The 144179-nt window shown below is 48.3% G+C and overlaps 1 protein-coding gene across 1 annotated transcript; it reads right to left on the bottom strand.

The window, feature by feature from the left end:
- Window positions 1-46444: 46444 nt before the first annotated feature.
- CHSY1 (chondroitin sulfate synthase 1) lies at window positions 46445-143961 on the bottom strand. Its single transcript, XM_090028970.1, has 3 exons — window positions 143231-143961; window positions 130181-130676; window positions 46445-49767 (listed from the first exon to the last, which is right to left on the bottom strand). Exons 1-3 carry the CDS (start codon window positions 143527-143529, stop codon window positions 48175-48177), a joined length of 2388 nt encoding a protein of 795 aa, XP_089885096.1. The 5' UTR covers window positions 143530-143961; the 3' UTR covers window positions 46445-48174.
- Between the last annotated feature and the right edge of the window lie 218 nt (window positions 143962-144179).

Here is a 144179-nt window from a genome sequence, read left to right as displayed (position 1 = left end):
ACTCGCTAAAGCATGGAGGCAGGGCCTGGGCACCCTGTACCCGCCACTGACTCTACTGGCAATCACAGGCCAGTCGCTTAGCCTTTCCGTGCCTTGGTGTCCCCACCCATAGGAAGAGAACAGCGCTGACACAGCAGGATCATTGCCAAGGAGCAACAAAGTGCTCTGAGATCTGCCAGTGGCAGGTGTGCCAAGAGGCGAACGTGTTGTTGCTGCAGCAGGAACAACCCCCCAGGCCCAGGATGCATTTCCAGCAGCCAACACAACTGCCTCCAGCAGCCAAGGGAATAAAACCAATTGCATTAAAAGCCACCGGGCACAGAAAGGCTCTTCATTGCTAAGCTGTACCATGCGGGGAAGCGTCTGACGCAGCCCTCCTGTCTTCGGGCACGCACTCCTAGTTTGTGTGATGCCCCAAATCTTTCTCGTTGCAGCGAGGGGTTGGGGAACAACAAGATGTGGACTTGCCTAGAGGGCCTTTCCCACCAACCACCGCAGCACAGGGCAGGGGGCCTTGCTGCCGGCACTCGCACACTCAGCCCAGGCTGACAGCCTTCGACAGGGCTTGTGCGACAGGATCCTGCCAGGGTTAGTATGTGCTAGTGCCACGCTGCTGCCACGGTGCCCTGCCATTTTGGTGCAAGTCCAGGCAGCTCCCAGGGGATTTGTCTGTCCGACACAAAGGCCATGGGAAATTGCCCCATTGTCAGGCGTAACGAGACCCCGGCTAAGCCGCCCGCCTGCCCTGTTGTTATAATTAGAAGGAATCCCTGTATAATCCCTTCTCCACCTCTCGACAGGCAACAGGATACTGCTCGCGTGGCAAATGACCACGGCAGAGCCGCATCGCCAGAGGGCTGCCATGCTGAGTGTTCAAATCGCTTTTCTGACGGGGTCACACGTGCCAGGGATACGGCACGTGAGCTACGCCAAAAGGCCCCTCCGTCTGAGCTGCACATGTAGCATCCGGGTGTCATCTGCCTACAGCTGCAATCGCACCAACAACGAGAGCCTCCTAGAACAAAACCAGTAGGATTCCTATGCAAATGGGAGGGGGTCCCGTCGGAAAGATACCCCCGGGGAGTTTCATGGAGACACAAAAACTTTGGAGAGGAAAACCCCTATAGAGTCAGCTCTAGAACAGCAGCACTAAAATGTGGAGCGAGATAATTAGCACATTGTTTAAAACCTTGTAGAAATCATATTGTTCCCTCTTCCCAGCTGCAGGGCTTTCCCATCCAGCAGACCAGTGCAAAACAAGTCTTCATTACCATAAAACACGGAAAATAGGGAGCTGAATTCAGGGTTCCTGGAGCTAAATGTTACAGTTTTGATGACAAAAGATCCTCCAGCCAACACCTCCTTGGAAGGCTGCAGCTTGCCACGATCTGATATTATTTTTTCACACCAATCAACAAGGCAGAAGCCCCCAGAGTTTGCCCCCAGCAGTCTGGCAGGACTTCCAACCACCACCAGTGTCTGGAAACACTTATGAGCCGTAACGATCATTTTGCACCGGGCACAACGCAGGCAGATGCTGCGCGATGCAACCCACCCTCCCAAGGCACGCACAGGCGCAGAGCTCGGCAACTGCCCATCCAGCCTGGTTGCCAGCGATGGCGGCCGCGCAGCTCCTGAGCGGGAGCAACAGTGAAATACTACCCGAGCTCCGTGAGCCGGGCAGGGCTGAAGAGGAGACCAGCAAATGTATTCTCCCTTCTGATCTAGGAAGAGGAGGACACGCTGGCACTCTGCCGCCAGCAAAGCGCCCTTCTCCACATGCAGTGGCACAAAGGACTTGATAGAAAGAGCCAGACGCTGCTCTCCAGCCAGCGTGGTGCTCAGCTCAAGCCTGGTCAAAGGCTGGCGGAGCCTGGCTCAGTACTGATTCCTTGGGTAGCTTAGAGCAGATTTGGGGCTGCTCTAAAGGACCCCTGGCTGCCCATGACCAGCAGGCTGCACAGATGTCCTGGACTTGCCCCCAGCCATGAGGGCAGATGCCACAGGGCCTGCGACTGGCACAGTGCCACTGGGCCATTCACCTCTGGAAAGCAGCTGCTCGAGAGGCAAGACCCATTGAAGACCGCCGTTTTCCGCCCCCCTACAAGAGCACAACAAGCAGCCGGGCAGACTGGAGAACAGGGTTAGTCTGGCCTGCCCAAGGAGGCTGGCAGCTGGCACAGGCCGGGGAGCCAGGCTGCGTTCATCCCGGAGGGGAGGGAAGTCACCTACTTCTGCTGCTGTTGCAGCTTCTTTGTCTGTTTAGGGAGATAACAATGCCGCTGCTTTCCCACATAGGCAACACCCTCAGAGGTTTCCTGTGCATGGAGCAGTCGTGTTATCTGGGCGTCTCCATGCCACCGTGGAGGAAGCACCTGCTTTGAGCTAAAGAGAGGGCCTAAGGGAGAACAGAGACAAGAATCAATTCTTCCCCGCAGATGGGCATGCCAACAAGACTCGCCCCGTTTCATCCCACGGCAGGCAGCCTTGCTGCATTTACCACGGCGCAAGCTCCCACCCCAGGGCGCTGTGCACCTCCTTACGCCTGCGCGGCTTCAACACCCGAGCGCCGCAGCTGGATTCGCTCTGCCTGCGCTTCAGCCCATCGAACACCAAGGAAGAGCAGACCGTCCCTGGAACGACCGCAGACGACTGAGGATGCACCGCTCAGCTCCCCAGGGAATCTCGGCCATGGGAATTATTACCCACGTGCCCTGGGATTAAACCAGGCCTCCCGCGGCGCTGTGCTGCAAGGAGGTGGATGGATTCCAGTTCTGCCAGCCCCACGCATGAAAAGCAAGAGCCCGGCACCTCCAGCACCGAGTCACGGAGAAGTCAGGTGGGAAGGGACCTCCAGAGGTCATCTAGTCCAACCCCTGCCCACGGGCTTAAATATGAGGAGATGGAAGATGTAAAATGTAAAAGGTCTTTTCCCTCTGCCTGTTTTCAGCCTTGCAGGGGGGAGGGAGAGTAACTTTAACTGAAAGCCGAGATGTTTCACCTCATCCCCTGACTCCAGGACCTAGGGCTTTAAGGAAAAAAAACCACCAAGCATTGTAAGAGCTGATAACCCAGCAGTTTCCTCCCTAGCAAGGTCACTAATCACATCTTCTCCTGCTCGTGGCCCACAGCCAGCCCGTATTGCTCCAAAGCTTGCCATGCGTCGCCGTCTCTTCCTTGACAGCTGAACAGCAAAGGCAATGCGATTGTGCCCCAAAATGTAAAAGGTTAGATCCAGATCTATGGAGAATCCACCCGGGGCTTCCCTCCCAGAGCCGTCTCAGGCGCAGAGGAAGAAAGATGGTACCAAGCGGATCAAGACGGGAAGGGAGGTCCTGGCCCAGCACTTTTACTTGAGCGAGTGATGCTGGTGACTCTGGCGTCACCACCCCGCGGAGAGAGGGGGTAGCTGGAGGGATAGGCGGGGTGAGGAATCGCTGGAGGGGATGTTCGAGTGGTTATGTTGTCCACCTCTCCGGTGGATGGCCGATTACACAGGCTCTCGTACTGCTAGACTAGACGTCGTCTTGTCCATTCACGGGGAAATTCAGAAGCGTCGCCGAAATCATCCAGCTAAAAACTGGAGCAAGGGATGCGTATCCCACCACACGAACGGCCACACGTGGGTTTAGTTTCAAACCGCAGTTGCACCACGAATACACGTGCTGCATCTCACATTCACGTTCAAGGTTAGTACCTACACTACAGCTTGCAGAGAGATGCATAAATATTTGCATACATCTAAATTTACACCTATTTAAATTCCTGCATGTATTTTGCCTAAGCAGGTATTTTCAATATTTGCATAAGCCTAAATATGCAAAATGCCTTTGGGGCTGGTATAATGGTTGCAATATCAGGCCCAGTTATGATCCCACGCCTGGGCCACTGCAGACCTGGAAGTTGGAGGTCTATAAGCACTGACAGACAGTGCCTTCTACAGCCTCAAGTTAAGGGCCAAATCCTGGTCCCAAGGAAGGCGCTTGAAGCAGGCTCGGGGCCCGAATCCTGCGGCACAGGGAGTGCGTCAGGGAAGCCAAAAGCTCGCCGGTGTCTATCCCAACCGTGCAGCTGGTACAGTAAAAAGCATCACCCACAACAATCCTTGCTCTCGCACCTCCCCTGGACCGTCAGCCTAACGCAACCAGCGCGCTGCGTCCAGGAAAGAGAGGAGGAACTCAAGTACCAGACCGTGCTTAAAATTCACGGACTAGGCCAGCACGTAGGACGTGTGCTGGAGACCTCTGTTAAAAGCCTTTCCTGCGGGGGCCTGAGCTGGTCGGTTCTCTTCGTGACATCCCTCTTGCCGGAGCCAGCTGCGAAACGAGGCGCCGAGGTCGCCGTGCCCGGGCACTCAGGAAGCCCGCTCTGCCTCCCGGCGTGGGGTGGTCACGAAGTCAGCACGAAATGCTCACGTCGCCCTTTGCACAGATGGAGCTGGCTCGGTGACCCCCTGGGCAAGAGGCATCCCGACCCCGGCCCCCCGGGACCCGGTGGGTGCGCGCAAATCCTGTTGAGCAAGCGCCCAGGGCTGGGCCCCCCAGGGACGCGCTCTCCGGCGCGCTCCAAAGAGCCCCAGGTCCGCAGGCCTGATGCCGATCTGCGACGTGAAACCTCCGAAAAGGGGAAAAAACCAACAATTCGGAGCTGGGCTTTTTCCCCCCAAGACTGCAGTCAGTGAGAATGACCTTGGATGACCTCCAGATACCCCAGCACGGAGACGTGCTCCCCTCCCCGCACCAGGGGAATTATTTTCCCAAGCAGAGCAGAGAATTATGACTTTGTTTTCCACTAATCTCCTGCGCGCTTCATGAAAAGCTCGATGAAAGGCTCCTTTCTTGCCGGTCCTGCTCCGGCAGGAGCCGCGCGGCGCTCCGGCCAGGTGCGCGGTGGGCAGCAACAAAGGCCGCGCGATTCAATGGCTGCCTGGCCCGAGCCAGCCGCCAAAGATGGCTCCCGCTGGCGTCGGTGGGACGCCAGATTACGGTCCGCGCACGGCGAGCGAGGATTGGGCAGCGGCCCGGCAGGCGAGGGTCGGCGCTGGGCGCCCGGGAAGGCCCCGCGCAGTGCCGCCCGGTGCTCCTGGAAATGACCGTCTACGTCCAGCCCGAGCCCCTCGCCCAGGCGCTAGCGAGGCAGCTACGGGTTACCGCGCGGAGCTGAGGGAGGATCGGTATGCTGATGCCTCGGCGACATCGCTTGACAGCCACAGCCCAGATGAGGTTTATATCTGAGGAAAGACAGCCCGGTAACCTTGGGAACCGTGGGCACAGCTAACTGCAGACACCCAGGACTGAGGCATTCATCTACCTGACGGCGCTCAGCTGTCAGAGCCGGAGGCCGAGGGGCGACCTCGAGCCCCTCCGGAGCCGTGCCCAGCCGCGGCGGGCGCAGAACGAGAGGCCGGAGCCGTTCCCCTCGCGAAACCGCCCTCCGGGCCCGCTCCTTCCTCCCTCCGGCCCGGCCGTCACCACAGCCCTTCTCCGGTTGTTCGACTCGGGTGGCTTCGTTTTCCGTGGCGGCTCGCTCCCCGGCTGCCGAGAACAGGAGGCCGCAGAAAAAGGCGTCGCTTGCCGCGCGCTGCGGCTGGGGATGGGGGAGCTCGCAGCATTCGGGTCTCTGGGACGGCGCGCACATGCACCTGCCAGATCCCGGCGGAGCCCGAAGCGTGGCCGGCGCGCGGCCTCGTGCGTGTCACCCTCGCTGCGCTGGGAAGACCCCCGGGGCACTGTCCCCTGGCGGGGCAACAAGACCGGGACGTCAGGGGCGTTTTCCAGCCGAGCTCACGCTGCACCAGGCAGGGGCAGCTGCCGAATCTCCTTCGCCTTTCAAGAATGAGTGCCATGCTTTAAGTCCGCGACGCCGGCCCTGGCTTCTCATTCACACGCTCGGGTTTCCCATGACATTATGACGACAGGTAAAGCTATCCCCATCCCAGAAAAAGTCTCATTTGAAAAACGCCAGCCAACCCCTCGTCCCCACATTAGCGCCTTGTAAATCAAGCACCCGCTGGCACGCGGCGGCCGCTCCAAAGTCAGCACGGCGGGGACAGCGCGAGCCGGCGCTGCCGAGCGCCCTTTGCGGCCCTGCCCCGGGTCTCGGCAAAAGCTGAATCGACACCGTTCAGTGGGGGTGGAGAGCAGCTAAATCGATACAGGCCTCGGCGGTCGGAGCGCAGACGGTGGCGTTATGTGTCGGGAAGACAGCCGCTTCGTTAGGACGCGGGCGTTTTGATGAGCGCATCCTCCGATCCTGCTCCGAGCCGGAGCGTCGTCCCCGCCGGGGCCCAGGCCTGCATCTTTGTCGACGCATCGTTTGGGAGAAGGAATACGCGAGCTCGTCGGGCTCGTTTCACGCAGAAGTGGAGGCGAGAGGAGGATCGCGAGGACGCCGGCCCCCATCCGGCGGGGCAGGAGACGCTACACGCTCTAGTCCACGGCGTGTGATATACGCATTCGTGGAGATGGGGAACGAGGTCAGGTGAAATGGCCCGAATGCACTGATCAGCCAGCCACAATGCGCCTCCAGCCAAAGCCAAGACTAGCTTAGGATCTGGCCAACAACTGGGCTGGATCCACAACAAAACCTGTGGTCTTGGACCCTGGTGGCATTTAAATGCTTCGAATCGAAGAGGTCTAGATCCGTTCTGCGACACGCCAGCCCCTTTCCAGGTGGGCCCAAGCTAATGCTGACCGCAGCGTGCTGCAATGAAAAGCCATTAAAACAATTTCTCACCAAAAAGACCCATTTTTAGTGCTCTTGCAGGAAGACTGATTAGTCCCATATTTGCACTTTGACAGCCAGCACTTGTAAACCTGCGAGGCTCCTACATTTAATTGCTAATCATTTCCCCTTTTAGCTGACTTTGAACTCCCTGCACGGACAAGAGCTCCTTTTATAAACTCAACCTCAGAAACGGGAGTGTGTAAGAACAGCAAATCCAATTATATTTTGTAACCTTTCAGTGCGATTAGAAAATAAAAACGGCTTTATTTTCGAAACCCTTCAATGGGCCAAGTTTTTCCTGTGGCAACTTCCTCAGGATGGTATATAAGGAGCTAGCTGCGGGCATGGTGCCAACCTAGCAGCTATAGTCACGGCGGTATCTAGCAAATGCCAATGCAAACTGTTAACGCACCAGTCTGCTGCAACCCGCCTGCCCCGCAACCGACTCACAATGAAACATGGCATTAATACTTTTTTCCACCGAAAGCCCGGCTTCTCCAGGAAACGAGGGGAGAAACGAGTCCCGCACAGCCGCAGCGGGGAAGATAAGGCTCGCATCCGGATCTCCTTCCCCTCCCGCCCACTTTCCCAGACCGTTTGCCTCTTAAATATTTCTGAAGTCGACTCTTTCTCTCCACGATTTCCTGGTTCATCCCTGGGCCCACATAGGAGGGTGGAAGTCTGCCACCCTGAATGATTGAAGACCGAGGCCTTGGAAAGCAACCTGGTGCTTTTTCTATGTGGAAAATTCTCAGCCAGATCCTGGCTTTCCTTTGTTCCCGACACAGTGTTTTTCCCTTGCTAAGGAAGACTGCAACCTCCGAGCCACCAGCAGCTTGCTTATCTGAAGGGCAAGGACTCGATTAAACAAGACGCGGGGGTGGCCAGTGTGCCACCAGTGGCTTGCGGCAGCCTCCGTGTGTGTGACCCCCGGCAGGTTGGCAAGGGCACAGGGAGCACAGCTGCAGATACGCTGGGCAGCAGAAAGCAGAGCAGTAAGTCAGGCAGGGGGCAGAAAGCAGAGCAGTGGATTAGGGAGGGGAAGGGGACCAAAGTGGCCCTTGGGGGGGGGCACGGGGCTTAATTTGTGGCACTGCTTTAGGGGGACAGATACAGTAGGAGCTTTTACTGGCCAAGAGCCACGAGTTAGTTTGTCGGACGACTGGCGGAGCTGGTGCACAGGGGCGCCAGGGGAGCGACTCCCCGGCTGAACCGGACAAGACTTCCACGTGCAGCAATGTTAGGGAGTAGCCAGCGCAACCCGGCTGCCTCGCAGCCGATCACAGCGGTGTCGTTTTAATCAAGTGGAACCGACCCACGTCTCCCGCCAGGGACCTTCCTCCCAGCCACAGGGGTTTTCCTAGAGCACCTGCCATTTCAGGAGATCTTTTCTTTCTGGGCCTGGGAGCTGTAAATGCTGCTGGGCCCTACCTGCTACTGCGCTCCACCTGGTCTCGCATCTGTTCCTGCACCGGCGTGCACAGTTGCAGGCTCATCCCCCTGCCAGGAGTCCGGCGTCGCACAAATAAACCACAACCGTAATCCTTGTTGTTCCTCTGGCCTCAAGCGATGCACAGGGGAAGCCTAATTGTAGTGCCTGGATGCAAGTGCCAGTGGTGCTGGAAAACTCCCTGCCCAGGCATGGGTAGCATGGTTTGATCTCCCAGCACTTACCGAGCAACGTCAAGCAGAAAAATCACTCTTGCGACATTACTAGTAAATTGGCAACAGGTTAACTCCAGATGGAAACCACGTGGAGCACAGATTAGACACATGTCTCCTGGGCCTTCCTGTGCCCGCACTGCCTGCAGCCAACCCTTGGCCACAGCTTTGGCCCATCGGCTTCTTGGTTTTCAGTCCTGTGCTTAACCCACTATATCTGCACTCTCCCAGTCTCCCAAGGGCTCAGGTTTTCTCTGCTTTTCACTGGCAATCATAAGATCGTAGAAAAAGCGGTGGAAGGACCTCAGGAGGTCACATCTAGTCCAAGCCCCTGCTCAAAGCAGGACCAGCCCCAACTCTCCAAGCCTTTGTTCACCTGGGTCTTAAAAAACCTTTAAGTACGTCATGTGTGCAGGAGACCGGGTGTCGCCGAAGAGGGTGTTGGTCTGGTACAGTAGCCTGTTTGGGGATACGTAGCACCACCGCATGTGAACAACCCCCTGCTTGTAGCGTCACAACAGCGGGAACCGATTTTGGGCAGCGAACAGACCAGCCCCATCGTCCTCTTTCAATGAGCCTCCTTCCTTGTCCTGGGGGTGCTGTGGTGAGCTGGGTAGCTTCCAGGTACCGCCTCATTCAGCGGGTAGGGAAACAGTGGCAGAGGTAGGCTAAGAGGCATGCCCAAGGTTATGGAGGTGGGAAGGTAAGGCTATCTGTTGACAGCATATTCCTCAAAAGAGTGATGAGACCAGCCATCTCCTCTCCAGCCCCACTACCATAAAAAAAAACAACTCAGCTGTTAACAGATTCCCGACCTTTACAAAGTCCCAGTTCTCAGGGTTTTAATTGGGAACCTTTCAATCTTTGATGTGCAACTCCAAGCCCCAGCTCCTGATGAGAATCTCAGCTCCCAGCTTTTTTCTAGCAAGTTTTTTCTAGTTTTTTCTTTTTTTTTTAAAGCAAGCCAGGACGTGCAACTAGAGCACACCACGAAAGCCCCAGAAAACAAAGAAAATTAACCCAAAAGGCCATTCGTTGTTACTAGCCCACAATTTTAAGTTCATTTGTGGGGTCTGGCCCAGGCCTCGGTAATCAGCAGTTCCTTAGGCTACTCAAGCTGAAGAGCATGACATGGTGTTGGCTCTTCCGCATGGATGGGGATTACACCATGTTTTCCAGCAGCTTGGGGAAGGAAATCAGACTCTTCCAGGTGAGAGTTAGCTCCGGCGTCCTTCTGCGCATCCAGAACGCCGAAAAAGATTCAATTCGACCCTACAACGAAGGCGCTCGCTGCTCGTCTCTACAGGACTGGACGCCACCATAGGAGACTGGGCACGCACCTCGCTGGGGTGATTCGACCCCAACAGTCTGGTCTTTCCTGCCCAGAGCAGAGGAGAGCCCGGGGCCGTGGGACTGCCCTCTCGCTCCTGCTCCGCCTGCACTAGCAACACCGCGCCGGAGGGGACGCGAGACGGAGAGCCGCACCAAGGCCCCTCGAGGGAGGGGGCCCTGCCCCTATGGCAGGGGTGGGGATGGCCTGGCCGTGTGAGGGCACCCCCATCTCCATGCCCTGGGACGTTCCCACCGCCGGACGAATAGCCGGCGCGTTATCAGCCAGGCGCTGCCGCCTTCACAACAGTCTGGTGCGCGCTTGCGAGACGGAGCGAAAACAGCTCCGGCGACCACTCCCTGATAACCTGCAAGGCAGACCGGCCTCCGCAGCCAAGTTTCTATCAGCGTTTCCTTGCCTGGGACTATCCTGGTCCTTCCCGGAGCCGGCGAGTTTGCAGCGGGGAGGGACGCCGGGTTGACAAGAAGCAGACGGCTCTGTGCCGGGAAGGCTCAGTCATCTTGGCACCGCTGGGCGCACCCGGAGGTCCATTACGACAGCCCGTTATCGCAGGGTAGTGTTACCTCCTCGTCTGGGGGCTCGGCGGAGAGCCACCGAGCTGGGATTTGAGGCCTGCTCAGCTAAGCAGCAGCAGAGCCCCCAGAGAGAGGCAGAAAGGAGTTTCAGCTCCCCGTGTCTTAATAGGACTTCACCCGGGAGTATTGTGAACGACCTGAAGCATTTCTGCTGGGCCCAAGCATGCGGGTGCCCTTCCCCGCAGGGAGTACAGATGCCCCCACAATTGCCAGCGATGGAGATGAGACGCAGCGGTACACAGCACCGCTGCAGGCGCTTTCTCTGAGCAGCTCTCCAAACCCCGGATCAACAAGGTTAGGGAGAGGCGAAGGGCAAGATGGGGACACAGGGGGGCTAAGAGACTTGCCAAGGTCACATTAATGAGTCTGTGGCGGAGCATGAAGCAGGCTTTAGATCTCCTGATTCTCAGTCCAATATTTCTACCAGTGGCCAGTGCCCTGTAGCGGGCAGCCAGGAGCAGGACCCCCCCATCCCGTGACCCCGACCGCGGGCCGAGCCCGGGAGGCATTTGAAGGGGAGCGTCCGAGGAAGCAGTGGCAGGGCTGCCGGGGCAGCAACGTGGGGGGAGGCGGGGTGCTTCAGCCCCGCAGTTAGAAACGGTGCCACGTTTCACACCGGAGGAAGCCGGCGTTCAGCGACGGCACGGCACGGCTCTCGGGGCACGGGGCAGAGCAGATAGGAGGTCTCCATAAGGACGCCAGAAGCATGAGACCAAGTCCCGCTCCGGCAAAGGCCAGCTCCGCCGCACCCCAGCGTAACCGGGCACCTGGTCCTGCAGGCTGGGGGTCCCAGGCAGCTGGACACGATGCGGGTCCCAACTCCCCCCGCGTGCTGTAGGCCAGGGCAGGCTTTAAACCACCCGTGCCCCGTGGCCACTCGCCCGAGACAGGGACTTGCCTAGATCCGGCCTCTCAGCACCCACCCCACAGCGCGGCGAGGAGGCTTTCCTGGGATGGGGAGGGGGCTGCGTTACTCTAGACGCTCGCACGGCGGGGTCCCGAGCCATTACCGGGCTTCCAGGAGCTGGTAATAGCTACAAAGAATAAAGATGCAAGGCTGGGCGTCAAGGGCTGTCACAAGCCTCCCGCGTGGCCCTAGCAAGTCACTGAAGTGCTCCGTGCCTCAGTTTCCCCCCTGGAGGAGACCAGATTGTCTCAGAGCGGCCCCGGGAGGCACGGCTCACGGACGGGTGCAGGGACCTCCGAGGCGGAGCGGGACTGGGTCGCTGCGAGCCGGCGCCTGGCCCGTCTGACTGCTGACAAGCCAGCTAGAAACAGAGGGTCTTTCTTTATCCGGCACAATGACGCCGCCCTGGGAGAGCCCCCGAAAGACACAGCGCCCGCAGCGAGCGAGGCGAGGCTCCTGCCCAGCCGCCCCCGGGCGCCCAGCTCCATGCCAACAGCACGGCCGCAGCCCATTTCGGGGACCATCAGCATGCAGGAGCCTCGCTCGCTGCCGTCGCCCTAGCCTGGCTAAGCCGGCCGGCCGTCTGGCCTCCTTTTCAGTCCCTTCCCCGCGTTCACGTATGACTTCACTTGCAAGGCTGATGTCATGGGATGGCCTAACACTGCCTTATTATGTCGCTAACAAGGGAGCGAGGTGGCCGGTTGGCTCCCAAAGAGCGCGGTTTGGGGGGGAGCCGACAGCACAAAGCTTCGCCTCCTTCCCAGAGAGCAGCTCCCTTCCCCTCTGCCCCCCTTCTCCCCCGGCTTACAGACCCATGGCAGCTCTTTGTTGGCAGAGCTTTGTTTCTCCATCTGGATTCAAGCGGAGCAGATAGCAAAAAGGAAGTCTTTGGTAATGCGAGGCAGGGGACTGGGACCATGCCTTCAGCTGCGGCCAAGACCCACCAGCTATTTTTCTCCATTTCCAGGGCAAAGCTACTTCCCGCTGGGTTTTTTCTCTCCTCTCCTCCCCGTGGTGGAATAAACCTGGCCCTGGAAAAGGAAGAAAAGGGGGCTTCCTGCAAGACCAGGGGACCCCAGGCGTTTTGTGCTTGCCTCAGTTGTGTTGGACTGGGACTTACCCCGAGCCCGCGCACTCGGTGTATTTTTGGCTAGACACTAAGTGGTACTCCCCCCCACCCCAAAATCCAGACTTAAAAAGGCTGAAGAACTCCGTAACCCCAAAGTCCTTGCTGCAGTAACCCAGCAAGGGCTGCCGGCAAACGCAGCATCGGGTTTAACGAGGAGCCGTCGCCTCTTACACCGAGTGCCCCCGCGTTTCCTTCCCATCCCTGGTGCCGGCTCATTTGCCACGCGGGCAAGCCCAGGTTTTTCCCCAGCGACGCCCAGACTCGCGAGGCAGGCCCCTGGGAGTGGACAGCGATCCAGAACCAGGCGCTGGATCCAGCGCCGCCAAGATTCACAGAAACTCTGACCCGGGCCCGAATTCAGCAGCTGGCCCCAGGCGAGGCATCAAAACCCAGAATTTGAGCCAAACCTGGAGGATGTTTGGAACCAGATTTGGATCCGGGCTTTGCAGCATGCGCCTGCTGCCGCTGTGAATCACTTGCTCCCTGTGTCTGACTACTGTTGGACTCCACCTTGCTCTGCTCCGTTGTCCACAGTTGCTCAAGGTACCATATGGATGGGTCTCACGTGCTCCTTATAGCGATCGCAGGTACCATATGGGCAAGTACTATGCTTGTTAGAGACAGGAAGCTTTAATGTCAGCAAGTTCAAAAAGCATCAGACAGTCCCACGTTCAGGTCACTTGGAAGAAGGGAAATCGTTTCCGGTCAATGGCATGCATAGGAAAACTCTCCTCTGGCTCATAAGAAAGTTTCTGGCAAACGAGCTCGCTAAGACATCCCGGTTTAGAGGTCGCATCTACCTTGCCAGCGTAATTTGTATTCTCAAGCCATCGCTGTCTGCAAGAGTGACACCAGTTACTAGGCAGTCAGCTCTCTTCCGCCGCGACATTTATTGTCCAGAAAGCCAAATAAATGCAAAGCAGCCCGTGCAAAATGACTGCCCTGCTAATTGGTAAAGGAGAGAGCATGAGAAGGCGGCCTGCGGTCTGCTTGGAGCTGGTGCCCAGGGGCTGAAGGAAACCAAGCAGCATTTGGGAAGTCAGAGACCCGGCTGCAGCCCGAGCTCCAGGTGCCCAGGTGTGCGAACGCAGCGTGACCTGCCATGCCCTCCGGGCTGTCGTACCCGGAGGAGGTGGGCCGGAGAGCGAGCCTGAGCCGTGAACCTCCTCCCTCGTGTTGAGTCCAACCTTCAGCGCCTTTTCCTTTCCCAGCTTAAGCCTGCGCAAGGGAAGCGCACGGGAGCCAGGAGCAGGAAGCAGCACCAGCCTCGCAGGTCCGAATACGGATGCGCGAATACCATCACCGACCCCCCGCGACTTCCCTGCAGCATCCCACCCGCCGCGACGGGCTGCATTTCCTCGGTTACAACGCACCCCCGAGCACAACATGCACCTTGCTCCAGAAGGCAAAATGTAGGGGGAAAAGGATTTTTTCTGAATTTGACACAGAGGAAGTCCTCCTGGAAACACGGCGTGTCCATTAAGTGCAGCATCCCGGGAGACAGTCTAGGCACGCAAGGCCGAGCCCCAGACCCTCGCAAGGCCAGCAGCAGTTTCTATAAAGAACTACTTACGGTGAAGAGCTAAGTACCTATAAATAAACCCTTGTTTCCACGTCACAAGCCTCATCAGGACACGACCAGCGGCTCGTGCGCTGCTTCAGGCCCAAGTGGCAGTGCCAGACAATAGCTACGGCCGCCAGAGGGTTATCACGGGACTCCACCCCTGCAGCTTGCCGAGCCAGCCGTAAGCAGCAGCCACCGTGGGAGCCGCATGGCACGCACAGCATCTTCCGGCGTGCTTCTCTGGTGAAGAAGACACCTTCCTTGCTCAATACGGGCACCCTGATTTTGGGGAACTGATTTTTGGGGGACAGGTGCATGTTGCATGTGAGAAATTACGGTATTTGCTGCTGTCTCTTGTGCACGACAGTAAGTGCATGGATGCACTGCCCAAGGTGGAAGAGACACAGCGGGGCTTGGTCCCGCCTGCTTTTCAGGCACAAAAACTGGAGCCTTGACTTACCAGGGGTCATTTTTATGTGTGGTTAATAGTACTGAGCACCAAACTAGGCTAAAGACAGGCCAGCGGGCAGCTAGGTAAACACGGCCTCAGGAGAGGGCACACCAGGCACTCGCACACCGAACCAGCCGACAGACTCCCAGGGAGAGAAAACAGGTCTCACTTCTTGCTCAGTCCCCGTCGTTTTTTTTTTTTTTATCTGCTTTGTTAGCACAGGAGGTTGCAAGCACCGGAGATTGGTCTGCATTGCTGCTGCCCCAGTCTGTGGGTAAACGGGCAGGGTGACGCCACCCTGGTCCTGCGGCTTCACATGGGGAAGGGCAGGGAGACCGAGAAGGAAGGAGGCTCCGCGCCCCAGCAAGTAACGAAGAAAGCGGACGGGCGCCAGGCAGGAGGCTCAGCCAAAGGGACTCTCGCCCCAGAGCGGGGTCAGGGTTTCCCAGAGGCAGCACCATCTCCCATGGGTGGACCCAGGATTTCGTCAAGGGGGGTGGGTGCAGCAACTGGCACTGCAGGGATGGCTGCACCCCCGCTCTCAGCCTCTCTCCACAACCAGATGCCATTGCGTCCCTGCCCCTCCGCTGCCACGGTCTCTGCTACCTCCAGCTGCCTTGGGGGCAGGGGACCTCCACAGCTGGTCCCAATTTGGGGACTTTAAAAAGTCCCCGGCTGATGCCCCCACGGCAGGGGGTGAAACGGGGGTGCCGCCACACCCCATCTGGAGCCGTCCCTGCCACGGGCAGCCTGGGGCGGGGTCTAGGAGCCCTGCGTCCCATGCCTGCTGCAGACTCGCAAAGCGAAGCTGAAGCCCCCACCCTTATCCCCATCCCTTTCCCTCCCCCGGGAGGTGTTCGGGGCAGGCGCTCGCTCCTACACGTGCCGGAGCAGCAGCCAGCACAACGGTGCCCGTCGACGCCGGGTAACACCACGGTCTGTGGTCACCGAACAGAGGTGGTTTCATTCGCTTTCCCCCTCTCCCCCCTCGCTGCGACGTCTCCAGCTGCCCCTCTCCAACCAGACCGTTGGTTTCCCATCCCGGAAACTGGAGTGCGCACGCCAGCACGGAGACGGCTCGTTTCTGTTGTGCCTTTGCCATAGGAGATGAATAGAAAACCATATTCAGCAGCTCGAGGTGAACCTGCGGGAGACGGGAGGGGTCACGCGTGGCAGCGATGAGTTCGCGAGCAGGGGTTGCTGTGCCCCGCGGCTCGGACGCGAGGCACGGCAGCTGCCCCATGGACCGAGCAAGCCTGAAGCGAGCAAAGGCAGCGACAAAACACCAGCCAAATGTTGTGGCGACTGGGATTTGTCCGATGCTGAAGCTCCCCACGAGCCTATGTAAAAGGAGGACTGCAGCTCCCCTGGCAGACGCAGCATCTGGCAAATGCTCCGGGCCCGCAAAGTCCAAACGCTCCCCCACAAGTGGCAGGATGGGATCTGCAGATGCTGGAGAAAGCGAGCCCCATCTCGCCCAAAGCTAGACAGACCGGGGGCCCCCTCACCCCAGCTGCGGCACCACCAGGCACTGCGAACCCCGACCGCCGCCGGCGGGGTGGCAACAGGAGGACCCCCCTGCCTCCCGTTCGAGTGCAAGGGGGGGAAACAATTGGCTGCGAGGAGTCAAACGACCGCAGCACAAAGCAGCCGCGCTGCTGCACCCAGCGGGCTCGCAGCCGAGGCTGCCCCCGAGATACCAGGCTGTGGAGATCTGCCCACCAGGACATGGTCTGGGGCCCACCTCTCACCCTACATGAGCAATTAGTGGCAGCAAGCCGGTGATATTTTCATGAACCCCAGCTGACAACCTCAGGCTGGGCTGGGGCCTAATCTCAGCGGGCAGCAGAAGCTCAAATCAAGGCTCCTCCCCAAGTCAAACCATGACACTTAGCTGTTAGGATAGCAAAGTGCGGCGTATGGCCCAAAATCTGTTACCAAGGGAGGGCAAATAGCATTATCCTCATTGTAGAGGGGGAAAACACAGAGGTGCTGGAGAGATAAAGGGAGATGCCTAAGGTTATGCAGTACATCAGTGGCAGAGGCAAGGATAGAGCCCAGGCCTCCTGACAACTCCCCTCAGCACGACAGACATAGATAGCTGCCTTGAGAACGTGCCAGCTCTCTGAGATCGCTGACTGAGCTCCAGTAATAATTACAATAACGCACAGCCCTGGCCCATGAAAGCAAGAACGGGCCCGCCCAGGCCTCCGTAATGAGCACCGCACCGAAAACAAACCAGAAGCAAACCACGTAACACAAAACACCCCTCCCCACCCCCAAGTCTTTCACGAGTATCTAACATGACTTGTCACCAGAAACCTTCCTGCAGCTCAGAGGAAGATGCCAGCGCGGCTGCCATTAGCAATTTCCCCCCGGTTTGATTCGGAGCAGAATCAAGGCACTGGGATCCACCAGCTTCAGAGACTGCAGCTTTCAGAGCGCCCTGGCTGCAATGACACCTGAACTCCCATCAAACGACAAAGGGAAGCAGGATCGGGCCCTAATCTATGAACCTTTCTTAAAGTACGTGTCCTCTGATTTATATTCTACTACCAAAAAACACAAAGGAAATTAATTAATTTTTTTTTTTTTACATAACGAGCTAACTTTAAAAGGACAGGAAATTTGTGTTTCTGGCTGCCAGTCTGTCCTCAGCTCACCCTGCTGCGAGCACACGGATAGTTCAGCACATATGGTGTTGCTGACTGCAGAGAGCCCTGCCTACTAGGTAGACACAAAGAGGGTTGAATATGGACATTCAACTTGCAGCTGAATTTTCATTGATTTTTGCTGGTTTAAAGTCAAGTGCTTGAGCCAGGCCCTTTATTTTCAGTAACATGCTAGGACAGTTCCCGTCAGCAGGGCAGGTTGCTAAGTTTTGTGTCCGCTGATTTCTAACATCGCGGCGCAAAGGTTTAATAAAAACAGGCTATGTGCCTTACGCTCACAAAACAAAATTCAGAAGAGGTCTAATAAATGCATACCTTTCTTTGCCCTTGCACAAACGCCAGGAGGCTGCCGCTGCCTTCTGGAAAGCAGTGCTTAGACACAATTCCCCACTCCAAATTTTTACTTTGTTTGCTGCTTTCGTTTCCCTTCCTTTTTAGTATGGAGAACAGTCATGTAATCAGCTAGCTGCCCGTGGTCTCTTGCTCCCTCTCCCATCTCCCAGCTTTGAATTCAGCAGTGGTTAGCATCTAGCTCCTGGTGGTTTTGGTGCTGCTGCTTGTGGGAAGGATGAGGGCCTAAACAGTGAGTTGATTCAGGTGTGCAGTGAGAGTCCAGGCTAGAGAAACAACCCTGCATCTATGATGCTGTCTGCCTTGTTATACCAAACTATCCACATAGGCACATGTGCATATAATCACATTTGGTACTAATTAACAGCAATGTTCCTAAACAAAATAATCTTAGTAATAAAAGCCCAACTAGCACTTTCAAACGGGGACAGGAGTAGGTTCGGTTTTTCAAGGTGTGGCAGAGTATATAATCGGTTAAATATGTTGCTAGAAATCCAGGATAGGATTTTGAGCCAGGCTTGTATTTGCAGCCGCTCTGCAGCCAGTGTCAGGGTTTCCAAAGAGCGCAGCTCCCATTCAGGGATCTGAATAAGGGCCAGCACTTCTGGCTGGCTCGGAGTCCCCCAGCGACCAGGCGCAGTTGCTGGCTCCTGAGCCCTGCATCTGAACGCGTGGGCTCACAGGAGCGGAGCCACAAACCTCAGCGATGGGCATGGACCCAGAGGGTCTCTACCCCGCTGCAAGCGGGGGGCAGCGAGCAGGCATCAGCTGCTCTGTAGTAGCTATTTCATGGGTCTGCTCTGTTACCTGAGCTAAACCACTCTGGGGCTGTTTCATTCAGGGATGCGCAGCCCCCCTTTCGCTTCCACGTGCTACAGGGTAGAGCTGGCACATAGCGCAGAACAACTGGGGTATGGCACAGCCAGCCTGCCTTCCCCTTCTTCACCCTTTTAACTCAGCCCCTTAGCTATGCCGAAACCATAGCCTCCACTGCTGGGACCGTACCTCAGCTAGTGAAACCCTCTCGTTCTGCCGCTGTTTGCAGCGTGTCCACAATGCAGCTTCTCAGGTCAGCTTTGCGGTCCGCAAGCGACTGTCCCTACACTGCTACCGGTGGGCATTCAACCGAGCTAGCTCGGACAGTCTGCACCCGCTTAACGGACCGCAGGCTTCGTTTCCTGTGAGTCACGGTCTGATCTCAGAGGCCAGAGCAAATCTGAAAGAAATTATGGACTTTCATGGAGCAACCTTTGATTTACCCCAGCTGAAAAGAATCAGAATCCAGCCCCTACGTTCGAGCTGGGACAGCTCAGGCCCGTGGCCCGGATCCTGCTTGCTGCTTCGTAAGCGTGCAAGAAATCTGGTAGCCGGCTTGTGCTCGCGCAGTGAAGGATGCCAAACAGGATGGCTCTCTGCTTCCAGTGAGGCAGCTATTAATCTATTGCAAAACAGTCAGCATGTTTTTGTACTCTTTGTGCAAGAGAGAGAAAGATTGAAGTATGGAAGAAGCCTGGTCACGTGTACAACTAGCCAAATGCCTTTTGGAGTTGTCAAGTATAATTACCTGCTTCTTAAAGCTGCAGCCTGACCCGTTTCCTTTGGCTTCCCAGGCACAATTGATGCCGTCGGCTCCAGCATCTGTGAGCGACAGTCGGGGAAGAGCGTTACCTGCTTTTGCAGACACACAGCTGGAGCTCATCCAGCCTTGATCACAACAGAGCTCACTTCTGCAGCCTGGCTCCTGGAATTGCAGGCAGGAAAAGCATTTGAGGTCTGGAAAAGGAAATTATCAAGCGTAATCTAAAAGGATTGCAAGGAATAAGTCTCCAAAGGGTCCAAGCTCTTTTTCTCTCTTACGGGGTAGGTCCTGCTCTTAGCACAGGGGGTGAGAAGCAGGACGGCTTGAATCCAGCTATAAACCAATCAGCCCTTTCACTGACGCTCTTGCACTCTTCACTCCCTTGTATTTTGTTTAAGCCCTATGAGCTGCAAAGGAGTTGTACTTTAAGGAAGTAAGCTCCTGGCAAGCAATCTGAGAAACGAAAGTTAACAAAACAGTAGGAGATTAAGCAATTTGTCCCTTTTTCAGATCTATCATTTCCCTTCTACCTGATCCATGTATCTTGTGCCCAACTATGCAAGCAGAATGGTGTTTGGAGTTTCTGCGGGTTTTTTTAGCTTTGTTAACCATATGTAACTCCTTTAAGTTTATTCATCGCACAGATTTTATAGGGGGAGCGTGCTCGTGGATATGGGAACCGCTGCAGCAAGGGAGAGCAAGCCTCTGATCATGTGCTACAGCAGTAGGATATGCTAGCATGGGCAATGCTTTCCTGAACGGTCTGTCCCTTCCTGCAAGTTTAGGGATGCCATCAAATGGCACACATCGCATCGGGAAGTTGGAAGAAGGGACAAGGTGATAATTACGTTCCTGGACTTGCTCCGGTTCAAAGACTTAGCTATGCTGGAAAAAAAGAAAGGCCGCTCGCTGTTTCTCTGTTAATAGCCACCATTTAAAACCACAACACATCATGAAAACTTAGCAGAGCAATCCCAAGGAGCCTGGCTGCGAGCAGTGATATAAACCATCTGTTTTTAGAGACAAGGGATTTATTACGAGCGCTAATATCAATTCCAAGGTGTGTCCGAGGCTCTGACGTGTACATCTGGGAGCTCTGGGTTTGTGAGCGTGGGGACAGCTTACGGCAGCGCTTGCAGAGCAACCTTCTGCAGGCGGCGCCTGGCCAAGAGGACCCCCAATTTCAGGACCAAAGCAAAATGCAAGCCAAGAGGAAAAGAGCACCTCTTGCTCCGCTGTTTTCAGACCGGAGGTGCCCCGAAATCTCAGCGTCACGTGGATTCAGGACAGCTTCTAGGAAGGGTCTCTCTTGCCCTGCACGTCGGAGGATCGCCGGAAGGGGCAGGTTTCCATAAGCGGGGCGCTTGTGCATACAACACGAACCCACCGCCCGGTTCTGTACCCAAATGTAGCAGCTGCCTGCACAGAGCTCTGCCCGAGGCAGACCAGGTGAGCGTGGTCAGGGCACATCCGTTCCTGGAGGCAGTGGCACAGGAGGGAGGAAAGCCTTCGTCTCCCCAGCCTGAAGGAGCAGGCACCTACTGAGAGATGCAGGTAGACTCGGGGCAACAGGTCTCAGTCCAGCCGGTGCAGAGCAAGGCTGGATCTCCTGCCTCTGGAGCTATAGCAAGGCATTTTCTGCTCTGCCACTGCAGCAGCACAGAGCCGTATGCCGGCCCCGGCCTCCCCTTGTGACACTTCGATGTCTAGCACGAAAGCACCGAACTCTTCTTCCCGCCCGCCGGCTTGTCACTGTCCGCACCCGGCTGCCAGGGACTTGGGTCTGGACGGGCTGGGCCATTAGAAATGGAGTCAGAGCCATTGACGCTCACTGGGGGTCTTTCCACAGGCTTCTGCAGACTCGGGGAGCGGCTGTGGGGGCCTCGAGAGAGACCCCAAGTGGAAGGGGCGGCAGGGAGAGGTAAGAGCGAGGCCTTTCTCAGCGCAGCCTGCGCGCGCAGGACAGGGCGTCCCGTGGCAGTCAGCAGGAGGGTGCCGGAAAGACCAGGGTTTTCATTGCCGTCACAAGATCCTCTCGTGCTTTCTTTACGCCACAGCCTGTCACAAGTTTGCTCCACGTGCTCAGGGCATCAATGCCAGCCTTGTTCGCTATGTTCAGCCTGAAAATAAGAGCTGCCGCCTCCTCCCACTTGGAGGCTTGGGTCTGCTGAGCCAGTGGCAGGAAAAGTGCAGCTCTTGACATGTCCTGTCGTGTTTGCTAAGGCTGCCGGAGGGACACGCCGCCCACCTGCATGCTCCAACAGGTGTGAGGGCAGCCACGGGGAAGCCTCCGCAGGGCTTCACAGCTGCACGTCCCGATACTCATCTCTAAACCAATAACAGTGGATGGCAGCGAGGGTAGAGATCGCTCTGGAAAGGCCAGTTTCATGCTCTCCCTCCAAAAGCATCCCCTTCTGCTACTGTTGCAGACAGGATGCTGGGCTAGGTGGAGGACTGCTCTGATGGACAAGAAATGCAAAACCTGCCGACACATCTCCACCACCCCCGCAATTACTACACCCCACAACAGAGCCATCACCATTCCTGGATCTTATAGCTGCACCTCCAGAAATGTAGTAGCTCCTCCAATGCATCAAATCCCCTGATGGAAAATACGTAGGAGAGACCAAACAACAACTGTGCACCAGGATGAATGCACACGGGACAGCTATCAAAGGCAGGAATACCCAGTTACCCGTGGGGGCACATTTCTCACAAGAAAACCACTCTCTCCCCAATCTCTCAGTCCTGATCCTCAAAGGGAACTTACAAAACACTTCCAGAGGCGAGCCTATGAACTCCACTTCAACCACCTCCTGGATACTAAATATCATGGCCTAAATACAGACATTGGATTTATGACACATTATAACCTGCCTGACATCCGACCCCCCAGGTACTTCTTCCACAATTCGTCCCCCCCTCTCCCCCCCACCCAGGCTCTCACCCAGAGTCCTCAGTGCACATCTTCCACGACTGCCTGTCCTGTATGCAGCCCAGCCCTGCCTCTGGCTTCTTCACGTTTCACCCCTTTCAGGAAGAGCACACACCAACTGCTGAAACTTCCTCAGCCTGACGAAGGGGTTTTGAACCCAAAAGCCGCTTAAAAATTGTTTTCCAACTATTTAAGTTGGTCTAATAAAAGAGATCAGATTCACCCAAAGACCCGTGTCTGACCCAGTCTGGCACTTCTTACATGACAAGGACAAGCAGGAGTGGGCACGTGGGATGCGACCACAAGTGTCCTGTCTCCCGAATGCCAGCGACACGCTGTCGACACCGCTCTGCACACACTCAGGCCCGGCATCCTTCTCAAGTCGCTCGCTCCGGAGGCTGCTGCGACCCTTGGAGCACCTTCGATGCTGTAACAACCTTCCTGATGAGGTTGGTTGAATTGCTTTGCATCACCGGCGATTCTCTGGGCAGACTGACCTGCAGGCGCCCATCTCCTCTCCAGGTCCAGATAGCCGTTGGCTCGCAGGGAGCTCAGCTGCCCTTTGAGGGGTCTTGTTTTTAGTCCTGCTCGGTGTCCCTGCACCCTCCTCAGCCAGGCTAGCCCAGGTGGCAGTGCCGGTTTACTCGCTGACAGCCCAACTGTGGAGAAGACCGTAGTGGTTTACCAGATAGCAGACCGGGAGAGGCCTGGCCTGACATGTGCATCCTTCTAGGACAAGCTAATTCACACATTGCTGGGGAAGGGCCTTTCAGTGGAGACTTCAAACCAGGTTCCCTGCATCCTAGGATTAACCTAGAGCTCTGGGAAATAATAATAATAAAAAAAGTCCTCTCCCTTCAGGATGCTCTGATCGCAGCATGCACCTGGGTTCAACCCCAGAAGCAGCTGCATTTCAATGCTTGAGTCTGTATGCCTATTTGATCAAGCTCTTTGGGCCCAACTCGATAACATAGTTTACCCTCTCCTGCTGCTGCTGTATAGCAAGAGCTAGAAGAGACATGCTGAAAAGCAGTATGGCCCCAGAGGAAACCCAGGCAGCCTGGCATCCGCTGGGGAAGGCTCGCACTCATTTCCGTGCTCACGAGCGTTGCGCAAAGTCCAGATTGACTCGAAGGACAGGAAAGGGAGAGAGATACCACGCTGTGGGGCGGGAGCAAAGCAACAGTCACTTCCTCGGGTCAGTCTCACTCCTCGCTCTTTGTTCAAGTGGAAAATAGCATTGTGAAGAAAGGGGCAGAAGCAGCAGGGCCAGGGAGGCAGGATGAATCGGGCCTTGAGATCCGCACTCCTCAGCGGAGAAGGGCTTGCGTCTCCTTGCTGGGGAGGGGAAGGGAGGGTGTCTGGGGCATCCGAGCATCTTACCCTACGGTGCAAATCCACTGACATCATTTACTCAGCATGGTGAGTTGAAAATACAGCATTTTTTCTCTCCCTCTGCAGCAGAGGCTTGGAGAGAAACTCGGTGCTCGGGAGCCTTGTGCTACGGTAACTCCGCTGTGGTCGCACGGGCCAACGAGCAATCGCCAGACAAGGGAGAAGAGAAGCAGGGTCCCGGCAGACGAGAGCGGAGGGCGTCGCTCCATTATGGATTCAGCTTTAGGCCTGTATGAGGGTTTCAGATTTGAATGCTCATTGCCGTGCGTTTTCAGCGAAGCCCAGGGAGGTTTGACAGCTTCTGCTTGCCTGCATACGGGTTGCCTTCGCGCTGACAGATGGGCAGAGACGGTCTACGGTGGCAGGAGCAGAAGAGGGTTAGTTCAGAAAGAGGATACCTCCCCCCTCCAAAACCTCCGTAGCTATTGCGTAAAGGAAAAGCGCCCTGAGACCTTCCCTCTGGGCATCAGAAATGAGCAGCACGAGGCCTCTGGGCTTTGGGTAAGGGACTCGGGAGCGGTCCGGAGAGGCAGCGCCCAGGCGTTTAAGCCCTTTTGTCGGACCACACTGTAGATTTGTCCTTGGTACAGAGAGGAGAAGCCAGCACAGCCAGTGCCTTTGCAATACCAGATGTCACACAGTGTCATGATTTATTGAATCCACATGACACCAGAGAGCTTCCCCAATCATACCCACTGGCTTTGTGGTTTCCTTTAACCAGCCTTGATTAATGACGGATATTGTTCTCACTTGACTCTCCCCACCCCTGCGGCCCTCGCGAGAATGAAAATAATCACTACCTGCAGGCCCCAGACCTCACAGAGCGGTTACAGGGCCCCATTCATCCCCCGGCTCGCGAGAGCCATAAAAGGGGACTTTATAGCTGAACGTGTGCTGAATGGAGCATTAAGTTATAATGTGCCTCGTCGGGTATCATTCTGCTGAAGAGACTCAACGTCCTTCCTCTCGCCCACCCTTCCTCCTCAAGGAATTGCTCCATCTGAAAAATATTAGATGTCGAAGGCTCCTTTATATTCCTCAACCCTCCCTGACAATAGTTTCTTGTACGCTCTGGTCTACAGCAGGCGTTTTTGCTGCCAGCAATAGAAAACCCGTGATGACTCGGGACCCATTAATGTGCCCCGATTAGTTACCCTACGTAGTAACGATGGTGCGTCGTAGATGTGACCCAAAGGCAGCAGCGGAAAAAATCAATTGATATGGGGTTATTGGTATTCTGTTCACGCTGGGGACGAGCCGTTGACCTGAAGGACGTTACGCCTGGGGAATAGAGGCTGGAATCAGGCCACAAAATGCACCCCGCTGCTCTCTCCAGGGTCTTGTTATTCTTGACTTTGGGCATGGCAGGCATTTATGAAAGCTATTTTAATACTATTAAACACTTCAGGATTATCTTCCAGTTCCTAATAAACTGCTCCCCAGGGACCTGTTATTCCAGCCTCTGGAAACCCAGGTTTCATGTGGACTTCAACCACGGTGATGATCTCAACCGAACCCTCAGGGCAAGGCCATCCGGGGCAGAAATGTGCCACGCTTGGACGATAAGGATCAGTAAAGACCCAGAGTGAAAAGGACCCAGAGATAAGAAGGGATGGCAGGACATTAACAGTCAGGGTAGAGGTACATTTGCAGGACACACCGTTTTTGGGGTTGTTGGTTTTTTTTTTAATTTTTCATATTCCCGGTCAAGTTTGCCAAATCCGTTCTGAATCCTCTCGATGGAGGAAAACTCAGTCCTTCAAACACCATTCGCAGCGCTACAACCGGTAAGTGTCCTCCACCCCAGACTTTGCAGCCTGATGCTTCAGATGCTCCCAAATCCATTGGCAGGCATCCTACCTGCAGGCCCAAGCCCGGAGGTCTTGGGTTCGGATGCAGGACGCACAGTTGGTTTAGGATCGTCCATGGGCCCGCTGAGCTCCGGGAGGGTCTCTTTCCCTGACAGCCCCGTGAGCGGGTACCGTTCACAGTCTGCTCCCTGCACACAGTAAGCCAAGTCCCAACTTCCCTTCTCCCCAGGACCTGAGGTTGGCTTGATGAAAATGGAAGTTAAGTTTGGCTTAAATCTCTCACTCCACCATCATTTGGTTGCTCCTTCCAAACTGCTCAGCCCACAGCCTGGATCCTCGCAGCGTCCTGCACGTGCACCAGAATCCACTGAGCTCCGCTCCGGGCAGGACCGCCGCCTGCCAACACGGAGAGCTGTCTCGGGCAGACCCTGCCAGCCTGTTCCAACCTCTAATGCATCTGACCTCAAGGGAAGTGGCAGCTGGATGCCATGACTAAGGGCATGGTTGGAATAACTGGTCCCTGGCAAGCATTTTATTAGGAACTGGAAGATAATCCTGAAGTGTGAAATAGTATTAAAATAGCTCTAATAAAGCACTTGGAGGAGGAGAAGGTGATTAGTACCAGTCAGCATGGATTCACGAGCGGCAAGTCATCTACCTGGTTGCCTTCTCTGATGAGGTGACTGGCTCTGTGGATGCGGGGAGACTGGGGGATGCGGTGTACCTGGATTTTAGCAAGGCTTTTGATACAGTCTCCTGCAATGTTTTCCCAGGCAAGCTAAGGAAGTACGGGCTGGATGAATGGACTGTAAGGTGGATAGACAACTGTCTGCGGCATCCGGCTCAGAGAGTAGCAAACAATGGCTCGATGTCTAGTTGGAAGCCAGTATCAAGTGGAGTGCCCCGGGGGGTCAGCCTTGGGGTTGATTATGTTTAATGTCTTCATCAACGACCTGGAAGATGCCACAGAGTGCAGCCCCAGCAAGCTTGCAGATGGCACCAAGCTGGGGGGAGTAGTAGATATGCTGGAGGGTAGGGATAGCATTCAGAGTGACCTAGACAAATTGGAGGATTGGGCCCAAAGAAATCTCATGGGATTCGACAAGGACAAGTACAAAGTCCTGCACTTAGGACAGAGCAATCCCATGCACCGGTGCAGCTGGGGGTGACGGGCTGGGCAGCAGCTCTGCAGAAAAGGACCTGGGGGTGACAGTGGACAAGAAGCTGAATAAGTTTGTATCGCATCACAACACAAGGCCTTCTCACTCATTAGCAGCACTCCCTCTAGCTGCATGGATACTTCTTGCATTGGGAAAAAGAGAAACCTCTGATGTCATCAGACTCGGACATCTCTGATGTCATTGGATGTTGTCGTCACACGCCGCACCGGGCGCCTCGCCTCCCTCTGTGACCTCATGGAACCAAACCCTACGACCGAGGCACAGTGCCCCTGGATTTCTGTGTGTCAGAGTGGGCTGTAGGATCATTCCTTGGGCTTGAGTCTGCACTATCCAAAGCAATTCGGTCTCTAAACAAAACACACGATGGAAAACGTGCTTGTTTTTAGTGGAAACTTCTCTATCCCCCTGTGACCTAGTGCAGTAGATCTGGACAATGAGTGCACAGAGCTGGAAAAGCTCCAAAACTCTTGTACGAGAGAACTGAAATGCACTGGAAAAAAGCAGAGTTGCCCTTTCCGGATTCAGATAAGCAGGGTTTAATAGCACTGTTTTCAATGCGGCACTGAACTTGAGCCACAGTGCTTTCCTTGGGCTGTTTGGTTTCCATCTGTGTACGCTCACGCACAGAGATGGGGGTGCCCGCTTTGGTTTTGAACGTTAAACGTGAACATCGGTGCATTGATGATGCACTGAGCCGTCCCACTGAGGCACTGGTTCAGGACTGGCCCGGGGAGTACAATTTATGAGATAATTGCCACCACTTAGTCATGAAAACAAGGAAGCTAACCATGGATTTAAGATCCCCTGCAGTCAGCGAAGCAGAGAGGAATGTACACCGTGTCCTAGTTCGGGTCTAGGGCAGGGGAGCCAAGAGGCACATGTAAATAAATGAACGGGCCATCAAGGACTCACCGAATTGCATATGCAGTGAGGAGCAGTCAATGAGCCCCATTGCACACCCCTGCGCTGAATTTGCGTATCATGGAGGGACTGAAGCAATCCACTGAGCAGGCCTGGATGTCATCAACTGGCTATCAAACCTAGACATACAACTTTAATTTACCTTCTCTGCCATTGCTTGCCCTAGCCATATGAAAGAAGAAGAACACACTAATGGTCCCTCAAGCAGCACGGCCATTAAGTTTGGAACAGACTCCAAGGGCGCTGATGCAAAAGCCTGGCATCGCTGCGAGCCGTCCCAGAACAGCTTGGCGCTGCTGCTCTTGTAAGAGATGCCAGCAGTGGCAACCACCGCCCACAATGCATGAGCTGCTGATGAGGGGAGAACGGGAGCATCGCTTTGACATACCTGCTGCCCTCTGCTGAATGCCTGGGGTGCCAGAATCCAGTTTGGAAAAGCTTTCGGGTGCTGGCACATTGCCTGTCGTTGTGGCATCAGTCACGCTCAGGGCCTGAGAAACACTGAACAGACACAGCCCCCAATTCAAGTAGGCTGATCAGTATTTTCTGTTTTATGTAAAGGTCTCCAGAGCTGACAGAATAAGAAGCAACGCAGCAAATAATTAGCAAAGGGATTTAGGAAGTGCGCAAAGCCGCAGGCCCCTGAAATGCAAGGTAGGCCTTGCAGGAGTGCACTTTCTGAATACGTGCCCCCAAGGGAAGGACATTCACACAATTCACGTGCCTGTCCCCTCCTCTGCCTCTTGCGTTACAGCCTAGACCTGAAGCTTCGTCATTTGACCAATGTATGTGGAGACATGCCGCATGGCCTGGGGCACTGGACACACATTTGCACCCCCATGTGTGCATTAAAGATCCCTTGTCAAAGGTATTACTCTTACCCTCACTGCCTCTGCAGAGCCTTTACTCATGTGAGCAGTCCCACCGCGGGATTCCTCCCATGAAGAAAGCATGAAAAAAGCAGCACCGATGTTGGGAGGAAGAGGAATAAGGCATCAGCTCAAACCCCGAGCTCACGTCGCTTCAGATTAAGTGGCATGCTCTCAGCATGTAATGAAAACCAGATAGGAAGCCATCCAGGGGAGCCCGCAACGCTTGGAGCAGAAAACTTGTGGCTGGTGTTGGATTATCCATCACTGAGGGTGCCTTATTCTCACAGAGCCCGATCTGCTGCTCTCAGCGGAGGCACATCAATAAAAATGTCACCAGCGTTTCGTTCCCGATGATGGGAAAGGAACCAGCCTCTGTCTGGAAGAGATTGTGATCAACGACTCTGAGAAACCCCAGTTAAATTGATTTAAAGGAGGAAGCGCCTATAGATGCAGGAGGTTTAGCGCCTTTATTATTTTCCCCAGCTTTTGCTGCCCACCCTGGGATTCTGCCGAACATTTTTCTAATTTATTCCTCTTCCCGCTCATCTCTTCCACCCCCAACCAGTTCAGTGCATCTCTCACCAAGCACACAGATGGCGTGCGATGTTCCCCTCTGCACAACCCCTATCCCAGCCCCATTGATTCTGTGATGGTTTCGCAGTTTTTTGGTTCACTTGGGATCTTACAAAAGTCTATTTTGCTCTCGAGCTGAGGTGGTGGGGGAGGAGGGGGCAGAGACGACCCAAGATGTCAGTGGCTTGATTCAGCCAGGGAGACACTAATAGAGCCATTGAGGCTTTAGCAGGTGCCAGGCTGGCTCGGTTTGCTGAAATGAGGCTCGAGGTGGGTATGCAGCACGGAGGACTCGCTTTGCTGTGGTCTAACCTGGTCTAATCGCAAAGGCTGAAGATAGTAATTCCCAACCAGGTGCCAGAAGATCCATCTAAGTGTGACAACCCCCTGCCTCCAGGTAGCACTGCCCCAACACACCTGTTTCCAGGAACTACCATGTGGGGTTGGACTAGGACGTGGCCGCAGCAGGAAGGGGCACCCCGCTGCAGCCCAGCCACATGGGATGTGTCGCTCTGTGGCTATGGATGCTGGCCTGCTCGCGAGCCTGGACTGGCCGTGACACCACAGATGGGGCCATCCCTGCCCAGTGCTTCCCGGGGGACAAGGGGTGCCCCTGTGCTTCGTGCACTGAAGCAAAGGCAGGGGGCACCTCTCCCTTGCACGGGGAAAAGGAGGTGCTCCCTCTGCCTGCGTCCACTGAGGGTGCTCTGAAATTCAGAAAAATTACAGAGGGGGACTTGAGTCTAAAATGGTTGAGAACCACTGGTCTAAGCAGCAGAGTGGAGCACAAGACCCACCTCCCATCACCTCCATTTCTGTAGCAGCAGCGGGATCGGGTGTGGGGTGCGTTTTGTCCATAACTCAGAGTACAACTCAACACGTCCTTGGAGAGGCCCCGGTTCCAGAGACACCTCAAGCGCAACGCACTGTGCTTCCCCGACGCCGAGCTGGCGTGCACCTGCAAAGAGCACGCAGCATCATTGCTAGAAATGCTCTGCCCAGCGGGGTCCTGGTCTACGACACGGGCCATCTCGGCAGTGTTGCAATACAATACTAATACTACTAATATTATCGTTAGCATTTAATCAGCAGCAGCTCTTTGACTTGGAGGCAAGCTATGCACCCCCAAAGCTGCCCATCAATGTCATGGTAATGTTAAACAGCAAATCCTTTACCTGGGTGATATTGGATACTCTCTCTCTAAACGACCATGAAATACCCACAACCCCGCCTCCTCATCGTTGCTGTCATCAACCTGCATTGCACCTGGACCCCATAAAACCTTGAAGCTACGCCAGGCATCCTTGGTAAAAGGAAAACCACACAAAGCTTTCCAGTGTAGGCAGGCAAGCATCCGAGACAGTGCTCCAGTCTCCGTTCAGCTCTGCTTTCCGGGTCTGGGAGCGCCTGTTGCAGATGGTTTGAGACACGGCAGTGGGGCTGGTTGGAGGAAACGGGGTGGAAACTGCTCCCCCCAATTCAATGGTTAAATTAGTTTCACTGCGAAGCTTTTCTTTTTTTCACATTTCAGTATTCAGGGGAAAAAAAAAAAAAAAAATCGCTAGGATGGGCTGGAGTTTGGGTCCTTGGAGCTGGGAGCTCTGCACATGCCCCAGTGGGCAAGGTGTCCCCAAGAGCACTGCTGAAGAGTGCCACGGCCCCTCTGCTTTAGTCTGAGCATGTCGAGACGGCTGCGAGGAACAGCTAACATCTCCCCCTTCACACAGAAACCCCAGTGAGCTTCAGGAAGGAGCATCCAGCACCAAGGCAGAATATCATGGGGTATTTGAGGAGCACGGAGCTGGTCCAGGGCATTCTGCTCCGGTCTCTGGAAGGAAATGCCCATGCTTGTACAGAAAGAAGCGCTCCTTGCCAGCTAGAGCAGGTCCTGGCAACCGGGACTAACGCATGAGTTTTTATAGTGCGAGAAAGAGCCAGTTTGAAGCTCCCCCACGAGCAGGCGAGGCGGAGAGATGGATGGAGGCATTTACAGAGCCTACACTTGCCTGTCCTGAACGGCTCTCAGCAGTCATAGCCTCACAAAGAAACCCCTTCTGCGACTTGCTGAGGAATAACAAGGCATGACCTTCCCCTACTGCCAAGTGCTGACGCAGTGTGGGAGGTCACAGGTCTGGGGGATGAATGCCTCCTGCAGCGAGCGATAAGACATCTATCAGCATCTTCACGATTTATGGCCACCACATTTGCTTAAGTAGAAAAGAAGGCAAACAAAAGGGAAAAAGAACCAGCCGGAGCTGACGTCAGGGAAGGTAACTGTGCCCCGTGCCACAGGCCCAATTCCTCCCTCCGCTGCCTCCTTAACCAACGATGCTGCAGCATCTGCAGGGAAAAAGGCAGACACATGGCCAGGATCCAGAGCCAAGTCTCTGCCTGGCAGATAGATCCGTGCACTTTCCAGGCCTCTATTTTTCACTCCCTTTTGCCTTTCAGCCTGGAGGAGAAAGGCGGTAATGGAACGAGAGAGGATTCAAGAGCTGCCCAGAGCTGCTCTGCGATTTCTTCATGGCATGCATGACAAGCGCTGAGATGCTAATGCTGTTTGGAGCCAGGAGAGATGCGAGAGAATGGGGGTGCCGAGATAAGGCATTGAATGCTATTACGCACACGCACCTTCCTGCACCTAAAACAGCTGCTGCTTTAAGGCTCCGCACTGTTGAATGGAAAGTCCCCAAAATACTTATTCATAATAAATCCCAACCAGCTTCAAATAGAAACTAGCATTCAGAATACCTGCAAACAACCAGTAACCAGAAGCTAATAGATAGTGAACTTTCTGGCCCTTAGACACATTTCCCCACTTGGGTTTTGCTACCTTCATGGCCACACGCAGTTTCAGCACAGCTGTTTATGCGTCTACACTTTTGTCCATGCACCACGCTCACCGCCCTCTGCTTGTCTGTCCGAGATCATTTCTCAGGCTCTCCAAGGTCACCAAATGATGTAGCTCATGTTCCCTGGACTCCGCGGAGCTTGAAAAGAGTGGCAACCTCTGCGTTCTTCACCAAACCCTTCAGTCTCGTCAGTAACCAACCACCTGGAGACCCTTCCAGCTAGCAGCATCCACCCTGTGGGTTAGTACTTGCCTTGTCTCCTCAGATACTGATGTTACAAGAACTCACAGCTTGTAGGCCGAGCAGTACAGGTGCCCCAGTAGAGTCCCTTGGCTGTGGAGTCCCGGGCTAGGGACTGACATTCAAAAAGCCTGAGCCTGAATTGATTCAGGTTAGTCTAACCTGGCTAGGCTGAATCAATTTGTAACTGCACAGACATGCCAGAAATTCAGGCACGTGCCTGCAGTGGCTCAGGCTAGAAGCCAGGGGAGCTAGAGGAGCCCTCCCTTCCTTTCTACAGTGCTGAGCTGAGGGGGGTGAGGCCAGGCCCCAGCAGGATGCTCTGATTAGGCAAGGGCTCCCCCCACTTTTGACCAGCCCAGCAGGGAATTGATACCACAGTGTTTATTACCCCAACTCACTGCTTATCAGCCCATTATGAAAACAACAGAGGGACATTACCAGCTCCCTGCTGATTCTGCCTTTGTCCTGTCTGCCACAACATGCACGGTAGCCAGCACGTGGTCTGCTAGCTAATGCTGAGAGGTGTCTGTGCAAGGCAGAGGGGATGGGAAAATCCCTGCTTAGCAGGGAGTGGGGAGGGGAGGGGGGGAGCAGAGGGAGGCCAGGCAAATGCCTTCAGTCTCTGCCAGAGCTCCAGCCAGGGAACAGAGGGGAGGGACCAGCTCTGCTGTGGAGCAGAGAGCCCTACCCAGCCCACAGAGCATGCTGGGATATTGGGGAGACTCTGATTTAACTTAAACCAGGAAGGAGGGGTTCTCTGATTCCCAGAGCTATAAACCTTTCACCCTCCTGAGCGCAAAGCAACACACTACTAGCAGACTGCAACACTGCTGGACCCAAGCAAAGCCTTCTTGTCCATCCTTGTAGGCCCAGCAATTGCCACTGCTCATTTCTGGATGCGTCTGGGCCCGTCTAACCAAATTGCCTGATGATTCAAATGAATTCCCTGCCTGCCCCGTGTGTTTGCTTTCCTCCCTTGGTGCAAAAAAGCAGCAAATGCTGCCCTATAAAGGCACTTCAGACTCCTTCACAGTGCCCCACCAGCCCGCTTCATGTGGACACAAGGGGAGGGTAAATGTTGCTAAGCCTGAAGTCAACAGCCTCAGTCTCCACCTCACTGCCTTCAGCCTTATCAGCTGTCAGTTCTTGACAGTGTTTATTTAGCGATAGGAACGGCTGTCTGTAAGAACCTGGTTTAATTAAAAACCTGTCTTCCTTAGGCTACTAAACAGCCCATCAGGAAGCAAAACTTTCCATCCCCAGACACCTAGGCTGGATTGTCCTCCAAACAACAAGCTTCTCTGGGGCACTTTTCTGGAGGGGATGGAGGTTTCCTTTTTTTTTTTTTTTTTTTTTGAAGGAAAGGGGAAATAAGATTTGCAGGTCAAATATTCTTATGCAATTGTTGCAGGGCAGGTTATATAAAACATGGTCCTAAGATGCCCCCTCCAGTACCATAATATGGTACACCCTTTCCAGGGCCAAATCTATGCCTCACAGAACATGTGAAACAACGACGGGGCACGGTGTTGGCAGAAATGGCTGCTAAACCCCTGTCCATGCTACTGGGAAGCCCTACACTAACGACAGGGGCAGAATGGGCTAGTTATACAAGCGCCTGTGCTGTTTCAGCTGCTGTCTTGCTCCACTCGTTTCTTCCCTGCTCCTTGGCTCTCAGGCCCTTCTGCAGCCCTGCACCCTCTCCTCTTGCTGAGGTTAGCTGTGTGCTCTCTCCTTTCCACCTGGGGATTTTCCACTGAAGGCTAAGACTGGCTTCCTGACACTCTCTAACCATAAAGGACTCGCCAGATCCCTGAGGCTTGGACGCCAAGTGCCGATCGCTTTCCCAGAGGACCTGGCTATAAATGAGTGACCAGAGAGCATGCTGTCCTGGGGTATTAGCTAGAGGCCTGCCAGAGATGAGGGCAAAGCCTGCAAGATCCTGCCCAGCCAACCTGGCACATTCCAAAATCGTGGGTCAGCAAGATAAAAATCATGACAATTATCCCTGTTCAAGAAATAGGTCTCCTTCAAGCTGGCAGTATTACCGGGCCATCGGTATCTTCAGTGTACAGCTAGCTAATAGGAATTCCTTAGGGGGCTCTTGTATGTCTAACTTGCACCCTCCTGGTTGTGATGGGCGACCCTGCCGGAGTGCTTGGGAACAACTCTCCTGTTGCCCCTCCTGCAAATTACTTCAGTAGAGAACTTCCTTAACACACAGATACAACTTTTCCAGCCCTTGCCCCCAGGCTGTTGGGTTAGCCAGGCTCCAAGTGAAGTACAGCACGCTGCATTTCTCCAGACCATCTGTCCCCAAGCTCTTGAAACAGTCCAACGCAATGATGAATCTCAGGATACAAAAACTCACCCAGCCACACACAGCAATAATTTATGGGTGTCTTCTGGGGAAATGTTGTTGCCATTACTCTGGTTTTCACATTCTGTAGTTCAATCACATCTTTCAGGGCACTCCCTTGCAAAGACTTTGCCAGCCACTTGACTAATGTCTGTAGAAGGACTCATTCTGGGTGGGACCACTGTGAATTATGGCCCATCCTCTTGTCAGGTAGCTTTAATGTATTCTTGGATGAAGAGTTGGCTACTAGTATTGCTGTCCTCCAGCTGGTGCGTCTCCCTGTGCCAGGAGCCTTTGCCAGGCAATTAGTGACTATCGCTCATATTTGCACTTGCCGTTTTCCAGGCCTGGCCACGGCACTGTACAAACAACTGGGGACACACTACACAAGCTTGCTTCAAGCGATGCGAATGCAGCGTTTCCTGCAATGGGACACGTGCTCATCAGGAAGAGGGATTAGGTTGCACATCTGAGGTTTGCTCAGGATGAGCCCAGTAAAGAAGGGTCTTCCCCTGCGCCCAGGCTCATAGAATTACACAACAAATCTGGTGCGGCGTCTCACGGGCAGCTCAGCCTAGCCAGAAGAATCCCATAGACAAGACTGCCGGAGGCAGGAGCCTGTTTTGGGGATGCACAAAGGTCCAATACTGTCCCTTAAAGCATCGGGGTTTGGAACTGGTGCAGTAAAGCAGAAACTGCTCATTTACAGCAAGCTTTTCACTGACTTGGAGGAAAGGGGACAAATGGGAACAAGGTCTGCACTTGCTCAGCTGTGGAGCATTGTCATCGCTCCTGAGAAGACAGCGGAGCTAAGTTGAGTTGCACCAGCCACGTAGCAGGCCCAGAGGACAGCCCCGCAGTTGGAGAAAGGCAGCTGGATATTGGTGGGGAGTGAGAGCGGTGGCAGCTTCCCACGGGCTGGGGTGATTTACTGCTGGGCACGTCCTCCTGACCCTGTGAGGGCTGGCATGGCATCCCCTCAACCCTGCAGGTCATTGCGCTGGAAGGGCAGACACCTGCGCCCAGGCTTGTGGCAACAGCCCGGATGGGTACCCAAGCAAGTTCCCTCCCCGTCTCTCTCGGCTTCCAGAGCACTAGGTAGAGATCCCCCACTGAGGGGAAAGGCTCCCTATGGCTCTTCTTCCTCCTCAAGCAGCCTGAGCATGTCTTGACAGCCCAGCACAGGACACCACTGGGCAAAGGGAAGCACAGCTCCTCCACAGAGAAGCTCCCCCCCCATGCCAGTGGCCACAGCCTGGTCCCAGGCTACACGTGCAGAGCCTAGGGCAGTACAGCTAGCTGGAAACGAGCAGCCCTCACCTGTGCCAATTCAGCTGGGCAAATACTGGGGAGGGGGAACTTGGCAAGGGCCTAGCTACAGCTGCCCTACAAAAACACAGACCTGTGCATCCTGCTGCAGAGACCCAAGGGCTTGAGCAGCAGGTCTCAACCATGGTGCCACGAGACCTTTTCCTAATCTCAGCACAACCCTTCCCCACCCACCCCCAACTGTGTCCAGCACACAGAAGTCTTTGCTGGCAGCTCTGCTGCTGGAACAGTTGCTCTTAATTGGGAGCGCTGAAAAATGATGGTGGGTGCATAGAGGCTAAAAAGGTCAAGAAGCACCGGTCTAGAGGCACTTACCATAATAAGAAAAGCAAAACTGCAGTTCATGGGTTCCTTGAGCGTGGCGACAGCAGTGTGCAACAGAAGCGCAACAGCGGGTCAGACCTGTGGTCCATCTAGCCCTGTATCCCATCTCTGACAGCGGCAGCTGTAGAGGAAGAGCGTGGAACCGGATATTTCTAGAGCCATGTCTCCCCTATTCAATATCTTTGCTGGCATCCACTATTATAGGTGTGGCGATGCCACAGGAAACACGTCCAATCATTGCACTCCATAGCCAGTAACAGACCTACCCGCCACCAATTTACCCAGTCCCTGTTTGCACCTGGATGTGCCATCTGCTTCCACCGCCTTCTGGGGGACTGGATTCTACATGTTAACTACACGTTGCTTAGAAAACACACTTTCTCTTGTTACTTTTAAATCTGTCACCTCGTAATGTCAGTGGGTGCCCCCAAGTCTGCCGTTCTGGGACTTGGTGGAGGACAGTTCCCTTCGGAGCTCAACGCGGGGCGCAGACCCTCCCCAAGAGGCTGGATACAGACACGGGCAGTTAAGCCATGCTGAGCTCTGTGGCTATGCTGCTATGGCAAAGGGCTCTGAAGCTAGCTCCGAGTGGTCACAGCAACGTAGACATGCTCCTTAATTTCTTTTCCAAGCAGGATTTATCCAGCCAGTCACACTGCCTGTTAAGACGTAAGAAGCAGCACAATGACTGCATTGTATGCCATCTCTTGGTTCCTGCATTTAGGGACCTTCTGCTTTATTCCAGAAGCAAAAGCAAAGGAAACGATGAGATTTTTTCCTAGCTGATCCTTGCAGGCCAGATACCTGCTCGGGCGGGTGGAGGAGGCAGATCCTTCTGAAATAAACTCTCCCAGATGTGAGTTTTATAAACTTGGAGTGAATTTACATCAACAATGAAGCTGGGATGAAAGAGGCATTGTCCACAAAGCAGGAGGCAAAGGAAACAAGACGGCTACAGTGCGGATCCAACTGCAGGGCAGGACTCGGAGCCATTTGAAATTCAGGTATTAAAGGACAGCAAGCACCAGCGGGACACACCATGCAGCACGGTGGTGATGGATGAGGGAGACCAGCTAGTAAAGAGCCCCATCCGAGGGGAGGGCAACCGTATGCCCTGTTTGAGCTAGAACAGACCCAGATTTCAGAGGCTGGTCCCAGCTGGCTGTAGGGAATTATAATGGGCATCCCAGAAACACAGGCCACAGTCTAGCCAGATGTCAGAGCGATGCAGAGCACCGTGCAGGTGGACATGCAGCCCTGCCCCCACTGACTTGTGAGAGCTGGGGGAGGCAGTGTCCCAAGTTTCCCAGACGACCTCCTGGATTTCCGGGGCTCCTATCTTATCCAATGGACACCCTAGAGAGCGAGGATCCCCCTACACCATCAGGGCCTGGGGAGGGGGAACCTGGCAAGGGCCTAGCTACAGCTGCCCTACAAAAAACCAAGTAGTAGACTGTGACTTCGACTCCCCCAGCCAGGGTGGCATGGGGGTGGGAAAAACCTGCACCTGGCCTTTTGCTGGCACATCCTCCTTCCCCTTGTGTGCCAGCAGCTCACTTGTGTCAACTGGTGCATGGAGGGGCAGAGGGATGGAGAAGAGTAATGAGCCACAGTCCGCCTACATGGAAGGAGGTCACCAAACCAGGTTCACTTACAGCCCATTACTCCTGTCTGGGGCATGCAACTGAGATCACACCTAGGCCCAAAGAGGGTGGATTTAGACCCAAAAGCCACTTTGAGTATGACTGTGGAAAGCCTTAGTGAGAGCATACATGCCATCACAGAGGGACTCTTCACCAAAGTGGTTTTTGGGGGAGCCTGTACTGCTTCTCCTGGCCCAGGTGGGTAGTTACCCAAGAGGCCACGCTCAGCAAGTGGAAAAACGTTTAATTGCTCATGAGTGTCAAAAAACCTGCTGCATCGCCCAACGGGGCACGAAGGGGCATGAGAGGAAGGTGGCCCCAGTGAGCTGCAGGAAATAAAGGCACCTAAAGCATCATTGCTCTGGAAATCAGAAAAACAGGCCAGCAGGACAAGAGCGGGCTGCAGAAAGTGCTGTAGGGTGGGTCCTGGGAGACCACAATATGTTGGTTATAAAGGACACGGCCACAGCAGTGATGGTGTGGGTCCCACATCCCAGCCCCCAATGGAGGAGAGTCCCTGTGTTTCTCCAGTTCAGTTTCTTCCCCATTCTCATCCTCGCTGGCTACAGGCCAAAGGTGAAAAAGCCAACACTAGTAAAACAAACAGAGTTCATCTTATCCCCAGAGATCTTGGCTTTGCACTTAAAAAGCCAAAATTCTCTGATTAAAAAAAAAAATCCAAAATCTGCACTATGTGTACATGTATGGTGGGTGAGCGCAATGTCTTATTGATATAGTTACAGGGTTAAAGCAATTCAGAAGCCTATCAGTGCCTCAATCATTATAACAACATCATTTGTAAATACCTATATATTTTGGCATTTGAGTTTTTTTTGTTTTTTTTTAAGTCATATTAAAATCAGAGCTCCCCCTGCCCCCTTCACTCACCAGCATGTGGATCCAGCTGCCACCGTCCCCCCTGCTGCTTTGTGGCACTGAGCAGCCCTGATATGCCATTGTCTGCCCCTGCCCCGCACTCCTAACCCATAGCCCAATGCCCGCTGATGCCCCTCACTCCTGACCTGCTGCCCCTACCCCCAGGCCTCAGCCCCACAGTGTGTGAGGAAAGGGGTAGGTGTGGGGGGAACAGGGTGAGCATGTGGGGTAGTGGGGCACAAGTGATGTTTGGGGGGGGTATGTGCCCCCCCAGATTTCTATGCCCACAGTGGAGCACAGGGCTGCAGCCGGGCTAGACCAGCCCCAGGCAGAAGCCGCCTCCGTGGCCCAGCAGGCAGGACCTGGTGTGGGAGGAAGAGCTGTACCTCTATGGTTGACACAAGTCACAGAGGTGGTGCGGGTGGGCAGCAGGCACCTCACCTTGGGCAGCCATGGTGGCATGGCGCTCTGTCCTGTGCCCGGTCCTGCCCGCTGGGCTGTGGAGATGGTGCCTGCTTGGAGCTGGTCTAGCCTGGCTGCAACCTTGCACTCCACTGTGGGTGCAGAAATCTGGGGGGGACACGTTCCCCCACCATTGCCTGTGCCCCACCTCCGTAGACTCACCTGCAGGGAGCTGCTCCCCACTGCGCTGCCTGGCTGCCACATGCATGTGTGCATGCACATGGCCCCCGTGTCCCGCTCCCCCCAGCCCCTTGCAGGCTGGAGTTCTGCCGGCCTGCAAGGGGAAACCTGCGGTTCCCACTTTTTTCTCCTTTAAAGGAGGAAAACCTGCATTTTGCCACATTTTTTCCATGGCAAATGGAAAACCTGGATCTCTGCTTATCATGTATCTGCGTGAATTTGCTTTGCTGTTGCATCACCCGCACGAGTCAGACTTGGTCCCTTCTACAAGCCTTTGTATTGAAGAGCCAACAAAAGCAAAAGGTCTGAGCACTACAGCCAGCTTGAATGGCCTCTTTGGCCAACATCACAAGTCTTTTTGCTACCTTTCCTCTCCATTTCCAATTCTTCCGTTCATCTTCCATCTCGGTTTTGCCCCTACATGGCTGTCTTGCATTTCTGTTCCCTGGAAACCCAACAGAGTCCCAAGAACGATCTCCCCTGCCCTCCCAAGCCATCATTAATAGTCAAAATTGCCATCACTTGTGGCAAAAAAATGGTGAATTTGCTAGTCTTTCCTCAGCCTTCCCTTCTAAAAGGGAGGAGTGATCGGCCAAGGGAGGACTCTTAGAAGCCTTGTGCTCTGCCATGCTCATGGCTGATCTCTTCTCCCTTTTATGCAATGAAGGTGAAATCTCCCCCGACTAGAACGGAGCCAGGAATTCTCTCTGAAGACTTGTCCCCACACTTCCTTTTTCATCCCAGTCCATGGTGCTCCACCAAGTATCCTGGGAGCGAGCCAGCCTGCTTGACTCGATTAGTGATACTGCATACTCTGGACCCAGACTCCGTAAGCAAGGACCTCTGGTTGGAGCAAATGCTCAGCTCTCTGCAAATTCTGGACCCAATTCAGGGCAATTAAAATGGAGATTTTTTAAAAATTGAATTAAAGTGTGAAAATAAAACAGGGCCAGCACAGTATTCTGTGTTATTTTCTAATGTTAATTCTGCGTTTTCACTCGGCTCATAAATGTGATTTAAAATGTGGTACAGATTTTGGAATTGGCAACACAGCTCTTCTGTGGCCATTTCTGATGGAAAGCTGGAATACGGCAGATAATTTTTTGCAGCTGGGGAAGGGAGTACTCACCGTTTTTGGCACCTGGAAAAGCATCAGAGTCAGGGTGGAAGAAGTACCTGTGGTAGGAGCATTCAGGTAAAGTACCCTAGAAGATGATAAAAAGATACATAGGGGCCTTGACACAGGTCTGATTCTGCAAATGCTCGTTCATGAGAACAGTCCTAATGGAAAGTTTGCAGAGTTAGGATGCACGCGAGGAATTGATGCAGTTTCTGGGACAGGAGCGTGGCGGCTAGTTTTCCTGCCTGGCATGGAGGGTAAGTCTGGGGTGCGCCAGTGGAAAGCACAGACGGCTTCCAAAGCAAGTCAAGCAAACACAAGACACATAGATCAGGTTGGCTCCTCAATCAGGTTGCGGGGTCTCAATAGTTGATCAGGCCCCTGCAGAATCCAACAGCCTACATTTCAGGAAGCAGAAGACTTCAGCTATAGAAGGGGGGGAAAAAAAGTCAGATCTGAGGTCCGTCCAGTGAATGATTACAAGCAGACACGTTTGTAGACCTTGCTCCATGCACCGACTTTGGTACAACTATTGCAAAACAAGGTGCAAGCTTACTGACTTATTTAAACTATATTCAATCGAGCACACGCCACAGCGAAGTTGCATGCCACGCAGACATCTCTGTCCTGCAAAAAGAACAGGCAGGGAACTTCATCTGAAGGAGCTGCATTTGCTATGAGCTAATTATTAATGTGGGCCTGAAATATAGCTGTCAATTTTTAGTGTCTGTGAAGGATTTTTTCCCCCCCAAAAAGCTCAAGGCTGGCTGTGCAAGTGGAATATTCTCCACAAGTATTCATGCCAAAAAACTTAGTTTAGTGATTTGCAGTGTAAAGTTAGACCTCTGACAAAGGAAAAAAAAACCCCAAACCCTGACACTAAGCAGGTTTGCTTTTGGTTGAGTTTTCTCGCTGATCTCACTGAAAGGCACTTCACATACCCAGGTGCAGAAAGGGCATCTAGGAACCAACCGAGGAGACTCATTTCCTGCCCACAGGGCTGACGTCTGAAATCCTGACGCGGGCTCTGACACGGCAAAGACTCACCCATGGGCTCAGCTTTAAAAGTGGCACTAATTCTGCGGTGTTCAATGGACTCCTGAGGATAACCAGCCTCCGTAGAGTCAAGGCCTTAGACCGAATCAGGCATCCATAACCTTGTCACTCATACCCTTGGCAGATCAGGTGTGACGTACAGGCAAGTTTGGTGCAGTAACATTCGACCTCACCATCCACAAAGAGGAAGGAAGGGTCCTTCCTCCAAGGTCGAGGCAGTGGAAATGCTCTGGACTTGAAGGCTGTAGATGTTCTTCGGCACGGACTGCAACAGGAACGGAGACATTTTTACACTAACAGAATCAAGGGGGGCTTGCCATCGCCTTCCAGCGGCCAGGCTCTCACACCAAGTGCATCAGGACACTGGAGATGAGCCCACCATGGGCAGGACAAGAGAGAAACTGAATTTTCTTAATAAAAATATATGGCGGCGTTTCTACGACCACTTGCAGAACAACTGGGCTTCATTTCCACACACAAAAAGGGTGACATGCTAATCAAACAGAGATTTTGCTGCAGTCACTTTGGAGGTGATTTGATGACCAAGAACCCCTAGGAACTTAGAAGGGGACAGGTCAGTATGTAGAGGCGAAGGGAGTCTTCATTGCTGCTTACAAACATGAACAAGCAAATAATTAAAAAAAAAAAAAGCAGCAAAGACTTAAACTCCTATTTAACTTCAATGACGAATAAAACTGTTGGGCACTCAAGCCCAAAGGATCTCTTCAGTACAGATGCCAGGATCAAAATTCACATCATTCTCTGGTCTTAACAAAATCAGGAAGAACCAGATTATCTTTCTTAAATATTTGAAGGTTAAAGCAACAATAAGAGACAAGCCCTTTTACCCTGCCTTGCGAGCTTTCTTGAACCCATCATAACCAAAAAAGAAGAGGAGACAAAAATGCCTGCTTTTTTTTTAAATGCAAAAATCTAGAACTCTAGGTTCCAAAATGATACCTTTTCTTAGAGCAACTGAGAAATGGCAAAAAAAAAAAAAAAATCAATCTTTCTGCAAGCTTTCAGCCCTTCATCAGGCTCAGGGAAAGTTCAAGATGGTAAAAAAGTCCCCCTATGTAGGAAATAAACTTGTTTTTTTAAGTCACCTTGGAGGCTACTTAAGCGATGTCCATCAGTTAAAGCAGCTCCCGCTTGGGAAGACTGATCTCAATGTAACAGGACATCAGCCTTTGGCTTCACCTTTACCTGGCCTTATGGAAGGGCATCTGCAGAACCTGAGGTCCCTTCCAACCCTAACTTTCTACGATCCTATAACTATCAGCGCACTTGGACCTCACAAAGCCTTCGCTCCTGGGAAAGGGCTGATAAATGACTGGGTGAGGATTTTACGGTTGGGCACCCAACTCACTGATGACTCCTGAAAATACTTGCCTTAGTACCTTGCATGGATTAGCCCAGGGAGGATTAAGGGTACTGTTTTAGCTGACAGCTGAGGTCAAGCTGTCGGCTAAACATGCATGAAAGGATGACAAAGGGCAGACTGAGATTTTACTCTGCATTGGGGGTGGGGGGTGGAAACGGGACGGGACGGGACAGCTCCAGGGTAGAGAGAGATCAGTACAGGAATAGTAATTGGATCTGTAGGTAACTTCTATCCTGAAGATGAGGAGAAACAAAAGGGCACCAAGAACAGTCCTGGGGCAGTCCTAGAGGAAGGAGGTGAATGAGGGTTCTCCAAGGACACCCTGAAGCAGCGATGAGACACAAGACAAGACCGGACCTATAGAAACCACGAGGTCAGTAACAGCACAAGTGACTGCATCAAAGGCAGGCAATGAAAGACAAGGGTGGAGAATGGGTTCAGAGCTTTAACTAATTAGAAATCCTTATGGCAAGAGCTGTTTTGTTGGAGTGCCAGGTGCAAAACCCAAGCTGGATGGGGCCTAGAGCAGATTTGAACGGCATATACCAGGGGTATCAAACATACTGCGGAAAGGCTACTGGCAGTCAGGGTCATGGCTTGCTGCAGAGCTTAGGGTCCCTGGAGCCTGATGGACATGGCTGCTGGTGGCAGCCTCCTAAACCATGCTGCTGCCCAAACACGCCTCCAGGTCATTGCCCAGTGCCAAACCTGTGCTGCCCAAACACGACTCCACTGCAGTTGCTGCTGGTTACATGGGCCCGGCCTGGGAAGAGCCCCCATGGTTTGGATCCAATCCAGGGCGAGTTAGACACCCCTGATGTACACTGAATTTGCTATTGGCAATTTATGTTGAGCTCCGTTTTGGTGGAGGCTGGAATTCAATAGAAAAATGTATAAAACCAGCACTGTATTGTTTCCTGGCTAATATGCCCAGAGCCAAGTGAGACGAATAAGGGAAGAGTCAATTGATCAAAACCTATTTGGGATTTTAAATGAGTGATCAAATCTGTAGGTAGTGGAGTGACCCAATTGCCTGATTACCCCATTTTTTCCAGAGTTTAGAACTCGATCTCATCCACAAATGTCAAGTTTCCCTTCACAGGCTGGAGGTGACAATCAAGCTCCACTGCTTTCCAACAGTGCTTTCCGGCAGTCTGTTTCTTGACGTTAAGCTGATTTAAGTGATTGAACTGAGTTGAATCAACTGACTTGAATAACTGGCCTTCTCTTGGCAATTGCTACCAGCTGTCCAATCCTGATGTAGCACTTCAGCCAACTCCGGTGTCAGATGCTCAGCCAGTGACTTCCATCCATTCAGCGGCTTGATTTTAAAAAACTTTGGCTGGGAGATGTCAGCATTAAAAAGACAAAAAAAAGATTTCTTACATTGTAGAAAGTATGAGGCCTGCACATAGATTGTGAGCTTTTCAGAATGAAAATTATTATTATTATTTTTTAAATAAAATCCTTTAAAAACAAGAATCTTTAAAAATATATTTTAATCCATGCCATTCTGAGACGGAAATTGGAGGGAAGGATTCCAGTGACTGCAAACAGCGCAAGAACAGAAAGCCTCATGCCGAGTCCGACCAAGGGCCCATCCAGCTTGTATCCTCTCTCTGAGAGTGGCAGGACTAGATGCTTAGAGGGAGATCACTGATCTGGGTTTTATCTAGACTGATCTACCGCTAATTCATTACCCTCCCTGCCATCCATCCTCATTGCTTTAGATGCCAGAGGATACATCTCTGACTGGTCTGTTTAAGAGGTGTGAAACAAAAAAGGTGGGGCAGTAGCTGGAAGTGGGTCTAGGGTAGGGTATAGCACATTTTTCCTGTGAAGGGAGGAAAATTGAGAGAGAGTGCACACACACTCGGGATGGGTTACAGAGAATAGGAAGGGGAGATGCAGAGATGAGATGACCAGGATTTGAAGAACAGTGAACAAGAAATGTGTGCTTAATGGAGGATATGGAGGAAAGAGAGGTAGGAGGGGAAGGGGGAGCACAGTGAGTGGAGGGAAGGAGGCCACAGCCTTGAAAATAGGTAACAAAATCCTGCACAGAGAAATGTAATAGATTTCATAGACATCAGGGCTGGAAGGGACCTCGGAAGATCGAGTCCAGCCCCCCGCCCAAAGGGCAGGAAGTCAGCTGGGGTCATAGGATCCCTGCAAGATAAGCATCCAGTTTGCTCTTGAAGGTGTTCAATGTAGGTGCTTGAACCACCTCCGAGGGCAGGCTGTTCCAGACCTCGGGGGCTCGGACAGTAAAGAAATTCTTCCTTATGTCCAGCCTGAAGCGGTCTCGCAGGAGTTTGTGACCGTTCGACCTCGTCATCCCTTGGGGCGCTCTGGTGAACAAACGTTCCCCCAGATCCTGGTGGTCACCCCTGATGAACTTGTAGGTGGCCATCAGATCACCCCTGAGCCTGCGCTTTTCCAGGCTAAAGAGCCCCATGGCTCTCAGCCTGTCGTCGTACGGTCTGTTTTCCTGACCTCTCTGATCATGCGTGTGGCTCTTGTCTGCAGTCAGAGTGCAGAGAAATGAGGGCTGCAGGTGGGGAAGGGTTTGAAGAGCAAGTCGAAGGTGGCAGGAGGCAGGTGGATACTGGGCCTTGAATTCAGTGAAGCTGGAGAAGTACAGCAGCTTAGCCCGGAGGATGGCAGCAGTTGCCAAGCTGCCATTGCTGCTCAGAAAGTGCTAGATATTCAGGACATTTTCCAATGAAGCTACAAGAACAGTGTTCATACGGATGACCTGTACTTAAAGGCTGTTTCTAGCCATTTAAATATTAGAGCAGGGAGGAAAGAACTAACAGGCATCTAAAGAGATGGGACAAAATAGGGCAGAACCAATTCAACAGCTGTCTGCAAACACCAGGGCTTTTGCCTCTCAGTCTTATGGTACGGCCGCAAGTTTATGCGATAAGTGGCTAATTAAGATGTAGGCCCCAACCAGCTGGACTATACTGTATGTTTAATGTCTTGGAGACTGCTTAAAGTTTATTGAGCAGTTTCAGAAACTAGATCACAATTATAGCAATTGACTTAAGAAACAAAAGCCAGATGGGTGCTATCCATTAACTGAGCTTAACGCCTTCACTAATTTATATACACACTTTGGAGACTACTGATTTCTCTATTAAGACAACAAGGGAAAAAAAAGAAAAAAAAGAACAGAAATCTTACCTGCACACCAAGTGATCTATTTTCTACATTAACTTCAGGCTTACTGCAAAGGAGGAGGAAAAGTTTTGAGACCCAATTTTCAGTGGGACATCCACAACTAGCTCAAGTAGTGAGCACAGCAGGCAGCACTGACAACCCCAGAAGACGGGAAGCCAGGAATCGGTCTTTTAGCAAGAGGGAGATGTCAGGTTTTTATTTGCCTTTTGGCTTCAGCCTTCAGAGTTCACATTTTTTTCAGCTTTCCTCTGCATCCACAAGTGCTAGGTGTGATCAAGCGACTCCAAAAGCTGGGGCTCAGAAACACGAGGCGGCCACAGCTGGTGGAATTAGTACTCAACAAAGTGCTCATCATTTCTTAAAGTTGGGACTTAATTCTTTTTACCGTGCACAGAGCTTCCAGAATATTAGGCAGTAACTCGGCCTTGTGTGTGCATTCAGTAGCTGGTTATGCTTAGCTTTGGGGAGACATGGAAGGAGATTTATACAGCTTCCACACCACCCACACTTTGGAGACCTCCCTTAAAAAAAGGCTCAGGCAAGCAGCAACTGGCCATGTCCATAAACAGCTGTGAGCACTAATAGATACCTCTTTGCAGGACTCCACCGTGAAGTTCACTTTAGGCTGAAATGTGGTGCAGACGCAACGAACGGCCCAAGAGTGGTCTATTACCCCTTGGCTTATTTTACCCCCAATTATCTGTAACATTATTTTACCCACGGCTGCAAGAACTGCATAAAAAAGGATGTGGACTGAGGCAGACACCAGGAGGAGTTAGAATTGCAAGTAAAAAAAATCTTTATTGCATCTTAGAAGCAAGTCTTTCAAAAAGGTTTCCATGCATCAAATCCATTCCGAGTACCTACGTCCTTGGGGCTGTCACCAACAAAAGAAATGACGACCATGCCATGACACTGAATCTACACTAGCAATTTATATTCCACAAGTATATAACCACTGGTTATTTTTTTCTAAGACTTCTCACAACATGGTAACACTCTAAGCATCAATTTTCATCTTTTCACTGTCCTCCACCTCCCAAAAGGGCAGGTAACGTGGAACTAGGAATAATGAAACAAAATGGTGCTGAAGAGTACAATAGAAAAATATATTGTTCACTGGTTTTATTTTTCCTTCTGAACAAGGTATTTACAAATAGGTAGATCCCAATGTACCTGCTTCAACGGCAATATCTGTCACTGTTTGACGTCAACATGAAAGGTTACCTGCGTCGGCTTTAAGGCACTTCATTTTGTGTATTTCTTTAGCCTTTCCTAGGTGATAACTCTTAGGGAGCATATTTGATCCATTCTACCTCCTCCCACCTCACCCAAAGTTACTCAGTACATTTTACAGAAATCTGGGGGGAGGCGGGGGGGATTCATGGAAAAAAAAATACTTTCAAAAGAAATCTTTGGAGATCTGTTTACTGCAAATATATGATGTACACTATCTTAACAGTGAGAAAATGCAATACATTCCTAAAATATATAGATATAAATATTAAAATGACTAACAGATATTCAAGGAAAGGACAAGAACCTAAAAACAATGGATATTAAATAAATTAAAGACCTATCCGATACAGAAAAACAAAACAACTAGTACTCAAAGAATGTAATAATTGTTCCCATTAACATCTTGTAACTGACTGAACAAAATTAACGCAATCTGATGCAGTACATTTTCTATATAATTTTTTTTTCCAATGATCTTCCTGGGGATCTCCAATTCCTAATGATGTCATTTTTTGTTTTTCAGCAGTAAATTCTCCTTTTCCCTCCCACGTACAATTATTACAATTTAGCATATCACCATCATGTGATCTCTGCTCTAGACAGGACAGCGATCGAGACCAACACCTAGAATCCACCGTGGATTCTGAAGCAGTAGATCCAGATATGGACCAAGAACAACAAAACAACATTTCTAACAGGTTGTGCTTGTTTTCCTTGCCTGGCCTTGATAAGACAAAGTGTAATTTAGGTTGAAATAGTCAACCATCTTAAACTCCTGCAATTAACAGGCACACTGATTTGCTTTTTTTCCTAACAAAATTTGATCAAAATGGCTATATTATTTTTAAAGAGTAGAAACTGTGTAATGCAAGTCATAACTGAACATTTGGATACAGTGATGTGCCACTTTGCTTGAATGTTCAGTATCCAATTAATAGAATCCTAGCAAAGAGGACAGCAACGGAAAAGGTAAGGAAAAAAACAGAATTTCGTTACGAACAAAAGATTATTTCAAGTCAGACTTCTGGTGATCTGCCAGATCACATTGCCAAATTTTTCTGGAAGGCAAATACTGATCACAGTTTTGTTCAAAATGAAAAAAAAGAGAGGAATTCTTTGTAAGAAAATGATGATGACTTCTAAAATATATCCTGTATGGTCTTTAAAAGTGAACTATCAAAAACATTTTCCAAAAAATAAATTAGATAATTAAAAAAAAAACAAAAAAACAGAGCAAGAGAGAGTCTTCTCCAGCATAGCTGGACACTAGGCTGTCCTCACTGAGCCATTAGTATTGCTGCTTTTCCCAAAACCTGGGTCATTCTTTTCAAGCCATAGTTCAGCTAATTGTTGTGTGGATCCATAGGTTGAAGCTTTGGACCCCAAGCACATTTTATATTGTTTTGGGTCAAGATTAGGGTCACAAAAAACAGGATGATGCACATGGACTACTCCAATCTCCTGGCTTCGGAGAGTCTTTAACCCAGCTTGAATGACTTTGTTAAACAGGTCCACATCCTCCAGGCCCCAACCTTGAATTGAGACATCAAAACCACCTGCTCGAAGGAGATCTCCCTTGTAAATACAAGTGATGCCAAAGCCATAGTTCCTCCAGAAACCTGTTTTCTGGGTGAAGGCAAAATGATTGTCACTGGGAACTTTTCCACTATAAACAATCTTTGGATCATACTGGCTAAAGATGATTGGAAAGTATACTTGTTGGCCCAATACTGTATTGGCTCTACACCTCTGGAGAAACTCCGTGGTAAACACCAGGTCAACATCGCAGAAAAAAAGCAAAGACTCATTCTGAAACTGGGAAGACCCAACTTCAAGAGCCAAAGCTCTTGAGAACTCCCCAGACACCGGCAAGATCTGCATGTCAGCTTTGGGGTACTTAATACGGTAATCCCGCATTAATTCCACTTGTTTCGCCTTGTCGGGGTTTGAGTCCGAATTGAAAAGCAGGACAACCAGCTTGACATTTTGATTTGGAATGAGACAAGTTTTCTCGAAGTTCCCCATGAATCTTGCAAACATATCAAAGCGTCCAGACAGAGGAATTAAGATGTTGATCTTCTTGTCTTTGGGCTCTTTTCGCTCTGCCTTTGAGCCAGTGAGCTGGAATGGAACAAACATCTTCAGTGAATTGGATAGGAAAGACAAGGATCCAGAGTCCTGGTTAATTTTGCTAGCCAACTCTTTGGCATCCATCTCTTCGTGCTCCATGAACTGGATCTTGCTGAAGGTCTGTTGTAGGTAGGCATGCCTTCTAACAGGAACTGTCATCTTCTTTCCCTTGTGCTTCTTGTACAGAAGCAACAAGTCAAGAACATATTCTGCCCCATACATAGGATTTACTCTGCGATAGCCATACTGTACCTCTTTGAAATCTATGATCCGTCCTCTGGTCTTAGCATTGGCATTGATCATTTCCATGACCTGCATAACAATGTCATCCAATGCTTCGCGCTGAGATGAATCCATCCCTCTCCGAGGGGGCTGTCCATCGGCAGCAGAATAGAGATATTTCCCCGTAAGGAACTCCCACTCCAAGACCTCCTCACGTTGCCGCGGCTGGAACCTCATGAAGGACGGCGCAATGCCCAGCTGGAGGTCATCTTTGCGGATTTCTGCATTGCTGTATTTGCTCATCAGGACAATCTCCCTGTGCAGCTGTATTGTCCGGTGACGAAGTTCTGCTATTTTGCGACTCAGCATGTAACTATGAAGTCTATACTGGTATGGTGGGTTCTTGTTGGGATGCAGTGTTATAGCTCTGTGTATCTTGCTGTTTCGGAGGTCTCGGATGTAGCCTTTCTTGTTCTGCTCGTAGTTTTCATAAAACAGCTGCTGCATCTGGAGGGAGGGGGAGAGAGAGAGAGAAAGAAGTTACTGTTTGTGCAGAATTAGGGATCTGATAGCACCGTACGCATGAAATTGCCCCACACAGCCCGTCCTGTAAGAAAATTCCTCCTTGCTTACATGAGCAGAACCCTGTCTGAATAAGCCTCTCTCCCTGCTTTAGGCACAGGTTGCAATGATACCAGCTGCTATTCAAAGGAATTAAGAGGCTTATTCATTGTAAACCGGTGAAGAAAACATCTACCCTGGATTAGAGATTACTCTGGTCCGTTCCGGGGATATCACCATGATCTGAAAAACTGTGTAAGTAGATCACAAACTCATTTTCACCCAGTCTAACATGGCATCATCAGATAAACATGTCAAAGTGTGTTGTTTTTCCTGTGTGCTAGAACTAGTTGTATTCCTCTGCTTTCCATATGCTTAAAAAAAAAATGCCTTATGGAGGTCACAATTCTACATGCAGAATAAGTACATTTTCATTTTCATCATGCCTTCCTTTTTCTTCCACTGCACTCAAAATTTTAAGTCACTGAATTAAGGCTGTTAGTACAGGTATGAGACCCAAACCAAGGGCCTTCAAAGATGCTTCTTTCTGTAACAAGCATTTGTGCTAGTGAAAGAGAAAAAGACAGATGCCACAAGCACCAACCAGGTGTCCAACGCTGGAACAGAAGAAGATCCAGCCCTGAGCTTTTGTATTTCATTTGTGATACTATTTTTAATGAAGTCTAACTTCTAATCCCGCTGACCATTTTATGCAGTGAAGTATAAGGACACTTGCAGCAGAATAAACCTATTCTTAAAATAGGTGGCAGGCTACCTCAGATGACTCTTATGAAGCTATCACATGTGTACGGCAGATGAAACAGCTATGAAGCGATCAAAGGAACAGCTAGTATCTGGTAGGATACAAGGCCAATCTGAGCAAGGATGCTTTTTATGAAATCCACTCAGCATTTGCAGGGCTAAAAACTATGTGCTGATCTGGTGATCGGTTATTTCACAGGTCACCCTTTGACCCTGTGAAATCAATGCCAAAATAGCTTGACACATCTTAATGCCTACTGTCCCCCTTTAGAAAGGAATTAAAAGTCTTACTGCCGATAGGAATTTTTATGGCTAATGTAGTTAATCTATGGAAGAATCTACGGAGGAAAAAGCTGAAATCCCCTCGACAGACATTTGCGTCAGAATTAAATCCGAGACACCCCTAAAATGTAACCACAAGAGCTACTTCGTTGTGCCAAATCACATGAAAATCAACTGGAGTACGGTGCCCACCTTTGTCCAGACATTTGCTCTTTCCCCCAGGTCATTCTCCCCACCTCCCAGTACCCTGAAGCAATTCAGCTGCCTTGCTTGCATGGGCTGCAAGTTGCCCGCACACCCGATACCCAACAGAAAGGGCCCTGATCCTGATTAGAGTCCATGTGAATAATAGGTGAAGTCTCCATCTGCTATTCAGTACAAAACACCTTCCAGGAGTAGGGTGTTACCAAGGGCAGCTCTGAAACCCAGATGCACTAAAGAATTGCATGGATATAGATAAAGCCTTGTCAGATGAACTTGCATCACGTATGGCTGCCTCCTGCCCCACTGTAAATCCCCCTCTTCAGTGCTACCCTTGTATTGCTTCCATGGTCGATAAAGGGATACGTCTGCACATTTAGCCTTGCAGTTTTCATTCGGAGCGGTACAACCTGTGGACCTGGTGTCTCATCCACTTTGAATCAATCTCATGAGCCCCCCGTTAAAAGGGAGAACTTATACAGTGAGAATAAAACCATTAAGATACCCCAGAGCTACAACACATTTTTATTCTAATCTGGCTCCAGCAGCATGTCTTTTCCCATGCTAAATATAGCACTAGAAGCACTGATATATACAGTAACTATTGGCAGATCTCAACAGCAGGGCATGTGGAAGCAACATGCTTCCCATCCGACTGTGCAAAGCCAGGGAGGGAACGTTTTTTAAAACAAGAACACTTAAGCAGCTACTTTTTCAGCCCTGATACTGAAAAAGGCACAGCAATTTGAATTTAAAATGAAATAAAAACAGAAGACCTCCAAACAGCAGCAACACCAGCAGAAAAAATAAAACCACCCCTCTTCCTACACACACAGCCCAAGTGCTTTTACTCCAAAATACCAGTCCAGGGCATTCTCAAAAATACAGAGAAAAAAAAAATCATGAGAAGCAGACGCACATCTAGATTAGACAACCCAGATTTAACAAAATACCGATGGATGCGGGGGGAGAGGGGAGAAATGTTATGAAACCTCTGAAGACGGGTAAAGACATGGAACAGTAACAAAACTGTTTGAAACAAAAAGTAACGAGCTTATTAGCGAACTGCTAGAGTCTTCAAGAGAAAAAATAACCTGTTAACAGGGCAAGTTAAAGCCTGGAACATTTTATACCGTTTCCATTTCCAAATTAAAAGCTGGATAACCTCTTAGAAAATTGACTTGAAAACAGATCTCACCCTGGGCTTCACAGGTGTTTCATGTTTCAGCCTAAGGCAATTTAAACAGAAAAGCCTATTAAATACCAAAAGAATTATCAAAAACGTGGGAATTCTAACAAACGGCTCGCTCCAGCTGAGCTACTCGTCAGCATGTGAGGAGCGCTAATTAGACGCGCCATCGCTCCCAGCTAGCATTTATATAACTAGAATTTTTCAGAAGACTAAGTTGCGAGGTTGGCATTTACATCACTTTTCCTATAAAAGCGTTGTCCCTCTTCTGACTTACAAAGCAACAGCTCCTCCACGCACTTGGTAAGCAGGGGCAGGCCTCGGACGCTGTGAGCCTGATCCTCTCCTCGATGATGTTCAGGGGTAAAGGCCTTTAAAAGCTGCAGCAGATCACACTTAAGATGCCATTTCCGAGGCTGCGGAAAGGGTGAATGTATTTAGCGTGTTCCAGACACTAATGTCTGGAAGGAAATGGACACGGTGTTGTAAGCAGCTACAATCAACCTAATGACTTCTTGGAGTCCACTGACTCACCATCAAAACAATTTAATCTTTTATGGACTTATTAATGAGCCCCGTAGGAAAGTGCGCATCAGTAACAATGCCAGAGCACCCATCTATCCCATGGCTGTGTCTTCTACCCCACAGTATAACCCTGGCAAATGCATCGCTCAAGAGCAAAAAGTTAGAAAGGACAGCCTAATTCAGATGCAAAACTGACGGACATACCTTCCCCCCACCCCTTGGGTAGACCGGGTCTTGGGTAAGCCTAGGTCCGCTGAGCAACCCTTGCAAAGCCAGCAGACCAAGGCACTTAAGGGAGCCCACCCCTGCCCCAGCCCTGGCACAATCTGTGGGCAAGGCACGAGCCCCCAAGGGGACACTTGCCCGCCTGTACACAAATGCCAGGAGCTTGGGGAATAAGCAGGAGGAGCTCGTCCTCCTGCTTAACACAAAAAATTATGACGTTATAGGGATAACGGAGACCTGGTGGGACTCCATCCATGACTGGACCAAACGTATAGAGGGCTATACCCTGTACGGGAGGGATCGTGTAGATAAAAGGGGCGGGGGTGTAGCTCTCTATGTTAAGGAAAGCTACATGCCCCTGCAAGCAGATGTTGGCAACCAGGGTGGACAACTGGAGACCCTCCGGGTTAAAATCCGTGGGGAACATGGCACAGGGGACACAACGGTGGGAGTCTACTACGACCTCCCACCCAAAGTCAAGAGCTTGACCAGGAGTTCGCCCGGGAACTGACTGAGGCCGCTTGCTCCAGGACCTTGGTTGTCATGGGGGACTTCAATTACCCGGACGTATTGTGGGAGGATCACTCAGCAAAATCCGAGCGGTCGCAAAGCTTTCTTTTGTGCGTGGATGACCTCTACCTGACTCAAGAAGTCTATGGGCCAACGAGAGGCAAAGCGCTGCTTGACCTGGTACTGGCTACGGGGGATGACCTAATCGGCGACCTAGTGATCGATGGGAAGCTGGGTGACAGCGACCACGAGCTGATCACCTTCAACATCTGCCATAAAGCTGGCAAGTCAGTCAGCAACACGGAAGTCCTTGACTTCAGGAAAGCTGACTTTGACAAGCTTAGGAGACTTGTCAGTGAGGCCCTAAGGGACCATGACCCCAGGGAGATGGGAGTTCAGGACGAGTGGTTGCTCCTCAAGGGAGTGATCCTCAATGCACAAGCTAAGTCTATTCCATCTCGGAGGAAAGGCAGCAAGAAGGCACAGCAGCCCCCCTGGCTCTCCTAGCAGACCTCCTGAGGCTAAAAAGAAAGGCCTACAAAGGATGGAGGACGGGATTCACCTCCAAAGAGGAATATTCTGCACTGGTCTGGTCCTGCAGGGAGCAAACCAGGAAAGCCAAGGCTGCAACTGAACTCTAACTAGCTTCGAGCATCAACGACAATAAAAAGTCCTTTTTCAGATATGTGGGGAGCCGGAGGAAAAGCAAGGGCAACGTTGGACCCCTGCTGAACCAGATGGGACAGCTGACAACTGACACCCAGGAAAAAGCCAACCTATTAAATGGGTACTTTGTATTGGTCTTTCATCTGCCCCATGGGATGCCCATGCCTGCTATGGGACAGGGAGGTCCAGGTCGGGGAGATCCCCTGCCCTCCATCAATGCTGACCTCGTGAAGGAACACCTTGAGAGGCTGGATACCTTCAAGTCAGCCGGCCCTGACAATCTGCACCCCAGGGCACTCAAGGAGCTGGCGAGCGTCATAGCCCAGCCCCTGGCACGGATCTTTGAGATCTCCTGGTGCTCTGGTGAAGTGCCCGAAGACCGGAAGAAGGCCAATGTGATGCCGATCTTCAAGAAAGGGAGGAAAATGGATCTGGCAAACTATAGGCCCATCAGCCTGACTTCTATCCCAGGGAAGATCTTAGAAAAGTTTATTAAAGAGGCCATCCTTAATGGACTGGCTGATGCCAACATCTTGAGGGATAGCCAGCACGGGTTTGTTGCGGGTAGGTCTTGCTTGACCAATCTCATTTCCTTCTACGACCAGGTGACCTATCACCTGGACGAGGGAGAAGAGATTGATGTCATATATCTTGACTTCAAAAAAGCTTTTGATCTGGTATCCCATGATCACCTCTTGGCCAAACTGGCCAGTTGTGGCCTTGGGTCCACCACAATCCGCTGGCTGGGAAACTGGCTCCGTGGTCAGACCCAGAGGGTGGTGGTTGACTGAAGTCAATTGTCATGGTGCCCCGTGACCAGTGGGGTCCCCCAAGGCTGTCCTTAGACCCATATTGTTCAACATCTTCATTAATGATGTGGACACTGGAGTCCGAAGCGGACCGGCCAAGTTCGCCGATGACACCAAACTCTGGGGCAAAGCATCCATGCCAGAAGACAGGCAGGTGATCCAGGCTGACCTGGACAGGCTCAGCAAATGGGCGGATGAGAAACTGATGGTGTTTAACACTGAAAAATGCAAGGTTCTCCACCTTGGGAGGAAAAAACCTGCAACATCCTTATAGGCTTGGCCATGCTACGCTGACTAGCACTATGGAAGAAAGAGACTTGGGGGTCACCATTGACCACAAGATGAACATGAGCCTGCAATGCAAGGCTGCGGCAAGTAAAGCGACCAAAATGCATCCATAGATGCTTCTCGAGCAAATCCCGGGACGTCATTTTCCCCTTGTACTCAGCCTTGGTGAGGCTGCAGCTGGAGTACTGCGTCCCGTTTTGGGCTCTACAATTTCAAAAGGATGCGGAAACGCTTGACAGAGAAGAGCCACGCGCATGATCAGAGGTCAGGAAAACAGACCTTGCAATGACAGGCTGAGAGCTATGGGGCTCTTTAGCCTGGAAAAGTGTAGGCTCAGGGGTGATCTGATGGCTACCTATAAGTTTATCAGGGGTGACCACCAGGATCTGGGGGAATGTTTGTTCACCAGAGTGCCCCAAGGGATGACGAGGTCAAACAGTCATAAACTACTATGATACTGTTTCAGGCTGGACATAAGGAAGAATTTCTTTACTGTCCAAGTCCCCAAGGTCTGGAACAGCCTGCCATCGGAGGTGGTTCAAGCACCTACACTGAAGGTCTGCAAGGGTAAATTGGATGTTTATCTTGCTGGGATCCTATGACCCCAGCTGACTTCCTGCCCTTTGGGTGGGGGATGGACTTGATGATCTTCCAAGGTCCCTTCCAGCCCTAATGTCTATGAAAGTAGCCAGCGTAACTTATGGCTGGTGATCAAAAATACTTGTGTTTGGAGATGCACTGCAAGACTGGAACTAGTGGTGTCCCACCATCTAGTTAGGCAGACACAGTTGCCCACGGTTGCTAAAAACCTCCAACGATAAAATAACCAGGTGGCAGGCACGCTCTTTCCAACTGCCTGCGTCTTTCTGATTGCTTTTGGAGATCAGGGCTCTATGAGTATGCAATCAGAAAGACACAGGCAGTTGGAAAGAGCGTGCCTGCCACCTGGTTATTTTATCGTTGGAGGTTTTTAGCCATAGTGAGCAACTGCAATTTTATTTATTTGCACCTACTGACCAAAGCTACTGAAAGAGAAGTCCACCAGAAAATCTCAGCCGCTCGCAATATGAGCCTTCTGTATGCAACGCGCAGTTCTCTGCAGGATGTCACAGACAAACGTCTGCATGACTAATTGGTTACTGGATCCTGGCTAGGATGACACATATGCAAACTCCTCGTTCACAGGAGCACATCTTTAAATACTTTTTAAAAGCACCTTTCACAGTTATTAAATTTTGCAATGATTATATTCCAAGCATGCTTTATTCCGATGCAGAGTTCTGGAAACGTAGGGATACAAAGAAGAGCCACTTTTTATTGACCACTATTTATTCTAGACCTGCTGAAGCCTTAAAAACCCTAATGTTCTTCAATCCGTTAGAGGCTGAATGTTTGAACTGTGGGACAGCTGTTGTGGGCACTGTGGGCTCGGGGCCAAACAGCCAAGTGAAAGAGAGAGTGTTATGTTGCTCGTTTTCAATGAAGAAGTCTTTTGCAGGCCAAAAAAAAAAAGTGTATTGGAGAAAAATGAACTTAAAAAAGACGGCCAATTTATATAGAAACTGGCCCAGAGCCACATAATAGCCCCAGAGGACTCTTTCTCTCTCACAGCTCCAGATTGTATTGCCACAGCCCAGAAAACACAGCTCCACAAGTCTCAGAAAAAGCAGCCACGGACAAGCCATGTTATACAGCCTACTTAACAAAAACCTGGCTCGTACTTTAAATACAATGCCAATCTAATTAAAAGTTAACATGGCACAGCTCATGAGCGCTCTGCTCCCTGCTCAGCAGCAGGCTGAGGATGCTGTACCAGATCATCCCAATGCCGAGGCCCCATCTTCACTTTTAAAAGATTTTGGTGGTTGACGAAAGAGCAGCCGGCTCACTCACCCTGCCAGCATAGATGCAAATATACCAATTTAAAACTAGAACTTGTGCTGGTTTGCCAAAAGGTTAATCCCATCTGATGGTCAGAAGTCTGCCTCAGTCTAGTGGTTCATGCGATTAAGGCACACCCGTTTCTGTAACAGCAAGCAATGCAGCATTGGGACCTGCTGCATTTGCAGCTGCTGCTGTTTGGAGGTCTGTTTTTATTTCATTTTAAATTCTCCTATTCAAATGACCACATGCCCCTTTGCAGCTGGGTTGATTTTGTGGGAGGAAGATGAATAAGTACTTCTTAAGAACTCCCTCAGTCTTTAAACCCTGTAACCTGTCCACTTGCCACTATAACAAAGGATACAGAAATGTTGCTCGTGGCTCTGTGGAAGATCACTGAACAGATGCCACTGTTCCCAATGGTGGCAGATGCCAGAACAAGGAGTAATGGTCTCAAGTTGCAACATGGGAAGTTGAGGTTAGATATCAGGAAATAACTTTTTCACTATGAAAGCAGTAAGTGCTGGAGGAGGCTACCCAGAGAGGTGGTGCAATCTCCGTCCTTGGAGGTTTTTAAGACTGGCTAGACAAAGTCTTGGCTGGGATGAGATAATTGGGGTTGGTCCTGCTTTGGGCAAGGGGGTGGACTACATGTGACCTCCTGAGGTCCCTTCAACCCTTGTGCTCCGTGATCATCTTTAACTTCTGAACTGGTAAGTGCAGCACTCTGGTTCCAGTTCAGGAAAACATGGGATCCACTCTCTCAAGCCCATCCCCAAGTCAAACCACAGTGCTTAAGCACATGCTTAACAATACACAGAATCTATAAAGATTTTGCACTTAGAGAGTATGAAAATATTAACTGGACAGGTAGTGTCTGAACTTATCATGCTGTTTTGGAAAGGAACGCTATGGGTGCTATAAAACAACATTAGACCCTCCTATTCATAGATTGTAAGGCTGGAAGGGACCTTGGAAGATCATGGTGTCCAGCCCCCTGCACCAAGCACGAAAGATAACCGACTATGAAACTATGAAAGAAGTCTAAGCCCACTTGCCAGCAACAGTGAACTGCATTGACAAAATAAACTTATTTTAAGGTACTGGATTAAACTGTGTAGGTGGTTTCATTTCAGGTTTTGGGGTTCACTAGGACTCTCTCGGGGGCTTCATTCCCAACAGCACCTTGCATAGTGCTGAGCATTGACACTACTGTTCCCTCTGTCCAAAGCATTTTGAAAGGGCATCCAAATATCCTAGACAGCTTTACAAGTAAGGCAAATCCGAGGTCAGTGAATTCCCAAGGGATTTTAAGTCCAGCTGTGAATTAGAAGAGTGATTGGGCTCAAGTCCAATCTGTAGTTTACAATAATGTGCAACTGGTTCATTAAACAACTGCCCTTTGTGCCCCATCTAAGTAAAAAGGCTGGAAAAAAATGCTCCTGAATTTGCACAAGTTCCCCCCGCCCAGTTTCTCCAAACCAATTAGCTTTTACTGGATTATACTTTCCAAGTCTGGTGGTAGCAGAAAGGAGAAGTCATGCAAACATCCTGTCACGCAAGCAGCTGCCCAAGCAATCGTGATATATCAGCAGTTTTGGCCCTTAGCCCTCCGGCTTCACGGACCTGGGACTATGGACTTACAAGTTTCAACCAACTGCTCCGGAAAGAATGGGAAGAGGAGAGATTACAATTTAAGATCTTCTTGTGGAGGAGAACAAACCTTTTTGGTGCTGCGTTACAATCATGTTTTCCCATGGTTTGGACAATGGTACAGAATCCAGTTGATCTTCAATGGTAATCCTGGACAGTGAAAGTTCCTGCCTCGTACCTCACAAAGTCCAGAAGTCAGTCATGGGAACCGACCGATTGGCAAAGACATGGAAGACAGGAGCCTTCCTAGGCATCTCTCCTTAGGGGACTGCTGCCTGGTCTGGTGAAATAACTTGCTTGCATTAGGATCAGTTGACAAACTAACTGAACACCCACCCACCAGCACTGCAGATCTAGAAAGCCTCAGGCCTGCTTCTTTTGAGTTGTTTTATTCTTTAAAGCAGACCAGAGCCTATTCCGCAAGCGTTTTGCATTATTTTTTTAAAAAAACCACAGTAACAAAATCAAAAGGCCCTTCAAACTGGCTTTTCATAGTTTTTAAATGTGCTTGTGCAACTGCAGATCATTTGGCTGTAATTTCAGATTCTGCTTCCAACCAACTAGGATTGAAAAGAAGCAAAAGCAGAGCAAATGCTGGCAGATTATGGTTGTGAGCAGACTCTCATGCAACTACAGATGAAGTGCTGCATCACGCATGTTAATAGCTTGTGTGGAACTTTTTTGAGACTGTGCGTTCAGAAGCCCCTTCTTGCATTCCCAGTGAAGCACGAGGTTTGATGCATAGGTCCGTCTTGCTGGAGCTCAGGCAGTGGCTCACGGGCCAGGTGATTCAGCTTTCCTGCACAAGATCAGCAACCAGCTTTCTTTACGAATCCAGATAAAAAACAGGAACCGAGCAGAAGAAACTCAATTCTGATATGTTCACTTAAAGGCTAGACAACGGACTTGACTAATTTGTTTTCCTACCAAATACTCTGCATCACAGGGTTTTGTTGGTTTCTTCCCTGAGCCCCTACCCCCTGCTTCTACTTTCTTAGGTGCTGCAGTACAGATTTCAGGGCTGTGAGGCATGACCACCGTGGGCTTTTCATTAGGACTTTCGGCAGGCCCAAAGAACAGCCCCAGTCCTTAAAGTCGGTGCCTGCTCTACTTCAAATTAAGCTCTAGAAACTTCAGGGCTTCAGAGAAGTCCTCTCTGGAGCATGGGCAGATTGCTCTAGGGCAAGTGAAGGGCAATTCTTGGGGAGAAACGGAAAGCTTTCACGGACAAACCAATCGTTTGTGATGAGGCTGGAGTGGCCTCCATCTCTGCCCTGTACTACTGCAGGCAGCGAGAAACCAGAGATCTCCAACTGGGGGGGGGGGATTTCCATCAGGTCTTTTAACAATAATATGGCAAAAGATGTCTCCATACACAGCAGATGGCAACACCTTCCACAGGCATGGTATGGCTACCATGTGGGCACCACAAAAAGCTCCTGAACACATTTATGAAAGAGTGAATGATGCTGAAACCACTTCAAGTCATATAAAAAAAAAAAGCACAACAAAGCAAGCATAAAAATAAAAAAGTGTAATGCATGGTCTTTTCTTAGTAGCCTCCCGTTTACCCTATCACAGAAACCCATTGCTGAAATTACAAAGTAGAGACTTACGCTAATCCACCATTACTGAACAGGCTTCAGAAATGGAGACAAGCCCAGTTGGGTGGGTTTATCTTAGCTGCATCTCAATGCCAATGATTTTGACAGAGCTCTGGCAACAAGTGAATCAAACCCCAAGGTCTATGCTAAGGGCCAGACCCTACATCAGAGCTTCATGCTCATATGAGACCTAGCTGCTGACCATAGGGTTAGGGTTACAGCACAGATGTACTATTTCTAAGTAAAGCAGTCAAGAGCAGTTAGCTGTATCCACACAGGATCTCTGTAGCTGGTGTAGTTCGAACAGTACAAGAACCTGTAATGCAAACAAATCCTCAGTCCTTAGCCTCCCTGACCCTTCGAGGAATTTTGCCACAGTAATAATGGACAAGTTAAAAATAGCTAGCTTCAGACTGACCGCAGCAAACACCAGTTACTAGGGCTACGCGAAATTTCGGCAGCCGTTTCGTTTCGGAGGTGTTTCGGGCCGTTTCGGCACCTGACACACCGAATCTGAATCAAAATGGAAGGCTCAGAAACATCTCTGAAACTAAACGAGGCATCCAAAACGTTTCAGGAAGGTTTTGGAAAATTTCAGACTTTCGGAGCTGGGCTTGTGGGTTAACAGCTGTACACTGCTGCCCTGCTACGCAACTCAGCTCCGCAGGGAGCAGAGATCTGCAATGGGGGTCTCCTCGCCACCGCTGCCCGCCTCGCACTGCCCCGGTGACACAGGGCAGCAGCAAGGAGGAGACCCTAGTGCCAGGTCGCGAGGCAGGGACCAGCAGGCTTGTTTGCCACTGCACTGCTCCCCTGCTCCTCCGGCAAGCATAGCAGGGATTAGAGATCCGTGTGGGGGTCTTGTTGCATGCACAGAAGGCAATGGCCCTCCCCCTCCTCCAGACAAGCCACCCACGGCCCTGCCCTGCTCCCCGCTGTGGCCCCACAACCCAAGCCTTGCCCAGCTGGGGAGGGCTGTGCAAAGTTTCCCTTGCAGCCCATTAGACACAGATTCAGAGGAGATTTGGTTGAAATGAAACAGGACAGCCATCTGAAACCAGCTTTAAAAAGAAGCAGTTTTACAAAACAGTTCCCATATCTATTAAATTTTAGGGCCTATAGATTTGCTCTTTTCTACAAGCATCAACTTGTACTAGTCAGGGCAGACCAGGTCAGGTCTGCTACCATTATGACAGCAGACAATACGACCTGCAGTTGTCTACGCTGAGAGCTGGGTGGCAGGAAATAACCCAACAACCTTTATGGTGCCAACGGCTTCAGGCAGAGGAGAAACCTAGAGGGGGGGGTACTAGTCCTTACCCCTTGTGGAGGAAATCCATCAAAAGGCAGATGCCATGGCAAGGTGGACTGGGCTCTCCAGCTTTGGTTGGCAACCAGCCTAGGAGCGGAGCCCCAAAAGATCTTTTTCGTATTTTCGTACCAGCAGTTCCTTCAGAAAAGCTGACTCCAAAATGCACCGGCTGTTGCCTTCCCTTTGAGATCAACCAGCTAGGCCGAGAGGGGGACATTGGTATATGGGCAACTCAAGCATTTCCATATCAACTGCCCAGGCCTCTGCAGCGAAAACAAGCATCAACATAAATCTCAACATTCAAAATGGGCATGGGAATGAATATCTTTCATTTCTCATGTGGCCACCAATGGCCAGGCCAAGTGCTTTAGTCCTGATCACCTGCAAAGCAGTGAGAACATCATAACCACACCAGAAACCTGCAAGAAACGGGAGAGCCTGAAAATGCAAAATCGGATCAAATTGGGCAGAGGCAAATTCCTGCACAGACCCAACTTCCTCTGAGAGCAGAGGGCTGTTTTTGTGACATTAATCACATTAATCTTGTGACTAAGCACTTGGCATCATTTAGGAAGATGTGTAAAAATGAGATGTTTGAATAGAGTCTCATGCTGTCCCCCCATGTCACTTGCTGAATAATATCCCTCAGCACATGCCCACCTCACAATAGTGGAAAAAGAAAAAGGAAAGAAGTGCCCAGTGTATTATGAAAAACTCTCTCTCAGCATGCTAGGCCATTTTGGGGCAATTATAAAGGGACTTCTACTCACATGAAGCCAGTCAGTGCTCACAGCACTTTTTATCAGTGCTTGCAAGCCATCAGCTCTGATGTCCTACTGATTTTTCACTGCATAGAGGTATGTTCTGCTGAGCTACCTCTTTCCTGCCATCCGCCCAGTTTCTGAAGGAGGATGCTATCCCTGACTTTCACTCCCGCACTGCTTTGTGACTTTGCACACTGTTTAGAAGCTGTCTTGTTCCTTTCCAGGTATTCCCTGAATGTAATGGGTAAATCAATTCAGTAAAATCCAACTTAGCTAAGCAGGAGACATCAGCGCAGGTATCTATCAGCCCTGAAATGCAGCAGTCGCTCCTGTCCAAGGTACAGCTGCAAAGAGAATCTTCTTTGCCTGCGACTGACAACAGCCCTTTGCAGGCTCACTTTTTCATCACATCAAGTTCAAGCTCTCTCTCAAATCTCAAGGCCCCTCATCTGCCCTGTGACCAACCCTCAGATACCCAGCCTGCCGCTGCCTTCCACGAATGGCATTCCCCACCCTCTAATCAGAAGAGGGATGGTAGCAAGAAGTAGAAATGGGACTTCATGCTGGCCCAGGGAAACAGGATTCTGGTCTTACATGATGTGAGGACGCCATCTGAGATTGCCCAGTCTGCCTCTCCCAAAACCAGTTTTCCTCCCTCTTAGGCCACCCCCTTGTGATGGAGCTCCCCTTGCAGACAGACCTGCCTGGCCATTGTCCTCTCTTCATAATCCAGTTCTGTCTCCAGGTCTACAAGACATAAACCAGCTCATTACACAGGTGTGGTACAAGGACCAATTTTGAGAGCACACAGTTTAACTGCATGCCGCCCCTACCAGTCATGCCTCGTGTTGGTCTCTAATCCAAAGAATGTACCAGTTTTTAAGAAGAAAAGCGTGTCAAGTTTGGAAAGCACCCAGTGAAGGCTGCATCCTTTGACAGAACCCACCAAAGCAGGGAATCCACATGAGATGATGTGAAGCTCCTGTAGGGATGTTTATAATTATTGATAACACCCCATAAGTTCTCGTTATCAGGTCCAGCAACACTGTGGGCATGAGGCGCATAGGAAAATGGAACAGCCACTCTGAATCATAGAAAATGAGGGGTGGAAAGGGCCCTCAGGAGGCCATCTAGTCTTCAAAGCAGGACCAGCCCCAGTTAGATCAACACACTCAAGGCTTTGTCCAGCCAGGGCTTAAAAACCTCCAAGGCTGGAGCTTCCACCACCTCTCTGGGAAACCTGTTCTGGTGCTTTACTCCCTCCTCGTGAAAAAGTTTTTCCTAATACCCAAACTAAACTCCTCTTGCTGCAACTTGAGCCCATTGCTCCTTGTCCCATCATCTGGCACTACTGAGAATGGTCCAGCTCCATACCCTTTAGAAGCAGCTGAAGGCTGCTATTAAATCCCCCCCTCCGTCTTTTCCAAACTAAATAAGCCCAGTTCCCTCCACCTCTCCTCACAAGTCATGCCCCACAGCCCCCAAACCATTGTCATTGCCCTCCACTGAACTCTCTCCAACTTGTCCGTATCCTTTCTGTAGTGGCGGCCCAAAACTGGACACGGGGACTCCAGGTGTGGCCTCACCAGTGGTGAGGAGAGGGGACGAATCACTTCCCTTGATCTTCGGGCAACGCTCCTACCAATGCAGCCCAGGATGCCATTAGCCTTCTCTGCAACAAGGGCACACTGCTGGCTCCTATTCAGCTTATTGTCTGCTGTCACCCCCACGTCTTTTCCTGCAGAGCTGCTGCCCAGCCAGTCAGCCCCAGCCTGTCCCTGTGCATGGGACTGCTCTGTCCTAAGTGCAGGACTTTGCACTTGTCTGTGATGAACCTCATAAAATTATTTTTATTCCAATCCTCCAACTAGTCAAGATCTCTCTGAAGACCAGTGAGTCTGTCCTTGTCTGCGTGGCAAATAAGGACAGACTAGCCAGAGGTGGCAGGCACTCAGCAGTGAGCCAGTCCCCTTTGATACAAGGCAGTGATATGGCCCAGCTGCGGCATTTCTGAAGCACCAGGGCAATTTTACTGGTCTTTCAAATACTTCTTCAGAGGCTTCTGAAGGCAAACCAGGCCCAGCTAGTCTTGTTCACAGTCGCTACTAACATTACTGGTAGGGGCTTGCATAATGCAACCACTAAGGGCTGAACTAGAAAACTCACCTCCTTTCACAAGGGCAGTGTGGGATGTCAGCGTTCAGTACTTCCAACAGCACGACACGGCTCTGAAATGCGTGCCTTCAGGGCATGTGTGCTTTCTGCCAGAAGCATTGATTAACAAGCATTCAGAGCGTCGGAGAAAGAAGCCACAAAGGAGAAACCGCACGCTTCAGTCAGTCCGCTCAACTTGCGAGCCGGGATGGGAAAGAGCGCTGCAGGGTGTGCATCTGCTGCAGACAGACGCCACAATTGCGCAAGCGATCCTTGCTATTGCATTGCTGCCACGCATGACAAGTATCAAGCTAAATCTGAATGCAAACTATGCTTTGCCTCGCCCCCTGGAAACGTTGCTGGTTGGATGCCTCAAGCATCCAGCTAAGCTGCGACTGTGCAAAAACCGTGAGGTAAGATGGTCCCTGCCCCAAAGGGGATGCACCTTAATCAAGTTACTTTTTCACAGAGACCAGTAGAGCTACGCTGCCCTGACAGGGATTCAGACCACCTTCCGCCACGCACATAAAACAGCTGCATTAATCGACTACAAAGGCTTCCAACTATGAAGGTTGCCCAAGTTCGTACCTTTCTTCCCAGCGTGACAACACCCCCTACTTTTGCAAGGACAGTTCAGTTTTATTCCACGGTATGTTGCTTTCTTCAAAATGAAGACAGACAGACCCCAGCCCCACTCAACTAGTACGCTTTGTTGAGAGCAGGCTTTGGGAGAGCTCTCTGAAGCATAAGGGAACAGATATTACAGGTAGTTTTGGAGAGGCAAGTCTCCTTTTGCTCAGTAAGACAGACCCTCCTTCGGATGGGACAGCACCTGCTCACGACTATGCAGGCCAGACCTCACCTCAACCTCCAAACGTGGGCAGAAGCTGTGTGCTCCCAGAAAGCCAGTATGTTTCTGCACTTCTACAAGGTTACTCGTCCAGCCCATCACTGGAACAACTTTCTCAGTGCTGGAACGAGCTGCCAGGCAGACTGGCATTCCTCCCTTTGTGGTATCCAAGCTAGTCCATTAGTGCAAGTATGGTTAAAGACTTCATATGGAGTGGCTGGATAACTGTGCAGGCTGAGCCTTTCCAGAGAGCTGCTCCCTGGCACTGTTTGGGGAAAACGCAGACTGTCATTCTGCAATCGCTCCCTGCTGCAATACATACAGCGGGGCGAAGTGCAGAGGCTCACCTCCAAGTCTGCGTGAGTTATGCTCCTCTATACCACCTATAATTTCGCTTTGGCACCAATGTGTTCAATTGCCGCTTTTAACATTTTAGCATGCCCCAAGCTGAAGCAGGAAGCGCGGTTGCTGACAACTCCCCTCGCACTGAAGGAAAAGGCATTAGCTACCATAAAAAAGTGGAATGTAGCCTCAGAGTTGGCAATCAAGTCCTGCACAAAACTTGTCAGGTCAAGCAAGGCATTTAAGTTTCTAGAAAAGATGAGCTGCGGCCATGTGAACAACTTTGAGTTCTCCCAACCAGTTCCTCGTTCCTCTCCCCTCTTTCCTAGAAGACAGTTCAGCTCACAATGTGCTGGGGGGTTTCAGCCACTGATGTTGAATTTGTCACCTGCCTGCTGCTTTTACTGCATTCATTTGCTGCTACACCACAGCAGACTGTACACCCAACTCTGAATTCACAGACAACGCGGCATCTTCCTCTTATTCTCACTGGCTTGAGGTGTCCCTGGAAACAGAGGACTGGAAGGCCTCTACTTCCAGGTTTTGTTTCATTTTAAATATACAGTCGAATATTTTGCACTGCATTTCCCTACCCCCATTTCCCACCTGCTTGGGAAAAGGGAACCTTTCTGCTTAGGATCCCATTGTAGGATTACAAGGAGATTTAAGGGGCAACAAAGCAAATAAGGGTTTGGGGTCTAAGTTGTGCTGCTGCGTCCAAGAGAAAAAGGGAGGAGAAAGAACAGAGCTCAGCAAATGGACGGCAGAAGGTGCTCATCATCAGGAAAGCAGGTTTGTCCCAGCTCAAGGGTCTTAAGCAGTTAGTTTATGACTAAATTGCCTCATCTCTATCTATATATAGACTCATGGGTTGGAAGGGCCTTAGATAACGTGTTAGTGAAACACATGGGCTGTTGCTTTCTTCTGCTAACTGTTCCATACTGCGCTCACAAAACTTTAATTCAGCAAGAATGAAATATTTTGGATAAGGGTGAGATTGGGAGGGGACGACAACCACCACCACCAGCACCACCTGGAATGGCAAATCCTCTGCTGTTGACTGACTTCCTTAAAAGCACAGAGGTGAACACCAAGTCTGCTGCAATATCCAGCCCCTTATTACGTAATCATTTGGGCAGTGAAAACTTTTTAGCAAGCACCAACAAAGCTACTTAGCAGGCCATCTTCAGGAGCTCTATTGTGCGCTTCTCATCATAGCCTGGGTCTTGGTCAGCATTTTAAAACCTTTCACCACAGCATGGCTGGAAAGGGAACCAACAGGTAACATAGCTGCCACGAGAGTTCCCGTAAATGGGAATAAATTAAAAGCCAGGCCCCCAAACAGACGTTCAGAACCTGTCTTTGCCTTCAGATGTCCTCTGTGGCGTGGCCTCTGGCCAAAGGCGGGAGGAATTTGCCCTGGCCTTTGGAAAACAATACATCCCAGGGATTTTTCTGTTTGGAGAAGACAAATCTGGGCATGGCCCAGCTCTCTGTGGATATACGTGGGTGAACAATAACGACGTCTCAGAATAAAAGTCTGACCTTTGGATTTCCAGGAAAGCTCTCTTCTGCCCTCAGACATGGTTGCAGCAAGCACTCCATTAACATCATAGCATGTAGTCATCGAAGCAAGCAGCACAGCCATGTATTACAACAGCTCTCTCTTACTTGGCAAAAAGGCAAAATGACAGAAGATCGTCTAATACCAAAGAAAGAGAGCTTGGACAAATTTGCTATGGGAAGGTGAGGAAGATAAGCTGATTACAAAAGACATTTTTGGGCTCCATAAAACAGATGCCATTTTAACTTGGTCCTATAACAGTCACCTCCTAGGGAAGGAAAATGGTGAAAAACTGCCTTACAAAAAGACCAACAGGGGCAAGAGCTTTTTGTACTCTTGTTACTTGGCAAAGCATCACGGTCACTTAGGTGGCTCTACAGGCTAGAGCCCCTCTCCCGGTCAACAGCAGATTTGTGCAAAGAAGAAATATGGGATCCATTATGTTAATCTTCAAATGTAGCTTGGGGGCCATTGTGCATCACAGCCTGGTTAGTCTAGCATTATCCAAGAAAAGCACCAAAAAAATGCATTACAGGATATTAAAGAAATATATCTCAGGATATTAGAACTAGTTTTCAGTAAACTTCTAGCAGCAACAGCTACAACATGGCCAGACCACAAGCATCATGAAGCCTTGAAAATAAGTATCTAAACTAATTCAAAGCACATTAAAAGAATCGCATACAAACTGCACTAAATCCGTTAACTCAAAAAGGATACATCTCTGCCTTACTTATAATGGGAGAGGAGTTAAGTGTGCTTACATTATTCACATATAATATTACCATGCCACACAGTTCACTATTTTATGGTGGTTTTTCAATATAAATTGTAATTCTTGGCAGGGAGGAAACGGCAAGAATGCCTAGATGCAGCATAGCAAGAGAAACAAAGAACCACATCACCAAATAAAAATGGTCCCACATATACATACCCCTTTGCATTTGAGTTGTTGATTATGCAGAGAGCCTTTGACTGTGTTGATGAAGGAATATCATAGAAAATGAGGGGTATAAGGGACCTCAGGAAGTCGCATCAAGTCCAACCCCCTGCTCAAAGCAGGGCCAGCCCCAACTACATCATCCCACCCAAGGCTTTGTCCAGCCAGGTCTTGAAAACCTCCAAGCATGGAGATCTCACCACTTCTCTGGGTAACCTGTTCCAGTGTTTTACTACCCTCCTAGGGAGAAAAATCTTCCTAATATCCAATACCATGGGAAGTTGTATGCAATAAGATTTGTTAGATACATCATAGAACTGATAAAAAAAAAAAAATATCACGGTATTACTTCACTTACACCCCCAAATAAGACCTGCATCTGTTTTGGGCAAAGCAGAATGAAGAAGAAAGATTCCCCCCCCCCGAGTTATGGCTGCATACAGTACGGACAGAGCTGAATCTTCACTCACCCATTCTTTCTTGCTTAGCCAAAAGCTGATACCCTAACTGCTATTAAAAATTGTTTTCCATGGGAGGAGCTATGATCTCAAAAAGAACTAAAGTCTCTAGAGATGTGAAATAGGAGAGAGACCAGAAGCAACTAAGAGACAAAAAAAATTGCTCAAAAAAAGATATCAAAACTATTAAAAAGGAGACATGATCCTTTTCATGTCCATGATCATTTCTACAGAACAAAGAACAATGAGCCATGAAGTCAACTGATGCCCTCAGCCGTCTGAACAGAAATGCCACAGCTGCCACAAAGCAGGAATCAAAGAGTGGTACTTCTATTCCAGACAGAAAAAAAATCAGCATCCCTGCATAAGATGACAGCGTTAGTACCAAGAAAGGCTTATGACTGAATGTTGGAAAACAAAAAATAAATATGATGGCTAGCAATGAGACTATCATGAATAGCATAAGGTGATAATTGATGGGGAAGTTATTGAGAAATGACAAATTTTAACTACTGGAGATCAGTGGTTAATATTCAAGAAAGAAATGAAGACGACTTGGCTTGTTTCATGCTGGAAGGTAAAGAACTTGATCCTTTACCCATGAGGTAGCTTCCGCTTGGGAATGACTGGAAAGGTTTGGTAACAGTCCTATCTTGATAAGGCAGCTGTTTAATAAGAGCTAACCCATTCTGTACTTGTTTCATTCCCCAACTGCCAGCAGAACAGCAGAAGCCACTGGTATGCCTTACCTGGAGGTCCCTAGCTGGGGAAGCTGTACAATAAGAAGTCGCTGTGAAGATTTAAAAAGCAAATAAAAAAGAATGTAATCTTCCTTTCCTTTGCCACTAAATATTAAATCTTACATCATGCTAAACTGAAAGTCCAAGTTGTGTTTTTCATTATTAAAAAAAAAAAAAAAAAAAAAAAAAAGCAGGAAAGAAAATAAGAGTCAACTGCCCATAAAAAGAATTTTAAAAGTCCAAGTCATATATAATCAGGACCAAAGTAAGTAGTAAGAACGTAAGAAAATGGAGTCTAATACCCAAAGGAAACCACAGCTCTGGAAGACTTATAAAGAAATATTTCAGTTTTCCTAGGTACTATATCAGGATCTTGGCCAGACATTTTCAATTCTGCTGTACTAAAAATATAGTTTCAGGTTCTGAAAGACAAAAATTTTAGAAGCATGATGAAATACGAGTTAATTAGAATGTGCCACTGAGTTATTTTATTACATTATCTAGCATCTTTAAGGAGTAGATTAGCTCACAGTACAAACATTCTGGTTTCCCAGCATTTAGGCTCTGGAATCAGCCCACTGCAAGGAGAAAAAGGAAAAAGATTGAAGATGGGTGGCGTAAGTAAAGATCTCACATGGATTCCCTCCCCAAAAAAGGCAAGGATTTCAGCCCACAAAGTATATAAAAATAGTGCTAGAGCCATACTAGAGGTTCTCGCTAAGGATGGGTTACATAGCACAGGTCTCGGGGGAAAGAGATGCTCAGTCCAACTGGTTCTGTAGAAGATGTGGTTTGGACAAGGGTATGATCCTGTTGCAGAAGTGGGGTAAAGGAATGTATCCGGCAGTGGCTCCCAACCTTGGACTGCGCTTGGGCAAGAATATAGGGAACTCGACTCAGTGCAGGCAATTTAACTCCTGAATGTCTAATGCTGCTCAGAAGAGACATATTAATGCAGCAATATATATCAATGCACAGAAATATCAATGCAGCAATTTGTTAAGAAATCCAACTAATAATCTGGAACAAAAAAAATTGTCACAGGTCAGAGATGCACAACACTGAGCAGGCCTCAGATTGGACCTGACCAAGATAAGAAATATTTAATTCTTAAAAAGACCACAATCGTGGCTTGCAGAAACAGCTTTCATTATAACAGACGGGATTTCCGACAACTGCAATAATCCAATTTAGTGGAAGAGATTAGGAAATGGTTAACTGAACAAGTAACCACAAGGTGAGCTCAGCCGGGAACCTGAAGCATGTCAAATAATCTGGGAACTCCCCAGGTGCCGGGAAGTGTGAGGTAGCATGCTCTTCCGCGCCAGTGGGGCAAGCTACCTTGCATTTACCCCAGGGTAACCAGTGTGCACACTGCCTGTATCTGAGGAGCAGCTTAATCTCCAACTTTACAGCCTAACAGTAATATGCTCATGTGGCCATACCCTGCAACTATGCAAATTCAGGTTTATGTATGGGATTCAAGGCAGGGCTGAATTCTCCTCTGACCGCTGTACCCACATATAGTGTGATGCAGTGTATGTGTGTGTGCATGCACACGCACAGCAAATTTGCTAATCCTAACTGTTCTCTCCCCTACATTTGCTGAAATAAAAGTGGCTCAGGGAATAAGCTTTGGGAGGTGCTTTGATTGCACAGTGATAGTAGCCACTGTTTATCAAGTAATTAACATTTGCCTCCAACTTGTTTCCTTTGCGCAATCAAAATTAATATAAAGTTAAAATAAATATTTATGATACACACAGGTTCTCCATCTCGAGCTAGGCTAGATCTCTGTGGGATTTAAGATGAAGGCTGAACCAGCACAGACTGGGATACAGAAAATAAGCAGCAGTACCTCAAGAATGCAAAGCAAGGGACACACATCAAGGCATTAAGTTAAAACCCCATTTTGGGCATCCCGATTGTCACTGTCCATTATATCAAATTGCAGGCGATTACTCTACAAGCACACACAGTATTAACTCCTGAAAGCTACATTCAAAAAAGAAATACGAGTCAAAGTTTTAAGCTTGCCATTAGCAGGCAGGAGATCCAGGTTAGAAGAGCTGGCCTGCATGTTACACTTTGAATTTTTCTAAAAGCTCAGCTCTCACAGAGACCTCTAAAAACAAGTCAAGGGAACTGCACTCAGACTATGAAGTCAATAGTTAAATGGATCATTAGTACTGGGCTGCAGTGCTATGTTGGTTCTGAGTCATACGCACTATGAATTCAACATTTATGCTATATCACCCAATAAAGTTTCTGAACCTCATTTTGGCAGCTGCGCATATTCCAGGCCTGAAACGATTCTTGACGCACCACACTTCTCTCAACTTAAAACCAAATGAGAAACTGTCTTAAGAGACTAACACATTTATTAAGCCAACAAGCCTAGGACATGCTAAATCATTCATTTTTTGGTATCAGCTCCATTACATGTAATAGCAGAAAGAAAGTTGATCGCCATGAGATGCTCTCTTCAGCTAGCCACGTAACTGAGGGTCAAAGCAGTAATTCCGCAGGCAAACAAAGATGTAGTAACTTCTGAACTAAAGGAGCAAACACCTTTTGGCCAAGACTAGGAGCAAAGAGCCTTTCACCTCTGGGTTTGTGGCTCACATCTAGGCCACGTTAACTTCTGGAGTCTATTGCCACTGAAGAGCAAATCACCAGCTCCTTTCTGCTCGTTCAGCCACCAGCATTTTGACCAATACTCCCTCTCCGTAAAGGAGAGCTGCTTCTATCATTCGAGCTACTGAGGAAAGCTGCTCTGTCCCAACTGCAAGGTTTTACTTTATTTAAGAGGTGCTTTGGCAAAATTCACAGGAAACCCAATTTTATTCTATTCCAAAATAGTGATGGGACCAGCAACTAGCAGTGCAACACAGCCACTCTTAATAATGATGCCAGCAAATGCAGTAACCAACCCTTTTGCACCTGAAAACAGGCCCGGAGGCTGGAATTCGCGGCTGCTTTGCAAGAGACTCCAATTGCAGATGATAAATTAGTCGATACAAGAACCCTACCAGCTTGAAATTAAAACATGAGCTTTCGATGCCAGCTTCAAAATCGACAAACTCAACGAGCACATTTTGACAGACCAGTGTCACTTCAATGTGCAGTGCCCAAATGAACAGTCCCCACATACATTGCCTATGATGCTGTTGTGCTCGATGCTGCAAGAAGCAAGGGATGGCAATATATTTGTAAAGAGGGAGAGAGAGAAGGCTGCCACGGAGATTAGTGCTGTTTCTGCAACTGGTTTGGCTATGTTCCCTTTTGCTGGGCAGGGATTCACTCTGCAAAAAGGCACTGTTCAAAATTAGGCTCTTCTAAAATCAGGGGAAAAAAAAGATTCAAGGAACAGATAAGCTTTTCGAAGTAAGGCTTGGAGAGCTCAACTTATTCAGCTCAGCGAGGAGAAAGCTGAGCAAGGACTTGATCCCTGTGTATAGGTAGTTACATGTGGAACAAAGACATCTGATATTTGGGAGCACAGTTTCAATCTTGCGGAAAGAAAAGAAACAAATAAAAATGTACAGCAAGATCTGACAGCTGGATAAAAATCAGACTGATATACGCCAACAGGGTGATTAAACCCTGGAACAAGCCACCGGCAATGGCAGTAGGACTCACTGCTGCCTGGAGTCCTTACAATGAGGAGAGAGAAACCAGAATAGACTGAAGGTTTTATAGATCTCCAAGTAAAAAATATACTGCCTCCATGTGCGTCTGGTCTGACACCTGGAAGTCCACCAATTCAGCCCAATCCTTTGAAGAATCTTTACATTTCCCCCAGCCTGTTCCTAACATCTAATTTCTGCATTAAACTATTGCATTAAAATGTCATACTTCAGGGCTTTGGCCAGTTGCCTGAAAAGATTCACATTCAGGTAAGCATGCATGTGGTGGTGGGTCTGCCTTGCATCACAGATTGCCATCAGAGGGACACTGGACAGGACAGATTAGTGCTCTGAGACCATCCACAGAATCTGCTCTTACAGGCCTGGCTGCTGTGTTTGGCTCCCAATGCTCAGGGTAATGCTGATGATCACCAGGGTTTGAAGCTGGGAAGTAATTTCCACCCGCTTCAGATGAGAAAAAGGCAGAACACTTCTCTTCCCCAAGGTACCTACCGCTGCAGCACAGCGTCACCTCCCTGAGGGCAACACCTGGGTACCACTTCTCTGCCTCTGATAGCACCTTGGTCACTCCTGCCATCTATCTCTTGCCCATTTTAATTAGCCTCCAGATGTGGAGTTCAAGATTGGAGAATCAGGGTGAAACCGAAATGCTTGTGCTATACAGGATACAGTGGCCTCAAACACTCCCTGCAACTATGACAGGTGTGCAGTTTTAGTTCTGTCTGCTTTGGCAACAGATCACATAAAAACTGATGCCCATAGCTTCAGCCTGCATCAACTGCATGACTTACAGTGTGTATTTTGATAAAGGCTCAGGACTTCCATCACCCACCAGAGCCCATGGCAACATGCATGGTATAAAACATAGAAGCCAGCCCTACCGCAAATATATCTTACAAGAGACAGTCATGCATCCCAAGACCTCTGTGAGCATGGCTCGCTCTCTCATACCAAGGAGAAGCTTTGGCTTCAAATGTGGGGTAAAACAAGCTCAACTAACAGTTCCCAACATTAGCTAAAATAGCAGACATGCAATTTCTACAAGTCTCCAAGAACATATTCTTCCAAGGCACCGGGGACGTACCGAGTCTGTTCCATAGCTTCCGCCTTGGCACCAATATCTGTGCCTTAGGCTAACTAAGATATACAGTGAGCACACGCTTTTATGAACTTGAGTTAACTTGACACTAAATATACATCTTATTTAGTCTGTCTATAAGGTGCAGATCTACCCTGCTTTCTGCCTGACTAGTTTCAGATTAAATACAGCCAACTACCTCTGTCTACCAATATTTGCTTTTCCAATCCTGAGCCACAAAAGCCTACTACCTCACAGACTGAACTTTTCCAGGTCAGATCGTGGTCATAAAAATTTGAAGCAAACTGACTGGCATAAAACCCTAGGGAATGTTACAATGAACCAAAGAGGGGACACCTAAAAGATGTCTCCAGGTTTAGTTTCACTTTAAACTAGATCACGACACTCATGTTACTGACTTGGTTTCTGTAAGGGAGGTGGCAGGCCTTCCTGAACAATGCAAGAAAAGGCTGTGTCTATGCAGGGGGTTTGTCAGCCATGCCACTGAAACCTTACAGGGTAGGTCTGGTTAAGGACTGCAGCCCTGCAACAAATGCAAACGGATACCCAATTTCCAAATGCAGGGGAGACTTCAAGTATCTAGTTCCTGCTGGAGACAAGAAAACAGGTTGATTTCAGGAAGCAAGTTGCTGACAGCAGCTAGCTTAGGTTTTTAATTTTTCCACAGTAGAAACCTTCAAGTTTTCCAATTAAATGCAGGAGATGTGTGGTGAGAATCTTCACTTGTGCAAATTGGGATCATTCTGTTACTGAAATTTCTCCTGGTTCACATCCAGGGAAAGCCAGCAGTTCTTGGAGGGGTGGGAGGGGGGGAAGCCCACAGATTTGCCAAAAGCTTAGATACATGATGCATCAACTGCAATGTGATCTGCAGAAGACAAATGGAGCTTAAATAAATGAAAAGCAGCAAGTCCTGGAATGAACAAAGGGGAACAGGGAAACGAAAGTAGCAGGTTTGCTACTGCCCACCTTTATAGGGACTCAAGAGTGTCCCTGGCTAAGCACAGCCTGCTGGAATTTGGCTATTCATATAATGTAATGGCTTTGTCTGCTGAAGACGAAAAGCAGTTACTTGCATGGCTTACGTTCAGGATGCCTCCTGGTTTCCAGGACTGAAGTAGGTATTACTAGGAGTTGCATCAGAGCAGAGCTGCAGAACATAAATTAAAAGGCTTTTTTCTTTTAAAAAACTCAATTAATGCTATATTGCTATGTCTTTTACCATACAAGCAACCCTACATTCTGCTTCAGACTTATATTGGCCAAGGCTATTATATATCACAGAGACACTCCACCCCATTCAAAATAAGAGTTCAGACTTAAGGTGTGGACTTTAAAAATAATTTTTGTACATTTCTTTTCATCTCGATATAGTAAGTGCGAGATATATATATTTAAAACAAACCTCACAGTCCTTTGTTCTATGATGTATTTCTATTACTGGCAAAGCCATTAAGCTTGAGGTTTTCTTATTTTATCTTTATGTTCAATTTTTTTTAAAGTAATCAAAATGGCAATAGTATATTATATGCTTTGAGGTTTCCTGCACACTCAAAAAAAACCCTTCTGCTGCTATTCCCATCTCTAATTCATCCCTTTTGCTTGCTAAGCTGTGGGCAAGACATCAAGTCATAACCAGTAATTTACTCTACTCCCAAGTCACCAAAAAATTACTACTGTGCCCACTGGTGATTCACAGACCAACAGAGCGACACACATCCTAGTATCAGAATACCCATCTGGGCAACTGGATGCCTGGTCGTTAGACTCTTCCTTTATTAAAGCACCAAAGGGAGCTGTCTGGATTCTGGAAAGGCTGCCTGATAAACTACTGGAAAATACACATACATGTCCAGCACTGGGCTGCTGGACTGGTTTAGCTGGAAGAACACTAAAACCAAAAAGGACAATGGAGTATTAAGACACATCTTTGTGATATGCTTGCTGAAACACATTGTACTTTGTAGAAAGACATGCTTCCAAGGGAGAGGAACAATGCATTTCATGAGGCCGCGCATTGACGCAGATATTTCCAGGAAGAATCTGACTAAAAAGCAAATTAAAAAGCAGAGAATTTCCAAACAAAAATACAAGTGAAGTTATTACCAAATTTTGGCTCTGAAGTAGCCATAACCACATCTGATATTTCACATGCGCTTCATTCTCCTTAATAGTGGACTTTTAGCTGCCTTTTGAAACATCCAAATATCACAGGTCTACAATATTTTTTCTAGTAACTCCAGAAAGATCCAAGTTTATTAAAATCAGGCTAGCAGGTAGTCTACAGACCCAACTGGCTTCTACTTAGTTTAAGACGAGCCTAGTTAGAAGGCATCAAAATCTGATTTATCTTTCTGTACAGGACTGAAATCCAGCATTTTGTCTGGAAGATTAATCCTTCATAAGGAAACACTCAACTGACTTCTCAATCCACTGTCAAAATAAAGTATTTTTTTAAACACTGAGCCATGCCCAAAACTCCCTCATCCAATACTTGCAAAAGAACAGGCTCATTTGTGTCCAATGAACAATACAGAAATTAATGGAGATGGCTGCAATTCATACGGTTCTGCACTTTCTCTTCGTCAGTGGAAAGGTCAACCAAATTAAGGATTTGCATTTTGGGCAGGGATCCCAAGTTGGCTCTCTAGCGCTTGCAACACAATGGAATAATTTAAAACCATCCATCAGCTCCGATTTCCTTCCGTTAGGGTACAAGTTTCTGTTAACATGGTGATGAGCTGTACCAAATGTAGCGAGGTCGGGCTGATGGATTAATGAGGTCTGATTAGCACATTGTTCCTTCAGCGCATCTCATTTCTGAAGGGTAGACATGACTTGCTTCAGCGATAGGACCTTTACAACTGGGCGACCACAAAACACACAGGTGTGGAAAAAGCACTGCTGCACCCGACCACAAGCAATAAAAACATGGCAAATTCTCTAGCTCAACCAGCAACCAGCCCACACCAGTGTTACTGAAGAGGAAAAAATGAGTACAGCAGTTTAAATGTGAGACACAGGCACTGAAGGATAATACTACTGCAGGATAGTTGAGACAAGGCATCCATTGCCTCTCCCCTTCCAACCTAGCAACCATCCTGTAATACCCAACTCCACACAACTTATCCTTCCCCAGCCCTCTATTGCTGTCACCTCTCTCAAACCAATCCTGATTTTTTTAAACTTCTCCCACCACAAGAATCCTGAAATTCTTTTCAACTCCAACTGGTCTAGCAGGACCATTAATTCCCTTCTCAGGCCTCCTATCTCCAATTTGGTGCTTTTGCTTCTGATGGTTTTGGTAACTCCGTGGCATTAGGACACAGAGAACCAATGCCTCTCTGCCTGTTCACAAGGACCCCCACCCCCGCCAAAACCCTATTCCTGAATAGTGTGAAAATAGCAAAGAAGAGAGGAGACTATTAGGATACACCTGCAAGATGGTACCTGGCCCTCACTGACGGCTATGGCCTAAAAGGATCATTACTTGGCAGGGTAGTGGTTTTCTTAATTCAATGAAGGCTCAAAAGGTGTCGTTCCCCCGCCCCGGGCAGCACATCCATCATCTTTCCAATAACAAACGTCATGCATTTTCCCTTCCAAATACTGTTCAATTTAGATGTTGAATTCTGAGTAGATTGAAGCTTTTGGTACCCACATAGGGAACCTGAAGAGGCCACAGGCACCTCTGTGTCTCTGGAAGCAAAAAAAGGCTGCCAAAACAAAGAAAGAGTTACACCCATGCAAAGCTTTCACTTCGGAAGAATTAATATAACTGACTTGTGGACAGGCTGCCAACTAACCGAGGTGCTGAAAAAAAGTACTGACCTCTCCCATTGAAACCTCTCCAGTTTTGGGTTTCAGCTGGGTTTCCGTCAAGAGGGAAATCCTTCACCACCTTTGTCTAGACTGTTCACCTGGTATTTTGGGGAGAAGGCGTGGGGAAGATTTATTCTTTGTTAAGGAGCCAAGAGGTAGCTTCCTGGAGCAACGGTCCGTAAAAGCAACATGTGCACACACGAGCGCACAAACACAAGCTATATTCTTAAATAAAAGTCTTCACCAACTATATCTGACTTCAGCACTCCACTTATGCACCAGCTATATTTAACAATGCACTTCAAAGACTGCATGCACTGCTAAATATACCCTAAATATACAAGGCAGGAATTCCTGTTATGACTTACTGCTGCTGAAAAGGTAGTTAAATCTTACCATAGCTGCATCCTGAATGTCCCCCACGTAGCCAGTTTCAGACTAAAGATTGGGCCAGGAGGACATCTACTCTTGAATACAATCATTTTTACAGTATATAGGCTTATTGCTATTACAACAGAATCCACAGCCTGGATGATTCAAGACTGCAGGCAATGGACCAACAATTACAGATTTTATTAGACAGTATGAACACGGCTCCTTTCCAGTGTCCTGGGAACAATTAGTAGCTAGTCACTAATGACAATACAGACTACACTCTTACGGTACTGATCAGATGCAAGGAAAACCATTTCAGGCTTGGTACCGTGTACATCTTTCTCCATTTCAGGATTGGTACCATGTACATGGGCAATAGTTTCTGTGATCTCCCAGCAAAAGGAAGTACTAGAGGGCGAGAAACCCTTGATACTCAAGAGCTTTTAAACAGGTTTTTACCCTGAGCTCCAACACTGAGTGCTCACAGCTGCCCTTTAATGGTGTTATTCACTGCTTCCAAATTGTGCTGTACCACCTTTCCTTAAGGATGGCGGATACTGCCACATTGAGCTACCCTTTTAATTTATCCTCCTTCCCTCACCAGCTGTTTGTTTCTCACTTCTGAACAGCAGAGGAACCAGATGCTTCTCTTTCAGCAGTCTGCATTTTCTACTCCCCGCTCTCTGCAAAACATGGGATTTTTAAATATGAATTTCATTAACCATCCACCCTCCTTTATTATCTTTGTTTGAATGCCATGAGATGCTTATTAGATGCAGACGGACAACCAAATAAGCCAAATTTTAAAATCTCTCTCTGATCCTGGAAAACTCTACCACCCTAGAAGAGAGGTTGCAAGCTACATCTGACCCCAACTTCAGCAAAGTGATACTGGCCAATGGACAACATATATTTCACTGCCCAACTGGGCCGAGTAGCACCATGTGAAGAGATCCTGGTCTTTGACTGGAGCAATGAGGAACAGCAAAACACCAGGACAACATGCCTGCATTCACTGTCACACACATGCCCTCAAAACAAGGCTACAGCTGGCAAGACTCATATTAGGCCTTCCGGGCCAGACAGCACCCCCTAAGCATAGAACAAGATAATGGTTGTGTACTGGGAGTAAACAGGATTTTGCACATTTTGTACAATCCCTTTGGCAGATGTCGTCTGAAGGAACCAACTTCATTACAGAGCAGACAATTAAAGAATACTAATTGGATTTTTTGGTTTTTACTACCATAAACTCAATTCCAACTATGTTTCCTCTCCTCCCTTTCAAACACTGAAGTTTCAGTGCAAAACCTTGCTGGGCATATTAAAATATACACAGAGGGGCACTACTCAGGTCCAAAAGGGCTACTATTCTAACTGGCTTATCAGCTATCTGATTAAAAAGCCAAGTGTGACAGCAGGTCCATACCCCAGTATCTCAGATATCTTGCTCTGTTGCTCAGTTCAGTCCTGCTTAGTTTCATTTTCTTCAAAAGAAAAAGCAAGTCTGTTCCAGCAGACAGCTCCTGGATTTCCCTCAACATGCGTCAGCGATATGATGCATGCTACTTCTCATTCTGGCTTCTGTTCTCCAGACAGAAGTAGTTAGACAGTGGTCATTTCTAAGCTACAGCATCATGGACCTGACCTGGCAAACTACAGCAGACAGACATCTGCCAATGCTCGCCATCTCTAAAAATAAAATCTCAAAGGCCAAGACACTGAAAGTTTAATCCAAAAACCTTGCCCCCACCCACCACCGGGTAATTTTACATAAAGGCAGGTCTTGCAAGCTCTGGGTGTACTAAATTAAGCCATCTGTGCTAATGAATGTCTATACAGTATCTAATTTGGTACCGCATAATGCAGCAGCAAAGTCAGATTTACATCTGCACAACGAGCAGCTTGTGTAGCAACAGCCATTTTCTCCTCAGAGTCCTTTAAATGGTTAGGAGGGCCTTCTTTGATATGGAAGAGATGCTAGCCACCCCGTAATTCTCCCTCCCTTCCAGACCCAAAAAATCCAGACCAAGGGGGCAACATGTCAGCTTCAGACAGCAGATGTCTGAACCAAGTCTCAACCAAGACTTGATATATGTGTGTGTGCACGCATATATACATATATATACACTATATATGTACACATACGATATTCTATAGTTCTGTGTGTATACACACGCAGCTACATCTCTATATCTCTAGATAGCTGTATGATAGCTATAGCTGTCTATATCTATGGGCAAACCCCCTCTTCTTGTTGACTATGAAACCAGAGGGCTGGAGTCACAATAAATGGGAGAAATGCTGCAAGATTAATTGTTTGTGCTGTAACTAGAAAGCCACAAGAAAAGTGATTTATGTACTGTAGGTTCAGCTGTTCCCCACAGGGGTAGGATGAGCTCCTGCTGAAGTCAGGGAGACTCTCTCATATCCTACCAGGGAAAAAGAGGAATGAATCCAAGTTCCATGTTGCAAAGATAATGTTGGGGGGAGGGGGGGGAGGGGGAGGATGGTGATTGTGTCTTAGTTATTTTACCCCAAGCAACAGTCTGACAGTGCAAAGCATTCATTACAGGGCTAGCTGATGCACTCTTTCCAACACGGGCCTAAAAAATTCGCTGGTAGGGCACTTAGCCAGCTGCAGGTACTGTAAATGGCTATATTCTGAGGCATGTGGGAGTTTATCTAGTTTAGCCAGAGAGCAGTGAAAAGCTACCAGAAAAAAACAAAACAGAAAAACAAAAAACAATATCAGATTAGGTATTATTCACATGCCAAACATTTCTGGGAGGAAAAAGGGGAGGCATCCCACAAGGGTCTGTATTACTTTCCTCTCTAGCCACTGATCCTTATTCAGCCCATATAAATAGTTTCCCAAGTTATTACAGTGTCCACAGGTTATTACAATCCCATTTAGGAGAATCAGCCGCATATTAGAATCAAAATCCCAAAACCAAATACCAGAAGACACTGTACTACATGCATTTTCCACTGTACATTAGCCTCATAAAACCAACTGCTTATGTGAATCAAAATCTTATAATAAATACAGCTACCAGATTTTTCCCCCTGCCAGCTATCAGAATCAATGAATGAACCACAGTGAAGCTCCCAAGCTGCACAGTACCTTGATGGGAAGCTGCATGGGCTTTTTTTTACTTGGCTTTTTACTTCGCTCCACGCCTGGCCTGATGGATACTGTATCCCATACCAACCACTACAACTACTGTCTTGTGTCACTTTAAGACATGTACTGTAGGTTACAGCAGCTCAAACTATATCCTCAGCTGTCTTGAAATCCACATGAACTACCCTCACAACCCCATAAAAAAGGGCTTCCCGACTAGGGCAGGGCTACACTCATGGCAAAAAAAAAATATGCTACTTCTGCCTAGTCTACACTGATCATAATGTCATTGTAGGGCTGCCAGTCAACAGTGCCTTTTGCCAGAAGTTGGTTCACAGATTTATAGACCGCCGGGCTGGAAGGGACCCCGAAGGATCATCGAGTCCAGCCCCCTGCCCCAGGGGCAGGAAGTCAGCATTTTTTCCCTTTTCTGTGTGTCCAGTTCTTCTCTTCAGAAGCAGTGTCCCCCTAAGGTTCATTACAATTTAATTAAAAAACACAACCACCCACGCTCACAGGAGAAAATGCCTGAGCACATGGGTAAGGGGTGGAGGACTGTCAACAGTAACCCAGTCCAAGCACCGTTCCCTGGCAGCCACTATCGAGTGGAGTGCCCCAGGGGTCGGTCCTGGGGCCAGTTTTGTTCAATGTCTTTATTAACAACCTGGAAGATGGGCTGGAGTGCATCCTCAGTAAGTCTGCAGGTGACACCAAATTGGGGGGAGAAGTAGATATGCTGGAGGATAGGGCTAGGACTCAGGGTGACCTAGACAAATTGGAGGACTGGACCAAAAGAAATCCCATGAGGTTCATCACGGGCAAGCGCAAAATCCTGCCCTTAGGACAGAACAATCCCATGCACTGGGACAGACTGGGGATGACAGGCTGGGCAGCAGCTCTGCAGAAAAAGAACTGGGGGGGAGGGGTGACGGGGGTGACAGTGGACAATTAGCTATGAGCCAACAGTGTGCTCTTGTTGCCAAGAAGACTAACGGCATACTGGGCTGCATTAGTAGGAGCGTTGCCAGCAGATTGAGGGAAGTGATTCTTGCCCTTTATTGGGCACCAGTGGGGCCACATCTGGAGTCCCGTGTCCAGTTCTGGGCCCCCCACTACAGAAAGGATGCACACAAATTGGAGACAGTTCAGCAGAAGGCAACGAAAATGAGGAGGGGCCTGGGGGACGACTTGCGAGGAAAGGCTGCGGGAACTGGGCTTATTCAGTCTAGAGATGAGAAGACCGAGAGGGGACTGACTAGCAGCCTTTGACTACCTGCAGGGCGGCTGCAAAGAGGATGGAGCTGGGCTGTTCTCTGTGGGGGCAGATGACAGGACAAGGAGCAACAGTCCCAAGTTGCAGCAAGGGAAATTTAGATTAGGTGTTAGGAAAAGCTCTCTCAGCAATTGGGAGAGTAATAAAGCTGGGGAACAGGCTACCCAGAGAGGCTGCAGATCTCCATCCTTGGAGGTTTTTAAGACCTAGGTAGACAAAGCCTTGGATGGGATGATGTAGTTGGGGTTGGTCCTGCTTTGAGCAGAGCGTTGGAGTAGATGCTACTTCCTCAGGTCCCTTTCAGCTCTCACTTTCTTTGATTCTCTGGATTGCATACAAGAGATAGCAAACGAAGCCACCACGGGGACCTGCCTTCTTTTTGTGGATGGAGTGCCAGACAAGGATTGCTTAACCTCATGAAAACCTCCATGCAGATCTATTTGTCTTGAGCACTTAGGTGAACGTCATCACCACAGCATATATGTCTTTACCACAGGCAGATCAGGGAAGGAGTCCCTACCATTTTGCAGCAAGAAAACAGAAGCCTCAAAGAGATATTAAGTGACTTAAGCACTGCTACTGAGTAAATCTTTGTCAAGCCAGGAAATTCAAACCTGGGCCTCCCAACTCCCATAGGAGCCGCTAGCCAGCAAGCCATACTCTTTTGCTGGGAACAAGCCCCACTGGTGCCTCAGTTGCCATTGAAAGGAGTCCTCTCTTTCCCATGAGACCACGCTGTTGCTGTTGACCAGGTACTATTTAAATAAAAGTGTGAGCTATTGGTTCCAAAATCTGCTCTGTGAATAGACTCCCCTACACCTCTGCAACTCTGCGAAGCACACAACCTGCATCTTCCTTTTGACGTACCACAAGGCCATTTCATTTTTGTGCCCTTAGAAAAATCCAGGTAATATAGTTCTTCCCTATCTGAAAGGGCTCACTGGCTAAGTCACGATGGCAAGTCAAAGCATTATGAGCATTACAACTTTTGTATCTCCTTCATATCTTATCAGGGTTTAGATTACGGTTGTATGGGGTGGTTTAGATAAGAATGATCCTGCCTCAGGCAAGAGGTTGGACCAGATGACCTCTGGAGGTCCTGCCCTCCCTACTTCTCTATGATTCGAGCCTATGTTTAAAACTTGCCATAATACGAACAACTTAAGAAAAGCTGCACCTTTGATTACAAGTCTCCGCTTACAAAAGGTAAAACGTTTGAAATATTGTATTAATTAATAAACCCCAAGCAGCATAAAAGTTCCTGTCTGGAAACATTACTAACATTAGCAGACAGTCCAGCCTTTCTGAAAACCCGAGGCAAACAGAATACATGAACTGCTTAACCAAGATCATTGTTTTCCTGGCTGCAGGTAGACCTTAGCCAAAGCTGAAGACGACACAATGTTTTGGTTAACCAGTTGAATTACCAGATTTCACAAGCAATGGCACGTTCAGGCTCAGAACATCCTTGAAAAGAAAAAAACCCCTTAATTATAACAAGCTATTAGGGTCACTTTTAAGAACAGCTGTTCACCTTCAGGGGGAAGCAAGGAGACACTTGTCTAAACTGCCGAGGGAAGCCGACACCGCATCGTCTTTGAATTACTGCCCTGCGGCCACTGAACAGCAGACACAGAGCGCTCAGTAACACATCAAAACCCTCTGTTTGCAAGGGAACCATCTGATCTGGTAACATGATAAAAAATAAAAAGGAACCTGTTTTAGTTATCATGTGCAGCAGTAATTAAAAAGTTACAGGAAGACGGGGTCGTTAGCATTATTACACATCACAGGCAGACTCTTCAGTTCAGAAACCCAGAAAGGTTTCACAAGTTAACATTAAAACTTCTCTTTTTCGCACTTCCCACCACTTCAGGGCTCAGGCACTGACATCAATTCAGCATTTACTATCATTTCTCTTAATGCCCCTTCCCTCCCTCCCCGAGATGTTCTCCGGAGAAGACAAAGCCACATCGGTAGTGTCACCCTAGCACTCACGCTCAGATCCAGTGCTAAGATTAACTGGGGTACTGGCTTTTTTGCTGAACCTGTTCAAAAATCTCCCCCCAACAGTTATCGATGAACACCGGATCCAAATAAGACTTTCTCCAGCTAAACTTCCCTGGCGGCAGGTGGGAAAGGAATCACCAGCTTTTGGTGAGATCTATTGTCTGTTAGCTATAAGGAGCCTGCTACCTATCTCTACGCCATACAGCTTTTGCATTGCCAGTGCTGAAAGATCAGCTGACGCCCAGGAAAAAGCCAACCTATTAAATGGGTACTGCGTGTCGGTCTTTCATCAGTCCCATGGGACGCCCATGCCCGCTACGGGACAGGGAGGTCCGGGTGAGGGAGATCCCCCACCCTCCATCAAAGCTGACCGCATGAAGGAACATCTTGAGAGGCTGGACACCTTAAAAATTAGCCGGCCCTGACAACCTACACCCCAGTGTACTCAAGGACCTGGCGAACATCATTGCCCAGCCCCTGGCAGGTCTTTGAGAGCTCCTGGCGCTCTGGTGAAGTGCCCGAAGACTGGAAGAAGGCCAATGTGGTGCTGATCTTCAGGAAAGGGAGGAAAGTGGATCTGGCAAATTATAGGCCCATCAGCCTGACTTCTATCCTGGGGAAGTTCTTAGAAAAGTTTATTAAAGAGGCCATCCTTAATGGACTGGCCGACGCCAACATCTTAAGGGATAGCCAGCACGGGTTTGTTGCGGGTAGGTCTTGCTTGACCGATCTCATTTCCTTCTATGACCAGGTGACCTATCACAAGGGAGAAGAGGTTGATGTCATATACCTTGACTTCAAAAAAGCCTTTGATCTGGTATCCCACGATCACCTCTTGGCAAAACTGGCCAACTGGGGCCTTGGGCCCACCATGATCCGCTGGCTGGGAAATTGGCTCCGTGGTTGGACCCAGGGGATGGTGGTTGACTGAAGTCAATTGTCATGGTGCCCTGTGACGTCCCCCCAAGGCTCTGTCCTTGGACCCATATTGGTCAACATCTTCATTAATGACGTGGACACTGGAGTCAGAAGCAGACTGGCCAAGTTCGCCGATGACACCAAACTTTGGGGCAAAGCATCCACACCAGAAGACAGGCGGGTGATCCAGGCTGACCTGGACAGGCTCAGCAAATGGGCGGACGAGAACCTGATGGTGTTTAACACTGAAAAATGCAAGGTTCTCCACCTTGGGAAGAAAAACCTGCACCATCCTTATAGGTTCGGCCGTGCTACGCTGACTAGCACTATGGAAGAAAGAGACTTGGGGGTCACCATTGACCACAAGATGAACATGAGCCTGCAATGCAAGGCTGCGGCTAGTAAAGCAACCAAAGTGCCGGCCTGCATCCATAGATGCTTGTCAAGCATCGGGATGTCATTCTCCCCCTGTACTCAGCCTTGGTGAGGCCACAGCTGGAGTACCGCATCCCGTTTTGGGCTCCACAATTCAAAAAGGATGTGGAGAAGCTTGAGAGAGTCCAGAGAAGAGCCACGCGCATGATCAGAGGTCAGGAAAACAGACCTTACGACAACAGGCTGAGAGCCATGGGGCTCTTTAGCCTGGAAAAGTGTAGGCTCAGGGGCAATCCGACGGCCACCTATAAGTTTATCAGGGGTGACCACCAGGATCTGGGGGAACGTTTGTTCACCAGAGCGCCCCAAGGGATGATGAGGTCAAATGGTCATAAACTACTATGAGACTGTTTCAGGCTGGACATAAGGAAGAATTTCTTTACTGTCCGAGCCCCCAAGGTCTGGAACAGCCTGCCATCAGAGGTGGTTCAAGCACCTACATTGAACACCTTGAAGAGCAAACTGGATGCTTATCTTGCTGGGATCCTATGACCCCAGCTGACTTCCTGCCCCTGGGGCAGGGGGCTGGACTCGATCTCCCGAGGTCCCTTCCAGCCCTAATGTCTACGCAATCTATTAAATTAAAGGTCTATGAACAGTTAAAAAGTCTCCCTCTGAGGGAAGGCAAGAAATCTGTTTCGGAGCTAGTCACGGGGAACCAAAGGACACCACCATCACCCTGCCTGAAGCTCTGAGTAAATTTGGCCCTCCAATACTCCCTGCACAGAAGGAATTCAGTTTGCCTAAGCCCTAGCCACGTGTGCAGACCTATTTCTTCTTTAACAAAATCCTTATTCCCCAACGTTGCTTTTTTTCTTATTACTGTTATGATTAAATACCTTGATCTGGGAAGGCTGCTGCCTTACTGATTGTATTAACTTCTGCTTGCACAGACAGCTGTGAGTACCAAAACTCAGAAGGACCCACTGGGTGCTGTAGCCCAGGGTCCAATATAAAATAAAAGAGCAGTTTTGTCCCAGAAGAGGAAAGGACATGAGGGTTAACAGCTGTGGCATGCACGGAGACCAAAGTAAGAGTCAGATGAGTAGCAACCCCCTAAATGACTCCTCTTCTACACTAGGGCAGCAGGATAAAGCACATGATTTCTAGCATAAGAATGAACACCAACATCTAGATGCTAAAATGTTACACCTCGCTGCCCTGTACTTGTACACTGTCGCCTGGCAGGCAGCCATTTAAAAAGATCTGTATGTAGGAAATGCTGACCTAGCCAAAGGCCACCCAGACTTTCAAAGAAGTGTGCAAGGTCAAAGAGGGAAGTCACTCGCCCAGCTGTTTGTTACCCTGATACGTCTTCAAAAGAAAAGGAAGTTCTCACAATCGATCATATTTAAGCCAGACATTAATACTGCCTTGATGCTATTAGGACTTGAAGAACAGCAGTCTATTGGAATATGAATTTTTTGAGTGCGTTATTTAAAATGAATGAAGATGGGATTTTTTTGATGCTTAGAACATGCAACACCCATTTGCTGACAGTCAGTTTAAAATTTAAATCACACGATGGTTTCTGCTTATAGAAACATGAAATAAAAGACAAGAAAAGACCTAAGCACGTCTATCGTGGCTAGGTAACAATTGGAGCTGGCATGTAAACCTACAAATTCATCTTTGAAAAAAAGCCCCCAGTGAAAAGAATTTTATTTGGTGTGAAACAGGGATAACTGAGTAAGAAGATGAAGGGAAGGGAATATTTAGTTCAAACGCCAAGAAACCACCTTTAGTTATTTGTGCATGCATGAGATTTATGTCACTTTTCCCAACAAAGGCCCGCGGCGGCTTACAGCAAGAGAAGCAAACTTGAAAAAGGGCAACTAGAACAAATAAAAGAAAAACAAAAAATAGAATAAAATACAGCAGAATTTAAGATCCTAAAATCTAGCATATTAACTAAATGGATGTTCACCAAATAGAAACCCAGAACATTAACGCATTGATTAACTAAAGACTTACAAACCAAAATACTGTAGCAGCAAATCAGTTTTGGCCCTGGGGTATCTACATGCGACTTTCATTTTGCCCAATGGAAGTGCAGGCTAATGTGCTTTAGCCAGGGTTTGGTAGTCTACAGACCATGGACCCGATTTGGCCCACGGTAGCTCAGGGTATCAGCAATCTGTTTCAGCCACAACCGCAGGGGAGTCACTCCCAGAGTCCTAGCACCTGACTTTTCCTATCTTTTCCCCTCGCAGCATATGCAGTGCCTGGTGCAAGCTGGGTTGTAAGCCGTGGCCCACAGTGGCAAGACAGGTTGCCAACCTCTGCTTTAGGCTGTGACTTCAGAGAAAACTTTACTTTTGGAATGAGGTTGCTCATTTCCCTGCGCCTGATGAAGGGTGTTTTTGCTCGAAAGCTTGCAAAAAAACTTTTTCAACTATTTAGTTGGTCTAATAAAAGATCACGACAGCTACCCAAAGAACCTGGTCCGCCTTTTGGAATGAAGCATTTAGTGGACTTGCCCAGGTTTGAACGAGAATCAACCATATTTGATACTGGAGTTTCAGATAAGCCTCATTAAACATCCAGTGCATCAACAGAAATGGCCTCAAGAATTGATCTGAGCCCTTACTAGCACCCTTCTATGGCAGGGGTTTTCAACTGGGGGTACGCGTACGCCTACGGGTACTTGGGAAGGCCTCGCGGGATACTTACACAGCAGGCACTGCTGCCATTTCCGCCACCGCTGCTGGCACTTCTGCCGCCAGCATGCTCGACAACCAACCATTGGGAGACGCCCCGCCCCCCCCGCTCACCGATTGGGCATTGGGGATCACCCCCCTACTTGTAAACCAGCTACTGGGGGACAACTTCCTTCTCGACTGGTTGCCAGGGGTACACTGACCCAAAAGGTTGAAAACCCCTGTTCTAGGCAGTAGATCTACACTGTTAGCAGGGAGTCCCACTGAAGCATCCATGCTTCCAAACCCAATGTCTCTTCGTAGGTCCCACTGATTCCATGAAGCTGCAGGAGCCACCAGCTGAGACGCCTTTGTACAAGTGGTTTCCAAGCGAGCGACTCAAGTGAAAGGTTGAGGATCAAATAAACCTCTGGTACAGTAGGTATCTACTGTAATTAAATATGCCTTGAATCGTGAACAAAGAGCTTCCAAGGAAACAGCAGCAGAAAGGCAGTACATAATGACAGTGCCACTATAGCAATTATTGTTTTCAGACTAGGAGTTGGAAGTAGGTAACTGAACATTTACGCCAGGCACAGTTTTCTCAGATCTGAGCTTCAAGACAGCAGACCATCTGAACACACGCATCCTCCTCCTCCGGGGAGAGCACTAACAGCCTTTTCATCTTTGTCAACTTTTTCAAAGCTATGTGGATAAAATATAGATTGCAAGAAAAGACTTCTCTCACTCAAGCCTGCTGGATCCTCGCCACGCATTACTCCATACTGCTCCCCAGGTGCCACGCTGCAAGAGCTCTAAAGCATTTTAGATCAGCACTTTTTGTTGGGAAGAGTGCATCTTCTAGCCACAGAAGGGTTAAAAAGCCATTAGCCTGGGACTAAGAGCAAACTCTGAAGCGTGCAAGGTTAAGATGACCAGTGCAGAACATGTGGAGATGGCTGTCCCAGGACACACTGACCATCTGAATTTGCACTGAGTTTGATTTATAGCTGTATATTTACCAAAATTAGAAGGGAGGAAGAAGAAAAGAAAATCAGGGAACTTGTACAAAAAAGTAACTGGGAGAGGAAACCAAACACAATGACCACAGCCCTCACTCCCCATTCCAATAAAAGCTCCCTCTGTCAAAGCTTCCGCATCTCGTCTGCAATGCTCTGGTAACGCACGCCAGCTACTTCATGTAGTGTTTCAAAACACAGATTTTTATTCTGCTAGACTCGTGCAGGAATTGGAGACTATTCTTCCTTTGTCTTCAGCTCAGATCCCCAGTGCAACGTTGGCAAGGGCCAATTTCAGAGAGGAGGCCTTCAAGTCTACCGTTTCCCCGCTGTCTCGTTTCCCCGCTGCACCGGCATGAGACTTCAGCTTTAGTCCGGATAGATTAGAGAAAGGTTCAGAGGTCACAGAGACAGAAAACCAAGGTGTTAAGCTTAATCACTACCAAGAGATGCCTTCACGTGTTTCCATAGGAATTAATCCATATATTAATATTTCAAACATGAACAAAGTCAGCACTTGGAGAAAAGATCTGAAAAAAATTTTGCTACAGCAACTTGTTGTTCCTCTTTTTTAATCAAAAGCTCCTGACAAGAAGAAAAAAAAGTTAAACCTCAACAGCAAAAAACAACTGATAACTCCCATTCACTTCTCCCTTCTGAGGGTAGCATTTACGAGCCTTGTGACTGTTGTCAGGCTGGTACCATGGCTCCAAAAAAGACTCACTCACTGGTCCAGACTTCTTCAATGATTGGAAAAGCTGGATTTAATTGTCTAAATGTCACTAATATTTTTAGTGCTTTCCCCACGCTCCCTTGCAATTAAGCTAACCCTGCAAAACAGAATACCCTAAGGCAAGCTATATAAATTACAAGTGAATAACGTGGTACGGAAAGCAGCACTGTTTCCAGAATCTGAAGGGTTGCCCTAAGCAAAAGTGATGTCTGGTGTTGAGCCATAATTTAGACCAGTGGTTCTCAATCTTTTTTCATTTGCAGACCCCTAAGAAGTGTCGAATGGAGGTGTGCACTCCTTTGGAAATTTCAAATGGAGTGCACACCTTCTGAATTGCAAGTGTGGGTGTTCACATTTGATTGATCATAGTCATCTTTCGCAGACCCCTCAGACAGCGTGCAGACCCCCAGGGGTCTGTGGACTACAGGTTGATGACTACTGATTTAAACTATTTATTTTAAATAAGATTAGAAATGTCTAACGTTCTCTCTGGAGCCATTGCTTCATAAACGGCACTTTCTAAACAGAAGTTGGTTAAACCTCAAGCAGCCACAGGGACTGGGCTTTGAAGAGACACTGTTTTTTCTGTAGCACGGATGATGAAATCTAGTTCAACGTCCTTGCAGGAGATCTACATGAACACTGAGGACCGTTGTGCGCGCATGGGCTTTTTGTAAAAGTTCATTCTTCTGCTTTGTTAGTTCCATTTTTAAAGGAAGAAGTCCAGGAGTGATTTTGCTCATACCCACTCCCAGGCTTACTGGAAATATTTTCTGATATATAAAATTCTGGAGCTGTACAGTAATCCTCCACCAAATGCATTAAAAGATTATAACAAAAAGTATACAAGGTACAAAAGGATCAGAGAGGGAAGGTTTTCTGCAAGAATAAGAGTTTCCTTTAAACTCTGTTTTTTTAGACAGCCTTCAGACTAACACCACTCTACACAAGGACTTAAGCTCTTCAAGCTTTTCGCCAGGCCAGAATAATTTAAAGAGGCCTCTCTTTGTCTAAATGCCCCATTTCCAGTCATCCAAAATAGATTCTAATCAAGCAGCCTATCATAATTTATCTTCTGCATCCAGTCCCAGAGAGACGGTTATAAAGGTTTTGAAACCCATGCCCATAGGTTGAGAAATGGCACAGCTGTCCTGTTCTCTCTGCCTCCCAGACTGGCCAGAAGCCACGGAAGCCTTTAGAAGCAACCTAGAGAAAAATCACTCCAAAATCCAGCCTTGGACTTTCCATGTCAGCTACAGAAAACAGAGATACTTACTCAAGGGAAAAAACTAAATTTCAATTCTTCTGGACACAGGAGCACTTTACTTAGCAGCCACACAAAGGAATGCTTCAAAACACAAGGCTATGGAAGGTACTTTGAGAAGAGGGATTGGGTCTGTGTGGGACCCAGGCAAGGAAGCAGGGATCTAAATGAGCATGAGACTTCCATCCCACTGATCGGCCTACATACCGATGAACACGGTGCCAGCGGAAAGCTACAGACTCTTCGCAGCCCCTTCCTTTTCTTAAGAGCAGCTATGCATGCACCAATACGAATCCCACTATAGAAGATGGGACACAAAGGAGTAAGATGCATACTCATTTCTGAAACCCATCAACTTGGCTCCTTCTTCAGGACCCCCATGTTCACATCCTTAATGAGAAGGAAATGCATCAAGAAGAAACCACCCTGACTGGATAAGGAGCAACCAATGCTGCATGTTGCTGCATTATTGCTGAGCCCTGAGAAAGGACCAGATACTCATGGCCAGCAGATGAAGCCAAGACCCTCAGAATCACTCTTCAGTTTCTGAACCATTTAACCAGCTTCCTGGGCCATGCATATACCCACAAAACAGACAGGATGGTTTAAAAACTCGGCACCTGACAACACCCACTGGATCTAGAAGGGGCTGGATGCCGAACTCTCTCCAAAAACAGATCCGACTGACTTGTTTAGCTGTCCAAGTGACAGCAGAGCTTTTCTGAACATCCAGTCCTTTAGGTTTAAAAACACTCAGCTGAACACAGAGAGCAGCTGTGGCTTGACCAGGTTGTGGGAGCTGATTACTTCTCTCTTGCTACTCCCTCCCTGCAAACCAAGTAATTCCCACAAAACTCAGACAGACAGACTTGGGCCATAACCGTTTACAATGGTCTTAGAAGCCAGATTTTCTTCACCTGGATGCAAGCTGCTCACTGCAGACCACTGCATCCTCAGCACTTTTGAACATGGTCATCTAACTTTAGGGGTCTGTTGATGGAGATCATGGGTTAAAATAAATAAGATGGTTAAAATACCCATGATGGCTTACAACTCTGGATCTCAGGTGCTGAAGAGACTAAAGCAATTCTGAAAATCTCATGTCTGTTCAATAGGTTGGGACCCAAATAGTATATAAAAGCAGCAGAGCCCCTTGGGAGAACAGAATTTCTAAATCATATCAGCAGTTTCTTGCTATAAGCCAAACCCACTTTCATAGGGATGGGTTTCATAGCATGATCTAAAAAGATGGGCTGACAGTCCCCACATGCCCTTGCTTTAGCCATAACAAGTTGGGGTGTTTGGATGTTTCTGGGCATTGCGCCTGAGAGATGCGCAGATTTGGTCTTGCCATTTTAAGATGAGGTTAAACACTTGTCCTGGATGGCTTAGATAGGGATGATCCTGCGTTGAGCAGAAAGAGGGACTAGATCTCCAGAGGTCCTTTCCAACCCAACTTTTCTATGATTCAAGAGTGCTTAAAAGATGACACAGGAGAGCATCTGAACACATCCAGTTTTAAAATTCAGTAATTGCTGCATTTTACTTTCTCCTCTGTTGTCAAGACACTGGATCAAGAGATAGGGGGTACAAACAAACCGAACAACATCAAACGATACTATGCAAGCTCTTACAATGCAACAGTTAGCTGGGAGCAATCCTGTCACAATACAAGTGTTACGAAACCACGACAACTGTTATCTGTTCCATTTAGGATTAGAGCACCGGCAAATTTCACTACAGGAAGCCCTTGCTATTTGCGGGTTTGGCATTAGCGGTTTCAAATATTCGCAAATGCCAAACCCACATTTTAAATACACTTTATACGCTTACAGGAGTGCCTCGGGAGTGCTGCGCTTGCTACCACCACACTCCCGCCACTGCCACCGGAGCCAGGCCCCTGCCCCACAAGCTCTCAGGGGCACCACGTTCATGAACACGGTGCCTTACTTGCAGATCTCACTCTTCGCAGGGATCACGAGAACATCCCCTGAGAATGGCAAGGGTTGCTTGTAATTTGTATTGCTACAGAAGCCTGGACCCAAGCTCATGTGCACGCACCCCCTTGTCCCCAGGACGGTTAAATTTACCTCTGTTCACAGCCAGAGGATGATGCTCAATCTATACTTTGCAGTCTGCACCACAGTGTAACGATCAAGGCTGGCTTCTCGAGTTAGCTTGGGTAGAGGAAGCAGTGCTATTGTGGTAGTACAGCCCAATTTACCCCCTGCAGGAACTGACTTCTAATTTAACCTACACAGCACGGGAAGCAAAGATCAGAAGCTCTCACGTAATTGTGGAAAACAAATCAACACTGGCACCTAGGGAAACAAACAATCAATCAGCCTTGTGAATGGGGCGCCAAACTTCAACTCCAAGTTTCCAGTAGTACTTAGACAGCAACACTGGGTGCATCTACACGGTCATTAATGTGCTTTAGATCAGTGCTTCCTAAACTTTTCCCCATTTATGGTCCCATTTCCTCAGCATAACCCCTCATCCCCAACCCACAACCGGGACCCCATCCACTGATGTTGCAACCCCATTTGGGGTCGTGACCCACAGTTTGGGAACTCCTGCTTTAGGTAATGTGCATTAAATCTAGTAACTCTGGGTACCTATACATGTGCCAGATGGCTGCTTTGATGCATGCTAATTAATTAAGTCTGCTGGAGTGTGTTAATTAACATGCTCCAGCAGCCTCCAGGTCACGTCTATTCAGTGTCCCCGCACTTGAAAATGATGGCAGGGGCGCTTGAACTAAAGCTCAAATTACTTTTGAAGCTCAAACGCTCATTTTGAAGCACAGGACACTGAATACACATGATGCTGCAGGTGCTTTAATTAGAGCCACACTCAGAGCTGCTCTAATTAAAGTGCCCCTCCCACCCCAGCAAGCACATGTATAGACAGACTCCCTCCATTGTGAGGTACTAGAAAAATGCACATTAGCCTATTTTAATGTCCCTTAGCTAAAGAGCACTTTTTTGTGATGCTTTAATGAGCATTAAAATACATTAATGTGCATTAAAATGAATGTGTAGATGTACCCACTGTGTACCTGAAGATGGTTTAAATTTATGAGCTCTGTAATAATCTTACAAACAACTTGTAGGTTAAAAGATTTTATCTGAACTGCCTTGGAGGTGACCTAGATTCTGGTCAGTTGTCAGCTTAGCACACTATTTATTAATGAATCATATCCACAAACAGAAAACCATCAAGAGGCACAGCAGGAAACACTCTTTCAGGCAATCATTCCGGTTGCAGTTAATTTGTTTTCTTCCATAAATTAGAAGAACAATGTTGGTGGAAGGGTTATTTGATGCCAGCACTTTGGGAACTTGAATCACTAGATTTAGTCTTCGGTCATAATTTAATGAAAAAAAAATGTTCATGGATGCTTAAAGTAGCAGCTTGATCTGTTCTGCAGAGAACGTTTCAGAAGTTGTGGTTAAAAATGTGACTCATCAGCTAATATGAAAAGCCAATAAGTAAGAACTTGCAAGTTTCACGGTGTCCCTTTATTTTCAGGGAAGGGAAAGCCACGTACACATACACATGTACGGTTCCACATAAGCACCGCATGTCTCGAGCGAAGAGCTGAGACACAATGTAATGCCAAGTGAAGTATACACCCAGGTGGTTCAAAAGGTCCCTTAGCATCCATGAACACACAAGGGTTACGAGGAGCAGAAAGACCCCTTCTAGGTAAGTTCTGCACCGAAGATGTTAGCGCTCTACCTGCTGGCTACATATAGATGCTGCTGGAGAAGAGAGAGTTGGATAGCAAGAAGTAGCTAGCTAGCTAAGCCTCCGTTTTAACCCTTCCAGAAACATGAACATGACTTGACTGCAATAAAAATAGCTTTATGCATATGGACAAAAAGCCTCAGAGAAATCTGCAAAAAAAGGTTTCTAAATGACTTTAGGAGCTGTGGTTAACATCTGATTATAATGAAGCATGTGATCCAGCAGCCGAAATTCAGCCATGGTGAGAAGGAGAAAAGCAAAGCAAATGTCTGGATTAAGATTGCTTAAGCAGAACAGTTACACCTATGCTTCAGAATGAAAAATGTGTTCAATCATCAAAACATTAAAAGGCTGCTGTCATGTTCAGTAATACTGTACCACCCAGTTATAAAAAGTTGGATGAGATTGCCAAATCTGTAAGTATGATTTAGACATCACCCAAGTGTTAAGAGAATATTGTTTAAATCTCTTGGCAGCTTGGAGACATCTCAGCCAATCCTTTTAAATGTTTAATATATCTTGGAATAAGCATGCAAGAGTTCACCAAAAAAAACTCTGCGCGTCATTTTACTACACAATGAGTAAATGCATTTGCTTTTATGTCGGTTTATAAAGTAAATACACAATGTCATCTTTTATCAGCCTTCTCCTTTCATAACTCCCACAAGGCTGCATGCGATTCTGAGGGTCGTTCTTCAGCATGTATTAGAGTTGATGGGTCCCACGACTGAGGTTGTTAACGTGTCAGAATACCACCCACTACTCAGCTAGAAAGAACTTTCCTGCCAGTGAATCTACAGAGGGCACGAAGGATAAAAGTGCAGCCTTCTTCCGTTTTATGCTTAGTAAAAAAACTTCATCGCACTGTTATGGTGTCGTTGCATTAGAAGGAAAGCAAGGAGAAAGCAGAAACTTGCCACACTAAGTGGCAGGTAGAAACACGCAAATCCATCAAAAGGAAGAATGCGCACACAAGTGACTCTGAAATTATATTGGGAGTCAGTTGCTGAACAGTGTGGTATACGTTTCAATTTGGAATTCACTTTCCTCCCGTGTCCAGGCATTGCAGGACAGATCAGTTTGCTATGCCTAAGTAATGAAATAGGAACCACAGAGCGTGCTTGAGGCAATGTGGACACCTCCACTGGAACTGCAAGCCATTTCTGTGTGCAGGTTATTAGTTGAAAAGAACAGGAATGAGATTTTAGTGGCACGTGAACTACGGTAACTGCCACATTATAGGGAACACCTCGCTGCCACAGAGGTGGGCTATACAAAGCGTGTTGCCGGGCATAAACATTTCACAAGCGACTAGCATGATGGTTGATTGCACTAGTGCACGAGGCTGGAACAACATCCCTTCCCAACCCCGTGACGCCATGACCAGAGTGCCATGTGTGGAATATGTCTGGAGCTGTAATCCTAATGGAGCCAGCACAGACAGACCTCATCCAAGTCAATCCTATCAAAATTTGCACGCTGTCCTATGACAGTCAAGGAGTCATACCTCTTTGCATCACTGACTCACGCAGCTGTGCTGGGAAAAGCCCCTAGCACAAATCCATTTAGTAGTATCAGAGATGTTGGGCTGGAAGGGACCTCCAGAGGTCATCTAGTCTAATCCCCTGCCTGAGGCAGGATCATCCTTATCCAAACCATCCCATACAAACTGTAATCTAAACCCTATCTAAGACTGCCATCAACCCTGACACAACACAGACCCAACACCCTAACCTTGCACACATAAAATAGGGGACCACAGCAGCCAGCATCCTGCTTCTATAAAAGGCTGTTAATATACACTCAAGAGATCCCAGGAAGAGGGCCGCTGCACTGGACAAACTGATTCCATCAGTGGTATATCTGGTTTCACTGAGGGAAGTATCATGATTTTTCTGGTAGCATCTGCACCAACTCTTCTGGTAGGAATACTGGCACACCACGCCAGCAGAGGTACTTCTAGCACAGACCTGATGCATGGAAAATGTTTCATGCATTGGCCTCATTACAGCACCCCCCAAGTAGTACTCCATTTGGAAAGGCACCAAAGGGTAATGTTTGATGACACTGCTTCCACAGGGACACACAGAAAGCAGCCTCTTGGCTTGGACCTAGCATGGAGACTGCACTGAGAACAACCATGCAGATCTACCATTCAGTGGAAGACTGCAGCCTTCCCTCATCAGCAACCTCCCTTCTCTCTCTTCCCTAGGGGTGGTGGTAGTGAAGGAGATGGAGCTGCAGGAAGCTCATTCTGTACAGGCCCCTGCCTGTGGGCCCTCTCCTCTGTTCCCAGGATCAGCTCTTTCCTTTCAGGCCCATTGGACAGATGGAATTTTCTCCTGTGGGCTCCTGCATCCCACCATTGCTCAGATGTCACTGTCCCCCTCTCCTGGAGTCACTGGCTTTCTTTCCTGGACAAGAAGGAAATGCAAGGATGCAGACTGCAGCACCTGCTGCTTGTGCAGCTGGAGCGTAACAAGCTTCTGCCACAACCAGCCACGCCGCACGCAACCTAGGAAGAGGACCACCTGCCCAAGGAACTACCCAGCTGCTTGGGTACTTTCTGCAGTCCATCCTGAACTCTGCGCTGCTGTGGCTATTCTGCTAGCAGTGCCCAAGAAAGCCGGCTCAGGGACTCATGCATATACTCAGAGGGTGAAACTAGCACTGGACCAACCAAGAAAAACACAGTTAGCAGGCCCCAGGTCTTGGGTGTGTAGGTTGGCTTTGAATCTTAGCTAAGGGAATAGCACTCCTCAGGACCAGAGTTAAACAGAGCAAAGCTGCAACTTTGCTCTACCATAAGAAATTAAAAGACCTTCAGCAAACACCTTGGTTGTCTCTGCTACTTCTTGGACTTCTGGCTAAGATCAAGAGCTGAGTCTACTCTTCAAAACGCATACTGAGGAGCATGCCATTTGGTCATGTGCTTGCCTACTCACTTTTACCTAGTTCTTTTGCTTTTAAATAAATAAATAAATATTCCCGAGTTGGAATTCATGTCAGCATATACACTGCAGACCTCTGCCTGGCTTGGTCCACCCTAGAAAAAAGTGAAAGATCTGCAAGTTCCCTAGAAGGAGGTTCTAGCTGAGGAAGCTTTTCTGTACACACAACTCAATCTCCTGGTTGGTGCTTGCCACCCCGCCTTGCTGCCGAAAGCACGGACAGCATCTGCAGGAGCTCTGAGCTTACCACGCTCCCACTGCAGCCACTGCGCTCCTGCCACCATGCTCCCGCAGAGGTTGGGGGCACACGTTGTTCATGATGCCAGTCACTGATGGTCTGCAGTCACTTCTGGTCTGTGGTTTGCTGGTCCTCAGCTTAAAAAGGTTGGGAACCCCTGGCTCTAGTGCCCCAATGCTAAGCCAGTAGAGAATTACACAATTGTGGACCTCACACAGATAGAGTTTGCACATCCAGATGATATGCAAGGTGTTATGTGAATACTCCTTCAGAACTGGCATCATCCCAGGTGAACTTTAGCTAACCAGAAGGTGCAGACAATGCGCTCTTAGAAATATTTCAGACAGCCACAGAGAGACTATAAGAAATGCCTTTCAGCTGTGATTTATGAAAAACTTTTGCCACGTGATGTAATGGAAGACGATCATCTACTGTACCAAAGTGAGCCATTTTTTGACAGGCTCATCTTGTATCCCAAGTTAAAAATGTCTGTCCTGCTAGTCAGCCAGAGTTCAATCCATTCTAACCAGGTGTGCTCAGGCCACTCGGTTGGGGACACTGGTTTTCAACATCATTCACAAAGCAAGGCCCGAACCTAGAGAGCTGTTTGAGATACGGTCTCAAATCTGCTTATTTTATTCCAGTGCAGGCAGGACCTGAGATCATATTGCTGGAATCAGAAGGGGCGAAAACAGAAGTTGTCAGAAGATACTTTATTGCTGTGCACAGTCAGCCAACTGTATAACAAAGATCTGGACGAGGCAGGCAGGCTAGCCAGACAGCTGTGAGAACTTCCCGCTTGTCAGGCAAGCAGCTCTGGTTCTCTTCAGCACCTCTGGGGTTTCTCTCAAACCAAAAAATACATTATTTGTTTCTGCTTTGCAGCCTGCAATTAAATGCAGCTCCGTTTATTATTTGCATTGTTGGGATGACTAGGAACTCTAGCCGCGGACCAGGCCGCTGTTTGTGAGCAGTCTTTCCCGCCCAGATGAGGGGGGCTGGACCCAATGATCTCACAAGGTCCCTTCCAGCCCTAAACTTTTGTGAATCTGTGTACTGGATTAAAAAAACAAAAACAAAAACAAAAAAAAACAACCCATGAAAGAATCCCTGGTCTAATAAAGTATAAACACAGCAGACCACAGTCAGGTCCAGGAAGATGACAGGGTACGGGGAAAGGAAAGCAAGCTGATCACATCCAAACCCCTGCATTAGGAAGGTTTATATACAGGAAGCAGGGGCAGCCAAGCCTGAGAGAGCACTTTAATAAGTGTAGATGATATCAACCCGCCCCCAAAAGCTTGTCACATGAGGACCAGATCCTGCCAAGAGGAGATTCCTCAGTTTTCTTTGCACAGCGGGAAAGCGGGCGAGTGACGTGCCTAGGCCCAGCCCTACAGACACGTAGGGAGTCCCACTGCCTTTGAAATACTTGCATGAACTTGTGCTTTGGGTTAATAAAAAGCAGCGGCATGTTTTTTTCTGTCCGAAACTCTGCCTTACCTGCTCTTCACCTGACTTTGCATCCAGCCCATTCTATAAGCTTTTCCTTGCTTTCCACCACAACCCAAAATCAGTCCCTACTTAGGAATTTTAAAATTTGAGAGTTTGAATACAGTGTTTCTCCCTGGACCATTTGGGACAGCTTCCATGTCACAACGACCTGAGGATACCACCTACCAACTGGACCCCTGAGACGGACAAGGGCCAGATTTCAAAGCTGTGCACTCCATACAAACTATTTGAAGAGCAAGTACTGTTTCCGGTTGAGTTGAACCACCCCACCACTCTCACCAATTGCTGTTTTGGGACAAATGCATTTTCCTACTGTAGTTTAAACAGGGAAGTGTCTACAGAACAAGCCACATGTTAGTGCACCTTTATTCTCAACACTTAAAAATCAGGCTTCAGAAAGTGCAGTGCTCCTAAATGCTTCCAACATTTGTTTCATAGTGTGAAGCTTTGTGCAACAGTTTAAACCTTAACCTTCATAGAGAGATTTACTTATTTAACTGAATACTTGCCTTTCAAGAAAGAATTGTGAAACAGACAACTAGAATTTCTATCTAGGCATTCATATGAGCCGATTTCATAGTTTCATAGTTTCATAGTAGCTAGAGTCGGAAGGGACCTAGGTAGATCATCTAGTCCGACCCCCTGCCTTAGCAGGAAAGAGCACCGGGGTCAGATGACCCCGGCAAGGTGCTCATCTAACTTCCTTTTAAAAATCCCCAGGCTCGGAGCCTGCACCACTTCCCCTGGAAGCTGGTTCCAGGCCCTAGCCACCCTGACTGTGAAGTAGCGCCTCCTAATATCTAATCTAAACTTACCCTCCGCCAGTTTGTGACCGTTATTCCTGGTCACTCCTGGCAGCGCACGGGGGAACAGGGACTCCCCCAATACCTGCTGATCCCCCCTGACCAGTTTGTAGCAGGCCACAAGGTCCCCCCTTAGCCTTCTCTTGTGGAGGCTAAACAGGTTCAGGTCCCGTAGCCTATCCTCATAAGGCCTGCCCTGCTGACCCCTGATCATACGAGTGGCCCTCCTCTGAACTCTTTCCATATTGTCCACGTCCCTCTTGAAGTGTGGCGCCCAGAACTGGACGCAGTACTCCAGCTGCGGCCTGACCAGTGCCGCATAGAGGGGGAGGATCACCTCCCTGGACCTGCTCGAGATGCATCTGTGGATGCATGATAGGGTACGATTGGCCTTCTTGACTGCCTCCCCACACTGCCGGCCCATGTTCATCGTGGAGTCAATGACGACTCCAAGATCCTTTTCCGTCTCCGTGCTGGCAAGAGGAGAGTTCCCCAACCTGTAAGTGTGGTGCCGGTTCTTCCTCCCCATGTGCAACACCTTGCACTTATCAGTGTTAAACCCCATCCTATTCTCATCCGCCCACCGTTGCAACCTGTCAAGGTCAGCTTGTAGCCTATTGCACCCTTCTAGTGCACCCACATCCCCCCACATCTTAGTGTCATCAGCAAACTTGAACAGGGTGCTTTCTACCCCCTCATCCAAGTCACTGATGAAGATGTTGAACAGTGCAGGCCCGAGGACCGAGCCCTGCGGAACCCCACTGCCCACATCCTTCCAGGTCGAGAAGAACCCATCCACTACCACCCTCTGGGTGCGGCCCTCCAACCAGTTGGCGACCCATTTGACCGTGTGGGCATCGACACCACAGTCTCTCAGCTTTTTGATGAGGACAGGGTGAGAGACAGTGTCGAAAGCCTTCCGGAAGTCCAAAAAGACTACATCCACAGCAACCCCTGCGTCTAATGATTTGGTGACCTGATCGTAAAAGGCCACCAGGTTGGTCTGACAAGACCTGCCACTGATAAACCCATGTTGGTTGCCCCTGAGCATGCATTCCCCCGCAAGGCCCTCCTGGATGTGTGCCAGGATAATTTTTTCAAAGAGCTTACCCGGGATTGAGGTCAGACTAACTGGCCTGTAATTTCCCGGGTCCTCTTTTTTTCCCTTTTTGAAGATAGGGACCACATTGGCCCTCTTCCAGTCCTCCGGCACCTCGCCAGAGCACCACGAGTGCTCATAGAGCCGTGCCAGGGGTCCCGCAATGACCTCAGCCAGTTCCTGTAGAACCCTAGGGTGAAGATCGTCCGGACCAGCGGACTTGAACACGTCCAGCTTCTCCAGAAGTACCCTAACTAACTCCTCGCTAACCCTTGGCCCAGGCGTGTCTCTCTCGGGGCCCGAGGGGGGCCCAGCAGGGAGGTGGCTGAACTGGTCCCTACTTACTCAGGTTTTTAAAATCCAGCAGACTTTTAATAAAACTGATTCTTAGGATAAAAGTCTGCTTCTGCATGACGAAAAAGAATAAAATAGTAGTTTCCTAAGACAATGTTAAACCCCCCCCCCAAAACCCAGCTTTTGGAGACAGAGAAAAGGTCATTTGAAAAATATGAGTCACTTATTACTTCCAGCCCCCAATTTACATACGCAGTTGTCAAAGGCCGAAATGCAAGATGAATATTTCAGGTCTGCCCTTCTGTATTCTGTCCAGACTTGTTTCTGTCCTCTTACTAATGGCAGAATAGAAACATTTTCCAAAAAGCTCAGCATCTCAATGTCCTACAGCCCCAGGCATATGAATGTCCATAAAGAACAGGATGCAAACTGCAACTCAATCGACATAATCAGATCAACAATTATTTTCCATGGTGTTGTCATATTCAAGCACAAACATGTTTTATCTCTGTACTCTTAAAGGGGGGGGGTAGAGGGAGTAGGAGAAGCAAAGCACCAATGCTAAAAAGTTTTAAGCATCCAATACTGTTACAGGAGCTGTAATTCCAGGTAGGAGATAATTATGTTTTTACTGGGGGGGGGGAGGAGGAGGAGGGAAGGGTTATAACTCAGGGCTTTGTTTAAAAAAAAATATGCAGGGAGACATCTCGTACCACAGGGCTTTTACAAAAACCCCAGCTTAGGTACTGCAGCTAAATTTGAACACACACACATCCCAAATTATTTGTCTTTCGGAACTGATTTTTGTTAGAAAACCTTTGCTTTAAATATATGCTTCTACACCAATGTATTGCACGCGAAGACCCCCCAACTTCCTACCAAAAAATAAAACCTTTTCTTTGGGGATATCAGGGCTGCCCTCACCCAGCTTAAATACAGAAATAGTCTTCAAAAAATAAAATTTGAAAAAGATCAAACATTACATAGTGAAACTCTGGGATAGACATCTGTCAATTCATCTAGAGCGTCTCGTGGGTTTAGGCAGAGAAGAGGCTTGAACGACAGGAGAATTAGTAAAAGGTACCATACATAAACCTCCTTTGGCAATGCCATTATGTGACAGTTCCTTCCTGAGGGGACTGGTTAGGCCATTTCACAGTCACCGAGGAATTGCTTGATCTATAAAGAGAGAGGGGTGAGGAAATCACTTGCACTTAATTGAGGAATTAATGAATTTTAAGCCACTGATGGAAGCTAAAGATTTAAACAGAGGATTAAATAAAGATGAAGCCATATTAAAAAGCCCCATGAAAATAAAAGGTAGAATTTCAGGGAAAGGGATGAAAAGGACTCTAAAAGTGTCCTAGCAATTTTGGGGCACTGACATCTGAAGGAATAACTAATTCCCACAGACTTCCAAAGCTGATGGGGTCACTTGCCACCCTCCACCTGGCTCCCATGTGCACTCTTCAGGAAAACTTGCTTGCTGGAAAGGACAACTCGGGCTGAGCCTGCGGACAGTGTGAACACGGTTCTGCATCTACGCTGTGCTTCTTTTGTCCCTGCTCTCCGGAGGAATCAGCCTACAAGTCGGCCCAGCTCTTTACAGCATCTCACACAGAAGCTCGGACAACCTTCCACTCGTGAGTGTGTGTCTGCAAGACCCCAGGCATGTCTAAGTACTGAAGGAGATTAAGAAAAACGTACCAGCCTGGAGAAAGGAAGAAATGTGAGCATGTCTCATCCTTCTTGCCCTGCTGCAGCTCGGGTCATCCCTGTGGGGGCCAGTGGCTCAGCTACCTTCAAGATGGACAGGCTCTGGACTATACTAGTCAGGAAGGCAGCAGGAACACAGCTGAAACTGTTGTGCCAGGAGCCACATTATCTTTCCACACACGACAGCAAGCTAAAGCTGGTCCAGGTGCTCCGGGGGGTTATCCACAGCTGGCCTCCACTTGTCCCTCACCACCACCCTTGTATTACTAGTTCCCAGTCTATCCCCACTGCCGCCTTCCCCCTATTTCTTCATACCAGTCTCCAGCCATGATCTGCTTTTCTCGACTAGCTGCAGCTGCAACCAGACTATAGTTACCAGGCTAATATGCAACATCAATCCATAATACAGCATCTGGGGTTTGAAGGTGGGGGGCAAGGGGGTGGCGCACAGATAGGAAGGAGCCAAGTCCTATAAAATCAGAAACTTGTTCTGCTAAACCTCCTAACCCCTCCCTACCAACCCCCACACCCACCCATTTTCCTTCTCATTGTAAGGAACATTAGAAAAGGCAGATGACTCCCTGCCCCCACTTCCACATACCCCAGCCTTAGACCAGACTCCATTATACTACAAAAAGCAGTTTGCTCAGCATATCATTCAGACATCACCCTTGTGCTGTGAGGCCCTTCAGAGTGAGTCCAGGACAAGACAGAGGAGATGTAAAGGAAAAAAAAGCCAGGGAGTGGGAGAGAGGGGAAAATGAAATAGAGTTCAATTAAACAGCTCTGCTCCAGCACCCACTGAAAGTTTCAACTTCACACAAGATTTAACATCTCAGCCTGACCAGATGAAGCTACTGGAAGAGAATTAAGGCTCGCAGGACACAAGTAAAGCAGGAAAGTGCAAATCACAACACAGATGATGAGCAGCAGCGGCAGACGCACCAGAGACGGTTGCTCGGCTCCTGTACTGGTGGAGAACGCTGCCTGTCACGTTTGCAAAAAGCCCAGCGAGCAGACTATAAAATCGTGTGATCCAATGACTTGGCAGCAACCTACGCTCTTCTTAAGGAAGCCAGGCTGCATCATCTTGGCCTTCGAGGCAAGCTTGGTTTTCTCCAACTGAACAAACCCCATTACTTTCCACATTGTTTAAATGCCTGAACAATACTTAAGGGTTATCTGGAAGATGCACACTGGGACCAGACACAGACATCAAACACCACCCTGACAAATAATTCAGAGCTGTGTTGTTCTCTTAAGCATTGCCTTCCAGTTGGAAGTACTAACCTGTCATGCACCAACTGCACGTATCAACAGAAAGAGCAATAACCAGGATTTTCCAAGAAGCTTGCACTAAAACAGGGAAACACTTGTAGCCCTGTCAACTCTTCAGAAACAACACGGGGTCACTGAAAAAAAAGAAAAGGTTGTGCTATTTTAGTTCTTCTTGGACTTGGCTCTTGAGCAGCAGGAAGTGACGAAGCAGAGGATTCTGGGAATCTGAACAAATAACACTGAAGTTTCCTATAAGAAATAAGAACAGACAGGAGGAAGTTCAACTGGCAGGAAGAGACAGACGGGAGACAGACTATCACGGGTGGCTGTCTGAAGGGGTAGCAGGGATGGAGAAAAATTAAAACTGGATCAGAACATGATGAAATGCAAGCAGCAAGCAAAGCTATTCTACTAGACCAGACGTGGCACCAGTCATTTGGCAACAGTGAGAAAGTTCGAGGATCCAGACATAAAATGTAGTGGGGAGAAACAGAGGGGGAAGGAAATGAGCAAGGCATGGATTCAGGGTGGTAGTAAAATCTTGACAGGGCAAGCCTGTAGAGACAAAGTGATTAAAATGACACCGCTGAGGCTTCAAACACACACTCATGGGTGTGCAACAAAGCTCTTCACAAAGGCCTTCAATGGTCAAGCAAGGGCAAAGTAGTCAAAAAGGTGACAACGTGAAGATGAACATATTTACCAGCTGTTATCAGGCACGCAGACAGGCTCAGAATAAAATGATTTAGCAGAACAGCTACCCATATTTCAGCTTGGCTCATCCACTTCAAGAAACCAGAGCCAGAGCTCACAGTCAGACTGGGAAAGAGTTTGGGCCACGTGTGGATGCAGGGGGGCAGCAGAAGAAAGGAGGGGTGTCATGTCAAGTCTTTATACCTGGTCAAAGTGGATCCGGGAAGTAAATCCCATGTAAAACCTTATACAGAACTGCAACAAAGAAATGAATCTATTCTAGGAGATATTAAGAGGGGCATCACCTGCAGGCCACCAGGGAATTAGCACAACTTACATAGCAACTACTGCAGCCCTGCGTACTATGTTATAAGTTATAACTGACTTTTTAGGGCGGGCCAACCTAGAAATGCAGTTAGGAAAGAAAAGGGATGAATGGAGGAAAGATTACAGTAACGTGCTACAAACAGCTGGGGGAAGAGGCAAAGATATGCTGCACACCATTTACAAGTATTGCCAAAGCAGTACCTCTGTGAAAAGGACTGGGTCGATAGCCATAATAGTGTTGTTCCTAGTACCTGAACAAGCAAAAATTCAGCTTGGGACATTGGAAAAAAGGTGTCCTAAGCATGTAATGAAATCAGTTTCTCAAGGAGATGGCTAAAGTGTACAAAACAGATTAAATAAAATGTGTAAGGGAATATCAAAGAGTGAAGCCCTGTCAGATTTTAAATAAGGGAGACACTGAAGATCAACTACTGCATCAGAAGCATTTTTCTGTTTTCCATCTTAAATGATCATGTTTTATGACCATTTGTCCCTTTTCAAGGGTGCACTTGGCATTTTCCATTCCTGTGGAACCTGCACCTTTATTATTAGTTACCCCATCATATTTCATTTTGGCAAGTCAAGGTGGAGAACAGCAGTTTTGACAAACACTTCCACATGATAGTATTTCTGCAATTTGTGCAGGCAATTAATGCAGTGTCCAACCTGTGCATGCTAAATCTAGATTTCAACTCACCTCAGACACCAGTCATTTTGTTCAATTTTATAGATACTAACATATTCCACAGTAGAGTGGCTCTCTGGAAAAAAGACTCACAATTTCCTACAGGTCCACTTTTTTTGTAGCAGCGGCATTTAAAAACCTGTAATTAAAACTGCTAACAACACAGCAAATGAAACTGAGTGTAAGTAACCGGATGCCACCAACTAGGAGGGGCTGTAGACACTTTATTAAAAAGTCATTTTGAATCCTGATCCTGTTCTCAAAATTGGAAAAAATGGTTTGAACAAAAAATGGCATGACATTCCATGTGGGTAAATGCAAAGTACTACACTTATGGAGATGAGTCAAAGACAATACTGCAGAAGAAGATCTGGGTGGTTAGAATGGATAGCAAGCTGCATGCGGAGTCCACAGTGTAATCCTGTTGTAAAAAGCAAACAGCCGCTGGACAGATGTGTGGTATGCAAGTCAAGGGAAGCAGATCCTCCATGGCTTAGCTCTAGTGGGGCCTCATCTGGACCACTATCCAGGTTTGCACACTTCAAGAGGGTGCAGACGAACTGGAGAGAACCCAGAGAAGAGCAACAAGGGGTCTCCTATACTTGACATGAGGAAAGGCTAGAACAGGGATAGCCACCCACAGCACCAGTGCCACCAGCGGCATGCAGCAGACTGTGGAGGGGACAGGCAGCACAGTGGTAGATAAGGCAGAAAGCAGAGCAGCAGATCGGGTAAGGGAAAAGGATTGGAGTGGCACTTGGGGAGGGTGCAGGGCTAACTTGTGACAGCCTTGCTAAAATGGTTGGACCCACTGGGCTAGAAACAGAAGTTTAGTCTGAAGAAGAGAAGACTAAGGGGGAAAAGGAGTAAAGGGGTTGACACCATTCAAATACACACTCAGTTGCTATAAAGAAGACAGTGCCCAATTTTCTCTGTGTCCACTGGGAAGAAGAGGACAAGGCATAACAGGATTCATATGCAACAAGGAATACTTAGGTTAGCTATTGAGAAGCGTCTCCTATCTGTAAGAGTGAATAACCAACCACTAGAGCAGATCACCCAGAGCAGCCTGGGAATGCTCCCTGGAAGTTTTGAAGTGCCAGTTAGACAAACATTTAGACAAGGACCTTCCCAGGCCAGATAACCTCTGACATTCCTTCCAGCCCCTTCCGCCCTCCGAGCCCATCATATTCAGGATTCATAGGCTAACTTGGCATTCGCTTCTTTCAATTAGGCCAACATCCACAACGGGAGAGGGGCCGGCAGAGTTCAGCAGTCAAAACACAAGCAACTCCCTAGCCACGCAAGCAAAAGCAGCTAAAAAAAAAAAAGAAAAACAAAAGTTTTGATGGAGGAATTAAAGAGATTCACAACCAGTATCCAGCTTAACAACTGAACATGCCTTCAAAAATCGCAGCTCAGAGCCAAAGCTGGTATGAAACAGTCTTCCTAATGCCCTGTAACACACTAGGGAACCAAGGGACTTCTGCCTCTCTGAAATAATGCAGTGCAGATCAACACATCCTGTCTCGCCAAGGGTTGCAGGAAGGACTCCCTCAAGTGACAGACGGCAGAGGTATTCGTGGGCAGAAACACTCCACAAGTGACAGCGCTATTGGCAGGAAAGCCTTGCCGCATCCGAAATGATTCCTCTCTCCACCTACCTCACTGGCAATGCAACCCCACAGTCTAATGCTACTGCACACTTCGTGGCAAGTCCGCCTATATAAACCAGTGTCACGGAAGTGTTTCCTCTGCTGTCTTGCACATGAAATTTTTCCCCTCAAAGCCCCCAGGCACAGCACAGCCAAGACTCATTGGTTTCTGAGATTTGCTACTACAAACTGATTTTATACATATAAAAACGAATCACAGCTTCCAAATAGCATAGCCTCAAGGATCTTAAAGGGCTTTACCCAAGCTAAAGGGAGAGTCCCAGCTGGCCTGCAGGGACCTTTATGTCAGCTGGAGCTCAGAACAGCTGCTCTGGAAGGACGCCTCCCTCCGAGCTCCACGCAACCCGTGTCATGACAAGGGTGGCACACATCCTTACGGGCAGAAGTAACGGGAAATGGTTCTAGTATTAAAAGATCAATTATGCCACTTCTTAACTTTCCCATATTTTTTTTTGCCCTGTAGCCTATGGTGCAAGCACCGGATGTAAAAGATAAAGATCTGAGACAGTCCATTCAGTTGCTATAAATCAGTATATCACCACTGTCTGACTAAAGTTTACACCAATTGGAAACTTGGCCCTTTATCAGGCCTTATTTGAAAAGGCCCGAGTAAGTTCCCTTTATTTTTACTGCAGCATGCCCTGGCCAATAGAAACTTTTACACACCAGAATTTGCTTCCCTGAATTGGTCTCCCAGCTATACCGTATACCTAACAAATTCTGGTAGAGGCAGTCTGCTCAAAGCCAATGAGGAATAAGATTCGGTGGACACAGGAAGACATCATAATATATAATTTCATTCCATTTCTTCATCCTGGCGGGGGGGAAATCTGTTCATTCCAGAGATTTTTCCCCCCTGCATTTCTTCATCCCAAGAAGGGTGGGGAAAACCTCTGGGATGAAGAAATGGAGTAAAACAGTGTTTTCTTTAGGGGCAGGCAAATGACCGACAGACTGGTCAATGGACTGGACAAAGATGCAATGGATTCTGCAACCAATCAGAGGCAGAACACCTGACCCTGCTTCACTTAAAGAAGAAACCCGAGGCAGCTGAATGTCGCACAGGACTGCTTTTTCTTCCACACCCTACATTTGCCACTAATACCACCACGGCCTGAGTTACCTTGTACCTGGAAGGGAAGAAACATGGAATAAAGAACACATAGGCACATGTATTTTTGCACTAACCTGCTTTCAGATATCCCCCACTAAAAACTAGAGGCTGGGATTTGAAGAAAGAAAAACCATCATTATAGGCCACTTCTCTAGAAAAAGGAGAGGCTTGCTCTGCTCATGTCTTGTAACAGAATATGATCTTTCACAGATTGCAAGGCTGGAAGGGACCTCGGAAGATCACTGGGTCCAGCCCCATCTCCTGCTCTTTAAAATAGGTGTAAAGCAATAAAAGCAAGAAAGGACATAAAACAAAAAAAGAAACAAGACTGCTGGCTTCTGCATACATCGATTTTCAATAGCCAGGTATTATTCTGTGTGCTTTACAGCAGGGGTGGCTAACCAGTGGCATGTGGTAGATCAGGGAGGGGACAGGCAGCAGATCAGGCAGGGAAAAGGGATCAGTGGCAACTGGGGAGGGTGTGAGGCTAATTTGTGGCAGTCTCACCAAAAAGGCTGGCCCCCCCTACTTTAGAGAATCTCTTGTATAGTAAATCCCCTGTGTTCAATAAGCGATTAATTCGCTTTCAGTTTTGCAAGCTTCTCCCTGCTTAGAAGTCAAATTAGCAGTTAAACTAATTGCTAAACATTTCCTGCCACACAGAATAAAAAAGGAATTTCACCTTGCCTGGGCAGAATGTAGTTCCCAAAGGATTGCAAAGTTAATGAGTAGAACAGCTCAAAAACCTGGCAAATCAGACATTCAGCCAAGAGAAAGAAAGAGACAGGAAGTGACAGATTAAGAAAAATAACTCTAAGTAGAGGAAATGACTCGTCCTTTAAGAAGTATATGTGTAAGGTCCATAAAACAGACTATTCTTTGTGGCCTAACTGAAAGGGGGCAGGGAGGGAGATTTAAAGATTTAAAAAAGCAAAAGCCACCCTGAATAGCTTTCAGGACAGGACCAGGTCAACATCTGACCTTGTCCATCTCAGATGGAAATTTAACTAACTTTGTCTGCTGCTGCAGAGACATTAATAAAAGAAAGAAGAGGTTTTGCAACACAAACTCCAAGATTCATTTTAAAAAGCAAAACCCAAAGTACTCCCAGAAAACATCTTTAATTGTGTGACTCAGACTAGCAGTTGGACACAGGATATTCCACTCCAGGCAACCCATCTGAACCCAGATGGCACACTGTGTGAGCAGCACAGGAAAGTGCTAAAGGTAAAGCTGCCTGGCTTCTTAGTTACAGTAAGATGGTCTGCCCCATTCAAAGTGGAGAGAGCCCCCACATCAGCACTGGCATCTGCAGAGAAACCCAGGCCTGCGCTGCCGAGGAAGATGCCTGAATATCCCTAGATCAGTGCTAGGATTGAAGCCTGCTGGTTGAGGGGGTGGGGCACAGAAGGGGTTGGAAATCAGTCTGGATTTCAGCATGCTAACGAAGGGGGTCACATTTGGCAGCTGCTATTTTGCACCTTTAAGCAAGGTCTGTCTCCTTAAATGGAAAAATACAAACTACAGGCATTGCTTTCTTACTGCAGTGACCCACGCTGAACGACTAACCGTGATGCAGAGAGCAAAGGGACACGCAAAAGCCGCAAGGAACAGAAAGGTTTGAACCTACAGACTGTCTGGGAATGTCTTACATAGCAGGCTTCACCTCCAAGAGCCAGCGCTTGGCCATGCAAAAGAAATTCTCTGTCCGGACAGGTTAAGCGATGTGTTTTGAGGAGGAAGGAAAAACAAGCAAACATCTAAGCATTTCGTATGCGTATTTCTTCAGTGAGAAAAAGAGCGACTAATGAAGCTAAAACCCCTCTGCCACGTGGATTTCCTCTAAAAGGGATTTAATAACAAAAGTTTCACATTCAGATGCCCTGAGCAAGCTCAAAATGAGCTCTCGGCAGCGAGACGGTAAGAATCTGTGACTGTAACAAGGCACCCATCACAGGCTCGCTAGCAAGATAAAGTGTTTGCTAGTAAGGGGACCCCAGAGCCAGCTTGGACAGAGACTGCTTTGTCTCAAGTTTCCTAGAAATCAGTTAGTTAAAAATCACATCCTGCGCTGCGTCCGTTTGAAGAGCTAACCCTTCCACTGCCTCAGCTGCATTATGCTTGGCTTTCCCCCACAGCACTGATCTACCGGCCCGACCTCTGATACGCTTGTGTCCGTGCGGCCAACACTTACGGAGCGCGTTGTTCGTTATAATCACTTGTTTATTTATTACCGTTAGCTTAATGCATTGCTGGACTGGTTCCTCCAATGGCTGCACAGTGCAGAGACACAGAACGGGCTCATATTAGTCACGTTGGTGAAGTCATCTTTATTGCAGAGACTGAGACAAAGCTTGGTTTAGCTCCTACTCTACAGCTCCTGTTCCCCAGATCAATCTGGTGTTATTTCCCCCTCCTCAAACCTACTGCTACAAGAGTTAATGGCTCCCTTGGCTGAAAAGGTAGGAGGATGGAAAATGCCTTGCTATTCTGCTTTCTTTCCAGGTCTTCAAAAGACAATTTTGGCAGCCTTCAGGCACACTGCAAGAGCAAGCCACTCTCCAGGCAGTTTGAGAAGAAGCAGTTATGGAAGCCGTGGGGGCAGCAGTTGGAGAGAAAGAAAAAAAAAAAAAAGGAGAGAGAGAGAAAAAAGGGTAGGTGTCTATAGAGACAGGTGTGAATGAATGTCCTTAAGTTTGGGTGACTATCAACTTATCTGGCAGATGGATGTCTCTAGCACTACCCATATGAGCTGCCTACCAGACCAAACAGCTCCAGCAACAATACTAGACAGACAGCCCCCAAACACTCCAAGACTGGACCCTTTCCAGAAGTTAGTCTCTGTGTAGAAGTTCAGACTGGAGGGGCATAACACAGCTATAAAAGTCTACTACAAGCTAGTAAAAGAGCAAAGGGCTAATACACATGGCACGGAAATCATTGGTAAAGGGCTCCAAAGTTACTCCTGCAAAAACCCAGGCCTAGCTAAGCTGGACATTGCCAAGACCTCACTTATAACACACTACCCATTTATGTACACTCCTCCCGACCTGGATGCAGATATTCACTCTTTTGCTCAAGTCAAACCTCTGTTGACTCCACCAGGGATTGCAGCAAGCTTTCCTTAGCATGCACCATGACACAGGCTAGGATAGCAAGGCAGCAAGAACCTATGCTTCTGCTAGTAAATCCCTCTGCTCAGCTGCTACAATACAAGTACTAGTTTCTTTAATGTCTAGATCCCATCCCGCCACACGCTTCTCCACCTTTTGTTCCATTGTGAATAATGCAGACATCCATCCACTACCAGGAATGAAAACCTCAGTGCTAAGACTACTGCACGTAACACTTCTCCAGGGGAGGCAAGCTCCTGCTTGCTCCAACAAAGAGCGCTCAGTTAAAGACTTCCCTGAACTGCTTTTGAAGACAAAAAAGTGAGACCCCTCTCCACTTCTCATTGGCAGTTTTTAAATTGAGAGGGGGAAAAAAACCCCCTCTACTGATATGAGAAGCAAGAATTTTTGTAGGTTCTCTCTTTCACTGGGGCAACTGCAGGACTGGGATCAAGAGTTGCTGACTTCAGCAGCCCACTGCAGAAGCAGTCTCTTCTGTGCAGAAGGTGCCAGCCAGCTCGCTCTTGTGTAGACGAGTTGGGTCAACTCTCTGCTTAAGAGGAGGGCTTACAGTAGGGATATAAACACTGGTTAAAAAAATTATCCGTTTAACCTCCTCTAATTACATCGGTTAACTGATAAACACAGCAGCTTTGAGCTGCTCCCCGGGGCCTTTGTCGGGGAGGGGGGAAGGGGGGAGGCGGAGGCAGCAGTGGAAAGCCTCGCCAGCCTATGTAGGATCAGAAATATCCTCGTCCACATTGGTGTTAACACTGCCCTCTCCCTACCCATTCATCTGTGGTGGGCTTAAAAGACAAAAAACCCAAAAACAAAACCCAAACCCAGAGGGAAAGCTTGGTGTAACTAGGATGCCAGACTTTTTCAAAGCCCCATTTCCACTCAGGAGGCAGCCAGTCTAGATAAAGACTTCTCGGAAACATTGATATCGCGAATGGTGAGATTTACAGTGCTAGGGTGTGCGCTCTTTGCCATGCAAATAAATACAGGAAGCACTGGCGGTGTGGGACCAAGGAGGCGAGTTGTGAGCTTGCAACTGTGTGTGGGGCACCACAGCCCCAAGAGGCTTGTGTCACGATCAGGATTCCTACCACCTCGGGTGCTTTGCATGCAGAAGTGACAGCAGCTGTTTGGGGCCGGAGACTGACAAAAATATGGGCATAAGACAAAAGTGGAGGGTGAGCAGGCAGAAGGGCTAGGGGAGTAGAAGAACAATTAACAGCAATAGTGATAGAAAGATGAAAACATTAGCGAGACCATAATGTACTCACCCCTTTCCACTTCGCTGACTATTTACTGCTTTTCCCCGAACGTATAAACTCAGCTCTCCTCACTCAACAAGGCACTCTCTGCTAGATTCCTATGGCATGCTAAACTAGCCCCATAATGGAAATGTTCAGCATTATTTTACAGCAGCAGTTCTCAGCCCATTTAGGCTCAAGAAAATGCCAGTGCTTGTTTTTCACTGGTTTTTTGACTATAGAAAAAGAATAGAGCGCGTCTTCTGTTGCACAGAGCTCAGAAAGACCCCAACGGGGCAGAAAGTTTTAAGTACGAATTCTAATTTGGAAGCTCTGTGTTTAATCTTGTGAATCATTAGCAATGCTAATATTGTACAGCACCCTTGAAAGGACCTCCAGGCACCCCAGGATGCCATGGTACCCTGGTTGCTAATCAGTGTTTTAGAGCCTCTAAAAAGCTTAATGTTTTCTGTTCATTGTGTGAACTTGTACAAGACACAAGCGAAGTGTGTCAAAGGCTTCTGATGCATTGTAGAGACAGAACCAAAATGGGAAAGGGTGGGGGAGTCTTAATCGATATTCCATCACCTCTGGCCTGATGCAACACCCACCCAAAAAGAAAATCAAGAGTAGGAGCTGGATCAGACCCTTATCTAGGGCACTGCAGGCCACATTCCCTACTGGCCTCGGTGGGCATGATGCTACCAACCTCACTGTGACTCCATCGGGGAACTGGATTCCAGAGGAGTGGGAGAGATCACGGTTACCTAGCAAACCATAAAAGATTGAGGGTATTCCAGCTGGAAAGAAGAAAGCACTTGGGGAAAAAAAGTTCACCGTATGCAGTTCTCGTTATCCATTATTATATTAGCCCAAAATCCAGAACAAAAACTTGTTGAATTCCTCCCAACATCATCAGCTCTCCTTAGGGCTGTTCCTAAACCTTCATAGGATAGACTGCAGCGCAGCTTTGGAGCACTGCTGGATTAAAGCTGCCCCGCTGTACAGATTTCAGCTGCGATGCTCCAGAGGAGCTTCTGGAGTTCTTAGCAGTGGTTATATTACAGGGCATGCAAACATGGGAAAATTTACTTTAGTCAACCACACAGTGCACCAAACACACACAGTCTGAGGAAGAGGGGCTTGTTCTAAGTGCAAGATGTACAGTACTCAGGGGAGCCGAGCTATAATTAAAAGGTAGGTCCACACTTTATTATTTTGCATGGATACACAGTACGCATTATTGCAGCTCTTCCCCTTTTGTGGTTACACAGAAATCATCATGTTGATGCAACTGGCACACCCCACCAAATCAGACACAGCTGTTTTGCCTCAATACAAAAGACAGACACACGCATGCACACAAGATGAAGAGCGATGTTATTTTATCCAGTGAAGCTAATTCTCAGCCAACGTACTCTTTATTGTATGCCCCCTGCTTAGGCAGGATGAACCTATACCCTCTCTCAGAAGTCAGTGGGAATTTTCATTCATATCTCCCATCTGGATGAAGGGCAAAATGGAACTTGTAAAGCACACTAACCCAGTAAAACACATGTTAATATTGCCCAAGATCAAGACTGGTCCCGCTTCCTACCATACTCCTCAGTAAAGTGTTGGGCAGGCTTTACATCCGAGTTGGCTTGGAGGCAGGGTCAGAACACATCCCTCCAACATAAGACTTGTTGCTCTTGTGCAGCACAGTTTTGCTGGCATGCCAAAACTGCTGAATTTCAGAGCGGAAGCTTTCTTGGCAGGTGTTCCTCCTTGCCTGGGGGAAGAGGAGGAGGGGAAGGAGGAGCAGGTAGGAGACTCACCTGGATTGAGGCAGCTCACACCCTCCCTACCTCCTCCTCTCTGCCTAAGTTTTGGAAACAGGCAGCTTCTTCACTACTGGCAAGTGCTGGCTTCTCTGCTGCCCTTCTGCCCCACATCTCTCAGCAGTGGCCTCTGGGGCAGGCTGTAGAAGAGCTGGCCTTTTTCCTACAGGCAGCTTTTTCATCAACAGCTACTGAAGGGGCAGAAATCAGCAGCAACTGCTCAGCAAGCAGCCAGCAGAGCACAGCGCAGGGGCAGCTGCTTCAGCAAGTTTGCTAGGGCAGATTCTCAGGGGATTCGGGGTGACATTTATTTGGGCTCTACTATGCACCCTCTCCCTGACTTAAACACTCTTCTGATTTCCTTCTCCACCCTGCTCTCATGCTCCAGCATTTTGCCCTGGTGGGATGGTCCCATTTCGAGTGGAGAGAGGACACAGACTGTAAAGCAGTACTTCTCAACCCTCTTGGACTCGCAGCACCCTCCCTAGCTGTTGTGAATTGAGAGATGCCCCATTTCAAAACCGGATTAATGTATTACAGTGCTTATCTCCTTGCAGAGGGGCCTGGCAGCAGAGTGGGGGGTTGATGAGACAGGGACATGCTTGAGCCTACTCTTATCTGCTCATGCCTCGAGGCATCCTTCAAAGGACTCGGGGGTGGGGGTGGCTCCCCTGGATGCCATGGCATCCTGCTGGAGAATCACTATTCTAGGGCACCAGACTGGCCAGGGTACATCTGCCACGCACTGCGCCAAGAAGCCGACCTACAACTTATGGCCTGGACTCAAATCCATGGAGGATAGTAACACGATTCAATCTGTCTCCAGAGAGTCCTCTGCTTTCCTGACATTTCCTTTTTTTTTCCCCATGCACTTCCAAGCCTGACTGGAGCAGACTTGGGTACAGCTTGCAACAGTGCCAGGCTTGGCTCCTCCATCCCAGTGGTGTCAAACTAATCTGGGCTGGATCCGGAAAGCAGGGGCTCTGCCTGAGCTAGACCTGTGGAGCCAGCAGCAGTGGCGGTGAGTCCAGGTCTGGCACCAGCAGTGTGGGTCCACGTTCAAGCAGCCGCATGGGCCTAGGGAATCAGGCAGCAGTAGGGCAAATAAGAGCTGTGCAGATACAGCCCTTGCTTGCCCCACCACTACCAAATGGCCATGTCCATCTGGGGCAAAGGACCCCAAATTTTGTGATAGGGCACACCCCACTGGCTCTGCCCCCTCCCAGTAGCCTGGCGAGCCAGCTGGAAAAATTCCCTAGGCCACGAGCTGTGTTCAACATCCCTGCTCTATCCCACGCCAGTGTCTTTAGCTTGTTCTGGGCATGGGTCAATTCTGATAAGGAGAAGGAACAAGTCAGCTCCTGCTGGTGTTTGAGCCGGCCCTGACACTGGAATTTTAATTGAAGTGACAAGAACAAGGGGTGTGGAGAGGAAGCACAGCACTGCATGTCAGGATGTCCTGCAGTCTAATCCTTGCCCTGGCAGAGGTCCTTCTGTGCCCCAGGGCAACTCATTTCAACCCCACTTCTGAGATGGGAATAAAAACTTGTGGCAGAGGAAATATCTAGTTGGTCTAATAAAATATATTTGCAAAAAAAAAAAAAAAAGTCTTTATTTGCAAGCTTTCAGACACACTCACCCTTCCACAGGCATAGGAGAATGGAAAGATTGTAATATTTCTCCTAGGTGGAAATGAAGATTAATATTTCATTTCCACCTAGGAGAAATTTTACAATCTTTGGATTCTCCTACGAGAGGAAGGATGAGTGTGCCCAAAAGCTTGCAAATAAAGACCTTTTTTTTGCAAATATCTAGCTGGTCTAATAAAAGATATCAGCTCTGCCACAAGTTCTGATTCCTTTTGCCTGTAGACCAATACAGCTACAACCTGCATCTGAGATGGGAAAATTTTAATCCAGCATTTAAACTGAGAGCGGAAGCTGTGAAAAAGAGGGTTACTGCAACATAGCCGAGCTGTCAAAACAAATGACTCTAGACCCAACATAAAAAGCTTTTCCTCTGCATGTAAGTAAGTGGGGCCCCTGCCCCCTTGCCCAAAAACTTTCTTGCTAGCAAGATCAAAGCTTCACTCCTTTAAGATTGTTTGAGAAGGACAGACAATATTTAGACAATCTAAAATTAGGCTGAAAAAGCAATTCCTCACCCTCATGTGAGAGAGGCCACTAGAAGCTTGTGAAATACGATCATAAGAAACCTCTGGAGGGGCTTCAAGGAGTGAAAGAGGCTTAGAGTAAAGACTGGTTAGGTATATTGTAGTTCCCCACACATGGAAGAAATGCGTGCACAGAGAATGCAGCCAGCACGGCCCAAGTAGCTCGGGATAGGCACCAGATCCAAGGAGGCATCACAGAAATAGCATGTTTAAAGACAGAGGTTGGACCGACCATGGAAAAAGGTACAGCTACCACAACAGATGTACCATGCATCTACCCCAACTAGAAAGAACAGGCAGGACTTGGGTAAACCTTAATGGCTTTCCTGTAGGTAGCACTGAACAGAAAACCTATAATCTGCACTAGTGCTAGGCAGCCGCTGGCAGTAAGGAGGGAACCTAAGCCTCAAGTATCCTGCTTATGAGATGCAGAGTCCGGGAGGGACCGACCAGTCCAGACCCCTGGCGATGACTTGTGCCAGCCAGCAGTTTTTGCCACTTGCACAAAGACAGGACCAGCCAGGTTTTTGAGAAATTTTGGTTGCCTCCACCCCCAGATCTGCTTTCTATGTTCATCTGTACTGCCCCATTATTTCCCAAACTGGATTGCCCCCCAGTGGTCTCTTCCACATCCCTGCCCCACAGCTGGCTGTCTATAACCCTGATGCCTACCACGTTACCCACCTTGCCGCGCTCAGCTTTTAAAAAACAGACAATTTCCTTTGTGGATGTCTCTGAAGGTGAATACCAGCTTTTAAAGCTGGATTTAGCAAGAAGGTTGAGAGCTGGGGAGGAGAAGGAAGAGCACATTTCTCCCAAAAAAATTAAAGGTAAAAACTCTGTTGTCCAACAAAGAGCCATTAGGTTCAGCTGCTAAAGCACAGATGAGGGATTCTAGTGCTGCTTTAATGGAAACCTCCACAGCTTGGTCCAGATGGGATCAATGCAGATCCCCTGTTTGCAAATGGCATTGCACATCTCAAATGTAAGGAGTGACGTGGTGCCACGACAGATGCACAAAAGTAGCAAGGTCCTGTCTGACAACCGAGTATGTACTAAACGGTGCAAGCAATGTACTCTGCAGAGTATCCTGCAAAGAAATGGGCCTGGAATCTCTTATTCATACAAGAGAATACCCTCATACAGGAATCCATTCCCAAGCATTTGGAGAATACACCCTCAGCAAGTCTGCTGAGGACACCAAGCTGGGGGGGGGCGGGGACGACAGTACTAGATATGCTGGAGGGTAGGGCTAGGATTCAGAGTGACCTCAACAAATTGGAGGATTGAACCAGAAGAAATCTTGGTGCCTGGTTTTGGGCTACCCACTACAGAAAAGATGTGGATAAATTGGAGAGTCCAGAGGACGGCAACAAAAATGGTTCAGGGGCTGCGGCATATGGCTTCTGAGGAGAGGCCAAGGGAACTGGGCTCATAATGTCTGGAAAAGAGGAGACCGAGAAAGGATTTAAGAGCAGCCTTCACCTCCCTGCAGGGGGTCTGCAAAGAGGATGGACCTGGACTGTTCTCAGTGGGGAGAGATGACAGGACAAGGAGCAATGGGCTCAAGGTGCAGCAAGGGAGGCTGTGGACTCTCCATCCTTGGAGGTTTCTAAGACCTGGGTAGACAAAGCCTTGGCTAGGATAAGATAGTTGGGGGTGGTCCTACTTTGAGCAGGGGTTGAACTAGATCAGTGGTTCTCAACCTTTTTTGTACTAGGACCCACTTTGTAAAAAAATCAATGGCTAGTCCTGACCCAGTGCCCCTCCACTCCCAACCCACTGCTGCCTGCAGGGCAGGGGGAGAGGGGCCCAAGCAGCCCCTTGCAGGCTGGAACTCTGCCAGCCGGCAAGAGAAAAAGCTAAGGTTTTCCCCAATTTTTCTGCATTTTTTAAGTTTGTTGATCTACTTTTAAAGTTTGTTTGCAACCCCATCATAAATTCTTGCAACCCACTTTTGGGTCGTGACCCATGGGTTGAGAAACGTTGGACTAGATGACCTCCTGAGGTCGCTCCCAACCCTCATTTTCTAGGATTCTTCTGCATAATAGGATGAAAGATATCTTGGCTCAAGTGGACAATGAACCATTGGATAGGAAGGCTCACTGAAGTCATTTAGGTTAGACAAGATTGTCCTCAGTTAATCATTCATTTCAAGTTAGCATACAATGGTTAGAAAGGCTTTATTTCTCAGCAAGGCTGGTTCTGTTGTTCAGCGTTGCCAACTACATGCATTCAAACAGATTTGACAAAAAAAGCCTGTTAAATATTTAAAGACCCCAAATGGAGACAATAACCATTTATTCCTTCAGAGAACAAATGTGTGTCAGCACAGTTTCAGCCAATATCAGATAAAAACCATCTGCCTAAGATATGTACAAACAGGAAAGGAAGTAATTTAAAAAAAATAAAATTTAAAAAAAAAAAAATCAGAATGACTATAATTGTATGTTAAAAAGGCAAAGCGCTCTGGGATCAAGAACAGGACCAAGACCCTGGGATGCAATCTCTCATCTTCCTGTGCATCCTTACAGTGACTAAGTAAATTAAGCAACAGCACAAAACGTGTGCATCAGTACTGCCGTCACAATAATCCAAAGCACTGTGCCCGGAAGGGGCTGGAAGGCAAACTCATGCTCTTCTGCAGTCCACGCTCATGCAGCAGTGATGCAATTAAACAAACAAACAAACAAAAACTTAGCTTTCATTCAAGTTAAGATTTAAGGGAGCCACTGCTAAGCAATTAAACCCACTGGAGGCTTTTGAGGGCCAGTGTCTTCATTAGCACTGAACTGCGGCTCTCAAAGCAGTACCTGAACTAGTTGCATTTGGTTTAGTTGCCTACACCGGTATCAGGGAGAAACAAGCTGTCCGCAAAGGAACTTAGTCTGCTTTAAGGGGATGCATCAAGACAAGCTTTTAGTGTCTTTGCAAGGATGCTGGCCTGGAGTACTTCCATTTTCAGGATTAGAGAAAAGCATGACTATACACCCACCGTTTCTATCACAGCAGGAGGAGGAGGAGGAAGGTAAAGGAGAAACTACCATTTAAACTTGAGGAAATGTCCTACTAGGACACACAACAGACTACACAAAGATGGCAGTCAAGCCTCATTCCTCTCAAACTAAAGATCTGCCACTGACCAGTTAAAGGCCCTTAGGATCCTGATCCTGCAGTCAACAGCACACAGTACGTACTACGGCAGGCACAGTAGAGTTGCTACTGCACAGTGCAGCTCCTCTGACCTATTTCCAAAGTCATTCAGAAATCACCTTAAATTGGGCCACCAATATTTCAATTCAAATCAATTAAAGCATGGTGGTTCTTTCAAAAATCAATTCTGTTTTTACGGAACACAGCATCTCGTCTTCCTCCTGCACCTTTACAGCGATTAAGTAAATTAAGCACTATACCATCTCAAGAATTATACTGCTGAAAAATGAGTAAGGGAGTTTATCTTTTGTTTTGTGTGCATTAGGGAGTTAAGTGGCCAAGTATAGCCACTGTCAAACAAAAAACCCAGAAAATCCAAGGGCTACAAGAGCACCCAATCTTCCTCCAAATGAAGTGTAATTTTAAAGCAATGCTCCCTCATAGTTTCCAGCTGTGTCCTTAACTTGTCCGTGAACACTTGAAGGTCATTTTGTTCCAGGATTGTAAGACAATAATCCTCACCTTTTAAATAATCAGGACTTCTGGCAAGATATTAGGAGGACTCCAGCTGATAACCATGGAAGTCCACACCATCAGGGGTCCACATAAGCTTTTTACACAGGAAATCGGTGCTAAAATTTTCAAGCATGTCAAGAACCAATTAGGAATGACCCGACAGTACAGAACCAAGCTGCACTCTCCAAATTAGAGCTCTGTAGAGCACATGGCTCTCGAGCAGGAAAGTTTCTAAAACAGATGCGGCTGGATTTGCTCTGAACAACCAGCCTTCCTTGCAACATACCCTATATACCAGAGTCCACGTAAAAAAAGGTTGGAAAGCACATTACAGAACGCGGCATTTTAGAAGTATAATTTTTGTGACAAGGGAGCCGGTTTGCAGCCTGTATTTATCAGCACCACCCTTCTATCAAATGTCCGCTTGACTGTAGTGCAAAATTGAGCTCCACATTAACCTATAGAAGCACATTTTAGTGCAGCGTATGGGAGGGCCCAGACATTCAACTGCTATTATTAATTGCAGCTGTGCAATTCAAAAGCTAGCTTCATCCCAGCCTAGTCAGCAAAAAGGAGACGGCACAGCGCCCCATGGAACAGCATCCATCCAGGGGTGCGACCTGAGAAAAAGACAGCGAGTAAGTACAATGACTGGAAAGTGGCTTCGAGCCCTTTCCTTTGCCATGTCTGAGGCAGGCTGCCTGCGCAAGGATTCAAGCAAGTCAGGAATATTAATTGGGAAGATGCTAACAATATGCCAAGGACTATGAGCATGCTACATCAGCAAAACACAGCTGACAGCTCACCGAAGCCTCTGTATGATTGCCATACAAGATGCCCGGCAGAGTCCAAGGAGAGCGGCTTAGAAAGCAGTTGGATTTGTGCTACGTCAAGGCAGAGAGATGGCCATTGTGTGCAGCGTTCCCATGCCAGCTTCCCAAGAGCATGCATAAAAGCCTTGGAATCAGATTAATGCTACTGGCTTTTATGCGGTCGGCTGCTTTGGCATACTCGGGACTACGTGTCTACCAAACCAGACCAAAGTCTACAGTCATTCCTGGTAATTATCTTGGGATTTTAACTCCAGGCAAGTTCTGTAAAGAAAGCAACATTTTATGTAAAATGGGTCACATACAATCAAGGCTTTGCTAGGTCGACCACATGGGATTTTAAAGAACCATCTTTTCTGCTCCTCTGTACAGAACTTCCATCCGTTCTTTAAACACAAGGACAGACGTGCTCCCTTTGCATGCACCCAGCACAACACACCTAGCCCTGGAAGCAACCCCACAGCAAGATGCTGGGCCACCCGCAGACACTTCAGCCCTGTTTGTTTTAAGCATCCCTCTTCTCCCCCAAAACATCTTATATCTATTTCCAACCTACAAAACAGTTTGGGGACCTTTCACCTTGGAGGCAGGTCTCACACCCCCAGCTTAATACTGCTGCAATGGAAGTTAAAGACAGCTTTATTGCTAGAGTGGAGATCAGATCCCTTCTCCAATAGATCTGCGTTTTTAAAAGAGATTGCAATCTGCTTTACAGATTGTGCCACAGCTTCATGGCTTGCCAAATACCCGCTTGGAAAGTGCTGTGCCTATTACCGCTAAAGGCATTTTTAAGGCGCTATACGAAAAGACCAGCAGCTCTTAACAGATGAGTTGCTTTGTGCACCTGGTCTATATTTGGAAGCAGCGAATGGACTCTGGCCTTTTCCCTACTTTGTTTCCCTGCAAGTCCTTCATACACTGAGACAAATCTTTAATAAAGTTTGCTGCAAACTCATGAAGACTGCTACAAAGGGCGGGGGGGGGGGGGGGCATGAAGCAGGCGCAGGCGATTTTAAATAGGCTATGGCCCTTTCAGCCTCTTGCCATGTGGAGTCCAGAGGCCAGGCACTGTATAAGCTCCGTATAATGTTAACTGAAAGCATTTGCAGAAAGTTTGTTTTCACACCCTGCTTTTCATACACAGTCATAACAAGCAGTGCTGTAGGGCTCCAGCCTGGTAGAGACAGAATGGCCTTTTCACAAGCTCCAGGAAAGAGGAGCTAAACAGAGAACTTCAGATCTCCGAATAATTTTTCCCTCCAGATGGTTTCTCGAGGAATAAACTCAAACCTTCAGACCTTTCTCTCCCTCCACGTGCAGATCTTAATTAAGAATCTGGGATGAGTGGGTATTTTATTAGAGTTCTTTATCCAGCCACGCAATGAAGGATTAGCCTTTGCTGACTTGCGCTCGGGGTAATGACTAATCCTGGTAGCTCCCTCCGTTCAACCAGTGACAGGGATCCAAATTCCTAACAGACGCGCTGAATTTCAGAGCGTGCATAGGGAAGATCTGATGTACTTTTACTTGACAGTAAGGTAGTGTCACCAGGACTTCAAGCAGTGCAATGCAGAATCTTCCAAGCTCTCCGTTTCGACAACTTGCAGCTTAGACATTTACTTAACTAGAGGCAGATTAGGCATCTATCACTTCACGAAAACTGGGTCAATCTCTAACAACATCTACGCAACATGCAACTCAAATGCAAGTGCACATCATGTACTCTCCACGCTCCTGCAGGGAAAGGGAGTGTGACTAAGAGGCCAGGATTCAAAAATAAAAGTAATGCTGCTAAACCTGACCGAGCTCCTGTAACAAAAGCAGCGCTGGTCTCCAACCTCCTCAGAAAAATCAAAGGCATTTTGCAAACAAAAAGACAAAACACATCTTCTGCCAAACTATGCCAATGTAGGAGTGCAGAACCTCTCAACCCACCCCCCCACAGGCTACATCAAATCTCCACCTCTTCCCCAAAACACTTCCTTTGATCAAGTATCCAAAGTTGTCCTGTGGTTTCCCTAGCCAGCATCCCTTTAAAAAGGGAGGAGGAGACCTGCTCAAGTAGATACTTCAGTTGCTACAATGGACCGGTTATCTCAGCTTGCTCCTATACGCTACTTTAAATAAGTTAGTCTCTAAGGGCGCCTATATACACGTTCACCAAGACTGCTCCGATGAGCTGTAATTACAGCACCTTGGAGAACACTTGACTAACAGAGCCTTCTGGAGTGTGGTAATTAATTGGGTAATTACCATGCTCCAGCAGACTCCAGCATCGTATGTAGGAACATCCCCATGCTGAAAAATGGTGGTGGGGGTCCTTTGGCTAAAGCTCATTGAATGAGCTTTAGTTAAAGTGCCCCTGCTGCCATTTTTCAGCACAAGGACACCAATACACGAGGCTCCAGGCACTTCAATTAGAGTGGCTCCCAGAGCTTCTCTAATTAAAGCGTCCACCTAAGGTACCACCATGGCCCTCCTTCTGCTTGACCTCAGACTAATGCAGCAACTACCTCTTTATCCTTATAGAGATGTATAGGAGCTAAATCACTATACATTTTAACCCTGAATGAAACCAGTTACACCACTTATCTCCTACAGGACCAGGCAGATGGAAGAACTGCAATCATGACAGCTCATACAGGTGTCATTCCAAACCAGTATAAAGTATTTAACACCCTTTAGTTAAAATTTAAAAAGTCGTACAGAGCTATTCCTCTTTCACAAGGATGCAGGACTCTTCCCATTCTTACACTGCCCCACTTCTATGGCACTGAAGGAAACAAAAGTGGTTGATGACCAGATGGAAGCAAAATGGCACTGACGGTTTCCATCAGAAAGGAAGCTAATTGCTTGGACAAAAAATGGTGAAGATCTCCAAAGCCAGGAACAAGCACTGCTCAGCACAGCCACAGAACTCCTAACCGCAACAGTACTGAATAAGGAGGTTGCAGACATGCCCGAGGAAAATGCCAGACTCAGAAGGAGACTAGAGACCAAAAGAGAGGTGGTGTTGGGCAAGACGCCAAGAACTCTGTACTAGAACCAAAGCCAACTTTCTTCAGGCTCAGTGGTCCAGCACTGGGTCAGCACACTACGTCAGGAAGAAAGCCAGCAGGGTCTTGTTCTCCAAGCCGAGAAATGCACAAAGAGTGGGAAATGGCTGGGGGGGGGAGGGGAGGATTGGAGAGGGACAGAAAAAAAAACCCAATATTTTAACCAAGATACTTTCTGTTCAAGCCAACAGCAGATTACATTTGAAACACTTATATTCTTAGGACAGAATAAACAAGCCCCAACAAGTTCAACTCAGCCCTTTTTGCCCAAGAAAGGGAAAATAAAAGTTAAGCTTCCAAGTTTCCTTGTTGGGAGGAAGGAGGGTGGAGGGAAAAAGGTCTTAAAAATCCAAGATCCCATCTGCTCTTTGTGGACATCAGATGTTCCACGATTCTGTTTGTTCTAGGCATAATCCTACTTACTTCCAGCTCTTGTGCAATGCATTATGGGCCAACTATGCCTTGGTTAGCACACAGGGCATACCACCAACAGGCTCAGCACTGCACAAAATACTCAGACCAAAAATGAGGAGGATGTCTGTTGGAGGGATCTTACAATTGAAGGGCACGTCTATCTAGCGGTCACTACCTTGATTATAGCACACAAAGAGTCATCTGACCTAGCATTAAACTAGGTGTTCAGGTATTGCTAACAGCACAGCCACAGCATTACAGAATTCAGCAGAGGCTGCAACCCCCTTCCTTAAAGTACCTAACTATAAAGGCACACTGGGCTCTGCGATTCTGTGGTTATACTGCTATCAGGAACTTAGGTACAACTGTGCAACCTGTGCTCACAGCAGTGACTGGAGCACAGGCATACCTTAAAGCTGATGCTACAAAGCGTGTGCACTGGAAAACCTAGAGAAAGGACTATCTGAGCAGAGGGGCCCTTTTTCCCCCATGAAAAACTTTCTTCTTGTAGATATTACAGCAGCAAGTCTTTAGGAAGCTTTGAATGAGTCTAGGCTGTGGAGGGCTTAAATGAAGCAAGCCTGGGAACGCACTGTGTGCCTCACACCGCAGGGAGAAGAGGAGAGGAGGCAAGTCTCAGGACTGATAGTGTTAATCAAAGGCAGGAGGAATAAAAATGTGGACACTGGTGATATGACAAGTAATGAGCTTAAATTGCAGCAAAGGAGATTGAGGATACACATTGGGACCATTAACCCCTGGGACAGATTACCCAGGGAGGATGGAGAATCTCCATTCCTGGAGGTTTCTAAGAAGACGTTAGGTAAGCGTCTGTCAGGACCACATAGGTGTGGCTGATCCTGCCCTGGGGGCTAGTCCCTTCCTCACCATTTTCAGAGATGCCAGGCTTGAAGAGGCAGGTTCAGGTGAGCCAGCAGAAGGATGTGACTTGACCAGAAAAGAGGACCACAAACAAAAGTCAACAGGAGAAAGGCAGCGGTGTAAAGGAATGGAAATAAAGAAAAAAGACTTTCAACCTCCCACCAGGGGTAAGAGCAACGGTGAGTGGAGCTGGAGAACACCCCATAGGGATGCCCCCAGGAGATGAGAGGTAAAGTCCTAGTAAACTCTTGCTCTTACAAGCAGCTCCTGCAGAAGTCCCTACATATTCACACAAAGAAAGCCGTGACGATCTGGGCTCATGCTGTAACCTCCGGGATTGAAAAGTTTGAGTGCCTGACAGGGGAGGGGTTGAGGTAGCTGGATTCAAGCCCTGCATGAACAGGAAGGTGGGAACAAGATCAGGGGTATCCTACAGAACAGGGTGCTCACGCCTGAGTGGGACAAGGGTGGACAAGTGGGCCTTTCCCCGCAACCAAACACTGCAGTTCAGTCATCCTGGCCTCCTGCTTGACAGCCACAAATACACTCAAGACATGGAAAATGTTGCTTTTACACCACGCTTTCCTAACACAGCTGCGTTCTATCTTAAATAAAAGTCCCTAGAATCATTTAATCCAGTTGTCTGGGCAATGAGGGAACCAGATCAAAGCCCAAATTATGACAGTGTTTCATTAACAAAACCAGGCCCCATTGCAATGAAAGTGCAACAACTCCTCACACAAAAGTAAACGTGCTTTCATCGCTGAAGCAGCTACCCCAACTGTTCTCGTCTCCTGAATCCCTCACATCTCGCACAGGATTACATTTCAAGCTCTTGCTGTTTAGTCTCCTTACACATGCACTAATTGTAAACGTCCGCTGCACTGGAGAGAAGATAATGTCATGGACAGGGTAATGCAAACAGCTCAGCCCCATTACTTTTCCTTGGCATTAGCCACTGAATTCTGCTATAGGGCACAACACAGTACATTGAAGTGCATCTCTCCTCCCAGATTTCAAGCCAAATCCTAGTCTTCCTGAAACCACTGGGTCTTTCCATACCAGGATTTGGGCCTTCTAACAAAGTTTCCAAATGCTGTGAGATGCAGACATTGACCCAGGACTCATTTCAAGGTAGCAGGAGAATAGTCTTTGGGCTCTACAGCTATTCTGAGCAAGAGAAACAAGTAAGAAATGGATCCAATTCTTCCCTTTACAGCACCCAGCACACTGCACCATGCCCGCGATTGTGTGTCTACAAGCACAGAGCAAGGGGTCCCACTGCCACTTGAAAAGACCTACTCTGGAGATTTCCTTGGTCTCCAGATCTGGTTTTTTAATGTACAAAAACGTCTATGCATGTCAAGATTAAAGGAGTTGGAACGGTCTCTTCCGTCTCGAGGGGCCTAATACAATGAGCTCCAGATTGGGTTTACTAAGAACTAAATGGTAACATCTTGGGGTAAAACGGTCAAGAATTTTCTCCAAAAAAATAAAAGGGGCATAGCTCTCACGAGTTAGAAACGTATTACGACAGTCTTGCACATTAGAAAAATCTACTTGCTGCGGAAGCCCCCACAAAGACAGCACCACACTATGCACAAAGAGCAAACACGCAGGCAAAAAAATAAAGAGGAAAAGGTTTCTTTACTGTTATCTTTGGTGTTCACCCCAACATCAGCAGGTGAGGCCATCTTTCAGAGGCTTCTCCAGAACTGGGGCCCGATCGGGTGTGACACGGAATCACAGCTTGAAGAACCTCATGGCAGTAAGTTCAGCAGAAAGATTCCCTGCCACAGTAACCAGCCGAACCTGGCACCTTAAACTACAGCCTTGCTGTCCGAAAGGGTGAAGGAGTGCAAGTAGCAGACGGCACAGGCAATCACAGTTTCTTCGGGGCTACGACAATCCCAGTCAGATCCACGTGGACAGACCCTTGTTGCAGTGCAGGTGCAAGGCTCCACCCAGACTGGCCAAAAGCAGCAACTCAGTGCAAGCAAGGGGCAGTCATGCTGCATTTGCAGGCACCCCTGTGCAGGCCATTCTCTTTTTACCTGCAGACTTAGTATGCAGTGTGAACAATGTCAGCTCCCAGAAAGATTAAGCTACTGTCTGGCAACAGCAATACGTGGGGGGCAAGAGGGGACGATGAGGAGTGAGGCAGATGGCTGTACGGCTGGTATGCCACAGCAGTAGCAAGCAGTGCAATAATGCTATGGTTATTGTTCAATACCGACTCCAAAGACAGGCACAGCTCAGTACAGACTGGAGGCCAGGCACATTCATGTTCCAGACCTAGCTCCAACAACAAGCATGAGTCAAGGCCTTAACATCATATGACCGTGTGGGTGCCAAGTGCCTCTGAAAAAAATCAGGCCATTAACCACTTTAATTTAGCTCTCCCCATCAATTTTCCTATTGCAAAGCAGGGAAGATGAAAATTTATACCTCGTGGCACAAGGGTGTTGCTGGTAGGGGAACACTCGACTTACACCACTCCTTCATTTATGCTTGTAACCTCTAGAAGACTAAGCGAAAGAAGAAAGAGCGTTTCCCCTCCCCTCAACCCCATAGTTCCTTAATTTTTATGACGGGTGCCGCTGTTTTCCATCACATAAGCGATTTCTCTATCTGTATGGGTCTTTCATGGGACAATGAGAGCAAAAAATTAAGACCTAGAGCCACTTAAGTGTAAAGCTGCAGAAAAAGGCAGGGAGCTCTGGGTAAGCACAATACCCACAGCAACTCTGAACCAATTTTAGATGGATCATAAACTAACCAGACCTCAGGTTGGATGCACACCCTTCATTTTTACTAATTACATGCAATTATCCTAGCCCCAGGACAATATGCCCAACACCTCACCCTCAACTTCCCACCCCTATGCCACCCACACCTGCTTTTCTTTGTGCTCTTACCTCATAAGACCACACGCACTGCACTCCCGCAAATCTCCGCACACAGCGCCCCACTTCCACATCTTCATGGGTGGTATACATCTCTCGCAGGCACTCTCCGATATGAGGCACCATTCTGCGCAGCACTTCCCGGCTCATGATCACTCCTGGGCCCCCCATGCAGAAGTTCTCACCAGGCTCCAGAGCCAGTTTCCCCATCTCTTCAGTGGTGCCAAGCCCAGTCTGTCCAAGGAAGAGGGGCTCGCTGCTGTTCAGGCTCCGGAGGAAGTTCTCCAGTTTATCCCCTTTGATGTAAACATCATCATCCGCCCTCATAAACCATTCGTATTTGTCCAAGTAGTGGTCATGCATGTACTTCAGCATCATGAAGGATTTCTTCTGGGGAGGGTAGGAGTCATCCACACCTGGCAATGGCACTATCGGGATTGGAATGGAGGTGTCAGAGCCCTCGCTGGAGAAGAACTCAACTTTGCCAGGTATGGTGTTGGACCAGGTCCTGGATTTAAAAAGAGAAACCACAAGCAAACCAGAGGTACTAGTTAAATACACAGACTTAGACAGCACACACCACAGTACAAATGAAACATGCAGAGAAGCAATGCAAGAGACCCATTAGCTTTAGCAGTTTTCTTTCCAGTTCTCTCCTAGTGACATCCTTCCACTATACCAGCAAAGAAGAGTCACTGCATCACTGTACGTGTTGCATGAAGGTGAGAGTGCCACGGAGAACATGCGAAGTATCCTGACAGGACTTTGTCTGGGCCTTTAAAGCAGGTTGATGCTATTACCCAACTTGGTAATAGAAGAGGGATGGGGATTTTTAAAGTGCTCAACAGTTGCCCCACTGACATCAATTGTCAGTCTCCCAGTCAAACCGAGTTAGGTCAATGCTGATGATTATTGGAAAAAAAAAAAAAATCCCACTTTTTTTTTTTTTTTTTTTAAACAAAGAACTATGCGAACATAAAGGGCACAGACCAGTCAGTGATAGATGAGAAAACACCATGTGGGACAGCCCGAAATCCTGCCTGCATGTTTAATCCTCTACCTTTTGTCCCCAGAAAGGTGACTCAAGTCATGAGTGATGTGGCAGGAAGTGAAGAATAGATTTTTTTTTTTTTAAATTAGCAACTGTAGGAGAGTTCAAGCACAACGGGCTTCAGGTTCTCAAAAGCTTTGCCGCAAGTTATTCAGCCCATGGTCCCCCTGCCCCTCCCAAGAAAGGCTGTGGGAACTCAGAGAGTTCAGAAGTGCCGACTCCTGCAGAACAAACAGATGACAAATTTCACATGAACTCGTGAAGAAGTCTGTGCCCATGGGAGAGCTCCTGCAACTACCCTACCAGGCTGGAGTATCCTCTACCCAGGAGCTGAGGAAAGAGACTCCTGGTAAAGAGCTTTCCTTTCCCCTTGCAACAGTCTGAGAACCAGAAGGTAAGGGTGCTTCAAGCTTGCTTGTCCTGCCCAGCCAGAGATCCAAGGAAAAACAACCCCAGAGTATGGCAAAGGGCTACCAGGACTCCCAACCAACGGGCTCTTCTCACTCACTATTGCGTTATGGCTCCAAATGTCACAAGCGGCCTCCACTCCATTTTATTCCGAGCTCTGGCACATTTTGCAAGCCCTGGCACCCAAGTGATTTAGGGTCCCAGGAGCTTATGATGGCTTCAGACACACAGCAGAAGAACTGAAATATGCAGTGAAGGATCCCAGAAGTAGAGGGGAGAGACAAGGAAAAGCCTAACGGCCCCCACTGGAGCTAAGAGAAGATGTCAGCCCAGGAAGCAAAGTGCTGAAGCCATGGGATTTGAGTGCTTGAGCTAAAGCACCTTTTTGTTGGGGTTTCTCGAAACCTCAAGGGGACTTGAGCTGGCTTTCCAGAGGGCTTGCTTGCCTAGGTCACCTCCAGAGCAGCAGCTGATTCACAACTCTCTTCTGAGGGCTAGCTGCAAAGAGGACAGCTCCTTGCTCTCCTAATGCAGGGGGGTTACACAGGGATGCACCCCAGCAGGCAAAATGGGGAGAGCTGCTCCAAAACCTAAGAGGAAGTTTGAGAGAGGGCACAGAGACGGAGGAAGCGAGCCCAGCAAGAGAGGTATGGCCTATGCAATCAAAGCCGCTCTTATAGCCAGGAGAATTTTTATGCTGCTTAACACAAACAAGGGCCCCTAAAGACACAGCATCTGTTTTACGCCCTTTGGCAAAACCTGCCTGCCCCAGATGGACATGGGAAGCTGGCCTCTTTATACCACTTGGAAGAGGTGTAGAATGAGTCCATTTTAAGTCAGACTCGAGAAAACATCGTCTCTCTAGGGACAATTCTAAATTACATAGATATTAAAAGTTTGCACTCTTACTCCCAATCTGATGAAGTTTACACTATTGAGTATTGTTTTCTCCAATTTCTACCGACAAGAAGGACAGAGTGTGTATTCGAAGTCAGAAGATGTGGAAAATACTTTTTAAAAATCGGCAACTGGAGAGGTTTTTCCTTCTCCTATATAAAGTAGAGTATTTTCTAGTTATGTTTGGTAGCTTTGTTCAGAATGTAATCTGCATTCAGAATCTGATGCGAAAACATTCTCGAGGTGTGAAAAAGAATAGTGTTCCTTAAATGTATCATTGCTATTTATACCAGGTGTTTCTAACCATAATTTTCAGACCAAAAATAGAGTCAGATATGATTGGGCCATATAAATCATCTTAAAATCTACAAAGCGAGCCAGTATGAGACCATCTATTTAAAAATATTCCTATGAATTAAACCAGAAGTTCCATTTAGAAAGCTTACAAGGTTATTTTAATGTTGATTACCCAAAGATTTGTGCAGCTGTAAAGTGAACGGATAGAACTACAAAACCGCTATATGCCAAGTTTCAAATAAATAAAACCGATCCTTTTAAAAACCATGCATCTTTACCATTTGAGTTTAGGACTGAAATATCTAATGCGTCTTAGTGCAGGCCCTGAATTACTAAGTTTCCCAACACCTGGTGAAGTCTATGGACAAAACTCCTGCTGACCATGATCAGAGACACAAGTCGGGCTTTTTAACTGCCTCACTGATGACTAATGAGCAACACAATTGCTTATAAAAACTCTGTCCTGCTGCAGCAGGGAAACCAGACTGTTTTAAGAGAGACAGACGTATCCACACCTTTAGCCTTCACTATGTGTCTTTGTTTGCTCCTAACCACACCCAGGACATGGGTTTTTGTTCTGTTTTGGATGAAACACGCATCTTTTTTCACACTAATTCCTGGTATTTTATATGGGCAATATCTACTATAAGCTTAAAAATTCATTTGCCAAATGCAGCAGCCTTCTGATTGACAGCTGATCAAAAGTATATTTTGACAACTTTAAAATTTAGCTAGAAAATCATGGGGGGGGAGGGGGAGGGAGAAATAAGTGCCGAAAAACTCAATTCTCAAAAGCCTCCACTGTCATCTCTTCCCAAGGCTGCTTTTACACTAGAGAGACTCTTCTGCGTATATAGCTCCTAGCTGATATGCTGTAGTTGGTAACAGAAATAGCATAGTTGCAGGAATTTATTATGTTTAAAAGTGTTCTCCACCTTCAAATTCAGCTTTTTTTTTTTTGGTTTTTTTTTTTAAAATCAGCACCTCGATAAGTACTGGCAGGAACTGGTTTCAGCTCAGTAACAGCCACATATATCAGTAAGACTGGGTGGATGTGGCTTCTGGTGTTCAAATTTCAGTGGCCTGAAGCTATTTTAGCTTAAACCAGTGACACGTAGCCCTGGGAAGTCAGGAGATGCATGAGCAGCCAGTGGTAACCAACGAACGACAGTAATGTGTGCATCCTTAGACGAATTGTGGGCAACATGCTCTGGCTGTGCGAAGAAAAAAAAAACAAAAAAACTCTACATGATACAGTTGTACATGTTGCATTATTCATGATTTCAAGAGATACACAATGCATGAAGTACAAGAAGTGACCTTTGATAATATTTTCTGACGAGACACACTTACGGCTTGGAAGCCATGATTTGAATCGGAATTTGTCCCAGACACTGGAATATGTCCTACTCGCTTGTGGTGAAGTCACTGATCAAGTATCTCTCCTTCATTTCGTACATCAATTAAATTCCCAAGACAAGAAGGCTTGGTCAGACGCAAAGAGATTGGCTTCCAGTGTACTTTAGACCCCTGCTATATGACTTTTGACCTCTAGTCAAAAAACACATTCAAGCCCCTATCAATGTAAAAAGTTTTTCCAAAAAAATCTCTGGAAATACTCCATGTTTGCTGTCTATGTCAGAATGAATAGCTGATGACATAACAGACATAACTCGGGTCTCATGTATCCACTTATTAAGACAGAAGTTAAGTGCAAGATATATATTTCTTACATATGGGGCAGGGTACAGAAAGAGTCAGAAACCTGCACTGAAAAGGTGAATCACAACTAGCGGTTGACAGACTTATCTAAATCAACGGAAGTAAGAATAAAAACTACAGAGGACTGAATTTTCATGCAAACAACTCTATGTTTTAATTTGGATTCACTGAAGAATCAGCTTCTGATCACATGTGAGTAACCCAAGGTCAGCATTTTCATAGTCACATTTCCAGTCAACTGACCTGAGACTTCAGGGGTGGACTTGCTTGATGATAATCAGTTAGAAATGACATTCTGGCTTCAGTCACAAGGCTTTGCTCCTTCACCAGCTCTTCATGCCATGCGAGTAGACCAGGGGCGGGCAATTATTTTGGGCTGCTTACTGAGTTTTGGAAAGCCATCGAGGGTCACATGACAGGCAGCCAGGGACAGATAAATATTAATTTTCTAAACTTTTTAGGGGCCCTGCACGCTGGATAGAAGTGCCTGGTAGGCTGCATTCAGCCTGCGGGCCGCATTTTGCCCACCCCTGGAGTAGACACTGTCTGCCCAATTCCTGTATATTTTGCTTTCACTACTCACATAAGCAAGAACTGCTTACCATTTCTGCAGAACTGGTTATTCATTCTGGTAATAAAAAGCAACCAGGATATCACAGGAAAAACCCCCAGAGCCTGCCCTCTCCCACACACTTAACTAAATGAACATGACTGGGGAGTGCCAGTGTAGCACAGCATTTCCACACCACAAAGCTGCATTCAGGGTTAGAGGTTATCTATATTGCAGCCAATGTGCAACAATGCCCAGAGACATCTCAGGAACTGAAAGCACTTGTGTCTACTGAAGATCATTATTAACAAACAAGCAGCTAAGAGGTCAGTCCAGTAACCCCTTCTCACATGAGCACTGTTTTCCCACTGACTTAAAAAAAAAAAATGGGAGTACTTGCAGGACTTAGGATTTGAGGAGTAAGTTTTGCCTTCTTCAGGCCCAGTGCATGCTCTGGTTTCTCTCTGGGTGCCAGACACACAATTCCCAAACAGCAGGAGTCACCAACAGAATTAAAGCAAAGTTGAAACAAAAAAGTTGGGCAACGATAGTCCGAGCATCTTGGTTTTAAAAGTGCATTGCAGCATGGTACAAGACTGTTATAGCTTTATCAGTTAATTGTATATTTTTTCCACACATCCCTATGCACATACTGTCAATCCTGAGCCAGTCACAGCACCAGCAAAGCTGACTGCATACAAGGGAGCTGCATAAATGTTATAGTCAAACCTGTGCACATCACATCCCTGCTATCTTTTGTGGGACAAACTCCACCTACAAAGATAGGGCTAAAAAGCTGACAGTGACTATAACCAGAAATACAGGACTTCCCACGAAGTGAGACAATTAACAGAGTTAACAATGTTATTGTTAATTATTTGTGCAGGAAAAGAAAGTGCTACTTGGCACTTTGCTTGAAGCCCAGATCAGGACTTTCCCCCCTTATCTTCAGTTTCCCAAACAGTTGTTATTCATATTACCGTGCTTTGTTATCACCAAGGAAGACAGAGCAAAATAAAGCCATCTGGAACATTATACAGACAGTTCTGGCTTTGTAGAGTCCCAAATTAGAGAGGATTAAAAAAATATATATATTCCATTTTTGCCTGAGTGGGCTGGTACCACCCTGGGAGGAGACCAAGGAAGCCATTTAGTTTTCAGAAACACTCATCTTGTATAATTATGCAGCAGGGAACAACACAATTTGTGAATGCCTCGGCAAGATAATGGAGCTGGAGGAGCTATTTCTTGAATGCACAGTTCAGCTAAAGTCTGCCTTGAATTAAGGCTAGTTTTGAGCAACTGTGCTTCTAAATCATGGGTTAGGTCTCTCCAGTGAGCACTCACTAGAGATGGAGGTAATCATTTAATTCTGCTATGAAAGTCATGCACACAAAGCAATGTTTGTACCAGAGCCATGTCCGCTACTGAGGGTTTGAGGAATAAGCAGCTGAACAAAACAGGAGTATCTTCAAATTTCTGAGAGTCACAAGTGCCAAGGGTGAAAGGAAAAAGAATCCTTGATCCACTTACACACCAGAGAATTTCATACCATCTGGTACTGATAAGCTATCTTATAACATCACCACATACAACTGTCTTCTTTCTTACAAGTTAATACCTTCATAGATTCATAGACATTGGGGCTGGAAGGGACCTCGAAAGATCAGAATCCAGCCCCCGCCCCAGGGGCAGGAAGTCAGCTGGGATCACAGGATCCCAGCAAGATAAACATCCAGATGTCTTCTGAAGGCGTTCAGAGTAGGTGCTTGAACCACCTCCGACGGCAGTCTATTCCAAACCTTGGGGGTTGGACAGTGAAGAACTTCTTCCTTATGTCCAGCCTGAATCGGTCATGGAAGAGTTGGTGACTGTTCGACCTTGTCATCCTTTGGGGCGCGCTGATGAACAGACGTTCCCCCAGATCCTGGTGGTCGCCCCTGACAAACGTTTGGTGGCCACCAGATCACCCCTGAGCCTGCGCTTTTCCAGGCTGAAGAGCCCCATGGCTCTCAGCCTCTTGTCATAAGGTCTGTTTTCCTGACCTCTTGATCATGTGCTTGGCTCTTCTCTGGACTCTCTCAAGCTTCTCCACATCCTTTTTGAATTGCGGAGCCCAGAACTGGACGCTGTACTCCAGCTGCGGCCTCACCAAGGCTGAGTACAAAGGGAGAACCACGTCCTGGGATTTGCTTGAGAAGCATCTATGGATGCAAGCCAGCGTTTTGGTTACTTCACTAGCCGCAGCATCACATTGAAGGCTCGTGTTCATCTTGTGGTCAATCATGACCCCCAAGTCCCTTCGTCCATAGTGCTAGCCAGCGTAGCACTGCCAAGCCTATAAGGATGCTGCAGGTTTTTCTTTTTCACCTGCATTACAGAGCCTTTGTCTTCATGGAAAGTTACTTTTCAAAAGTTAGCACCCTAGCACTCCTGCAAAAAGACAACCCCAAAACCCTGGAATCCTCCCCAAAAAGTCTCCTACTCCAAAGCAAAAACTGCCAGTCTGTGCTCTCCTTTCCAGAAGGCCTGAAGTTCAGCCTCTTATTTTGCACCTGGAAATAAATCCAACCCCCATACCCAGCACAGCCACATGCTATAAAATCCTAAAAGCAATATACATGCATAGCAACTACTACTCCAACAGCTTTGCTGCATCAGTGCCTAAATCTCGTCAACCCAGAAAGAAAGTGGGAGCGATCACCCTTTATATAACTGGTTCTGTAAAGTACATAGCATGTTTTTGGGTCACAAATATTCAGGTTTTTCCAAGTCTCATGCCTGCACCACAGTAAGGGGCCAGACCATTAAAAGAACTTGTATTGTTATACTGGTAGTTTATTTCATATTCCAAATGCTTTCAACTAAAACATGTCCAAAGGTGTTTACTGCCAGGGGGTCTGGTTCACTTCACCTGGCCTGAAGTGGAAGCAAATGGCACTTTTCTCCAAAGGTAAATTCATGCTCCATAACACGCATCAGCTCGCTAACCTGAAAGAACCAAGCAGGAGGGATATCAGCCAGCAGGCTAGATCCCAGAGCATGTGTTTAATACAGAACTGGGATAAATATGTGTTTCCTATTATAGTCCCAGAGTGGCCAGCCGTGGGCTCAGGCAGAGAACATGAACTGCCATACACCCCAAGCCCTTCTGGGCGACCTTTGCTTAACCTTCTGTAAGCGCTCAGGCTTTTAGACTGCTCGACAATCTACTTCCTCTATGACAGTGTGAGCAGCGTGACAAAGTGTGCAGAGGGCAGTGTTTGGAAAGAGTGCCTTACGCTGGGACTTTCTGCAGAAAGATGCACACTTCAGCATTAAAACACAGGTACAATATAACGTGATCCATGGTCAAAATGGCCTCTCATGATCTTTCGCAGAACAGTTTCTAGCTTATATTTACTGAATTATCTGAACAACTTGGCTGCAGGTTCAGCTTCTTCTGCCACCCGCTGCATTAGACTTCTGCAAGTTCCTTGGCTGTATAACTGATGGGCAAAGTAAAGGAGTCGGTCTAGCAAACAGCATATGGACTGGTGCAGCTGCTCCATTTACAAGACAATGGCATCCAGGTTTTTCTGCCCTTAACAGGAGACTCTGGAGTCTGCTGGGAGGCTACCAGCTGAGTTTTCTTCTTCTACAGTCCTTTCACAATAGCTTTCTTCCACTCACAGGTCTTTATGGATAACCATTCTCTTGGCTTTGTGCTTGTATTCATTGCTCCCTGTACCTTTTTTTCTGAATTCAATTTACAGACATGCCGGGGGGGATCAAAACGGTTTCCAGGGGTGCATTTCAGCAGTCTTCATCAAGGCAAATTCAGCTAATCTGTTTGTTAGCTGGAAAACACAGTCCAGAGAATTATTTAGTGCATCAGTGCTTTCCTGAAGGGAACCAAGCCCATATTTCACCATATCATGTATTTTACCAGAAAGATTAACAGAGACTTTCAAGAAGTGCCTCCTGTTTGCACCTTTCCTACACTATAAATGGTGTAACAGCAGCAAGGTGCAGCAAACATCTGTTCTGTTCCATCAGGTCCCTTCTGGCTAAGGATTTACAGCCCCCCTCTCCTCAAGTGAACCTATAAGGCTAGAAGGTTTTGGAAGGTCCTGTATTTCTATGCCCTTGGCTCCTCTCTCAACTATAGCAAATACGTTAACAGACCTTGACAACTCCAGTCCTGCCCTCTCCAGAATCTCTCTCACAAGCTGCCCATTCTTCTTGCTCCACCTAACCATGATGCTTTTGTCAATTTAATCATCCCAATTACATAGTTGAATGCTGTGCGGCAATCATACCCCATTTAAGATTTCTTTTTCTCCCAGGAAAATGTATTCCTGCGACTGACACATCTTGTTTGTAAAAGAAACAAGAAAATGAAGAATGCATTTAGGCCTTCCACAACTGGTAACAGCTCTCAGATCTTGTCCCTTTGGTGTGCTTGCTTTATTCTAGTCATTTTTCTAGGCATTTTTTTTGTATTTATTCATCCTCTGTTCCAGATTACCCATTTCTCCCTTCCACACATTTTCTTTCCCTATACATTTATCAGATTTTTTTTTTTTTTTACTATATTTTCTGTCTCCCATGTTTGCACTATGGACCTAGATCCATCAGTGCAACTCCAACATATAACCCCACAGAAGTTAAACAATACACGCATCATACAAAGTGTAATGAATGCAGAAGCTGGCAAGAGCAATTAGTGCAAAGTAGTAAGCGATGGTTACAGCAACATGTGTCCTCAAACACCTTCCCTGGAAATCTCATGACCTCCCCCCACTCATCCCAATGGGATTTGCCCCAAAACGTGTTTGGATTGGACGCCACTCAGCAGTATTAAAACACAGATGAGGTTTCTCCATGCCAGTCTTTGCTTCATAGACTGCACAAGTATGGCACTTCAAAATATTTTCCCCATTCTTTTCTGAAAGTATCAGTTTAAGCCTAATGAGACAGATTCTCTTCTTTTCCTTCCAGGGCTTCAACCACAGTCTGTTTAAATTTAATTACAATCTACTGTTAGCCCCTTATTTAAATTGATTAAAACTTATAATTAAGCTGTACGTCGTGGAAGATTATTTTAGATTCTCTCTTTTAAACCTCCCCTCCCATTTTAAGACATTATATTTGATTATAATCAGATGCTTCCATTTCTGTTAACAGTGAAACACTTCCATTTGCTTAGTTTTGCTACACTGTTCCTAAGGCTCAAGTAAACCAGTGGTTTTCAGCCTTTTTTCATTTGTGGACCCCTGAAAAATTCCAAAGGGAGGTGTGTACCCCCTTGGAAAAATGTCAAATGGAGGTGTGGACCCCTTTGAATTAAAAGTATGAGAATACTCACAGTCACAATGGATCACAGTCATCTTTCACAGACCCCTTAGACAGTCTGCAGACCCCCAAAGGTCCATGAACCACAGGATGAAAAGCACTGAACTAAACCAAATTGTTGTTACCCACTTTTTATTACAGAAACTTCTGTAGGAGAATTCCTAATGACTTGTTTGATAGGGTGTAGCACCATGTGAATCTATCCAAAAAGTATCCAAGCTAAATTGCTAGGTCTTAACTTCAGAAATTCCAGATTTCCTAAGTGTGCCCTTGAGCATGACTCCCAATCCAGGCCTCTGAGCTAAGGCTCAAATACTCAACACTATTGGCATAGGGCACATCTATAGCAGAAAACCTTGCTCCACAACCAAAAGCTTTACACTTACAAGAGGGATTACTGCTCCAATGGGGAGAGGGGTGGATGATGCAACCAATTAACAGGATCATGGTAATGCAGCTTTCATTAGCACAGCATGTAGTAGCTCTAGTTATGGAGCAGAGCCACTTCATGTCTGTGGAGTACCTAGAACAGCAGCAGCCCCAATCTTCTTCCTCCTGTTCATCTCGCCAGCACTTATCAAGAGTGAAGGTGATTAATCTTGGTTAGTGTTCACTAGTCGTGCTTTTCGCCTGCTTTGTCCCAGCTGACTGAAAGGTCTAATGGAGAGGGGTTAATTTTACTTCTTGCTTCTTATCAAATTCCCTTCCGGATACTAACAATCAAGATGGGCACCCCCTTTCTTCCTGGCTAAGTGGATGCAGTGGTCTCAAAACCATGTTTTTTCTGCTGGACTATCAGGTCCTTGCCAGTCAGGCCAGACCTCGCTTGGTCAGCTACCTGATACCATTTAAACTAATGCAGCCTGTTCCACAGTCGGGGTGTCAAAAACTATGAAGTGATGCCCCAAGTTTAGCGGGCTAGCCTGGCTGAGGAGGGTGCACGGACACCCAGCAGGACTTAAGAAAGACCACTCAAAGGGCAGATGAGCTCTCTGTGAGCCAACAGGAGAGATGGGCGCCTCCAGGTCACTCTGCCCAGAGTCATCAGTGATGCAAATCAACTCAACTAACCTCTTAAGGAAGGTTGTTACAGCATGTAAAATGCCCCAACCGTCGCAGCAGCAGCCTGAGGTCCTCTCATGAAATCCTCTGCCCCAACACGATGCAATATTCAAAGTAAGAACACCAACAGGACCGTTTATAAAAACAAAAAAACAAAAAAAACACCACCAACAAAACTGCCTTTGCTTCTGTTTTCATGAAAACATTTCAAGTGCTAGGAACCATTGCACTTCAAGCCGTAACCTAACCCTCATGTCCCTTGAACGAGGCGTGTAGGACTTATCAATGGGAAACATGCATTGTTTAAACATGAAGAGATTATAATAGTGACAACAGGGCCCTGGCAGTTTTGGTGATGGTGGGACTTTAAGACCACTGACAAAACCTAATGAGCCCCACAGCCTTGTTCTTCAGGCTAGTCACTTCCTACCTCACATTAAACCCAAGTCTTTCAAAATCAGCTATATGCCAAGGTTCCCAATCTAGAGAATAAACCAGCTTGTTTTCACTAAATGCGCCTCTTCCAAAATCCATGACAAAAGGCATCGTTCAGTGGAAGAAAGAAGGGGGTATTAGCTGAACACACAGGCATTTAACACCATGTCCCAGTCCGTAGGAAAGTGCAAGTAAACAGGCTTGAGCACGGGTATATTTGTGGCAAACCAATGATTGTCAACAGCCTTCACTGGTAACAGTTTCACAGGTCAAGAGATGCAGGCAGTTTACGTCTGAGGCGAACAGTTCCTTGTTTTAGACACTCTGCTCGGTGAAGAAGGTTAATAACTGAGAACCAAGAAAAAGCAGAGGTAAAAGCTCCCTAATGAAAATCGGAAAAATCTGCAGACATGCAAAGGAGCCCTCAATTTTGTTGCGGGCTTCTCTCAAGCAAGAGGGTTTATTCTGCTGGCCCTACACCATCCTTGTGGGAGTGGGGCAGGGGACTCGGCCCGAATGTATTCGCCTAACGTCGATGCAGACAGCACTAAACACTGGAGCACGTTATAGCCAGTCGCAAATTTCCTTTGTCCGTTTAACTCTGCTTCGGGAGCCAGCGAGACCGACTACAGCACACGCGGACAGACTTGCCCGCTCTTTGCGTGCATCTCTCAGACAGCAGCTGGGGGAGGAACTATTTTAAGCATAGGAAAATGTGATTAGAAGAACCTGAAACTGCTTCTAACCGGCTGTCTGAAAACAAGGCGGTTTCAGGTGTCCCTTTACGACCGAGCCGTTTTTGAATCAGACCGTGAGCTCTGCGAAGAGCAGATCTTTGTGTGGCCTATCGAGGCTCCACTGTCTCTCGCAGGAAGGTCTATACAGAGGCGCCTTTTGTAAACCCTTTTCATTGGCGTCTTAGGGGCCGAGGCAGGTAATGGCACCGTCAAGAGCATCTTCAGACCCGGGCGGAGGAACCTGGAAATGCTCGTGGGGCCAGCTGTCAGCAGCTCCCTAGGCAGCGGGTCCAAAGCGAGCCCCCTAGGTGGGTTCAGGGGAAAAGGACAAAGCAAGCTCTTCCCTGACAAAGCCGCTGTGACTTTCTCCACCGAGCCGACGGGAAGCCGCACATGCAACGAGAGCAGGAACGGAAAGCATAGCCGCGCGCACACACCCACCAGCGCTTCAGGCGCTGGACAGACGTGGCTGGGCATGCAGGGAAGGGACAGGAAGCGACCCCAGCACCCCTCTCCCTCCGCCCCGGGCTGCCCAACGAGCAGGGGCTGGGGCCACGGGCACTCACCTGTGGGCCGCCACGGCCCGGCTCTGCAGGTATTTCTGGGCGGTCATGACCCCCACGAAGAGGAAGCTCTCGGCAGGCGGGACGTCGTCCCGGGGGCCGGCGGGGTCGCGGCGCCACAGCAGAGCGCCGCGGGGGTCCCCGCGCAGCCGCCCCCCGCAGCCCTCGGGGCTGGCCTGGCGCCGGTGCCCCGCTTTCTTCAGCTCCGAGGCGCGGGGCAGGATCAGCCGCGAGGCCAGGACGAAGCCCAGCACCAGCCCCAGCAGCACGCTCAGCCAGGACCGGCGGCTTCTGCCGGCCATTCCCCACGGCCGCGCCGGGCCCAGGACAGCCCGGCAGGCGGCCCCCGCCCCGGAGCGCGCAGACCCTGCCCCCGACACCGCGCGCCTGCAGCTCCTGCCCCCCAACCCTCACCTCACCTCACCTCCTGCCCCTCAAATCCTGCTCTCCTGCCCCCTCAGCAGCCCGCCCCGCGCTGGCCGGCTCGCCCCGCCGGGCCCCCCGCGGCCATGGGCGGGCGCTGTCGAGTGCGGCTCGGCCCGGCCTGGCCCGCTACGCGCTGCCCCCAGGTCCCGCCCGGCCCCGATCCCGATCCCGATCCCGGCCCATCCCCGGCTCGGCCCGGCCCGGCCCGGGAGCGAGGAGGGGAGGGGACGGGAGGGGAGAGGCAGCCACCGCCCGCCCGCGCAGCCGCTGCCTTTGGCCCCTCTCGCCCGCCGTCCGCCCGCCCCCATTGGCTCCGCGGGGACGGAACCGCTTCACGTGGCTGCGGGGGGGGGCGGGGGAGACAAAGGGAGGGGGCGGGGAGGGGGACAAGAGGGGTCTGGGAGGGGGACAAGGCGAGGAGGGCGGTAAGGAGGCGGGGCCTGACCTGGGGGTGGGGGGGTCTGGCCTGGGGATGTGTTGGGGCGAGGTCTAAGGCCATGGGGTGCCTCAGCTCGGCCCTGGGTGG

Source organism: Crocodylus siamensis, chromosome 15, assembly GCF_052110815.1.
Source record: "Crocodylus siamensis isolate JL-2025a chromosome 15, ASM5211081v1, whole genome shotgun sequence".
Lineage (NCBI taxonomy): Eukaryota > Metazoa > Chordata > Crocodylia > Crocodylidae > Crocodylus > Crocodylus siamensis.
This window is presented reverse-complemented; position numbering and strand designations above follow the sequence as displayed.

What these genes read in the sequence shown, in the direction of transcription:
- CHSY1 (XM_090028970.1), bottom strand. Translation starts at nt 143,529, where the DNA reads ATGGCCGGCAGAAGCCGCCGGTCCTGGCTGAGCGTGCTGCTGGGGCTG. An exon ending in CGGGCCGTGGCGGCCCACAG is followed by an intron (nt 130,677 to 143,230) that starts GTGAGTGCCCGT and finishes TTTTAAATCCAG; the next exon opens with GACCTGGTCCAACACCATAC. An exon ending in AGTGCGTGTGGTCTTATGAG is followed by an intron (nt 49,768 to 130,180) that starts GTAAGAGCACAA and finishes CCCTCCCTCCAG; the next exon opens with ATGCAGCAGCTGTTTTATGA.